Raw genomic sequence first — 144179 nt, 5'->3', positions numbered from 1 at the left:
AAGAAATTACAAAATGCTCTCAAACATTTCCAGCTAACCAAGCTCTTCATCAGAAACAATTTATATATAAACACATGGATCTTTATTTACATTCAGCCGATTGGCCGTCTGAAAGTATATAACATATACCGTACATTACATTTTTAACAGATACTGGTTATGGTACGTTTGATACAATTAAACACAAAATCTATCACACGTGCAACCATTAAGTCATTACTAGACTGTACACACACACACACACACACACACACACACACACACACGTGACTTTTATTTTTCATTAGGAGCACTTCCCCATGAGTTCTCAGTGGCACTATCCAGTATCGTTCGTTTTGTGTTTATTTCAAATGGTGGTATCTCGATGGATTCCATAGTTATATGTATATATCTTAACTATAATTGGAAATAAGTATATTACTTCCTACAAATGTACTAACATGTGTTTTTGTAAACTGTAATAATGACCGTGATCTCTGAAGCATTTCCGCTGTCAAACTCTTCAGTTTCGGAGGTAAGAAGCATAGTCTGGAATCACATATTGTTAAGATGGAGGTAATCAAAAACACCGCAACTGTTAAAGTTGGGACCGCCCCATGTTGGTTTTATCCAGCTAATCTAAGACAACCTGAATTAACCTCTTTTCTACCTTGATGACATCAATACCGGTACGTCTCGCTTGTGATAATGACTAGACTGTAGTAGTGAAGTGGGGCACCCTACGTACAATGGGAATTAGCATTACAGGGACCCCTGGGTCAATCTACGTACAATGGAAATTTAACATGGCGAAAAATCGTGGGTCAATCTACGTACAAGGGGAATTTAACATGGGAATAAATCGTGGGTCACTCTACGTACAAGGGGAATTTAACATGGGATTTTTTTTAAATTTAAAAAAAATTTTTTTTAAAAAAAGGGGTAGGCAATGGAAAGGCTATCTCTTTTCGAGAAATATGGCTGGCCCTGAAAAGGGCCTTTGGGTTTTATGTTAATGTATTCATTAACATAAATGGCACCGCATTGGTCTTCTTCTTGTCCTTAGGCTGCGTCTTACTGTTGGTCCGTACATCAGCACTCTTTTCAGGCATCCTTGTCTTTCGACGTAGATCCTACGTATCCACAGGCTGGTGTTTGTCCTGTGGACAACGGTCCACTTCGATCGGACATACATGAGCAAGTCTGTCCGAAACATCATGGAAGACACAAGGGTGGATGACTCAACTGTAGTCCACATCTTGAAGCGACGAGAACAGGTGAATCAATGCATTGAACGGCGCTTATTTATAGGCGGAGGAAGGATTGAAACGGATTGAGTTCATTTACCAATCCGAACACGCGTTACAGAATTCAGTCAGCTCGCATCCAATCCGAAGAGAGCAGTCTGTGACGTCACGTAGTCAATATAGATTCGCTAGCGCTTGTGTGCAGTCAATCTATGCGACAGTGATTCAACATGACGGAAACTCAGAAAACGATCCAGTGGGGTGCACCAGCAGGGGAGACTGCCCAAGGGAACCCGGACTTACTTTCAGAAGAGGTGAATTGGGATTTTGTGGATTTTCTCTCCTCGCAAGAATTTGTTCCGGAACCTTCGTTACTTTCTTCATTACCGCAAGTGGAGAATTTTAGACAGAGACAGAAAGAAGAATTGGAGAAATTTATACAACGACAAAAGGAAGCGGAACAGACTTTTCTCCTACAGCAACAGCAACAAGAAGAAGAGGTAAGAAAAAAACAACAGCAACAACAGCAAGAAGAAGTAGCAGCAAAGAAACAAGAGGGTGAAAATCAAACGGTCACGGTACTGTTGGACATTTTAGCGGAGTTAAGAAGTCTGAAACAAATGTATCAGACTTCTTTATCACGACCGAAGAGAATACGACCTTCCCGAGCCAAACATGTCAACCCTGTGACTAAGCCTACCGTACCACCCTTAGTGATTTCAACCCAATCATTATCATCAACATTACCCAGTCCAGAAGTAGGCCTTGGCCGTGGCAAAGGCTTAAGGCAGTTAAAATTGATTGCTTAAACTCACCCCTACACCATGAAGAAAAAAGGCCCTTTTCAGGGCCACCCACATTTCTCGAAAAGAAATACAATTTCAATTTGCCAATAACTCAAAAAAAAACTCACCCATGTTACCCTTTTAATACGTGTCTGTGTATGAGTGCGTGAGTGTAGCTTCTTATTTTAAAATCACAACTCAAAGACACTTACCTTATATCATTCATTTATTCTTTTCTCCATTTTTTACAATCCAATTCACAATTTATAACACAACACTTTAATAAAAAGTTCATTAATTTCTTCTTTCCTCCTTGTTTAGTCTCTCTGTTTTTTGAATTTCTTCACCGTCACACTCTTTTCCTCTTCTTCCTCCTCGCTTTCTTCCCTTCTTCTTTTTTTCTCCTGTTTCTTTTTCTTCACCTGTCTTCTTTCTTCCTCAGAAGAATCCCTCTCTTCCTCTGAAGAATCCCTCTCTTCTTCTGAAGAATTCCTCTTTTCTTCTGACTCCTCTTGTTTCTTTTTTGGGCAATCTGGAGACCAATGTCCTTTTTCTTTACAATAATAACAGGTATCTTGACTTTTGTCTTTTTTATCCCCTGTTTTTTTTCTTTTTTGACGGTCTGGACACTCTGAAGACCAATGCCCTTTCTTCTGACAGATATAGCAAGTATCTTGACTTTTATCTCTAAAGGAAGGAGAGTAGTCCGTAGGCTGGTCTGAAGAGAATTTTCTAATGACCCCTCGCAAAGCTCTGACGAAACGTTCCATCTGGTCAGTCTCTTCCATCGTTGTGCTCGGCTCGAGAGTGAAATGAATAGTGAAAGGACAAGACACACACCCTTTTATATACGCTGGTCTGCTATGACTATAAAGTAGTTTATGGTGTTTGAACTTGAGTCATTTGACTTTTTGCTTTCAAGATGAAACGATCCCATTCATTCGAGAAGAAAGAAGAAGAAAGTAAGAGGCAGAAACGTGATCTATCGCCTCGTACCAGGGCTGAGATCTTGGCACAAATTCATGCCAGTGATTTTGAAGAGGACATGAGTGAACCAGAATCCGAACCCTCTAAACCAAGTTCATCACCCTTAGTTAACCCTGAAAATTACTATTCCATTCGAGAGACGGAAAAGCGCTCCTCTAGAAAATTTAGAACCACGGCTTACAAATACACGGTGAAGTTTAAAGATTTCAAGGCTGAAGTGCCGTTAGAGAAAGCAGAAGGGTTCATCACTGAGGTGTGGGATTCTTTGCTCACTGCACTCAAGCGACAATGTCAACCCAAAGAAGACGATCGCTTGAGACTTTCCATACAACACGACGGTTTGAAATCCCCTGTTTGAATCGAGTTTAGCACCCCTGCAGAATTAACTGCTTCCAAAGTCATGGACAAGATTCAACACGTACAACAATCTAATGATCAGTTTGACATCACCGATGGTAAAGCCACACTGGACATGACCCACGTCTCTCCTCCTCAAGGGACTGGACGCAAAAAGATGTTATTGGTGGACGACCTTCGCAACACCAAAACGAGTCTCGTCCGAATTAACAACCCTCATGACCAGATGTGTTTAGCCCGTGCCATCGTGGTGGGACGAACCTATGCCAACAAGAACGACACGGTAGAATGGAAAAGAACCTGGAACACTATTCAACGTTCCGACCGAGCCAAACAACGAAACGAAGCAGAACTCCTGTTACAACAAGCCGGACTGCCCAAAGACACACCTTGTGGCATTCCCGAGATGCAAAAATTGCAAGATGTCCTAGCTCCACGATACACCTTGAAAGTGCACCCTCAAGAAATGCGCGGGCCTCTATTGTTTCGAGGCCAAGATTTTAAGGACGGAAAATACATTCACCTTTATCATCACGATGACCATTTCGATACCATTACCAGTATCACTGGATTCCTGGGATATGTTTATTATTGTGAGAAATGTGACTATGGTTATAATAATCGAGAGCAACACAAACATTGTGGATGGAAATGCTCAGGATGTTTGGCCTCTCCACCCTGTCTGAGCGAAGAACCAGTGCCTTGTTCAACTTGTCTGCGCACGTTTGTCAGCCCTACCTGTTACCAACAACATCTGAAGACGCAAGGTTCACAGAAGAAATGCGCTTGTCAACTGCTGAGATTGTGCCCTACGTGTGGACAAGGCATACTTACCAATAATGCCAAGGCACACGTATGTCGAGGAAAGAAAAAATGTCACATTTGTCACCACATCGTGGACTTGGAACACCAATGCTACGTGCAAAAATACCAACCCTCACCAGAGAAAGAGGACGGTCACAAGAAGAAAGGCAATTTCATCTTTTTCGATTTCGAATGCATGCAAGAGACCGGCATTCACATTCCTAATTTTTGCGTGGCTCATCGAGCGTGCGAGAAGTGCATTCAAGAACCTATCTTCAGTCATTGCCCTCACTGCAGCAAGATTCCTGGAGGACGTGAAAAAATCTTTCGGGGACCGAACACGTTAGCCGATTTTGCACAATGGGTCTTAGACCCCATCGACAAGACGTGGAGCCAAGAGGACATCGAACGTTACGGAGATTGTCATCGTCATGCCACGGTGATGGCTCACAATTTCTCCGGATACGATGGACAGTTTCTTTTGAGGTACTATACGGAACAAGGCACCGAGCGTCCTAAAGTGACTTTGAACGGAGCCAAAATCATTTTCATGCAAGTGGGACAAGTACAGTTTAAAGATTCGATGAGCTATTTGGCCATGCCTTTGAGTCGAATGCCTAAAACGTTTGGAATGACAGAAATGGCTAAAGGGTACTTTCCACACTTTTTCAATACGGAAGCCAATCAACACGCCGTTCTACCCCATTTACCTGAGGCTCACTATTACGACCCCGACAACATGCGTACCGAACAACGAGAAGCTTTCTACGCTTGGTACCAGGCTCACGCTTCGGACCCTTTCGACTTTCAGGAAGAAATGCTAAAGTATTGTCGTTCCGACGTGGACATTTTACGGCGTTGCTGTGGAAAATTTCGAGAACTGTTCATGGAACACGGAGGGGTCGATCCTTTGAAAGAAGCTTGCACCATTGCCAAAGCGTGTTCCTTAGTGTATCGACAACGATTCATGCCTGAAAACACCGTGGCTGTCATCAGTCCTCAAACGACCCACTTTGTCAAACGTCAATACTCGGTCAAAGCCCTACGTTGGTTACATTACCTGTGCGACAAGGAAGACAAGTGGATTCAGCATGCCCGCAACGGAGGGGGCGAAAAGACCATCGGAACATATTCGGTCGATGGCTGGGACTTAGAAAACCCCAAGATCGTGTACGAGTTTAACGGTTGCTTATTTCACGGATGTCCCGTCTGTTACCCTGACCGTGGTACTAAAAATCAGTTTTTGCAACGAACCATGGAAGACTTGTACCAGGACACTTGTCAGCGACGCCTAAAGTTAGAACAGGAAGGATACCAAGTGGTGGAAATGTGGGAACACGAGTACGATCACCGTATGAAAACCGATCCCGAGTTTAAACGTCTCGTGGAAAGTTACCAGTTCATGGACCCGCTGAACCCGAGGGATAGTTTGTACGGAGGAAGGACCAATGCCACCTGTTTGCTGTACCAAGCCGACGAAGAGAAAGGAGAAGAAATCAAATACTTGGACGTGTGTTCGCTGTATCCCTACGTGTGCAAATATTGTCGTTTTCCCGTAGGGCACCCACAATTGCTGACGGAACACATCGACCTGAAAAACATTCGACAATACGAAGGCTTGATCAAGTGCAAAGTTTTGCCTCCCACGAACCTCTACCATCCCGTCTTACCTCACCATTGTCAAGGCAAACTGATGTTTCCCTTGTGCCGTACTTGTGCCGAAACGTGCAACCAAGATCAGCCTTGTCAGCACACCCAGGAAGAACGGGCCTTGACGGGAACCTGGGTCAGCGTAGAATTGTTCAAAGCTCTGGACATGGGATACCAACTGTTAGAAGTGTACGAAATTTGCCACTTTCCCAAGACACAACAATACCACAAGGGTGACCCTACTCAGAAAGGCATTTTCGCAGACTACGTGGATGCCTTTTTGAAACTGAAGCAAGAAGCCAGCGGCTATCCTTCCTGGTGTCACACTCCCGAAGACCAAATACAATTCAAAGAGAAATACCGGGAACAAGAAGGCATCACTTTAGACCACATCGAGAAAAACGAAGGCAGGCGATCGTTTGCCAAAGTGATGTTAAATTGCTTGTGGGGTAAAATGGCACAACGACCGTGTTTACCCAAGACGGAATATTTGACAGAACCTTCCCGCTACTTCCAGATGATTCACGATAAAACCAAATACATGAAACACGTGGACGTCGTTCGAGAGAATTTAATCTTGGTCAATTACGAAGAAGATCTGGACTTTGTACAAGACGACCCTTTTGGAAATGTCATCATTGCGGCTTACGTGACAGCCCATGCTCGCTTAAAATTGTACGAAGCTTTAGAACTGTTAGGGGAACGCGTCCTGTACTTTGACACGGACAGTTGCATTTACATCCATCACCCGATTCAACATCACCCTAACATCGAAGGAGACCGTTTAGGAGCCTGGACAGACGAACATCCCGACGACAAGATTCTAAGTTTCGTCAGTGGCGGTCCCAAAAATTACGGCTACGAATACCGTGACAAACAAGGAGAAGTGCACACGACGTGCAAAGTGAAAGGACTGACTCTGAATTATCGTACCAGTCGAGTGGTCAACTTTGGGGTATTGAAAGAAGCCTTGCAATCGGGAGAGGATGGAAACTTTAAAGTGACCACCTACCAACCGAACAAAATTGTACGTTTACCCACTCACCACATCGTCAGTCGGCCCTTGGAAAAAGTCTATCAAATTGTATACCAGAAGCGAGTTCGACTTCCCAATCATTTCACCTTACCGTACGGTCACGTCGGTATTGGTCTGTATATAAAAAAGGAACCCTAGGCAAGATCGATAGTTCATTGTGACTACCAAGACCGAGCAAACAAGATGAATACTTTGAAAGAGACATCGTTCCAGTTTGGGGATTGTAAAAAAGTTGTATCTTCCTCTAGTGTGACTAATATTGGATGGATAAGACCCATGCATTGCGACGGAAAATGTCCGAAAGGAAACTGCGATTGTCCATGTGGTTACCATTGTAATTGCGTAACGGAGTTTGCAGACGAGTGCGATTGTGAGCCTTGCGATGGGACCGATGCTGTACCTTGTGACCTGAGCGATGCCGTAAAGCATCATGGGAACTTTAGTGCCCCTACCCCTGTCATGGAAAGTGATGCTGTGCGTGTCAAACCTGTGGGATGCGAAAGCGATGCTGCTCGTCCTCTTGGACATTTTACTGGGTTTCGTTTTAAAGGGGAATGTCGACCTTCACGTTTACCTCCCTACGGATGTCATCCAGCCCTGAGCAAACTCCTACCCATTTCACTCAACCCTCATCGAAACGAACCTGTGAAAAACGAATATTCGTTTCCTGTGCGTTCGTCGGAATACTGCGACTTTGAAAATCGTCTTCAATCGTTCAAAGGAAAATGGCCAAAGTATCTGGGAGGACCGACCCCCGAAGAATTAGCCAGAGCCGGATTTTTCTACTTGGGCGAAGGAGATAAAGTCAAGTGCTTCAGTTGCGGTGTGTCACTTCACCACTGGGAACCGCAAGATTCGGCCTACGTAGAACATGCTCGATGGTCACCGAATTGTCATTACTTACCTTTAGTGGGACCGAGACATTGAAGTAACTTCTTACCATAATCATCTGTTCATGGATACTTTACAAGAGAACATTTGTGCTTTGCCTGTGGAGTTGAGAGAACGCATTTACCGAGAGCTGGTCAAAATACAAGTGAAACGTAAAGAACAATTGCATCCGATACGTCACCGGTGTTTGAACCACTGGTACCTGAAGGCTATACAAGGACTGATTCAATTGAAAGTGTTCCATTGGACAGACATTGATCAACGACCTCCTGGTTATAAAAAGGAATGGTTTGGTATTGACGATTCTATCTACTACATTGTAAACGTATTGCATCGAATTCCAGAGGAAGAGTTAACGAATTACCAACATCTTTCACACAATGTCAACTTGGTGAAAGAGGAAACTTCTGAACGAATTGTAATGTGTAGATTAGTGACTCAACGATTTAAATTCGACACTGAAGTGAAACCATGTTTGTGCAAAGAGTACATTTCTTGTGTCAGACCAAAGAGGATTTAGTATGACCTATTCATGGATACTTTACAAGAGAACATTCGTGCTTTGCCTGTGGAGTTGAGAGAACGCATTTACCGAGAGCTGGTGAAAATACAAGTGAAACGTAAAGAACAATTGCATCCGATACGTCACCAGATCTTTAACCACTGGTACTTGAATGGTATAAGAGAACTGATTCATCAGAAATTCTTTCAATGGTCAGACATTGTTCAAAACTTTGAGGTCGCTAATAATCGACATGTTCATGATTATGGTTACTTCGAGATTCACCTACAGCAATACATTGAGGAAGACAAGTTAAAGGATTACCAACATATTTTACGTGGAATCTACTTAGAGGAAGAGGAAACACCTAAACGAACTCTGACGTTTCGGTTACAGTATGCAAGATTTAGATTCCCTACTGGAGAACGAAGATCTCTGGCTAGAAAGTACGTCTATTGCATCCGAAAAAAAGAGAATATAAAAACAGGCTGCCATGCCACGGTTTATGTCACATGTCATCCAACAGATTCCGTGGAAGGAACTCAATGACCATATTCAAACCGTGGATCATTACCATCAATTATTACAAGAACTGTATCCATTCAATTTTGGACGACAAGTGGTGTGTGTCTTAGTGACTTGTTTTCTGGGATTTCGTTTACCAGCCGATTCTTTGTGGACTCTTTACGATCAGTACTTACCACCTCCATGGCCTTAAATGGTCACGAAAAACTCCTTTTGCTCAAAGCCTTGCGTTTTCATCTGGATACTTCTCGACCTCAACAGGAAAAAAAGATTCGTCAACTTTTAGCGACCCAAGACGTGTATGACGATGTGTGTGTAGCTTGTGACTTACACCCTCATTGGACAGATGTTCGTGATTGGAAAAAGGGGGGTTTTGAGGCTTGGACCCAAGAAGTGGCCCAGTATGCACAAGAGTTGTTCAAGGAAAAAAGTTACTTTTCAACCTGTGTTAGTGACGGTGCCAGAAGAACCCGTCACCGAGAACAACCACTCGCTTCAGGACAGGACTGTCATGGACATGCCTGAAAGGTCATTCCGGGAGGACACTTGTGTGACAATACCTCATGTAGAGACTGTAAGAACATTACACACTGTCCCTAGGACATCTTGGTTAACCAAAACATGTTGTACAGACACTTGTTTATATTCCACTTTGATCGCTTTGCTGTGTTTTATATTCCTGTACATCACTATTTGGGTTGTATGTATTTTTGTCTTTCGTGTTCATATTTGAAACATTCAATAAACGTGTTCTGAAAAAGTATATAAACTCTTGTCTTGTTTGTTTTTTCGTGTCACAAGTGACATTTCTCATACCATGGCTACCTCTGCTGTCTCTGCTCCCTCTTCCTCTACTGTCAAAGTCATCGACGAACACTTAGATCGTGCCAGTTGGGAGGCTTTGTATCTTCGCCATCCCTTTAACATGCTCATTGCTGGACCTAGCGGTTCAGGCAAAACCGAATTCGTCAAACGTTTGATCGAACATAAACATCATTTGATCGATCGGCCCCCTCAACGGATCGTGTGGTGTTACAAAGAGTGGCAATCGGCGTACAGTCTCTTGCGAGAAAGTCAAGGCGATTCCATCGTGTTTGTGGAAGGCATTCCTAAAGAAGACGACGGCATCGTCTCTGACTCCCGTCTAACCCATTTGGTCATTTTCGACGACATGTTAGGAGAAGACGAAGAAGAAATTAAATTGTGGTTTACGCGCAAAGGGCATCACCGTAATGCCAGTGTCGTTTACATCACCCAAAATTTGTTTCAACAAAGTAAAGCCCATCGCACCATCAGTCTCAATGCGCATTACGTGGTCTTGTTTAAAAGCCCTCGAGATAAATCGCAAGTGCAAGTCTTAGCCAAATAGTTAGGAACGCCTTGGCTGACTCAGGCGTACGACGATGCCACTCAAACGCCACACGCCTATTTACTCGTCGATTTGAAACCTACGACCCCCGAGGATTTGCGATTTCGTACCCACTTGTTTCACCACTGGTGCCAAGACGGAGGGCCTGTCCTGTACACGTCTCCGTCCTCGACTTCATTTCACTCCCCATGAAAAAAATCTATAAAAACCTCAGACCCTTTTTCGTCTGTCTCACACAGTGTGAACATGACGTCCCTTCAGTCGCATCTTCCCGTCAAATTGATTCGTGCCTTGTATGGCATCAGCCGAGAAAAAGATCCACAAACACGAGCCCGTGTCTTAGAAGCTAGTCTCAAAGAAGTCTTACGATGGTTCACGGTGACGGCACGTCAATTACTCCAAGGAATCATTCAGATTCCTCATCAAACCAAACGCTTTTTCGATCGAAACAAAGTCGCTTTGGTCCAACTGGCCGATCCCCGCATCGACACTCAAACCAAAAAACAAATCATTTTGAAACCTGGAGGGAGCGGTACTCTAGGAGGGGTCATCATTCGCTCACTCTTAAGATGGGATCCTAATGCCCCCAAAGTTATCCCCAAGACAAAAGTCCAACGAAGCCCCAAGAAGAAAAAGAAAAAGACCAGGTCCCCAAGAAGAATAACTTCTCCAGTGGCAGGACCCTCCTCTTACCAGACACCACCACCATCACCCCGGAAAAAGAAAAGAAGCCCCCAGAAAAAGAAACAGAGAAAAAGTCCCCAGAAAAAGAAAAGTCCACAGAAGAAGAAAACTAGTCACAAGAGAGGCACTTCGGCCAGGACGCAACCTTACACTCGCAAGCCACGACCTGCCACAGCGTCTCCGGCAGCCTCACGTTTGTCCACTTCTCCGTTGATGTCACCAGGAACTGAAGAGTACTTGGAGACGTTGATCACACCAAGAACTTCTCCGTTGATGACCCCCAAAAGAACTTCCCCAGTGGCAGGACCCTCCAATTTAGCGGCAGTGGCTGCTGCTCACAAAGTACCTTCTCCCAAAATCAAAGTCCATGAAAGATCGGGCATGTTACAAAGTTTACTGGATTTGTCCAAGCAAGAACTGGCTCGATTTAGTCCGTTACGTACCCCTGCACGACGTGTCATGCCTGTCCTCAAACTGATAAAACGTAAAGACAATCAGTGGCGACGCGTTCCAGTATAAAAAAGGCCTGTGAACGAGTAGGGTGTCAGTGTTTTTTGGTGCTCCTAAAGACTCAAAGATGTCACCCTCCAGAAAACCCCAAGGAAAGAAAAGGAAAGGACTGCCACCACGTTTAGCCAAACATGGGGACCTGTTATCTGTCCTGTCCAAAGCTTCTCCACCCCTACGAAAAAAACTCATTCAAACGGCCTCCAAAGAGGTCATCGATACCGTGTGCGAATGTTGTTTGAACGTTTTGAAAGGCACGATCCCTTTGTCCAAACACCAGAAACAATGCTTAAGCAAGCATCGTCACGTTCTTCGCCAAATGGTTCGAAAAAAAATTCCCATTCGTCAAAAAAAGAAGATGTTGGTCCAACGTGGAGGCATTTTACCTCTCTTGTTAGGTCCCATATTGAAAGGAGTCTTGGGAACTATGTTGGGAGGACTGATGGGAGCAAGATAAAAAGGCCCTCGGAAGTCCCAAGATCTCAGAATCGACCCCTGACAACCCCATGGAAGGACGAAAACTAGCTTTAGTGCCTTACAAACGATGGATGGAATACCATCGGTGGCAAGAACAACGCACCCCGCATTTACCTCCCAATCCCAATTTGAGCGAAATGTCCCAGTTACAACACGAATTGCAGTCCTTGATGGATCGCCAAGATTTGTCCGAAACAGAAAAATCGCAAAAGTACGGTCAACTCTTGCAACGATTGCAACTCTTTCACCAGAAAGCTTTAGACGAAACAGCTCTACCCACTCTGAAAGATTTTAAGACCTTGATGAAAAGTCCAGCACCATCACCAGTACCAGTACCAGTACCAGTACCAGTGGTCAAGACAGAAAAAGGAGAAGAAGAAGAGGAAGGGTTTCTAACTCCACCAGAAAAAGTACGCAAGTTAACAACACCACCTACCTCCAGAATTGGATGGATTAAAAAGATGATGGCGACCCCTTCTTCCTCACAAGAGAAAAAGAAAGTGAAGACAGAAGTGAAGACAGAAGTGAAACAAGAACCGATATCCCCTGCTCAGACATCCTCCTCCTCTTCGACACCTATTGCTGGCCGCACACGCAAAGCCTTGCAATCCAAGAAAATACCCCAAGAGAAAAAGAGTAGCCTCTTCCAAGAGTGGGTGCCTTATTAACACATCAACCAACACAAAAAATGGAAAAAGTCTTAGCCAGCATTTACTACGATCCCTCCCATCCTGCAGGTTACGCAGGAGTTCAAAAATTGTATCGTGCTGCCAAAACTCGACTGAAAAGTCTCCGTTTACCTCAAGTGCAACGATGGTTACAAGAACAAGCTACCTACACTTTACACAAACCCATTCGACGCAAGTTTGCCAGAAGTCGCACCCGAGTGGAAGGCATCGATCATCAATGGCAAGCCGATTTAGCCGATGTCTCTCATTTGGCCAGCTACAATCGCGGCTACAAATATTTGTTTTGTGTCATCGACGTCTTTTCCAAATTTGCCTGGGTCGTGCCCTTGACTTCCAAATCGAGCAGCGAGTTAGTGCGAGCCCTGCAACGGGTGTTGAAACAAAGCGGTCGTCGCCCTCTTCGATGGCAAACGGACAAAGGCACCGAATTTCTGAACCAAGCTTTCCAAAAAGAATTAAAGAAACGTGACATTCATTTTTTTACCACCGAGAATCCCGAAACCAAAGCCAGTATCGTGGAACGTTTTCAACGTACTTTGAAAGAACGCATGTGGAAATATTTTACGCATCACCACACTCTGAAGTACATCGACATCTTACCGCACCTGGTGCAAGCGTACAACCAATCTTACCATCGAAGCATCGGACGTGCCCCGCAAGACGTGACTCCCGACAACGAAGTGCTGGTGTTCGAGCGCCTGTTCGGTACGTCCCCGACGAGGGCTGTCCCCAAGAAAAGTGGAGAGTTGACCGTGGGAGATTGGGTGCGCATTGGCAAAACCAAACGCACTTTCGACAAAGGTTACTTACCTAACTGGACGACCGAACTGTTTCGCGTCACTGGACGAGTACATGGCCGTCATCCTGCCGTCTATAAATTGGAAGACATGAACGGAGAAGTACTCAAAGGAACGTTTTATTTGCCCGAGTTACAACGTGTCACCAAAAAAGAAGACGACGTGTACGACATCGAAAGCATTCTCGAACGCAGAACCCGTAAAGTGGGCAAACGACGTGTCAAAGAAGTCAAAGTACGTTGGAAAGGATATCCACCCAGTTTCGATTCTTGGATCGACGCTTCGCAAGTCATCGACTATAAAAAGAAGAAGTGACCATCATGCCCTTTCACACAGCAGCAGACGCAGCTACGTCGACCAGTCCTTCTTCCCCTAGTTCTTCTGTGCAAGATTTACAAAAACAACCCTTGTGGGTGTGGTGTGGAGAACGTGTGCCTAAAACGCAAATCGTCTTTTTCTGCCAAATCTTCGTGGTGTATTGCGTCATCGGGGCAGCCATCGCCAATTTGAGTTTGCAACAAGGAGACAAACAATTGTGGACCATTTTATTGAGCAGTTGCATGGGTTACCTGCTTCCCAATCCCTCCCTGAAATTCTCCTCGAACGGGAACGTTGTGTCCAGTGCCAGTGCCAGTCACCACTCCAACAACCACAACCAGAACCCCATTTTGGGCGGAGACACGCCTCTGACATCCACTAATATTCCCTCGGACAGCCACAGAACTCTGGAATTATGAGTCACCAAAACCAATTTTACTTGACCTTACCCAGTGACAGTTCCATGGAGGTGTTTCCCCACAACACGTTGTGCTGTTACACGGCCAAATTACCTCAGGCCATCCCCTTAGATCACGAAGCCCATTGGGAAGTGGCTTTAGTGGAAATCATTCACCCAACCCAAGTCCTCAATGTCCTTCCCAATCAAAATTTTTTTCATGTGGAAGTTCATGACGAGCCATTGCAACAGGAGTTGAATAAGAAAGTCATATATGACAATAAAACCTATAATGAGAAAACTCAAAAGTGGACCTACCACTTTTTCATTTCCCCAGGCTATTATTTTAGTGGTCAACATTTGGTCAGCACCATAGCCTCCAGGTTTAATGCCGTGTTTGGGAAAGCTTTGGAGCATGTTAACAAAAGTGTCACCATGGAGTACCACAAAACAGCTCGTCGCTTCTCGATGAGATTTGAGCGGAGTAAAATCATGTCCATTTTATTTTGTCCTGAATTGTTTGACATGTTGGGCGGAGACATGAACCTGAGAATGAGCATACTCAAGAACAACGAATTACCCATCGTTTACGACAACGAGTCTTTTAGCAAGTTATTTCGTACCCCAGTAGAACTGAACCAAGGACTGAATTTGATGTTCGTGTACTCCGATGTGGTGGAGTATAACGTGGTGGGACACACCTCCGTACCGTTACTGCGTGTCATTCCTTTCAAAGTGGATTCTGCCGCGAACGCTGACGAGGAAGGTGGAAACACTTACCACGTCCACCGCGAATTTGTCCATCCTCACTATTTGCCAGTCAGCAAGTCGTATTTGGACACGGTCAACATTACTATAAAAGGAGATCTGGGACAAAATATTCCATTTACCAAAGGAAAAGTCACGGTGAAACTCCATTTTCGAAAACGGTTCTCTCACGATTCGTAAGTAAGTCATGTATCCAGTGTACCAAGGGGTTGCACGACAGCGAGGACACGGTTTAGGAGACATGTTAAAATCGGCCTTTCGTTCGGTGGCCCCGGTGTTGAAACCGATGGTGACACGCGGATTGCACGCCTTGAAAGATGCGGCACTGACGCAAGGCAAAGAATTTCTCCAAAATGTCATCATCGACAAACAAAACCCTAAAGAAGCCTTCATGAGGGCAGGCAAAAATGTCCTGCTGCAAACGGGTAAAGACATTTTAGGCCGACGAGACACACCTATAAATGCCCTGCACGCTACCGAGTCAGGCATTCAGCAAGGACAAGGCAGAAAGAGACGACGAAGAAAACACCCTTTCACCAGACTTCAAGCTAGAAAAGCCAAGAAAAGAAGAACCGTTCGAGACTTAGACGTTTTCGATTATTGAGACACAGAAAAAATGATGCACCGAGAGTCATGTGCTTGTTCCAAGACGGAACTGGATATGTTTGCCATGCCCCCCACCATGATGACGATGCAAGAATCCCAGTGGGTGGAATTTCATCCCGTCTCCTCTTTGACGGATTCCGCTCCCATCGAGTTCGAAATCAAAGGACAACCCGAAGATTACATCGATCTGAATAGCAGTTACCTGTATTTGAAAGTCAAAGTGATCAAAACTGACAACACCAATCCTGGAGCCAATGATAGGGTAGCGCCCGTCAACAATTTCATGCATTCCTTGTTCAGCGAAGTGGACTTGTACTTGAATAACAAACTGGTCAGCAGCAGCATGGATACTTACCCATATCGTGCCTACTTGGAAAATCTCTTGACGTACGGAAAAGAAGCCAAGAATACTCATCTGGATGCTTGCGTGGTATGGAAACCTGACACGGCAGGTGCAGGCACGTTTAGCGACACAGCCCTGACAGAAGATGACAATCCTCACAATGTGGGGTTTAACACACGTAGAACTAAAATTTTGCAAGGACGTAGTTTAGAACTGATGGATCGTTTGCATTTGGACATGTGGTTACAAGAAAAGTATTTACTGAACGGAGTTGATATTCGCCTGAGACTGAATCGTAGCACTGCCGCTTTCCATTTGATGGCCCATGCCAACGAATACAAAACTGTTATCCAAGAAGCCAGACTTTACGTACGCCGTGTGGAAGTGTTACCTAAAGTGGGAAACGACATCAGTCAGACGTTGAGCAGAACGACCGCCAAGTATCCCATACGACGTGTGGAAGTGAAAACGTTCACCATTCCTGTTGGACAGCGATCCATGATCGAAGATCATCTGTTCCAAGGACAGTTACCCAAGCGTTTGATCGTTGGTATCGTCAGGAATTCAGCTTTCAATGGACTTCACAACGAAAATCCTTTTGAGTTTCGACACTCTAGCGTGTCCAAAATCGAAGTCAGTCGTGACGGCAAGACCTTGTGTACACGACCCTTTGAGCCTAACTTTGCCCAGAACAATTACTTGAGATCGTACTTGTCCCTGTACGAAGCCACCGGACAGTTAGGAACCAATACCAGTCACGGTATTACGTACGAAGATTATGCAGGAGGCTACGCTTTGTGGGCTTTCGATTTCACTCCAGACCAAGGCAGCGACGAGGGACATTTCCACCCTATAAAATCTGGCCAGATTCGTGTGGAAATTCAGTTTGCAAATCGAGACCCTGCTGATCCAACGTTGAACGTGATCCTGTATGCAGAATTTGACAATACGATAGAAATCAACAGTTTGAGAGAAGTCATTCTAGATTACTAGAAGCCATGGAAGACTGTTATCCCTCTTTACCTAGTGAAGAAACTTTGGACATGAAATGTGAGGAGACCGTGGAAGGAGAATCCCAAGACAAAGACGAAGAAATTGTCATGATGAAGTCGAGATGGCCAGAACAAGAAGCCCATTTAGTCTCCTGTTTTGCCAAACACTTGGTCGACAAAATGACGGAATTGATCAAGAAAAATTGTTATGGATGTCAAAACGATCATCCCAGTCAAATTCAACACGATAAATGCCTGATGTTGAGTCAAGAAGAAAAATTGGACGAGTATCTGGACGAAGCTTGGAGTCTCATCTCAAACAAAGACGTGTTGCACCAGTGGTATAAAGACTTGCGTGAACATTCTTGTCCACCATTAACCACTCAAGAGATCCATCGTATCGAAGCTCTCCTGAATCAGAGTGAGGAAACAGAACGAATAACCGTTTATTCGTCAGACATTTTCAAGCAAAAAGTCAGGATCGAATTGACGACTTATTATTACCTGTGAAGAAGAAAAAAAACACAAATCAATGGATACCTGGGAACTTTATTACCTTTTGAACCATAGTTCGTATACGGCTTCTTGGAATCCTGTCGTCTGTGCTAAAGATGAACTCCCTCATCGCAAACCTAAAGACCATCAAGCTTACGTGATCAACACGGACGAAAGTCATCTCCCAGGAACCCACTGGGTAGCCGTCTACTTTCCTCAAGAAGGATGTGTGGAATATTTCGATTCGTACGGATTGCCCCCTTTGGAAGACGATATCATCGACTTTATGAGAAGAAATGCTCAAACCACCCGATTCAATAACGTGAAATTACAAGGCACAGATTCCTTGGTGTGTGGACAGTACTGTGTGTATTTTCTGCATCATCGCAGCCTGGGCTATTCCTTAGAACATTTAGTGACTCATTTTGATCCTCGTTCTTCTGCTAGAAACGATGTGAAAGTAGATCGATGGTTTTGTGACCATTATGCTTATCTTTTGTCTCAAGCTAGGAAACGTAGTGTCCATCAATGGCCTAATGATTTCCAACAGTGGAAATCACAATTTCATTCACAACGTTGTCAGCCCTGTTTAAAGTAGATCGTCCATTGAGAAAAAAAGTTTGTGATTTGAAAAAATTATTTGATGTTATAGTGTTGGATTATTGTTAAAAATGTTGGAGTTGTTGTTTAGTGTTAAGTGATTTTTGAATAAAAAATGTTGTGTTTTGAAAAAATGCCTTTGTCTTTTGTTTAGCTATAAGAATGTTGAATTGATGCTCTTTCATTTCTTACTATCCCTCTCATGACAATCACTGAACGTTGCGAATCGAAAATCGTGTGGGGATGTTTTCCTTCACGTCCGCGCTTTCACTATAATAACCGGGGTTGTTTCCAGTCTAGCCATCCATTGTCGACTCATCCTCCTAAGAAGATGTGCTCCAAACTAGCTAAGCTCAACGAAGCCTACGTGAATTTGCATAGGGTCAGACACAGTCTGATACCGAAGCCAGAAGAAATAGAGAATGTGAGAATGTTAAAAATCACTGAAGACCTGATAGAAGAGCTCTTCAGAGAAGAAGTGAACAGGGAAAAAGAAGAATGGACGGAGAAGTACAGACTTCAGAGACAGCAGCAACAGCAGCAACAACAGCAACAGCAGCAACAACAGCAACAGCAGCAACAACCTGAAGCTGACAGAGGCTTTGTCGATTGTCGTATCGACACCAAAGAGTTCTTCTTCTCTTTCCGAAGAAGCAGACCTATCGCCAGAAAGTCTATCCTCAGAGGACATCGCATTCTTAGAAACTAAAAAAGAATGCCATGGCAAAAAAAAAAAAAACAACAAAAAAACAGCCCTTTTCAGGGCTACCCCAATACTCTAGAAAAGAAGTAATGATCAATTTGCCAATGTGTGTAGGTAGAGTAGTGTGAAAATAAACACTAACTCTCTCTTAAAAATATGAGGGTATGTGTTTGTGTGTTTGTGTGTTTGTGTTTGTAAGTGATAAAGTAGGTTGGTGTGGATAGTAGATTAAAATGATGTTTGGTTTTTTTTGGCTGTTTGAGGTGTATATTTGGGGTTAGATTGGATTGCCTTGCATATGTGGATAGTCTATTGAAGTGATTTATAAAAAATTTTACAATAGTGATGGGTAGCATAAAAAAGTGAGTGAGTGTTTCTTTTAGGTCCGCGCGTTGTTGTTGTTTTTTTTTTTTGGTCATGATCTAGGTAAGATGAATTTTATGTTTTTAGGGGGATGTTTTCCTTCACGTCCGCGCTTTCAGTATAAATTGAAACTCGTTCGGCAGTCCAGCTACCCTTGTTGATTGATCAACACAGCCAGAAGAATGACTAGCAGAATAGTGAAACTGTTAGAACTCCAGATGCACCTGGAATATGCCAGGCGGATAGTAAACGAACTATCAGCGGAGGCTATCGTAGAAGAAGCAAGAATAAAGAAGGAAGAAGAGGAGAGAAGACAGAGGGAAGAGGAGGAAAAGAAAAGAGAAGAGATGATGTCGTTTAATATTCCTGAAACAGAGGATTGGGGTGCTGAAGCGAATCATCCTCCCTCTGCGCTCCCCAGAAGAAAGGTGAAAGAAGACTGGGGAAGAAGATGCGTGTGCGGCGCCAGGCCAGGAAGGTGCAACCATTAGATAGGTGCATCTGGAGTTTAAAAAAACAGCCCTTTTCAGGGCTACCCAATAGTCTAGAAAAGAAATAACTATTAATTTGCCAATGTGAGTAGGTAGAGTAGTGTGAAAATAAACACTAACTCTTTTTTAAGATAGTGTGAGGGTATGAGTTTGTGTGTTTGTGTGTTTGTGTTTGTAAGAGCTCAGGTATGTTTGTGTGAATAGTAGATTATGGGTTTCTTAGCGTATGTGAAGAGTAAAGTTAGGGTTTTATTATATGAAATGAGAAAGTAGGGGGGATGTTTTCCTTCACGTCCGCGCGTTGTTGGGTCATGATCTAGGTAAGATCAATTTTATGTTTTTAGGGGATGTTTTCCTTCACGTTCGCGCTTTGAGTATAAAACTAACAGTGTTGGCCATTGGAACCCATTCTACGGAATAAGCAAACAAGAAGATGCCAGCAGCTTCAGCTTTATATAACGATCTTATGGGAAGTTGGTATTGGATGGTAGATGGATTGAGTGTAGTAGAAAGGGTTGAACAGGAATGGAGGTATGCAGTGACAAAAGACTTCGTCTCAAGACAAGTAACCAGCCTCCACTTATCCGTAAATATTGTAAAAGAAATGATACAGGATGAGGAGAAGAGAATCAGAGGTTTAATTAACCCACCGTATGTCAAAGTGGGTAAGTTAAAAGAAGCGATAGATCATGTGACGAGTGCAAGGTGCTTTCTAGAAGACATTGTAAAATGGACAGATTGGTGTTTCGCGAAGTGGGGGTTAGAAAAACTTAAGAAAGCTGAAGAACTAATGAGGAATGTGCTGACCGAAGAGGTCAAGAAGATCAAAGAAAAGTGGTTAAAGGAAAGAAAAGAAGAAGAAAATAGAAAAAAAAGGGATGAATTCGAAAAACTGAACACAAACTGGATGAAAATCCAAGAGAAGTTCCGGGCCATGGGCCACCCGGACTGGTTGCCGGAAACAGAAAAGAAAAAGAAGAAAGGAATGATGGACAAAATAAGAGGATGGTGGAAGAAGTTAAGAAGTTAAAAGAAGAAGAAGAAAAAACCCAAAGGCCCTTTTCAGGGCCCCCATATTTCTCGAAAAGAGATAGCCTTTCCATTGCCTACCCCTTTTTTTAAAAAAAATTTTTTTAAATTTAAAAAAAATCCCATGTTAAATTCCCCTTGTACGTAGAGTGACCCACGATTTATTCCCATGTTAAATTCCCCTTGTACGTAGATTGACCCACGATTTTTCGCCATGTTAAATTTCCATTGTACGTAGATTGACCCAGGGGTCCCTGTAATGCTAATTCCCATTGTACGTAGGGTGCCCCACTTCACTACTGACTGTACTCTTTTTTATGAACAATAGATTCCTACAATTGATAATAATTGTATATACCAGAATGTTTGCACACGTAAATTAATTACGACGTATATTCAGTAAAACAAAATTTCTCTTTAAAGAACTCTGTTTTTTAAAAATGATAAATCGGCTCGTCCATTGGCCGGCCAACTGAAAATAAGTTATAAATAAATGCAGGACGTCATTTTCTTTTAACCAATTAATAATCCATTCAGCGGGATTTCACTTGCATATTAGGCAGGCGCCATCACGGCCATGTCGTAGTGTGGGGAAATAGTCTGGCATTCCTTACAGGTATGATAGTAAGCCAAACTTTGGATATGCATCCAAAGTCAAATGCCTGAGCTAAACATCGGTATCAAAAGTATTACGCTACGCGAAATATAGCTTGAAATAACAGTGTTTGTTCTTAAATGGGTCGCGCTAAAAGGAGAGATGTGTCCTCCCTTTTAGTTATTATATAGTACATGAATGACAGGTCATTTGTAAGCAACGCTACGAGCCCCTTTGCTTTAGTCCGAACTTTCCCTTTCATTTTCCAAGCAATCATTAGATTGCAATTAGAATCAAATTCTCTTGATAAAATAATATCGATAGGCAAAGAACATACAAAGCTCAGATCAAAACATAGCATGTTAGAAAGTCTGTTTCATACACGAACACATTGTTAAACTGTGTACTCGTTTTAGGGAAGAAAGATGAATTAAATCAAATCATGCTTTTACACTGCAGCTATACGAAAACAAATTCACCTCATGTGAAACTGGCACAATCGTGATAACAAGTTTGTGTAAAAATGTCAAAAATTTAAAATGACGTGTAAAAACATTGGATATAATATCTTGAAAATCAAATTAAATTTTCTACCCGAGCATTAAAATATATTGGAAGATTGGATTTGTCTACGTTTGGAATTTTGTTGTTGTTTTAAAGCTGACTGAAATGTGTACTTACGGACAAGACCAAAGCAAGATGCACTCACTGCAAGTTGTGGGGCATAAACAAACTGTAACTAAAATAAAACAGAAGGTGAATGTAACCTATTTTTGTGACTTTTTCCAGATCCCCAGCTACTAACAGTTTTATACATGTGCAAGCAGCAGCATCAAAAGAGCTGAACTAAAAGCAACCGGGTCACTACAGTATAAATAGTATGTAACTGTGACCTAGTTTTCTTGATGGTCCTAAAACTGAGCTGAACAGCACATATGTATGAAGGACCTGGATTCAGCTCAACATAACCACTGAATTTTGTGAAAACGAAACAGATAAACTAAAACTGCAGATCCCAAAGTCATGACAATAACATTAACAGACAACAACTGGTAAGTGATGTATATTTAACATGAATGTGACGGACCTAAAGTTCTTATACGGCGAACAAAACGCAGGCAAATGAATTTTATAACAAAGTTAAAGGATATATGAGATTGCATGCTGTAAGAAAAACGAGCCCATCAACCTAATTACCTATCATCTCACCGTAGGCTGCGTATCACTGCACTTAGTTTAACAATATATACTTTTTGGCTTCTTTCTCCTCACCTTGTACTCTCATTCGTGGTTGATTATTTAGTGATGAAGAGCTTATTGGTCGTCAGAGTGAATGATGTACCTTTAATATCCATACACTATTTCTGAGGGACGAAATTCTCGCTTGGAACTTAAGAATCTGTATGATGAGTCGTAAGAAATAAACATGCTGTCATCTAAACTTAAAGCTGTCATTTAAACTTAATGCTGTCATCTAAACGTAATGCTGTCATCTAAACTTAATGCTGTCATCTAAACTTAAAGCTGTCATCTAAACGTAATGCTGTCATTTAAACTTAAAGCTGTCATCAAAACTTAATGCTGTCATCTAAACGTAATGCTGTCATGTAAACTTAATGCAGATAAAGAACAGATTACAGAGAACTGTATTGCAAAATTTATTAAAATTATGTCTGAGTAAATACAAATTATAACGTCATTTTGCCTCTAAAGGAAATTGTTTATCCATGATACATTGCGAATATCCGGTTTGTCCATGGCGTAGAATGAAGTACCTGCACACTTCTGCATGCCATGTCAACCGATTCGTTTTTCATTCAAAATCATAGAAAAGCTTGCATGCGAAAACCTTTCCCAAAATGACGTTCATTGATCATTAGAAAAGCTTGTTTTTTTGGATAAATCAGTACTAGAACGAAGCAAGAACAGAATACCTGATCATTTACCATCAAACATACATCTAATTGTATCAATAGGAGGCTCATTTCTGAGAATGCGCATTCTTCAAGTATATTACATAATGTGATTGACTGTATTATGTTCGATAAGCCGCCAGTTGACCACGTCTCATCCCTGGCGTTCTTAATCGTCTTGGGAACTGTCTGACAACATCCTCTTAACCGAGTCAAGCAGAGGAATAGATGATCGAGTTGTCCTCATTTTTTTCACTGGTGAAATAGTGCGTGCCTCAAATCTAAATCCAGCACCACTGTTGCGAGCATTGGACACAAGCCTGACAATCAGAATATTGTCATCTGACGCCAATGTCTTGTTTAAAAGATCTTTTCCACAGTATCTATAAACAAACAAAAAATTGATTCAAATCACAAAGAAATGTAACAAAATTGTATTACTTATCAAATGTCTACATAAATGCAGAGTAAGGTGTATAAAGTCCAGTAACTGTACGTATAAAATAAAATGGGTTACAAATTTGTTCATAATAACAGTGTTGGCTGTAGTTTCACATTCAAGTTATGTAGATCATTCTCAAAGACTAGAAATGAAAATATTTCCATAGTATTCGTAATAGGAAGTATATTTGCTCTCATATGATCTTGAGTTAGAGGATTGCCTAGAACTTTAGCAAATCCGATATATATATATATATATATATATATATATATATATATATATATATATATATATATATATATATCCCATTTCAATATTTCAGAACACTTCACATGTAACGCCATTCTAGACACGTTCCCACCCAGAAAATGTTATGGACCTCTCAAAACCGCACTATCATTCTATCCGTAACAAGTACGAATGACTGTAAATAAAGAATCCTACACAGCATTAACATGGAACTCCAAAAGAGTATATTTGCAATATAATTATTAAATATGGATGTCGATTTTAATTTGAGTTACAATTTATAAAGAAAACTCCTTCTACAGGATAAAAGTATATAATGGCCTCAAACATTGATTTTTGTCCTGCTACCAATCCGTTGTATTAGCTTGATATACTGCCACCAATCCGTTGTATTAGTTTGCTGTCCTGCCACTAATCCGTTGTATTAGCTTGCAACAGTTTATTTAACCGCTATTTACTGGTTCAGCAAGCTAGTCAACAGACTCGAGCGGTACGATCAGCATTGGCATATGGAACGAGGACTGATCTACAGTATTTAGTAAATTCCAGTGGAAAAATTTATAATCCATTTAGTTTTGATTGAAATTTACCTTGCTCCAGGTTCATACATATCGGTCAGTTTTACTTCCACATAGTCACTTTTACAGGCTGAATGAGTCTCAATGTCAAATTCTTGAAAGCGTATCTCGATCTTGTTATTTCTTCTTGCCTAAATAGAGAAAGGATTGTATTAGTTATTAAGGAAGATTGTCAACCTTTCAATTAGTGTTAATGCGACGTATCGAATGAAGGCATACTTTGCTTTGTATTTAAGATACAGCAAAGTTTTCAACTCAATATTATCGGGTATAGACCAACGCGTAATTTCCATATTCGATCATGAGATTTGCATTGCAATTTGAGTTTTTTTAGTGTTGTGTTTTATGGCACATCAACACAAGTAGATTACTTATTGCCGCAACCATTGAAGTAAAGCACTCCCTGTGTCATTTCTTGTTCTAATCCTGGCCTATTAGATACAATGTAGAATCCACAGTTGAATATATACATGGCATACACCGAAGCATGTTGCGCAATACTTAGTTGAACATTAATGATTAATCCAATCGTAGCATCCATCAGAAATGAACGAAGCACCTTCTTCTAAATGATGCATGTGCTCATACATCTTATCTGATCCGTTTGTAATTTTCTTAAAATTTATCTTTACCTTACTTTGAACCACACATTTGCTTTGCAGGAAGTACCTTCTTACACACTAACGGAAACACATAGCACAACTAAAATAGTTCTCATACATACTTACAAGAAAGTTCAATATATATCCCATGTATGCATGCATATACGGTTTATTTATGAGACTGACCTTATGGCAAGTACTTTTCATTATATTTAGACGGGTATTAAGAATGAAACACCGATAATACCTGAAGATATAAACTTCGGCGGATTAATATTTGCATAAGCGGGAAAATGAAGAGAAATGTAAATAAGCAAATAAATCATTTTATAGTATGTATTTCATGAATGTTAAGAAATAGTCTTCGTTATTAATAATAGCAACCACAACTAAATTTCTTTTAAGGAAAGTTGTTTTTAGCGCCACCGGGTTATAGGTATGCGTGCAATACGAGTGGGGCTGGTTCGACTGAGAGAAAGAAAAAAAACCCAGACCATTATGGTAGCCCCCATTGCATGGCATCATGACGTTTGCTAAATGCAGTGTACGCAAGAACCAGTGTATATGCAAAATTAAACGCTCGTTGAATTTTCCTTAGTTTCCATGTAACACGATAATTAGTATAGAATGCATTGGCACAATTATATGGTAGTGTCGTGAATAATGCGAGTAAAATGCAATATCAAATCGTCCAGTTTAACTCTTGAAAATATCTTTACCGCAAAACCAAATTGTACCTGCACATTAAAATGACAGTTTTTATAATTTTCCACTTATTGCGTGATATTTGGCAATATCACGCCCACCCACCATGACATTTAGCCCTTAAGCTCTGTGCCATTTAGAATATTACTGTGATCTGTCCGTCCTTTCTTTTATTGTGCCATGAAAATGACAAAGTTTTGTGCCATGAAAATGGCAAAGTTTTGTGCCATGAAAATGGCAAAGTTCCATAGTTCTACAGGCCAGTAAATATCGTTTCCTTTGAACCCCAATTATAGATTGGAGCGCCCAGTGAAGAGACGGAAGAAGGAAGATAATTCTTGCTGTCAATTTATCGGCAATGAGACTGAAAATCTAGTCATTCAGACCATATACTGTTATTGCTTCATCACCAGTCATCGTCTTGGCGTCACCTGTAAACAACCGGACTCTCCAGTTTATTTGGAATCATTCTGGCCAGTACAGACGGACATTCATTGCCTCTGAAAAAATGACGCACCGTAATTGTTTGTGATGAGTGCACACTTGGATATCCGATTCGCGGACATTCTTCATTTTGCAAAATTTCCCATTCTCTGTCTGTCTGTCTATCTCTCTCTCTCTCTCTGTCTCTCTCTGTCTCTCTCTCTCTCTCTCTCTCTCTCTCTCTCTGGCGTTGGACAAGGACACTAATCACAAATTTTCATAATTCTACAAGTAAGTAAAGTCATATGATCATACGAATTATTTTCTGTGTCCTTACCCCCCCCCCCTCCGGTTATATATAATTAATTCTGAAACCGACGTTAACTTCTGTATCATGTATAAAATGTACGATAACTATTATAGCATACCTGCAGGACATATTCACACTCGATATTTTCCGGATACTTGTCGGGATACCCAGGGCTGTGCAAACTTATAGCTGTGCCGGAAATAAGATGGCGCCCTCCACACGTCGGGTCTGAAAATTGATATAATAAAAAATATCACAATCGCTATCTTTTGTGCTAATGGAATTTTCACCTATTTAAATGATAGGACTTACTTAATTGAGGAAAATTTATACCAACTGTTTTAAACAACAAAAATGTTCGCGTAAAACGCGTCTGCTAAACGTCAAAGAAAATATGTTGAATAAAACGTATAAACATTCCGATTATAATATCTTCGAACGCTACGAACACAACTTTTTCTTCCTTTTAATTAGAATTACCAAAGTCTTTGACGCAGATTAATCCGTTGTCCTCGTCCATCTCGCATTTTGTGACCGTCAGATTGAGACCATTCAGTTTTCCACATGCTCGAGTGTACACTGCTTCCGTGTCTTCTATACGGCTATAAGAAAATTACCGTTAGTATGATGCCAGGTGGTACATGCCGACAATCGATAATAAGCATCTGGAAATTTCCCTTGAGTAATGCAATTTGCAATATTTGCTGAGCTAATGTACCGATAATTTTTTTTTTAATTTTATTTTGGGAAGAAGAAAATACTGAAATAAAGATCGAAGAGTTTCATGATGACTTGGTACTTTAATTACCAGCTTAGAGAGGCAAATGTTCATGACAAGTTACGATTCGAGTTGTATCTTATGCTAAAATCGAGGTACATAATTTCACAATTCAAAATGATTAGCTCTCCAACATTCATTAGCTAGTACTTACGTTTATGTCTATGTTTAACTAAGTCTCAGGAAATAGAGATGGTACTAAATTATTACCAATCGAAACTGCCAAAAGCGTCGACATTCATTTTTGCTCATTTCCTGATCTTCTACACTACTAGCCAAATAGACATGAGTTACATAAACAAAAATAGACACGCGCTTTCTGTTACACGAGAGTCTGTTGATGACGCACATGCATCTCTTAATGTGGTAAAGTCACATGATCCTACCTAATGACGGTTAGAAGGCATATTATACCTTTGGTACAGTCAAATGACACTGTCTAAAGACGGTTAGACATCTGATACTTTTGGTACAGTCACATGACACTGCCTAAAGACGGTTAGATAGCATCTGATAATTTTGGTACAGTCACATGACACTGTCCGAAGACGGTTAGATAGCATCTGATACTTTTGGTACAGTCACATCGTCCTAGCTAAAGATAGCTACTTATATTAATCTTTTAGAAGACAAAACAAATCATAAACATCTTTGTTAAACAGAATGTATTCAGGTTCCAAGAATTACATAAAGGTAAAGATTCTGGTTAATTTTAATGTTATTCGACGTTGTTTTAACCATATTATACGTGCAGAATACTAAATCAAAAAATGCTCAGCTATGTTGAGAACTGGTTTTGCATTATGTCACTATCAGCTTACGTGACTACATGCGGTCGAAATTAGCTGTCTTAAGTGGTCCGTTTTGACTACATGCGCTTGAAACTAGTTGTCTTAAGTCGGCCGGTTTTACTATATTTGGTCGAAACTAGCTGTCTTAAGTGGTCCGTTTTGACTACATGTGGCCGAAAAGCTGTCTTAAGTGGTCCGTTTCGACTACAGTCGGCCAAAACTAGCTGTCTTAAGTGGTCCGTTTTAGCTACAGTCGGTCGAAACAAGCTGTATTATCGGGCCAGTTTTACTACATGCGGTCGAAACTAGCTGTCTTAAGTGGTCCGCTTTTACTACAGGCTTTCGCTCGGGCCATGAACGGGGCAGCTCACCATTCCATGACCAATGCGCTGTCTGCCTCTACAAGTCTCAACCTGGTATTACGGATGATCCCAATTTGCTCGCCATTACTCTTTGGGGGTAAATATGAAGACATTCGGAGGTAGGCAGCTTAGGAACTGCCGCTTCAGCTTGCCGCCCAAACGGCACAGGATTTTAGGACCAATCCGCCCCTGTCACAGAGGAGGGGTGATAGGATGGTCAAGGACAAAGGATCTTTACAGCCAAAAGTTCAGTTCAGATCCTAGCCTAATATCTGGACGCAACAACCTAATCAGTTCAGGAGGTAGCTTTACACGGGAGGCAAGAAACCATGTTTTTTTCCGCCAACAGGACGCCTAACTCTAGACGCTAAATTCCAACCGTACTATCCTCAGAGGGCCTACCTGTAGTCGCCTGATGTCTGCAATTTCAATCTCATTGGATCACTCTATTTCCTCGAACGAACGGGTATCATGGTCATGTCTAAGGAGATTCGGATTTCATTTATCCAAACTCCTCCGCTTTCATCCTCTCACATTTTCATGGACGTATATTCAGTTAGGGAAAAGGAAGATACACAGTCGCTCATCGATAAATGGGTGGTCGAGATTGTGCAAAACCCACAATATCCGGGCTTTTATTCCAGGCTTTTCTTTATCCAGAAGGCGAACGGCAAGTGTAGCCGATCATCGACCCGAGTGAGTCGCTACATTATGGAACCGAAATTCAAGATCACATTACTTAGAATCCCCTCCAACCACCCCGCCATGCGAGTATCCTCGTTGGTATATCACTCAGTTTAAAAACTAGCTACATTTGGTAGTCTCAAAGGGAGGAAATGGGCAAGAGTTAATGCCTGTTATCAACATGAGATGGAGAAGAAAAAAAAACAAGCGTGGACAACTGTCTTCCAGAACATGAGTTATCTTACGTGGATTCGGAACTATCTTTAAAACGATGAAAGCACCTGAACCTTGTAGGATATGACAGAGAATTACAGCCGTAAACATTGTCCAAATCGGCCTTGACTCAGAGTATCCTTACAGCACCCGGATTTTAAAGTATGCTCTGTGCTCGGTCGCAAAATTGTTCTCCTTCACTGACATTTTTAGGTCGCCGTCATTTATCTATGTTAAATCACTCGCATATATCTGCAAGAGTCCGGCGTGCTACCGATAGGCATTAAATGTATTGACAGGTACAAAAAAAAAACGAAAAAGAAACAAGAGAACTTTCATAATTTTTCTAATAATTCTAGAATACGTTGTTTCAACGCGTGTATTTTCAAAGCGGACCACTTAAGACAGCTCTAGCGTTCCATATAAACACATTCCTGAGATAAAGACATGAAAAGCAACCTTGGCATCATTGCTTACAGCTGTGATGTGTCATTGTCACCTCCCCATTGGTACAATTCTGACCAAGCACTTCGGGTTAACCCAACCCAAAAGTTCTTTTTGTCCCCTGTAGCAATCTCTTCGAGAACCCTCTTTCTCAACCAATTCTGTCAAAAAATAAACAAAGAAAGAAACAGCTTGGAAACAAAACACAGATTTAATAACAAATGTTCAGACAGTCTTTCAACCAGTACGATATGTGGTTTATTGTTTCGCGTACCTTGGGAAAGCAATGGGACTTACTAGTGTTGGCTAGGAATGGTAAGAATAGGTACACTTTAAGATATGGCGTGAGGAATTTGGCTCAAAACACAATGGTGCCATTAAGACTAGGAACAAAGTTCTCCCTTGATATTACTTAAATATAGAAAAGTTCAGTTACTTTACTGATTTACAGTAAAAGCGTAAGACGTGTTTAAAATACACTCTGCTTCAGTACCGAAAATCATTTTACATTATGCATAATTTATAATGTTTTTATTATTATGTTAATCGTTTAAGGACACAATTCAAAATTAATGATAGTTCCATGGCTCGCCATGAAAAATCCATATGCTCCTTATCACACGTCCACACCACAACTCCCCAAATCGCCTCATCCTTCAGTGCACAATCAAGGGCAGTAATTCAAAGTCCGTTGCGTACACTGTGCACCTCCTACTAACACTATACGCACATTGTTTAGTCATATAATATCAATAATTTCATTGTAATTGCAAGAGTACAGCGAACCTCAAGGATAATGACCCAAACTGTATGTCTATTGATGCGTGTATTTACCTCAGAATAAATATGACCTCTAAAACAAAGATATACGGCAAGCATGATTAGAGTGAACACAACGTCAGTTAACTGTAGTAACAAAGGGGGTGGGTGTTTTCCTTCACGTCTGTGTAACTTAGAGTCTCAATCCTCTTTCAAGACAAACTTGGTAATGCTTTTCTCCCCAACAAACAGGAAACTTACTACATAACCAAAACTCTACATCCAAAATACACCAATCCCATTCGTAAAAGAAACACTTTTTGGGAATGCTACTTAACGAAACATCTAATAGGAAAACGCACATAACAACCCTAATCAAAAAATGCCAACAAGACATCAAACTCCTAAAAATATCAAGGGGACAACGTTGGGAGCTGACCAACAAACTATGCTCATGCTCTACAAATCATTAATCAGGGCTAAACTGGACTACGGTTGCCATGTGTATGCCTCGGCAAACAAGGACCTGCTTAAGAAACTGGACAACATACAATATAAAGCACTTAGACTATGTACGGGGACTCTACCTAACATCTCACTCGAGGAGCTACAAATACTGACGGGAGATCTACCGCTGCACCTCAGACGAGAAGAGCACATACTGAGATATGCTACCAGAAACTCAATACATCAAGACGCCAACCCAACCAAAATGATGATTAAAAAGTGCAACATTCCGTTCAGGCAAACACGACCTCTAAACCACCCAGCAGGTAAGAAAATACACACACTCTGTGATGAAATTCAACTATCCGGAATTCAAGCAGAACAATACAAAATCAAAGATCCGACCCCTTGGAAAAACTGCACGCTACAAAATAAACCTGTCTGCCCAGAACGTAAGATCCAAACTACAAAATCCACCAAAAATGCTAACAGAAATCCAGAAAATCATCGAATAAACTTACTCTGGATTTCCTAAAATCTATACAGATGGATCTAAATAGAAAGAACGAAACAGAACTGCTGCTGCAATAGTAGTGCCGCAACAACAAGGTGAATTTGGTGCAAGACTCCCGGATGGCTGCTCCATCTACACAGCAGAATTATGGGCAATAAATGAAGCCCCAAAACCACAGCCAGCACGTCATTATAACAGACTCTCTAAGCGTACTCAAATCCTTAGAGACTGGCACGTCAAAAGTAGAGCAAATATACTAGAAGACACTATAATATCCATCAGGGAGATCGAAGATAAACAACAAACCATCGAATTCCTAGGGGTACCTTCTCACATCAATCTGACTGGCAACGATAAAGCTGACCGAAGGGCGAAATACAATCTCCTGAACAATGCAACAGAAACACTTAATTACAGTGTGTACGAGATATATAGCCAGATAAGAAGCAAAATGAACAAGAAATGGCAGCAGCTCTGGGACAACACCAACAAGGGCAGACATTTATACCAACTGCAAAAAGAGGCCACAAGGGTAATCAAGACACCTAAAATCCTGGAAATCGTGGACATCAGAATTATCAATATGATAAAAACAGGAAAAACTTGACTCCGAAACAGCTTTGGGAAACATATCAGGAAGGAATTATACCAAACTACTAACTGTCCACATTGCCCTGCTGCAGAAACACTGGACCACGTATTCAACACCTGTCCCAGATACCATAATCAACGAGTCGGTTTCCAAGATTACCAAAAGAAAACTAATGCCCCTACAACATACCCTGATTTTTGGACAAGGTACGCAATAAAAACATCGATACCACATACATGAACATAATAAGGTACCTCAGACAAATTAACAAACATGGCAACATATAAATACACCCACAAGTAATTATAATAACAATTGATAGAAGGGCTAAAGCAGTAAGGTAAGACAGATAGCTGAAGCGCAAGCCCATGGTTGCTGTTGTTGTTGTTGTTGTTGTTGTTGTGTGTGTGTGTGTGTGTTTATACAAAAAAAATTCGCATGTAGGCATGCAGCTAACACGATAATAATCATCATGGTCTGATATTTCCATGAATATGTATACATATTATAAAGGTGGCAAAGACCCGCCATCAGGCCCAGATACACACGACACCAAGAGTGGTAAGATATAAACAAACACAAAAAATTATTAGGCCCCAACCATCATAAGACTATAAGGCGACCTAAGCCCAGTCATCAGGCCCCCCACACAAGGCGGAACTAAATAAGCAGCAACAACACAATCCCCAGTTATTAACACGACATGTAAATCCAACGCTGATACTCAGACCAAACATACTAATTTATACAACAAAAAAGAGCACAATATACCGTCGAAATTCAATATAGCTATTAAACAAAGAATCATGGAGATAGAAGACCAGTCGCAAACATCAAGATCTAAGGCAATGGAAGTCGAGTCGAAGCAGAACAACAAATTCTAGCGAAACAGTCAAACACTACAGCAACACGAAGAAGAAAGAAAGAAGATAACACAGAAGGAAGAAGGAGTTAAGAAGAAAACGGACATCGACTTTCAAATTGCCAATTTATATGAGGTTCTTCCTTTGGCTATTGAAGACCTCTTTCGATAAAAGCTCTATCCCCACAGCCCTAATTCAATCGGTTTTATACCAACATCAAAATTGAAAACCGAAACGCACATAAAAGACGGACTGTAGTGGTTCCATTCCTACAGTCCCGATCAATTTAAAATCTCGACCTTCGAGACTTATCCAGTCGCGAATTCACTAGCTGCGTAGGCGACTTAAATCATTAAATTGATTGACTGATTGACAAACTTGGTATCCTTTTGTAGAGTTTGAAATAATAAAACAAATGAACAAATGTAAGCACTTTGCTATTGATAATTTCAGCAACAGACTAAACAACATAAAATCCGTTACAACAATAGAAAGCCTTAAACCTTCTATCAAAAAGAAATGCATCAAAAGAAATTTTAAAGATTAACGATGACTAACCAATAAAACCGAATTCAACCAATGTAATTACATGCCTCTCACTTTGAGATGGTATGCGGATGTAACCTGTCAGTTAGGATATCGTGTCCTGTCCTCTGATACCGACATTTTCATCTACATTCAGTATCCTGATGATCATCATTACCCTGAAATCGAAGGAAGCCTGGACGGACGAGCACCCCGACGACAAGATTCTAAGTTTTGCTAGCGTTAGTCCCAAACATTACGGCTGCGAATACCGGAACCTACCTAAGTAGAAGCACACACCGAGTGTAACGTGAAAGGATTAACACTGAATCATCGCACGAGTCAAGTGGTGAACTTTAGCGTACTGAAAAAAACGTCGTAGTCTGGAGAGGATCTAGATTTTAGAGTGACCACCTAAGAACCGCACAAACATGAAAGTTTGGCCACTCACCAAATCGACAGTCGACCTTTAGATAAAGTGTATCAAATCGTGTACCACAAGCGAATGCGGCTTCCCAACGACTTCACTTTACTTTACGGACTTGCCGATATAACAAAAAACTGGTTCCATGAAGATAGTCACTAACAAGAAAGATGACTTCGGCACAGCAAGAATCGAGTGAGAGACCCACTGAGGACTCCAAGTTCAAACCACACCATTTTCCTGTCTTCTTGCCTGACTATTGTGATTGCGCCCGTCGATTGGAAACGTTTCAAAAATTGCCCACGGATAGGGAAGGATTACCTACTTCGAATTTTTTAGCTAGAACAGGATTTGTCTACTTGGGACCTGAGATGGATTGGGAGACGAAGTACGGTGTTTAAGTTGTGGTCTGAAGTTGCGAATTGATCGATGTATCTATAAAGATTCAGCTATTCCGGAACATACTCGATGGTCTCCGCACTGTCTTTACCTTTCTATGGCCTTTTTACCCATCACACTACGGTACAAGTATGATGATACCTTAGAGAAGGTAGTACCTTTGTCCAGGAAGAAAAAAGGAATACTTCCAAAACTAGGCATAAACAAGGAACGATGTACAAGCTCGAGACTTCATTACGACTAGTATAAAAAAGGAAAAACGTCCAGGACCGATACTTTAATATAACTACAAAGACCGAGCGAGAAAGATGAGTACTTTTAAACAGACACAATTCAAGCTCGGGGATTGTAATTTGTTTTTAAACCTCCCCTTTGTAGTTGTCCGCAAGGATATTGTAAGTGCGCATGCGGTTACCATTTAACTGCCTGGCGCACTTTGGAGTGGAGTGGGATGCTGTACCTAGCGATGCCGTACGCTGTAACCTCAGTGATTCAGTACCACATCATGGGAACTTCGTTGTGACTAATTCATCAGGACATCATGGGAACTTTACTATGAATACTACTACCACTACTATCATAACTACCATGGAAAGTGATGATGTGCGTGTTAAATCTATCGGATGCGAAATTGATGCCATTCGTTAACGTTGACTCTTTACTGGTTTTATTTTAAACGTCATCCTCCACGTGAAACTATACGTCTACCACATTATGGATGTCATCCAATCCTAAGTAAACTTCTGCGGATTTCACCGTACCCTCATCTAAATGAGCCTATGAAAGACAAATATCCGTTCCCTGTGCGTTTGCCTGAATACTGAAACTTTGAAAGTCGATTCCAAGCCTTCAAAAACAAAAATGGCCTAAACATCTGAAAGGACATACAATCGAAGAATTAGCCAGAGCCGAAATTTTCTATTTGGACGAAGGGAATAAAGTCAGGTGCTTAAGCTGCATTGTGTCACTTCACGAGTGGGAGCAGAAAGATTGAGGAACTTTTGTGTCGAGATATTCACAAGAGGAAATTGACAAAAGTCAGTAAACTCGTCAGATTTTTCTGGATCAAGTCTGTGTTCATCCGATTATTCCGCTTTAGACCGTTTACATTAGAAAATTGTATTACCATTCTTGACCGTTACTGTGAATGGCAGTGGTCAGAAATTATTGTCCATTACTTTCGCTCTAGGAGAAGATTTTAAATAATATATGGGTATAAATACTGACAGACATGATCATGGATACTTTACAGGAGAACATTCGTGGTTTGCCTGTGGATAGAACGCATTTACCGAGAGCTGGTAAAAATACAAGTGAAACTCAAAGAACAATTGCATCCGTTACATTACCGATATTTAAACCACTGGTACCTGAATGCTATAAGAGGACTGATTCAGATCAAAACGTTCCCGTGGTCAGACATTGATCAGCTACTTGAAGGATTGGTTTGTTACTGATTGTATTTAACACAAGGTAGACTTACTGTAACGAATTCCAGAGGAAGAATTAGAGGGTTACCAAATCTTTTACACAACGTAAAGTTAGTTCAAGAGGGAACATTTGAACGGAGTGTGATGTGTAAGTTAGTGACTAAACCATTTAGATTCGACACTGGAGTACGATCATCTCTGTGCAGAAAGTACACTTATTGCATCCGACCTTTATCCGTGATCATACAACAGATTCCGTGGAAGGAAATCAATGAGAGTATTCAAAAAATGGGGGATTACCAACACTTATGACGAGATCTGTGTCCCATGAATTGGGGTCGTTATGTGGTGTGTTTCTTAGTGACTTGCTTTCTGAGACTTCGTTTACCAGCCGATTCGTTGTGGGCTCTTTATGAACGGTACTTACCATAAAAAAAAACAAACATGAAAGTGGTCTTTTTAAATGTCCACGAGAGACTCATTATGTTAAAAGCCTTGCACTTTCAGTGAAAATGTGTACGACGATGTGTGTGTAGCTTGTGACTTACACCCTCATTGGATAGATGTACGTGGCTGGAAAAGTTAGGTTTCGAGACTTGGACCAAAGAAGTGGCAAAATATGCCAAAAAATTGTTTTCCTAAATTCAAACGTTCAGTGAAAAAAGTAACTTTTAAATCTGTGTTAGTGACAGTGCCAGAAGAAGAATAACCCGACACCGAAGAAAATAGCTCCCCTCAGGACAGGACAGGACTGTCATGGACATTCCCGAAAAACCATTCTGGGAGGACACCTGTGTGACTGTACCCAAAGATGAGACTGTAAGAACATTATACTCTGTCCCGATGACACTTTTGTTACCAAAACATGTTTAACGGTGACCTGTTTATATTCCACTTTGATCGTTATGATGTGTATTTTATCGCCGTACTTAACCATCTGGCTTTTATGTCTTTTTTTGTCTTTCGTTTTATTCCATTTTAAATATGTGTTGAAATAAACGTGTCCTGAAAAAAGTATAAAAACTCTTGTCTTCTGTCTCTGCTCCATCTTCCTCCACTTTCAAAGTCATCGACGAACACTTAGATCTTACTAGTTGGGATGCCTTGTATCTTCGCCATCCCTTTAACATGACAATTGCCGGACCCAGCGGTTCAGGCAAAACCGAATTTGTCAAACGTTTTATCGAACATAAACATCATTTAATTGATAATCCACTTCAACGGATCGTGTGGTGTTACAAAGCGTGGCAATCGGCGTACAGTCTCTTGTGAGAAAGTCAAAGCTATTACAAATGTGTTTTGAAAAAGTGTCTGTTGTTTGTTTTCAATTTTTATCATCATATATGCTCGTTGACTTCTCTCTATCCCTCACCCTTAAAATCAACTCTTTAGTATTCCGACCCAACAAAACTCGTAGGATGTTTTCTATCGCGTCCGCTCTTGAACGATCTAAAGCGAGACAGTCTCCAGTCTGACCATCCATTATTGACCCATTCACCTATGAAGATGCCACCTAATTTAGCTAAACTAAACGAAGCCTACGTACATTTGCATCTTGTCAGACAAAGCCTGATACTCAAACCTGAAGAGACAGAGAATGTTAGAATGCTGACAGTGGCCGAAGACCTGCCAGAAGAGGTCTTCAGAGCGGAAATCAAGAAGGAGAAAATCTGGACGGAGAAGTACAGACTTCAGAACCAGAGACAGCAGCATCAACAACAACAGGAACCAGACGGAGGATTTGTTGACGTCCGTGTGGACACGGAAGAGTTCTCCTTCTCTTTCCGTAGAAGCAGACCCTTTCATTTGGGAAAGCCTGCGTCCAGACGAGGACACAATCTGTTTCGACGATAAAAGATTTCCATAACTCCCCGTCCACAAAACAGCTCTTTCAGGGCAACCCCAATAGTTTAGAAAAGATATACTAATTCAATTGCCAATCATATTATTGTGTGTGTCTATAATCAGTTCGTTTATTTGTTTTATGTCCAACAAAATAGAAGTGTGTCTATCAATACTTCCTTTCCCTGTCTTGTCCAATAGTCAATGTGTTTTGATTTTTGTTTGTGAATGTAGGTAAAAAGTGAGTGAGTGTTTCTTTTAGGTCCGCGCTTTCCATATTTGTTTTGGTAAAGATATGTGTCTTGCAAGTTTTGCTATCAGGGGATGTCTTCCTTCACGTCAGTGCTTTACAAATATAAAGGGAAGCGCTCGTCAGTCTGGCTACCCATCATTGAGTCATCACCTTGAAAAATGAGTAGAATCACAAAACTCTTAGAACTTCAGATGCACCTAGAGTACGTCAGGTGCATACTAGATGAACTGGTCACGGAGACCGTAGCAGAAAGTGATAGGATAGAGGAGGAGGAAGAGGAGAGAAAGAAAGAAGAGGAGAAGGAAAACAAAAGAACGAGCCTGCTCACCTCATACTGAGACCTCTGTGTGAGGTCAAGTCTGAGGTGAAGACGCCTCTACCGTCATGACCAGCACGACAACTAACACCACAACCACAACAACGTCAGCTACAGCCACCAGTGCCAGAGCCAGAGATAAGGAGACCTCATCATCCCCGACTTGAACATAGAAGACACAGGGAAGTCTTCACTATCCCACAAAGTGAAAACTAGGATGACGAGGCCACTCAACCCGCCTTTGCACTCCCAAGAACAAACATCAATTGGGAGCAGGACTGGAGTAGACGTTGAAAGTGTGAGACCAGGCCTGGAATGAGTCAGCATTAAGAATGTATATCTGAAGCTATAAAAAACCTGCCCTTCTCCAAATCTCTAGAAAAGAGACTATTCAAGTTGCCAATTGGCATGAATTGTATGTGTTCAGGTACGTTTGTGTGGATAGTAGTTTGTTTTGTATGCATTCGCGTACGTTTGTGTGAATATTATATTTGGGGTTTGCTATTTTCCTCTTCCCTCTGAGTGGATAGAATATTTTGGGTTTGTTATTTTTCTTCTACCGTCTGTGGTGTGTGTGTTTGTGTTTGTGTGTATGTATTTGTCTTTGTTTGTCCCTATAAAACTCCCTTTATCCCTATCAAATTCATTTCACCTACCTACGTACCTACAGTAGCGCGTATTCAGGTCAGCCACTTGCAACACTGCTGCCATTATTCCCCTTGTGTGTAGTACAGTGACGTCACTGAAGCTAGAAATGACGATTTGGGGTTTTCCATAGGAATTTCCACAAGCTGTAGCTATAAATAAATACTAGGGTTTTCAAACAGGATCTTCACAAAAGTTTCGACTATAAATAGGTTTTTTTTCCCAAGGAATTTCCCACAGGTTGGAGTTTTAAAAACATAGTAGGATTTCATAGGAATTTCAACAGGTTATAGCTGTTAATATATACATGAGTGTTTACCCATGATCATCATCTATAGTAAAGTACTTACATTTGTTCAGTTCCTTTATTTCAAGCCCTACAAACGTATACTAAGTAAGTCTTGAAAGGGGATTGAAACTCTAAGTTACACGTACGTGAAAGAAAACACCCCCTTTGTTACTACAGATAGTTGTCGCTGTGTTCATTCTAATTATGCTTGTGTTTTAGAGGTCATATGTCTTCTTAAGTAAATACACGCATCAATAGACAGACAGCTTGGGTCATCAACCTTGAGATTCACTGCACTTTCACTTCTTTACTTCATACAAACCCTGACTTCACTAGTTTGAAGAAAGAAAAAAAACATGCCACTGAATACTGTAACACTTCTGACTCTATCAATGTGAGTGTGAGTCTTTATGTCAAAATGTTTAAGTGAGATTTAAAACATTTGTCAGCTTGAAAACGCGAACCAATACTGTGTCAGCTCAGTATTTGATGTGGGAAGAAGAAATACACAACAGAGAGATTGTATGTTCACATTCCAGTCTGTCTGCACTGCAATGGAAAAAACGCAAGAGCGTAGCCATTATTTTGCCACACTGCTTTAGAACAAAAAAATGCATGGTTAACTCTGAATTTTAAAACCAAAATATGCGTTCAGAAAATGTGCAACAATGTTCGATTTATTTTCTCTCAGTTTAGACTGTTGATAGAACAAGGCGCGTTTTTGGTGCTTTTTTTTCCGCCCTTAAATTTGTGAAAACTTTGCAATATTGTTGGTAGCGTGTGCTGCGAAACACAGGACATCTCTTAAATATGGGATATATAGCAAAATGTTAAGCAGTCAGTCGACAATAAATATCACACTACCTTTATATAAAATTTATGAATGAATGAAAACAATGAACATTTCTCACATATAATGTGTGGCTGTCTTCGCCCTGTAACACCGCAAGAAATAACAAAACTAAAAATGGTGTCCTTCGGTCTTTTTTTTTCCATTCTTTCTTTCTCTCTCCAATGTAATGTTACGTCTGTCTGCCCATATCTCAAAACACTTCAGACTAAAGTACTGCCCATTATAGTGTCACCCAATGCAGTAACACTTGTGTGCGTGTGTGCGTGTGCGTTCGCGTACATTTGTGTGGATAGTAGACATTGTGTTTGTTTTTATCTTCTTCCCCTGTGTGGATAGTATATTTATTTGTGATTGTTTTTTCTTCCTTCCGTGTGTGGATGGTAGATTTTAGGGTTTGTATGATATCTCGTATGTTTTTGTGAATAGTATATTTGGGGTTTGTATGCATTCGCGTACGTTTGTGTGGATAGTAATATTTTGGGTTTTCCCTTCTTCATTATGTGATGTGTGTGTGTGTGTGTGTCTGTATGTGTCTGTGTGTTTCTATGCGTTCGAGTTCGTTGTGTGGATAGTATATTTTGATTTATTTTTCTTTTTTCTTCTTCTCGTGTGTGGATAGTAAATTTGGGGTTTGTATGAGTTCACGAACGTTGTGTGGATACTATATTTGGTGTTTGTATGCGTTCGATTAAGTTTGTGTGGATAGTATATTTGGGGTTTGTATGCTTTAACGTACGTTTGTTTGGATAGTTGAGTGTGTGTTTGTATGCGTTCGCTTACGTTTGGGTGGATAGTAGAGAGTGTGTTTTTATACTTTTTCTCTTCTTCCCTCTGTGTGGATAATACATTTTGGGCTTTTTTCTTCTTCCCTCTGTGGGGTGTTTGTGTGTAGGTGTGTGCATTCGCGTACGTTGTATGGATAGTGTATTTGGTGTTTGTATGCGTTCGCGTACATTTGTGTGGATAGTAGAGTGTGTGTTTGCATGCGTTCGCTTACGTTTGTGTGGATACTAGAGTGTGTGTTTGTATGCTTTTTATCATCTTCCCTCTGTGTGGATAATATATTTTGGGCTTGTTTTTTTCTTCTTCCCTATGTGGTGCGTGTGTGTGTGTGTGTGTGTGTGTGTGTGTGTGTGTGTGTGCGGGCGCGTTCGCGTACGTTGTGTGGATAGTATATTTGGTTTGTTTTTTTCTTCTTCTTCCCGTGTGTGGATAGTATATTTGGGTTTGTATGCGTTCGCGTAGGTTGTGTGGATAGTAGATATTGTGTTTGTTGTTTCCCCTTCCCGTGTGCGGATAGTATATGTGGGGTTTGTGTTTCGCTTTTTCTCGTGTGTGGATAGTAGATATTGTGCTTGGTTTTTATTCTCCTTCTCGTTTTGGATAGTATATTTGGGATTTGTATGAAAATAGAAGAAACCAAAAGGCTCTTTTTAAGGACCACTCATATGCCTCGAAAATACTTGCTTTCTTGCCTAAATTTTTGTATAGTCGGTTGTATAGCTGTTTGTGTGATTGATATTCATCAATCTATGTCTATGTGTTATATATGTCTATCTCTCTTCTGTATTTGCCTCTACCTAGGGTAGCGCGTATTCAGGTTAGCCACTCCAGTGTTCCGCCCAACTGAGGTCAGCCCCTTGCTACACTGTTACCAATCTCCAGTACCGTGACGCCACCTCACCTGTTCCATTCCTATTGTCCCTATAGAACAACGCAATTTTCCCTTGTCGCTATACAGGCCCGATATTCCCCATGTTAAATTTCCCTTGACGTTAAACGTGCCCAGGGGGTTTGTAAAAGTCTTGATGCTAAACGTGCTCACGACCTTTATGACTTGGATTTCCATTGATGCTAACTAGCACCCATACACTACTGTTATACCCCTTTCTCACACGGTAAGCATGTAGGCAACCTATGTACCAAGTTTTGGCGCATTTCCACTGAACGGTTTAGGGGGATACAATTATGGACAATGGGACAGACGGATGCCCAAAATGTATAACAATATTCCCCGGAAAAAAAAGAAAAATGGTTTGTGCAAGTCACAGACTTACCCACTGTACGCTAGATTCAAAACGAACCAGCGATGCGTTTTTCCAGCCGCAGTAGATCTCGGCGCTGTTGTAGCTCACAGTGACGGAACTAGATATGAGGTAACACTTCCCCTCGTGAAACTCCCATTCACTTTGACAACGGAAGGCTACGACTGACACAAAAATCATATTTATGTATATCTATTCATATGTATGTATCTATGTTCATATGTATGTATGTATGTATGTTTGTATGTATGTATGTATGTATGTATGTATGTGTGTGTGTGTGTGTGCGTGCGTGCGTGCGTGTATGTATGTATGTATGTATGTAATGCATGTATGTATGTATGTAATGTATGTATGTATGACTGACTGACTGACTGACTGACTGACTTTATTTCCTCTTTAAAAAGAGATTACATCAGATTAAACAAATTCAGAATAATACAAGATCATAAAATAGAACAGAAAAGTGACAAAGATACAGTAGTAATACAATTGTAATACTGTGTAAGCTACCGTATTGACAAAACGAAATATCTCAATACCTGCAATTATGCAAATCTGCAATCATTTGGCGGAGCATGGCACTGATCTTTTAACATGTATGTATGTATGTATGTATATATGTAACTGTATATGCATGTATGTATGTATGTATGTATGTATGTATGTTTGCATGCATGTATTGTTTGCTGGCTGACTTTATTCCCTAGTAAACAGAAAAGGCATCATGTTTAACAGATTCAAGATAATGCGTGATTCTGAAAGACAACACTGACAATCATCACAAACTATCAAATGTACAAAGTGTATTATAGAATTATATATGACCATAATAATATATATGTTTACATGCATAGGAATCGTTTTCACTTAGCTTAGCACTGCTCATTCTGTCATCATTTATCTCTTGGAAGCAATTTATCAAAAATAATATATTTATACGTGGAATATTTTCATAATCGATGAATCTTTATTTTGTGTACTGGGGGTATAATTGATATTATACTTAATTTTCGCACTGAAACGTTTCCAGCATATTTAGAATAACAACAATTACGAAAATGTATGCAGATAGAGGCAGCAGTATGCATCTTTCCTGATTCGTGATAAATGTCGGTAATTATCGATGAAATTTGGTTTCTAATATGTACGCAACAGTACACTGCTTGAAAAGACCGCACAAAGATGCTCTGCAATAATAACGTCAATAATAACGTCGGGCCCCCAGGCCTTATCTTTATTGAGAGAACTAATTGCAGAGCTGATTTCTTCTCCAGTGTGGATTTTATTAACAACTTTATCAAAGCAGGAACATTGGTGTATTAATGGTAAATGGCACCTGGGGCGACGATGAAGAGCCGAAGGGTATTTTTCACACCAAAACCTCTGGCCCCCGTGCTTTTTGGCGCCCCAAGACCTCTAGCCTCCATGGCAACCAACCCGTCCTATCCTCTCTGCTATTATCATCTGGCGATATCTCCTTATTTGAGATGCATTCTCTACGTATCTGCTGCATTTCAGTGCGAAACGTTTATGTTTAATAGTTTCCAGTACGGATTAGACAATGGGCAAAATCTCTTTATAGGCGGAAACTTAGAATCCGCATAATGTGATATGTTTATCATCTCTTCAATAATAATGCCAATATCGTTCTGCTTTATGCAGTTACGTCAAAGCAAAATCGTTGCGTATTGCTTCCTTTTACCTACTTATCTGTTCTGGCCAGGCGTTTTTTTTTCTCCAAATGACGGATTTGATGTTATGCTAGACGGACATCTTTGTATCATGTACAAATGGTCTGACTAGCTCTTTTTTAACATGATGATGATATGAAATATTCAAAGGATGACTGTATATTACATCGGCATTAACCACTGAATCAGACTTACTTTTTGCAGTAGTATATATATATATATATATATATATATATATATATATATATATATATATATATATATATATATATATATATATATATATATATATATATATATATATATATATATATATATATATATATATATATATATATATATATATATATATATATATATATATATATATATATATATATACGTAGTAGCATGATAATAGGTTTTAGCATTGTTTTAAAAAAAAAAGCCGTGGGGAATGTTAAAGTCGAGTGCGAGGATAAGCTCATTGAGGAATACGTGGGACTGAGACCTGAAATGTACTTGATATAGACTGTTAGCAAAACACCGAGAAACGCAGAAGAGTCTCACGTGTGATTGTGCAAAAGGATCTAAAGCACGAAATGTGCGTGGAGTATTTACGCGTCCAGTGTGAATTATTGCATGCGATAGTCCTTCTCAGTCAAGGCAACATTGCATGAGCATGTACCCAGAGGCGGCGTTAGGAGTACGCGGGGCCTAGGACCGACCATGACCGCGCGGGGCCAGAGTATCGGTATCTCGATTGGTATGCTACTGCAAACACTGATTATGTCTAGACTAGAGCAACTTTCGCGATTTGGCGCACGAATTTAGTTTTTCATTTTTCATATTTTAAAAAATCCTGTTTGTGGACAACGGGTTTTCTAATCGAAATAATAACAGGACGACAATGCCTTTGGCCTAATAAACTTATCATTATTGTCATTTTTCAAATAAATTGAAGACACGAATTAAGAACAATAATTTACTTAATTTCAAGTGTACTCTGAACGTCGACGTCTTGGTCATAACTCGTTACATTAGCCAAACACAGCTCTCAATAAGTCAATATCAGACATGCAATAAACGGCTGCTGACTAGGCTATATATCAATATCTGACAGAGAATATAGCTTAACAAAATCATAAGGACGTGAAGCGCGAGGCCCCCTCAAGAGCGGGGCCTGGGGCTGTCGCCCCACTTGCCACCCCCAAACACCTTTCATGCATGTACCGTTGCACCACATCAACTGGGGGAAATTTTGGGTGACTTGGATAAAGCAATTTAACAACTATGTGATGTTTATAATGACAAAATCCAATGAAGATGCTTTATCGGAGGCGGGTGTCCGCGAACGTGTCCGTGATATGTTGAGATCGCGACAGACCGCACCGGGATGACCTCGCAGAGAGCTTCGAACAGACGTTTGCACTGCCGATTAAACACACGCAGAAAACCGAGCAATAGGTGAACAAAGTCGCCTAAACCACCGCCGGTGATATTGGGAACAAAAGAGGAACCAGATCCGATTGCTGAAGATATCAAGAAAGCCACGAGGGCAATCGTAGAGACTATCGAATGCATGCCAGGCGCTGATGACAAATTCCAAAAAGGTTTAGACGCAACCAGAGACGACATTTAGGAAATGCCTGATGTAGTTAGTGTGGTTGCCGCATTGTGCAGCCCCCTCCTCCGTTTGAATAGTCTACCGGTTGAAATTACCAACGAAGACATATGATGCAAATGGACGTTGAATGGCCCAGGAAGGTATTTACTAAGGAACTAAAGTCTCAGATGATACGTAGAACCATTTAAACGCACGTATAATGATTGGGGACCCTGAACAAGAAAGAGATTTTGGAACATATACACCACAAAAAAAAAAAAAACAGATTGTAGAAAAAGATCTTAGTCAAACCATTGGTTTGGGAAAGTTGACGAGGCAGTGATTAATTGCACAGGTTTTCAATGCGTATCTTTAGACTCGTGGATCGGTTCGCGCTAGGAACTACGCGCCAAATAAACATCAACGAAGCCGCATCCATTTGTCCGTGGTGTCTCACTGAACGCATCATTAACGCATGCATGAGCTCGTCGAAGACAGTAATGAACACCCCTGAGGTGCTTCCTATTCTTAGCAAAATTAATGCTGATATGAAGCGTGTTGTTGCAAATACAACCCGAGCGTCATCTTGATAATTAAGATCTCGTCTACGAAATCAGAATTTTACGTATTCTTTTCTACACCAATAACCAATGGGGCGTCAAAATTGCACTAGCTTCACTGCGTGTGTATTACAGTTGGACTTGACGCGAATAACACACTTTCTTGTTGGGTGGTGGCTCGGCTTGGAACATAATGGAACTTTCCGCCTGCGCTTGCGACATTGAGTTGATCAATGCTGAGGTCCAAAGAAGCGTTTCGATGTTTACACCCACCCACCCCCAAAAAATATTCAAAAATCAGCATACGTGATCTCGAACTCACACTCAGCTCCATTATTTAGATTGAATCACCGCAATACGTCAACACTAGACGGTCATCATTAAGAACATTTCTCGGTTGGCCCAAAGATATTTCGGACCATAAACAGGTTCAGCGTGTAGGATACCATATCGCGCCAGACAGGATAAATTCGACGATTCAGGCTGATCGAACCTGTGATGCCATCAGTGGCAGTTACCGAGCGAACCTTAAATCAGCCACAAGGAGCAGTGCAACTGCCAAGCAGGGTTTTAGTTGCTTTGATTCGCGTTGAATGTACCCCCGGGTGATTCGTTTTCGATTACTCCAACAGCGCCCCAATATCTTCCATGCCACAATCCTCGGTTGACACCTTCATTTCTTGCTTTTGGACTAGGATGAGTATTCGTTGTATCTCCGCGTGGAAACTTTGATGATACTACTGTACATTAGAGACCTGCCTGATATTTAAAAAAAATGACGGTCGGACGTCGACATGTGATAACTGCGTGTTGTGAAATCTAGAAAACCCGTGACATACTATGAAAATGTCCTTTGTCATGTTGTCGAGGGATAATTCAATGAGAATAGGATTTCGGTTGTAGAGAAACTGTAAAACGTATTAGATGATAGTGATTATGTAGACAGTCCTCACGGTATCCGATACAACGTTTGGCGCTTATGATGATCGATCGAAGCAAAATAAATTTTCCGAATTATTCGTGCACGGCTAAGGACACTAATCAAAAAGACCTAATAAAATAACACGTGCATGACACGTCTCAGAGTTTTTTACGCGTGTGAGCCTTTCTTAGAAATCTTGAAAAATGATGCAAGGCAACATTACTAATGCTTGATTTGGTAACAACGGTATGATAACGTGCTTCAGCAGCGTACGCTATTTCATGGACAGAAATCAAATTGAAGCATGTGTGGACAACATTGATATTGTCACGATGATTATTGGACTCTTTATATTCAGAGATAATAACGCTGACCCGCTTATGATGTTTTACAAGTACGCAACCGACAGGCAGATCATATCCAGTATGTCTCGCAACAACTTGCGCAGGCTGCTTTCGAAGACCCGCAACCTGGGTATGCCGGGCAGACCGCGCTTTTGCGGAGCCTCTATTCAAGGTCTAAACACGAATTACAACCTTGGATTTCGGCTTGGTCAACTTCTTGGAGCCTCGTTATCATTTTCGTGTTCTGTTCCTCTCAGTCGCACGTTTGGGTTTTCTAGAAATATCTGTAATACTATTGATGGAGAGAGACAAAGTCATGTTAGACCACAAACTCAAAGCCGACGAAGCAATTTTGCATTACATTTGCGTTTATGTTGGCGAAGTGTTTGTTGTTTTTTCTTCTAGAAACTAACATAGTGGATGTCTCTAATAATCACTTCGATGGCTACAGAAACGCATTTGTTTTCGTTTACTAGTTCCAGAGACACGTTACCGCTATTAGTCTCAAGCTCAAAACAGACTCGACAGAAAGCAACGTTCAGCAGTTTTTATGGCAAATATATACCGAACAAGGTGTTAGCGCACCTAGACACGTGTTTGTGGCGTTTCCTGATACAGCTAAGTTGCTTGGTGGACACCTCACTCACAAGATGATATTTGACCATTTAGGAGAATCGGAAGATTTTTGTTGGTTAAAGGGTCATCAGAAACCCGCAGAAGAAATTTTCTTGATGTCACAAACACTCGTGTCGCACGTGCATATCACAAGTTGTGGTCGTACATGCAGTGGCATGAAAACGTTGACACAGGGTCTGCAGATGTACCAGAAGACCTTGCTACGTTGTACCCGATTTATTACTTTTAGTTAGAACACCTGCACCCACCGATTATACATACAATAACATGATGCACTCTGATAAGATGCTGTTGTTGGAGGGTACAGGTGCTCGTATGAGGATCATCGATGCGCTAATGGAATCTCCGTATTTGTTTTCTCCTTGACATGTAACTGAACCTGTTGCATTTTTAAATAATACTGTATTACCTCGAAATTAAGATAGGTCCTCGTGAAAACCGACGCCAAACAACAATTGAAGTAGAAAAGCAAATGCGACATGAAATCGCTAAGAGAACCGTCGTACTCACAAAGTACAAGCGCCTGTTTAACTGTCACTATTTTGATAGCAATTTTGTTATGGCTGCATCAACGAATACATTTCTATTCTGGAATTCGTGCAGCAGCGTAAGGTAGTCTTCAAACAATTAGTCAACTATACTTAGTAGCCATCGAAGATAAAACCAATAATACAGCGTGACAGTGTTGACCAAAATGGAAACATTCCGATGATTCGTGGGTAGATTCGAAATCGGGGCGCTGTTGCGAGGACAGATCTGAAACAGGGATGTGATTTGGAAGCATTAAGAATCTAGTAAACGGACGGAAACCATATATTTCGGTCAATGGCGCCGGAAGCAACGTCAGCTGTTTCTAACGTATTGAACACACACGTGAGGATCGCGTCAAAAAGTGTCCACATTATTTTTGGGGGAGGAGGGAAGTGTGGTAGTTGAAGAAGAATGAGATTTTAAGCTCTGCATAATTAAGACAAGGACGGAAGTTGTCACTGTTGCTTTTTCTATGGCAGAGTAATATACTTCTCCCTTACAATTTGCTGTTATCACATTTTCTAGGACAAAAGCATCGTCCATATTAATAGCTCGTGCTATGCATTAATTACCAATCATGTATTGCCAAACGTTACGTGAAATCAATGCATTGATTGGGGTAGAAAGCCAAACGTTACGTGAAATCAATGCATTGATTGGGATAGAAAGCCAAACGTTACCTGAAATCAATGCATTGATTGGGACAGAAAGCCAAACGTTACGTGAAATCAATGCATTGATTTGGTAGAAAGCTAAACGTTACGTAAAATCAGTGCATTGATTGGGACAGAAATCCAAACGTTACGTGAAGGCAATGCATTGATTGGGATAGAAAGCCAAACGTTACGTGAAATCAATGCATTGATTGGGTAGAAAGATGAACAGGCAGTTAGGGCAAAAATAACCTATTACGCAGTGAATGAAATTCATGCTCGCATTGATCGAAACTATTGACTATTACCAGCTGCTATTCTGTTATCCATTTTTTGGCCTAAGAAAGGAAGGGAAACCTATGCAGTGTTGTCAAGGTAATTATCATATACTTATTTTTTAGTCCGTCCGTGTCACAGTTTTTATCTCTGTCTATGCATCAATCAATCCATCTATCCATCCATCCATCTCTCTCTCTCTCTCTCTCTCTCTCTCCGTATTTAATCATACTATGACGGTATCCTGGTACAACGGTATCACAAAGCTCTCCACCGAAGCCCTCCATACAGATACAGCGGCAGTCCGGTCCCCCGACAAAACCACCATTCTGGCAGATTTTAAATCGCTGATTCGCACATTGATCTGAAGTAAATAATACAAAGCATCATCTTTGCGTTTATTCTGATCGTTACATCGTTTTTATAATACCCATCACTGTTACAATCGGTCTTTATTCTACTTCCATGCGATCAGAATGTGAACTAGTATATAGGGACTAAATTCACACTCAACAGTTTAAATTAAACCAAACAGTACGTAGGAGAGATATAGGATTTATTTGCCAATTACCACTTTGCAAAGCAAATGATAAAGGGACTATGCAAATTTGTGTTTTAGTTTACAGAATGCAAATTTTCCGTTCGAGTCAATTGTAGAGTGTCTCCCACTTTTCCAATGTCAACGAGGACACAGCCTTGGAAGATAATTTTAATTCATACGGCTCGAAAAAAGGTAACTACATTATGTGTCAATTAAAGGGGAACAAACTCTTGATAAACTCTTAATAAGAAACGTAACCCTTGCAGTTGGCAATGGGTAATGGCGTTTTAAGAACTTTTCAACGTTGTTATGGTTTGATTTCAAATTATTATATCAATAAAGTGGTAACCTGTTCACGGAAATATATGATTAACTACTTCTTGTACTAACCTCGACAATCGTATGCTCTGTTAACGTAGAGTGCATTGAAAAATGAAATTTCATCGACTCGACCAATAACAGTTTGATAGGCCGGGTCCTTTGTAATTACAGCTGGTCCGTTGTTGTTCGACCAAGCCTGGAATAATATGCATTTTTAGCATAGTTTTTATAAACTAGCTGCGGTGCATGTTTCACTCACCGTGGAACTTTGTAAATTTTAATTTAATATCAGAAAGTAAAGACAAAATAGACTTGAAAAGTCAAAATCACTCGAAATAGCGTAAAACAAATTAGTTTTTAAGTTTTTGCGTTCTTTTTTAAATATATTTCTCTTCATATTATTTGTTTTATCTTTTACAGTTTGCACATGTCGATAACTTTTAAATTTTCTCAGAAAAAAAACGGAAGGCAACTTTTATTATTGATTCTGATAGCAGTTACAAATAATGAATATTTTAAAATACTCTTTTCGACTGAATGACATGAAAGTAGTATAATGAAATAGGAAAAAGTGGGTTATTTTATATATATAAAAAAAAACATTGTATGGGAATTGTTGTTGTGGTGGTTGTAATGATGATGATGATGATGTCGGTTATATTGGTGATGGTAAAGTGACAGGTGGTAGGAGTGATTACGAACGGATTTAAAGAAAAATATTTACGAATGCGATCAATACCATTGGTGGATAGTGCATGATGCTTTTGTAATCGTACTGTGTGTTGTACAACTCATAGTTCATTCCTTTAGACAAGGTGGTATCGAAGTTACGTCGAGAATCGGGATTAATATTTTCGTACAGCACGTTGATGTAGAAATCTCTGTCAGGTCGTTCCATCTCATGAATTAGTCCAATGGCGTGACCCAGTTCATGGACGATGGTTCTCATCTGGAAAAGGAAAGAAGAATTTATTGGAGCTTGTATCATAACGTATCGGCCTCAGAGCATGGTCGATACATAGGTATCACTTTTCCGTCGACGTTCTTGGCGTAGGGGTCAAACCTTTTTGTTAGTTTCTCGGACACTGCTAAAACTGTATGGATGTATTTACCACGTAGGGCATTGCTCACTACAAACCAAAGATTAAAGTTTCTAATCTTGCTCAGTGTGTGTGTGTGTGTGTGTGTGTGTGTGTGTGTTATTTGAATTTTTAACGTAGAGTTAAAAAAATTAAAGTTTCTAATCTTGCTCAGTCTATCTCTGTGTGTGTGATATTTGAATTTTTAACGTAGTGTTAAAAAAATCAGTCGTATTAAAGTGTTTCATCTTGCTCAGTATATATATATATGTGTGTGTGTGTGTGTGTGTGTGTGTGTGTGTGTGTGTGTGATATTTAACGTAGCGTTATAAAAAAAAATCAGTCATATCACTTCGACGTCTGCACTGTGGCAGTTTATAGAGATCTGTAGCACTGGGGCATAATACCAGAGACATGTAGCATGATGTCCCAGCCATTATTCTGACAATATCCTGACACCAGTCCTAACACTAACTGTGCATACACGTACATATACATATACATATACATTTAGATATAATTTTAATACCATACCAGGTTTATCATTTTGCTAATGACGATTTAGGTCAAAACCTTCTACTCCGCCCACCCACACACCAACACGATTTTGTCCTCGCATCACCCGCGCACGTATGCGAGTCCGCGCGCTAACCCGCAATACAAAGTTACCATGAGGAGCCCGTGCCAGTCATGTGGGGTAGAAGACATAAACACAGATCAGTAACCAAATAATTTGTCATTGTCATACTACTATACGAATGCTCATTATCGTTTCGAATCCTGAAACCATCTGAGTGAAGTTCTCATTACACTGGCAAATATTTACTCGAATTTTACTGTCTACAAATCAATATTGTTAATGCTCCTTTTTCCGTATATGTGCGCTGAGTTGCCGGTGTTTTGCAATTCCACCAATACAGTCTGGAACTACTGAAAGCTAATTATTATATTCTCAATAGCCATCAAATAATGCTAATTATTATATTCTCAATAGCCATCAAATAATGCTAATTATTATATTCTCAATAGCCATCAAATAATGTATTCTAATTATATTGAGACTGCTTTGTGTCATCACGAGAAGTTCTGAATAAACATGTATTCGCGAATGCAGCCATAAGGAAATTACTGTACCAGCGCCGCTAGCCGCTCTAGTTACTATTGGTATTGGTACCAAACAAATATTCTAATACGTACGCCTTTAATATTTGCTGTGGCTGCGATTCCCACCACACCGAGGACAAATATGGTTGCCACGGTGATTGTGCAAGTATGTTCTTCAACCACACACATGCGCTTGTATTTCACAAGTAGCGCGGTTCTCTTGGTGATTTCATCTAGCAACTGTTGTTCCCTTTCAGTTATTTTTTTTTCACGTCGATAATTTGATGGTCTATCATAGTTCTTCTATGAATAACGTGATCGCGAAGTATGATTGTTTGACGGTTGGCCTTCTTCAGGTGAAATACGCAAATGCACTTCAAACAAATTAGTCATTTTTACTGGTACAACTGTTATACAATCATAGAAAATACCTTCCAGGGAAATATTAAAATTTTCTGCGAATGTGCGTTCTTGGGACTTGGCATTACGTTAATATTAAAGCATAATCATTCTCAATTTCATCCTAAAACTGTTACATGGACAAATGCGTCCTTGCTTAAGAACAGTCGAGGCTTTTCTCTTATTGGTTGAGTCAAAGTCGGTGCCACATCCTCGTCGGTGAATTCAACCTGGTGGATTTGTCGGGAAACACCGCTTCATCGTTGTAGAATGAATCTATCAGTGATTTCATGCCTAGTGGTGCAGTCAGCGAACAAGCGTTTTAGCGTGTGAATGCCATGAGTCCAAGCTGGTTTCGATTTTGCATTGGTACATCATGGTTCCCTCGATTCATTTCGAAATAGGCCCTAAACAAGATCATATTTTAGCGTCTACGATCCGCAGTCAGAATCCACGATATATTTGTAATGATAAATCTGATCTTAAACACACATGCCAGAAACGTTGGAAAGATGTCAAATCTTTCGAACTCGTTTCATCTCCGATGACCAGCGATGTTTACATTGTATATGTAAAATTGCTTGAAACTTGATGTCGATGGGTGGGTGGGGGAGGCACGTGTTATTAATTCACCAAACTGAAGTTCACTTTTCGATACTGATACTGAATCACACGACTGAGGTTATGATAAATAAATCCAATCCTGACTTGCGCGCCTTAAAGATGTGAAATTTATTTTTATGGAAACAATCCACGTAAGAGAGAAAAGATCGACCACTTATCTTGGTGACGTTATTGTTTCCTCCTTCCTTTCGCTGGTAAAAATTCCGTTGTATTCTATAATAAAGCTTTTACATTTGACGGTGGAGGCATCAAAGCGATATTTGCATCCACGTTGTTTCGACTCAGCCTAGGATAAGGCATTGTAATTTTTGAGAAATGCCGCCGACATGCCAAGGTATCTAATTCCTCAATTTCAGTGATTATGCCGATGACCTTTTGCAGCGACGCCTTTAAAATCCACATTAGACGACTTAGGTTTTCCAGTTTGATCTTCGAAAAATCACAAGCTCGCCACGGTCGATGTCAACAACAACCCTGATGGTAAAATTGGTAAGGTCCGCTTCCACATCAGGGCATATAATCTGCTGCTTAAGTATTTTACAAGTGATAACGTAAAATCGATAAACGTTTGCGGAGCGGGGGAACGCTCAAGTGCGTGCGATGCTTTATGAACAAGATATCCACATTGTTTCTGTCACCACCACCACCCCACCCCCCCTCGAAATTATGGCTACCCCGGAGAAGGGCGGACAATTTAATGGTTAAATAACTCCGAGTCCCCGGTCAGCAAAGCAGACGAGCTAGGTGTTAAAATACACAATTAATAAGGTGAAAGATATATCAGTTTAATTAACTATATCACAGTATTTCACAATTACAGGACAAACTTTCAATGCAATTGCTTCCAATCAGTACAAGACCTAATCAAATTGCCAATTATTTTATCGCGCGAAATTGAAGATGAGAGGGTTTCCTTCCCGTATCCCTTCTATGTTACTCATCTGTAACTTCTGCCTGTATTCCCTTCGGTATTTCCGGTGCCCTTGTTTCCGTTTCTTAGCTCTCCTTGTCGGTAATTCCGGTATCCTCGTTTCTGTTCTCTGGCCACTTATTGTCGGTACTTCCAGTACCCTCGTTTCCGTTCTCTGGGTCTCCTTCCTCGCACAAAAGCCTATCTCTACTTGCTCTCCACGTATCCTCCTCTCTAATCTTTGGGTGGAGTCCGATCCCACCCGGAAACTTCCTCAGAAGCCTTTATTCCAATTTCGTCCGAGGTTCCTATAACTCTCTGTGCCGCCTTTTTAATGAGCACACAATTTCAGCATTCTGAGCGCAGTCAGGTGTCTCCAACTTCTTTATAACCTGCTCTCGCCAATGTCTAGACGTGCACTGATCCGTTCACAAGGGATTAAACAGAATAATGTCTGGCAACGTGAGAAACCTGCCCAAAATCCGATTGTCTTAGTTTTGATTGGATACCGGTGGTCTCTTTGAAAACGGTCTGGGGGTAGTATCATTGATGTGTTACAATGTCGTGTTTCCTACCTCTAAGCCTAAGTCGACTGGTGACATCACTGCTAATTGCAACAGAGTTTCTCGCCCTGCGGCAATGTTCTTCAAATGAAGTAACCGCGAATATTTGACCGTAATGCAATGGCTAATTCACGGACAGGTAGTTTCTTTGTTTCAGAATCGGTCTAACGTTGTAATATTATATAACACTGACATTACCCAAAGTACTTTGAATTACGAATTCCATCAGAAAACATTCATAAATTTGAGCAGGAATTGTTAACTAATTTTCTCACTCAACGGGACAGTTTATTTGACACTAATAACAATAATAACAACATCAACAGTAAGCAACATCAAGAAAAGAGAAACAATAACATCAGTACCAATAACAGCAATAAGATGAAGAACAAGACCAACGCTAACAACAGCTGCTAGAAATTATAGGCGAAGTAGATGAACCAATTATGTTTTGACCAGAAAACTATGTGGATTTCTTCACACAACAACCATATTCGTAGAAAACAAACTCTATACAGACATCTACCCGGTACTAACTGATGTACACCTTTATCTTCTCCCATCTATCAGTGCCTTAGGTTACGCTGCATTTCCTCTGATGCTGCAACATTCCAAAAAAGAGCTGAACATTTGATAAACCTAGGCTACTACAAATGCCTGTTAGCGGAGGAAACACAAATGGCTAAACATTTAAACCACAATAACCTCTTAAAATATAAGGAAAACGAAAAGTCAGTCAGATACCATTTATCATGACTTCCCATCTCGACAACCTAAAACTTTACGAAATCCTTCAGAAACACTGACCCGCTGTGGAATCGTGTGACACACAAAAGTTAATCCGTAAGGACAAATCAGCAGTAGTCTACCGCAGACCTAAAAACTCAAAGATGTCCTAGTTTGAACAAAGGTTACGCAAGAAAAAAACAAGCCATGACGATACTGGCACATCCGGTCCCTGCGGTGACAAAAATGTGCGAAACCTGACAACGTATTATAGAAAACAATACATTCTCGAGAACAGTTATGAGCAAAACATGGAACACACATGGTCGAAATAGAAAGTGGGAAACAGATCATGTACTTTATTTAACACATGTTAGATCATACGCCTTCCAGTTATTATTATTATTATTATTATTATTGGTGTTGTTGTTGCTGTTGTTGTTATTGTTGCCATTAAAGAAACTATGAATTCTCCGTGATATATTCTACGGTTACTCCACTCAACATTTAGAAAATAGATAGCGTTATTGCGCATCATTTTGTAGGTGAAAACCAAACAAGTTGCTTTCTTAGTACAAAAGTTCAAACCAATTAGAAGTGACATCTAAAATTTTAATACAATTCTTCGATTAAACATAGTCGCATAAAATTGTGATAATACGATGAATTTTTGTGTTTATTGGTTGTCTTTTTTTTACTCTGTTTTGTAATTGCCTTTATACAAAAACTCAATCGGAGTCGAACTGACCTAGTCCCAGTCATATTTCACATCTTTTCAATACTTTCCTCGATAATAAAATTTCTACTCTTTTGGGGAATTCACTACAACCTTCAAATACTTTATAACAGATTCAAAAATGTGTAAAGAGCTGTACAGGGCATGAAATGATCATAATAACACACTCGAACTCCAACTTGTAAGTGATGATTTTATTTATGAACTGAGAGCTGTACAGGCATGAAATGATCATAATAACACACTCGAACTCCAACTTGTAAGTGATGATTTTATTTATGAACAGCTGAGTAATTATAATCCATGTAAAAGTACAGGGTTTGATAATATCCCAGTAAAAGATAGTTCCCGTATTTTCACGATTCCAATTACCTGTATTGTTAGTTTGTCCGCATAAAGCGGTATCGTGCCCGATGAACTGAAATTAGCTAGAGTTAGACGTCTTTACAAAAGGGATAGTTGGGTTGATGCAACCATTACAGACCTGTTGCTATATTCAGTATTGTGTCGAACATTCTAGAAGGAGCAGTATGCGTTAAATTAGAAATCTTTTTCTTTAACTAAGAATAACTTATGTTTTGAACTATAGTCGGATTTAGGGCAGCGTACTCTACCAATATATACTTGATACATCTCTTAAGGTACAAACCTCAAACAGTCTTTACACTAGAATGATCATGCTTAACTTAAAAGTCTCTTTCGATACAGTGCATCACGGGATATTGTAAAATACATTTTTAGGATTAGGACTTAATCCGTTAAACATAGACAACAAATGGTCAGTGTTAACGATATAGAATCAAAACCTTTAGAAACATCATGTGGTGTACCTAAAGGTAGTATTTTAAGACTTGATCTATTTTATGTTACGTGAATGATATAGCAATTAGCATAGGCTTTGATTGAAAGATATTATTATATACATACAACAGTGCTATCTTGTTTCACATCTTTATCCCAATTACATTAGTAGTGAAGTGGGGCACCCTACGTACAATGGGAATTAGCATTACAGGGACCCCTGGGTCACTCTACGTACAATGGAAATTTAACATGGCGAAAAATCGTGGGTCACTCTACGTACAAGGGGAATTTAACATGGGAATAAATCGTGGGTCACTCTACGTACAAGGGGAATTTAACATGGGAATAAATCGTGGGTCAATCTAGCGTCAAGGGAAATTGAATATAGGATTTTTTTTAAAAAATAAAAAAAAAAATAAAAAATTTTTTTTAAAAAAGGGGTAGGCAATTCAAAAGACTATCTCTTTTCGAGAAATATGGCTGGCCCTGAAAAGGGCCTTTGGGTTTTATGTTAATGTATTCATTAACATAAATGGCACCGCATTGGTCTTCTTCTTGTTCTTAGGCTACGTCTCACTGTTGGTCCGTACATCAGCACTCTTTTTAGGCATCCTTGTCTTTCGACGTAGATCCTACGTATCCACAGGCTGGTGTTTGTCCTGTGGACAACGGTCCACTTCGATCGGACATACATGAGCAAGTCTGTCCGAAACATCATGGAAGACACAAGGGTGGATGACTCAACTGTAGTCCACATCTTGAAGCGACGAGAACAGGTGAATCAATGCAGTCAACGGCGCTTATTTATAGGGACAGAAAGGATTGAAACGGATTGAGTTCATTTACCAATCCGAACACGCGTTACAGAATTCAGTCAGCTCGCATCCAATCCGAAGAGAGCAGTCTGTGACGTCACGTAGTCAATATAGATTCGCTAGCGCTTGTGTGCAGTCAATCTATGCGACAGTTATTCAACATGACGGAAACTCAGAAAACGATCCAGTGGGGTGCACCAGCAGGGGAGACTGCCCAAGGGAACCCGGACTTACTTTCAGAAGAGGTGAATTGGGATTTTGTGGATTTTCTCTCCTCGCAAGAATTTGTTCCGGAACCTTCGTTACTTTCTTCATTACCGCAAGTGGAGAATTTTAGACAGAGACAGAAAGAAGAATTGGAGAAATTTATACAACGACAAAAGGATGCGGAACAGACTTTTCTCCTACAGCAACAGCAACAAGAAGAAGAGGTAAGAAAAAAACAACAGCAACAACAGCAAGAAGAAGTAGCAGCAAAGAAACAAGAGGGTGAAAATCAAACGGTCACGGTACTGTTGGACATTTTAGCGGAGTTAAGAAGTCTGAAACAAATGTATCAGACTTCTTTATCACGACCGAAGAGAATACGACCTTCCCGAGCTAAACACGTCAACCCTGTGACTAAGCCTACCGTACCACCCTTAGTGATTTCAACCCAATCATTATCATCATCAACATTACGCAGTCCAGAAGTAGGCCTTGGCCGTGGCAAAGGCTTAAGGCAGTTAAAATTGATTGCTTAAACTCACCCCTACACCATGAAGAAAAAGGCCCTTTTCAGGGCCACCCACATTTCTCGAAAAGAAATACAATTTCAATTTGCCAATAACTCAAAAAAAACTCACCCATGTTACCCTTTTAATACGTGTCTGTGTATGAGTGCGTGAGTGTAGCTTCTTATTTTAAAATCACAACTCAAAGACACTTACCTTATATCATTCATTTATTCTTTTCTCCATTTTTTTACAATCCAATTCACAATTTATAACACAACACTTTAATAAAAAGTTCATTAATTTCTTCTTTTCTCCTTCTTTAGTCTCTCTGTTTTTTGAATTTCTTCACCGTCACACTCTTTTCCTCTTCTTCCTCCTCGCTTTCTTCCCTTCTTCTTTTCTCCTGTTTCTTTTTCTTCACCTGTCTTCTTTCTTCCTCAGAAGAATCCCTCTCTTCCTCTGAAGAATCCCTCTCTTCTTCTGAAGAATTCCTCTCTTCTTCTGACTCCTCTTGTTTCTTTTTTGGGCAATCTGGAGACCAATGTCCTTTTTCTTTACAATAATAACAGGTATCTTGACTTTTGTCTCTTTTATCCCCTGTTTTTTTTCTTTTTTGACGGTCTGGACACTCTGAAGACCAATGCCCTTTCTTCTGACAGATATAGCAAGTATCTTGACTTTTATCTCTAAAGGAAGGAGAGTAGTCCGTAGGCTGGTCTGAAGAGAATTTTCTAATGACCCCTCGCAAAGCTCTGACGAAACGTTCCATCTGGTCAGTCTCTTCCATCGTTGTGCTCGGCTCGAGAGTGAAATGAATAGTGAAAGGACAAGACACACACCCTTTTATATACGCTGGTCTGCTATGACTATAAAGTAGTTTATGGTGTTTGAACTTGAGTCATTTGACTTTTTGCTTTCAAGATGAAACGATCCCATTCATTCGAGAAGAAAGAAGAAGAAAGTAAGAGGCAGAAACGTGATCTATCGCCTCGTACCAGGGCTGAGATCTTGGCACAAATTCATGCCAGTGATTTTGAAGAGGACATGAGTGAACCAGAATCCGAACCCTCTAAACCAAGTTCATCACCCTTAGTTAACCCTGAAAATTACTATTCCATTCGAGAGACGGAAAAGCGCTCCTCTAGAAAATTTAGAACCACGGCTTACAAATACACGGTGAAGTTTAAAGATTTCAAGGCTGAAGTGCCGTTAGAGAAAGCAGAAGGGTTCATCACTGAGGTGTGGGATTCTTTGCTCACTGCACTCAAGCGACAATGTCAACCCAAAGAAGACGATCGCTTGAGACTTTCCATACAACACGACGGTTTGAAATCCCCTGTTTGGATCGAGTTTAGCACCCCTGCAGAATTAACTGCTTCCAAAGTCATGGACAAGATTCAACACGTACAACAATCTAATGATCAGTTTGACATCACCGATGGTAAAGCCACACTGGACATGACCCACGTCTCTCCTCCTCAAGGGACTGGACGCAAAAAGATGTTATTGGTGGACGACCTTCGCAACACCAAAACGAGTCTCGTCCGAATTAACAACCCTCATGACCAGATGTGTTTAGCCCGTGCCATCGTGGTGGGACGAACCTATGCCAACAAGAACGACACGGTAGAATGGAAAAGAACCTGGAACACTATTCAACGTTCCGACCGAGCCAAACAACGAAACGAAGCAGAACTCCTGTTACAACAAGCCGGACTGCCCAAAGACACACCCTGTGGCATTCCCGAGATGCAAAAATTGCAAGATGTCCTAGCTCCACGATACACCTTGAAAGTGCACCCTCAAGAAATGCGCGGACCTCTATTGTTTCGAGGCCAAGATTTTAAGGACGGAAAATACATTCACCTTTATCATCACGATGACCATTTCGATACCATTACCAGTATCACTGGATTCCTGAGATATGTTTATTATTGTGAGAAATGTGACTATGGTTATAATAATCGAGAGCAACACAAACATTGTGGATGGAAATGCTCAGGATGTTTGGCCTCTCCACCCTGTCTGAGCGAAGAACCAGTGCCTTGTTCAACTTGTCTGCGCACGTTTGTCAGCCCTACCTGTTACCAACAACATCTGAAGACGCAAGGTTCACAGAAGAAATGCGCTTGTCAACTGCTGAGATTGTGCCCTACGTGTGGACAAGGCATACTTACCAATAATGCCAAGGCACACGTATGTCGAGGAAAGAAAAAATGTCACATTTGTCACCACATCGTGGACTTGGAACACCAATGCTACGTGCAAAAATACCAACCCTCACCAGAGAAAGAGGACGGTCACAAGAAGAAAGGCAATTTCATCTTTTTCGATTTCGAATGCATGCAAGAGACCGGCATTCACATTCCTAATTTTTGCGTGGCTCATCGAGCGTGCGAGAAGTGCATTCAAGAACCTATCTTCAGTCATTGCCCTCACTGCAGCAAGATTCCTGGAGGACGTGAAAAAATCTTTCGGGGACCGAACACGTTAGCCGATTTTGCACAATGGGTCTTAGACCCCATCGACAAGACGTGGAGCCAAGAGGACATCGAACGTTACGGAGATTGTCATCGTCATGCCACGGTGATGGCTCACAATTTCTCCGGATACGATGGACAGTTTCTTTTGAGGTACTATACGGAACAAGGCACCGAGCGTCCTAAAGTGACTTTGAACGGAGCCAAAATCATTTTCATGCAAGTGGGACAAGTACAGTTTAAAGATTCGATGAGCTATTTGGCCATGCCTTTGAGTCGAATGCCTAAAACGTTTGGAATGACAGAAATGGCTAAAGGGTACTTTCCACACTTTTTCAATACGGAAGCCAATCAACACGCCGTTCTACCCCATTTACCTGAGGCTCACTATTACGACCCCGACAACATGCGTACCGAACAACGAGAAGCTTTCTACGCTTGGTACCAGGCTCACGCTTCGGACCCTTTCGACTTTCAGGAAGAAATGCTAAAGTATTGTCGTTCCGACGTGGACATTTTACGGCGTTGTTGTGGAAAATTTCGAGAACTGTTCATGGAACACGGAGGGGTCGATCCTTTGAAAGAAGCTTGCACCATTGCCAAAGCGTGTTCCTTAGTGTATCGACAACGATTCATGCCTGAAAATACCGTGGCTGTCATCAGTCCTCAAACGACCCACTTTGTCAAACGTCAATACTCGGTCAAAGCCCTACGTTGGTTACATTACTTGTGCGACAAGGAAGACAAGTGGATTCAGCATGCCCGCAACGGAGGGGGCGAAAAGACCATCGGAACATATTCGGTAGATGGCTGGGACTTAGAAAACCCCAAGATCGTGTACGAGTTTAACGGTTGCTTATTTCACGGATGTCCCGTCTGTTACCCTGACCGTGGTACTAAAAATCAGTTTTTACAACGAACCATGGAAGACTTGTACCAGGACACTTGTCAGCGACGCCTAAAGTTAGAACAGGAAGGATACCAAGTGGTGGAAATGTGGGAACACGAATACGATCACCGTATGAAAACCGATCCCGAGTTTAAACGTCTCGTGGAAAGTTACCAGTTCATGGACCCGCTGAACCCGAGGGATAGTTTGTACGGAGGAAGGACCAATGCCACCTGTTTGCTGTACCAAGCCGACGAAGAGAAAGGAGAAGAAATCAAATACTTGGACGTGTGTTCGCTGTATCCCTACGTGTGCAAATATTGTCGTTTTCCCGTAGGGCACCCACAATTGCTGACGGAACACATCGACCTGAAAAACATTCGACAATACGAAGGCTTGATCAAGTGCAAAGTTTTGCCTCCCACCAACCTCTACCATCCCGTCTTACCTCACCATTGTCAAGGCAAACTGATGTTTCCCTTGTGCCGTACTTGTGCCGAAACGTGCAACCAAGACCAACCTTGTCAGCACACCCAGGAAGAACGGGCCTTGACGGGAACCTGGGTCAGCGTAGAATTGTTCAAAGCTCTGGACATGGGATACCAACTGTTAGAAGTGTACGAAATTTGTCACTTTCCCAAGACACAACAATACCACAAGGGTGACCCTACTCAGAAAGGCATTTTCGCCGACTACGTGGATGCCTTTTTGAAACTGAAGCAAGAAGCCAGCGGCTATCCTTCCTGGTGTCACACTCCCGAAGACCAAATACAATTCAAAGAGAAATACCGGGAACAAGAAGGCATCACTTTAGACCACATCGAGAAAAACGAAGGCAGGCGATCGTTTGCCAAAGTGATGTTAAATTGCTTGTGGGGTAAAATGGCACAACGACCGTGTTTACCCAAGACGGAATATTTGACAGAACCTTCCCGCTACTTCCAGATGATTCATGATAAAACCAAATACATGAAACACGTGGACGTCGTTCGAGAGAATTTAATCTTGGTCAATTACGAAGAAGATCTGGACTTTGTACAAGACGACCCTTTTGGAAATGTCATCATTGCGGCTTACGTGACAGCCCATGCTCGCTTAAAATTGTACGAAGCTTTAGAACTGTTAGAAGAACGCATCCTGTACTTTGACACGGACAGTTGCATTTACATCCATCACCCGATTCAACATCACCCTAACATCGAAGGAGACCGTTTAGGAGCCTGGACAGACGAACATCCCGACGACAAGATTCTAAGTTTCGTCAGTGGCGGTCCCAAAAATTACGGCTACGAATACCGTGACAAACAAGGAGAAGTGCACACGACGTGCAAAGTGAAAGGACTGACTCTGAATTATCGTACCAGTCGAGTGGTCAACTTTGGGGTATTGAAGGAAGCCTTGCAATCGGGAGAGGATGGAAACTTTAAAGTGACCACCTACCAACCGAACAAGATTGTACGTTTACCCACTCACCACATCGTCAGTCGGCCCTTGGAAAAAGTCTATCAAATCGTGTACCAGAAGCGAGTTCGACTTCCCAATCATTTCACCTTACCGTATGGACACGTTGGTATAAAACATTGGTTGTAAGAGGATAGTTACCCCACCAGAAAGATGACTTCGCCACAGCAAGAATCGAGTGAGAAACCCGATGAGAACTCCAAGTTCAAACCCTACCATTTTCCAGTCTTCTTACCTGACTATTGTGATTGTGCCCGTCGATTGGACACGTTTCAGAAATGGCCTACGAATAGGGAAGGATTACCTTCTTCGCATGTTTTAGCTAGAACAGGATTTGTCTACTTGGGACCTGAGTCAGGATTGGGATACGAGGTACAGTGTTTCGCTTGCGGACTGAAGTTACGAATGGATCTATGTATCTATAAAGATTCAGCTATTCTGGAGCATACTCGATGGTCTCCGCACTGCCCTTACCTTTCTATGGCCTTTCCACCCATCACACTACGGTACAATGTTGACGGTACCTTAGAGACGGTACCTTCCAGAACAGGACATAAAAAACGTAAAAAAGGAAAGATGTACAAGTTGGAGACTGCATTGAGACTAGTATAAAAAAGGGGCTATGGTCAAGATCGATAGTTCATTGTGACTACCAAGACCGAGCGAACAAGATGAATACTTTGAAAAAGACATCGTTTCAGTTTGGGGATTGTAAAAAAGTTGTATCTTCCTCTAGTGTGACTAATATTGGATGGATAAGACCCATGCATTGCGACGGAAAATGTCCGGAAGGAAACTGCGATTGTCCATGTGGTTACCATTGTAATTGCGTAACGGAGTTTGCAGACGAGTGCGATTGTGAGCCTTGCGATGGGACCGATGCTGTACCTTGTGACCTGAGCGATGCCGTAAAGCATCATGGGAACTTTAGTGCCCCTACCCCTGTCATGGAAAGTGATGCTGTGCGTGTCAAACCTGTGGGATGCGAAAGCGATGCTGCTCGTCCTCTTGGACATTTTACTGGGTTTCGTTTTAAAGGGGAATGTCGACCTTCACGTTTACCTCCCTACGGATGTCATCCAGCCCTGAGCAAACTCCTACCCATTTCACTCAACCCTCATCGAAACGAACCTGTGAAAAACGAATATTCGTTTCCTGTGCGTTCGTCGGAATACTGCGACTTTGAAAATCGTCTTCAATCGTTCAAAGGAAAATGGCCAAAGTATCTGGGAGGACCGACCCCCGAAGAATTAGCCAGAGCCGGATTTTTCTACTTGGGCGAAGGAGATAAAGTCAAGTGCTTCAGTTGCGGTGTGTCACTTCACCACTGGGAACCGCAAGATTCGGCCTACGTAGAACATGCTCGATGGTCACCGAATTGTCATTACTTACCTTTAGTGGGACCGAGACATTGAAGTAACTTCTTACCATAATCATCTGTTCATGGATACTTTACAAGAGAACATTTGTGCTTTGCCTGTGGAGTTGAGAGAACGCATTTACCGAGAGCTGGTCAAAATACAAGTGAAACGTAAAGAACAATTGCATCCGATACGTCACCGGTGTTTGAACCACTGGTACCTGAAGGCTATACAAGGACTGATTCAATTGAAAGTGTTCCATTGGACAGACATTGATCAACGACCTCCTGGTTATAAAAAAGAATGGTTTGGTATTGACGATTCTATTTACTACATTGTAAACGTATTGCATCGAATTCCAGAGGAAGAGTTAACGAATTACCAACATCTTTCACACAATGTCAACTTGGTGAAAGAGGAAACTTCTGAACGAATTGTAATGTGTAGATTAGTGACTCAACGATTTAAATTCGACACTGAAGTGAAACCATGTTTGTGCAAAGAGTACATTTCTTGTGTCAGACCAAAGAGGATTTAGTATGACCTATTCATGGATACTTTACAAGAGAACATTCGTGCTTTGCCTGTGGAGTTGAGAGAACGCATTTACCGAGAGCTGGTGAAAATACAAGTGAAACGTAAAGAACAATTGCATCCGATACGTCACCAGATCTTTAACCACTGGTACTTGAATGGTATAAAAGAACTGATTCGTCAGAAATTCTTTCAATGGTCAGACATTGTTCAAAACTTTGAGGTCGCTAACGATCGACATGTTCATGATTATGGTTACTTCGAGATTCACCTACAGCAATACATTGAGGAAGACAAGTTAAAGGATTACCAACATATTTTACGTGGAATCTACTTAGAGGAAGAGGAAACACCTAAACGAACTCTGACGTTTCGGTTACAGTATGCAAGATTTAGATTCCCTACTGGAGAACGAAGATCTCTGGCTAGAAAGTACGTCTATTGCATCCGAAAAAAAGAGAATATAAAAAGAGGCTGCCATGCCACGGTTTATGTCACATGTCATCCAACAGATTCCGTGGAAGGAACTCAATGACCATATTCAAACCGTGGATCATTACCATCAATTATTACAAGAACTGTATCCATTCAATTTTGGACGACAAGTGGTGTGTGTCTTAGTGACTTGTTTTCTGGGATTTCGTTTACCAGCCGATTCTTTGTGGACTCTTTACGATCAGTACTTACCACCTCCATGGCCTTAAATGGTCACGAAAAACTCCTTTTGCTCAAAGCCTTGCGTTTTCATCTGGATACTTCTCGACCTCAACAGGAAAAAAAGATTCGTCAACTTTTAGTGACCCAAGACGTGTATGACGATGTGTGTGTAGCTTGTGACTTACACCCTCATTGGACAGATGTTCGTGATTGGAAAAAAGGGGGTTTTGAGGCTTGGACCCAAGAAGTGGCCCAGTATGCACAAGAGTTGTTCAAGGAAAAAAGTTACTTTTCAACCTGTGTTAGTGACGGTGCCAGAAGAACCCGTCACCGAGAACAACCACTCGCTTCAGGACAGGACTGTCATGGACATGCCTGAAAGGTCATTCCGGGAGGACACTTGTGTGACAATACCTCATGTAGAGACTGTAAGAACATTACACACTGTCCCTAGGACATCTTGGTTAACCAAAACATGTTGTACAGACACTTGTTTATATTCCACTTTGATCGCTTTGCTGTGTTTTATATTCCTGTACATCACTATTTGGGTTGTATGTATTTTTGTCTTTCGTGTTCATATTTGAAACATTCAATAAACGTGTTCTGAAAAAGTATATAAACTCTTGTCTTGTTTGTTTTTTCGTGTCACAAGTGACATTTCTCATACCATGGCTACCTCTGCTGTCTCTGCTCCCTCTTCCTCTACTGTCAAAGTCATCGACGAACACTTAGATCGTGCCAGTTGGGAGGCTTTGTATCTTCGCCATCCCTTTAACATGCTCATTGCTGGACCTAGCGGTTCAGGCAAAACCGAATTCGTCAAACGTTTGATCGAACATAAACATCATTTGATCGATCGGCCCCCTCAACGGATCGTGTGGTGTTACAAAGAGTGGCAATCGGCGTACAGCCTCTTGCGAGAAAGTCAAGGCGATTCCATCGTGTTTGTGGAAGGCATTCCTAAAGAAGACGACGGCATCGTCTCTGACTCCCGTCTAACCCATTTGGTCATTTTCGACGACATGTTAGGAGAAGACGAAGAAGAAATTAAATTGTGGTTTACGCGCAAAGGGCATCACCGTAATGCCAGTGTCGTTTACATCACCCAAAATTTGTTTCAACAAAGTAAAGCCCATCGCACCATCAGTCTCAATGCGCATTACGTGGTCTTGTTTAAAAGCCCTCGAGATAAATCGCAAGTGCAAGTCTTAGCCAAACAGTTAGGAACGCCTTGGCTGACTCAGGCGTACGACGATGCCACTCAAACGCCACACGCCTATTTACTCGTCGATTTGAAACCTACGACCCCCGAGGATTTGCGATTTCGTACCCACTTGTTTCACCACTGGTGCCAAGACGGAGGGCCTGTCCTGTACACGTCTCCGTCCTCGACTTCATTTCACTCCCCATGAAAAAAAATCTATAAAAACCTCAGACCCTTTTTCGTCTGTCTCACACAGTGTGAACATGACGTCCCTTCAGTCGCATCTTCCCGTCAAATTGATTCGTGCCTTGTATGGCATCAGCCGAGAAAAAGATCCACAAACACGAGCCCGTGTCTTAGAAGCTAGTCTCAAAGAAGTCTTACGATGGTTCACGGTGACGGCACGTCAATTACTCCAAGGAATCATTCAGATTCCTCATCAAACCCAACGCTTTTTCGATCGAAACAAAGTCGCTTTGGTCCAACTGGCCGATCCCCGCATCGACACTCAAACCAAAAAACAAATCATTTTGAAACCTGGAGGGAGCGGTACTCTAGGAGGGGTCATCATTCGCTCACTCTTAAGATGGGATCCTAATGCCCCCAAAGTTATCCCCAAGACAAAAGTCCAACGAAGCCCCAAGAAGAAAAAGAAAAAGACCAGGTCCCCAAGAAGAATAACTTCTCCAGTGGCAGGACCCTCCTCTTACCAGACACCACCACCATCACCCCGGAAAAAGAAAAGAAGCCCCCAGAAAAAGAAACAGAGAAAAAGTCCCCAGAAAAAGAAAAGTCCACAGAAGAAGAAGAAAACTAGTCGCAAGAGAGGCACTTCGGCCAGGACGCAACCTTACACTCGCAAGCCACGACCTGCCACAGCGTCTCCGGCAGCCTCACGTTTGTCCACTTCTCCGTTGATGTCACCAGGAACTGAAGAGTACTTGGAGACGTTGATCACACCAAGAACTTCTCCGTTGATGACCCCCAAAAGAACTTCCCCAGTGGCAGGACCTTCCAATTTAGCGGCAGTGGCTGCTGCTCACAAAGTACCTTCTCCCAAAATCAAAGTCCATGAAAGATCGGGCATGTTACAAAGTTTACTGGATTTGTCCAAGCAAGAACTGGCTCGATTTAGTCCGTTACGTACCCCTGCACGACGTGTCATGCCTGTCCTCAAACTGATAAAACGTAAAGACAATCAGTGGCGACGAGTTCCAGTATAAAAAGACCTGTGACCAAGTCGGGGGTATCAGTGAACTTGTAAAAGATGTCACCTCCAAGAAGCCACAAAAGAAAGAGACAAAGGCAGACGCGTCATCCGACAAAGCGCTTAGCCAAGCATCGACGTTACCCTAAAAAAAGACACAGTCGTTCCAAGAAAAAGAGGCGTCAACAAAGGGGAGGATTCCTTGGCGATTTTCGGAAAAACATTGTCACCTTTATGACAAAGCGATAGTCCCAGAAAAAAAAAGATAAAAGGGTGTGCGTTAAGTCATCGACGTTAGTGTCTGTTCGGTGAATGTCCCGGAACCCACAAGCAAAAAATGTCACCCTCCAGAAAACCCCAAGGAAAAAAAAGGAAAGGACTGCCACCACGTTTAGCCAAACATGGGGACCTGTTATCTGTCCTGTCCAAAGCTTCTCCACCCCTACGAAAAAAACTCATTCAAACGGCCTCCAAAGAGGTCATCGATACCGTGTGCGAATGTTGTTTGAACGTTTTGAAAGGCACGATCCCTTTGTCCAAACACCAGAAACAATGCTTAGGCAAACATCGTCACGTTCTTCGGAAAATGGTTCAAAAGAAAATTCCCATTCGTCAAAAAAAGAAGATGTTGGTCCAACGTGGAGGCATTTTACCTCTCTTGTTAGGCCCCATACTAAAAGGAGTCTTGGGAACCATGTTGGGAGGACTGATGGGAGCAAGATAAAAAGGCCTTCGGAAGTCCCAAGATCTCAGAATTCATCCCTGACAACCCCATGGAAGGACGAAAACTAGCTTTAGTGCCTTACAAACGATGGATGGAATACCATCGGTGGCAAGAACAACGCACCCCGCATTTACCTCCCAATCCCAATTTGAGCGAAATGTCCCAGTTACAACACGAATTGCAGTCCTTGATGGATCGCCAAGATTTGTCCGAAACAGAAAAATCGCAAAAGTACGGTCAACTCTTGCAACGATTGCAACTCTTTCACCAGAAAGCTTTAGACGAAACAGCTCTACCCACTCTGAAAGATTTTAAGACCTTGATGAAAAGTCCAGCACCATCACCAGTACCAGTACCAGTACCAGTGGTCAAGACAGAAAAAGGAGAAGAAGAAGAGGAAGGGTTTCTAACTCCACCAGAAAAAGTACGCAAGTTAACAACACCACCTACCTCCAGAATTGGATGGATTCAAAAGATGATGGCCACCCCTTCTTCATCACAAGAGATAAAGAAAGTGAAGACAGAAGTGAAACAAGAACAGATATCCCCTGCACAGACATCCTCCTCCTCTTCGACACCTATTGCTGGTCGCACACGCAAAGCCTTGCAATCCAAGAAAATACTCCAAGAGAAAAAGAGTAGCCTCTTCCAAGAGTGGGTGCCTTATTAACACATCAACCAACACAAAAAATGGAAAAAGTCTTAGCCAGCATTTACTACGATCCCTCCCATCCTGCAGGTTACGCAGGAGTTCAAAAATTGTATCGTGCTGCCAAAACTCGACTGAAAAGTCTCCGTTTACCTCAAGTGCAACGATGGTTACAAGAACAAGCTACCTACACTTTACACAAACCCATTCGACGCAAGTTTGCCAGAAGTCGCACCCGAGTGGAAGGCATCGATCATCAATGGCAAGCCGATTTAGCCGATGTCTCTCATTTGGCCAGCTACAATCGCGGCTACAAATATTTGTTTTGTGTCATCGACGTCTTTTCCAAATTTGCCTGGGTCGTGCCCTTGACTTCCAAATCGAGCAGCGAGTTAGTGCGAGCCCTGCAACGGGTGTTGAAACAAAGCGGTCGTCGCCCTCTTCGATGGCAAACGGACAAAGGCACCGAATTTCTGAACCAAGCTTTCCAAAAAGAATTAAAGAAACGTGACATTCATTTTTTTACCACCGAGAATCCCGAAACCAAAGCCAGTATCGTGGAACGTTTTCAACGTACTTTGAAAGAACGCATGTGGAAATATTTTACGCATCACCACACTCTGAAGTACATCGACATCTTACCGCACCTGGTGCAAGCGTACAACCAATCTTACCATCGAAGCATCGGACGTGCCCCGCAAGACGTGACTCCCGACAACGAAGTGCTGGTGTTCGAGCGCCTGTTCGGTACGTCCCCGACGAGGGCTGTCCCCAAGAAAAGTGGAGAGTTGACCGTGGGAGATTGGGTGCGCATTGGCAAAACCAAACGCACTTTCGACAAAGGTTACTTACCTAACTGGACGACCGAACTGTTTCGCGTCACTGGACGAGTACATGGCCGTCATCCTGCCGTCTATAAATTGGAAGACATGAACGGAGAAGTACTCAAAGGAACGTTTTATTTGCCCGAGTTACAACGTGTCACCAAAAAAGAAGACGACGTGTACGACATCGAAAGCATTCTCGAACGCAGAACCCGTAAAGTGGGCAAACGACGTGTCAAAGAAGTCAAAGTACGTTGGAAAGGATATCCACCCAGTTTCGATTCTTGGATCGACGCTTCGCAAGTCATCGACTATAAAAAGAAGAAGTGACCATCATGCCCTTTCACACAGCAGCAGACGCAGCTACGTCGACCAGTCCTTCTTCCCCTAGTTCTTCTGTGCAAGATTTACAAAAACAACCCTTGTGGGTGTGGTGTGGAGAACGTGTGCCTAAAACGCAAATCGTCTTTTTCTGCCAAATCTTCGTGGTGTATTGTGTCATCGGGGCAGCCATCGCCAATTTGAGTTTGCAACAAGGAGACAAACAATTGTGGACCATTTTATTGAGCAGTTGCATCGGTTACTTGCTTCCCAATCCCTCCCTGAAATTCTCCTCGAACGGGAACGTTGTGTCCAGTGCCAGTGCCAGTCACCACTCCAACAACCACAACCAGAACCCCATTTTGGGCGGAGACACACCTCTGACATCCACTAATATTCCCTCGGACAGCCACAGAACTCTGGAATTATGAGTCACCAAAACCAATTTTACTTAACCTTACCCAGTGACAGTTCCATGGAGGTGTTTCCCCACAACACGTTGTGCTGTTACACGGCCAAATTACCTCAGGCCATCCCCTTAGATCACGAAGCCCATTGGGAAGTGGCTTTAGTGGAAATCATTCACCCGACCCAAGTCCTCAATGTCATTCCCAATCAAAATTTTTTTAATGTGGAAGTTCATGACGAGTCATTGCAACAGGAGTTGAATAAGAAAGTCACGTATGACAATAAAATCTATAATGAGAAAACTCAAAAATGGACCTACCACTTTTTAATTCCCCCAGGTTATTATTTCAGTGGTCAACATTTGGTCAACGTCATAGCTGCCAAGTTTAATGGCGTGTTTGGGAAAGCTTTGGAGCATGCCAAAATAAGTTTCACCATGGAGTACCACAAAGTAGCTCGTCGCTTCTCGATGAGATTTGAGCGGAGTAAAATCATGTCCATTTTATTTTGTCCTGAATTGTTTGACATGTTGGGCGGAGACATGAACCTGAGAATGAGCATACTCAAGAACAACGAATTACCCATCGTTTACGACAACGAGTCTTTTAGCAAGTTATTTCGTACCCCAGTAGAACTGAACCAAGGACTGAATTTGATGTTCGTGTACTCCGATGTGGTGGAATACAACGTGGTGGGACACACCTCCGTGCCGTTACTGCGTGTCATTCCTTTCAAAGTGGATTCTGCCGCAAACGCTGACGAGGAAGGTGGAAACACTTACCACGTTCACCGCGAATTTGTCCATCCTCATTATTTGCCGGTCAGCAAGTCGTATTTGGACACGGTCAACATTACTATAAAAGGAGATTTGGGACAAAATATTGCATTCACCAAAGGAAAAGTCACGGTGAAACTCCATTTTCGAAAACGGTTCTCTCACGATTCGTAAGCAAGTCATGTATCCAGTGTACCAAGGGGTTGCACGACAGCGAGGACACGGTTTAGGAGATATGTTAAAATCGGCCTTTCGTTCGGTGGCCCCGGTGTTGAAACCGATGGTGACACGCGGATTGCACGCCTTGAAAGATGCGGCACTGACGCAAGGCAAAGAATTTCTCCAAAATGTCATCATCGACAAACAAAACCCTAAAGAAGCCTTCATGAGGGCAGGCAAAAATGTCCTGCAGCAAACGGGTAAAGACATTTTAGGCCGACGAGACACACCTATAAATGCCCTGCACGCTACCGAGTCAGGCATTCAGCAAGGACAAGGCAGAAAGAGACGACGAAGAAAACACCCTTTCACCAGACTTCAAGCTAGAAAAGCCAAGAAAAGAAGAACCGTTCGAGACTTAGACGTTTTCGATTATTGAGACACAGAAAAAATGATGCACCGAGAGTCATGTGCTTGTTCCAAGACGGAACTGGAATGTTTGCCATGCCCCCCACCATGATGACGATGCAAGAATCCCAGTGGGTGGAATTTCATCCCGTCTCCTCTTTGACGGATTCCGCTCCCATCGAGTTCGAAATCAAAGGACAACCCGAAGATTACATCGATCTGAATAGCAGTTACCTGTATTTGAAAGTCAAAGTGATCAAAACTGACAACACCAATCCTGGAGCCAATGATAGGGTAGCGCCCGTCAACAATTTCATGCATTCCTTGTTCAGCGAAGTGGACTTGTACTTGAATAACAAACTGGTCAGCAGCAGCATGGATACTTACCCATATCGTGCCTACTTGGAAAATCTCTTGACGTACGGAAAAGAAGCCAAGAATACTCATCTGGATGCTTGCGTGGTATGGAAACCTGACACGGCAGGTGCAGGCACGTTTAGCGACACAGCCCTGACAGAAGATGACAATCCTCACAATGTGGGGTTTAACACACGTAGAACTAAAATTTTGCAAGGACGTAGTTTAGAACTGATGGATCGTTTGCATTTGGACATGTGGTTACAAGAAAAGTATTTACTGAACGGAGTTGATATTCGCCTGAGACTGAATCGTAGCACTGCCGCTTTCCATTTGATGGCCCATGCCAACGAATACAAAACTGTTATCCAAGAAGCCAGACTTTACGTACGCCGTGTGGAAGTGTTACCTAAAGTGGGAAACGACATCAGTCAGACGTTGAGCAGAACGACCGCCAAGTATCCCATACGACGTGTGGAAGTGAAAACGTTCACCATTCCTGTTGGACAGCGATCCATGATCGAAGATCATCTGTTCCAAGGACAGTTACCCAAGCGTTTGATCGTTGGTATCGTCAGGAATTCAGCTTTCAATGGACTTCATAACGAAAATCCTTTTGAGTTTCGACACTCTAGCGTGTCCAAAATCGAAGTCAGTCGTGACGGCAAGACCTTGTGTACACGACCCTTTGAGCCTAACTTTGCCCAGAACAATTACTTGAGATCGTACTTGTCCCTGTACGAAGCCACCGGACAGTTAGGAACCAATACCAGTCACGGTATTACGTACGAAGATTATGCAGGAGGCTACGCTTTGTGGGCTTTCGATTTCACTCCAGACCAAGGCAGCGACGAGGGACATTTCCACCCTATAAAATCTGGCCAGATTCGTGTGGAAATTCAGTTTGCAAATCGAGACCCTGCTGATCCAACGTTGAACGTGATCCTGTATGCAGAATTTGACAATACGATAGAAATCAACAGTTTGAGAGAAGTCATTCTAGATTACTAGAAGCCATGGAAGACTGTTATCCCTCTTTACCTAGTGAAGAAACTTTGGACATGAAATGTGAGGAGACCGTGGAAGGAGAATCCCAAGACAAAGACGAAGAAATTGTCATGATGAAGTCGAGATGGCCAGAACAAGAAGCTCATTTAGTCTCCTGTTTTGCCAAACACTTGGTCGACAAAATGACGGAATTGATCAAGAAAAATTGTTATGGATGTCAAAACGATCATCCCAGTCAAATTCAACACGATAAATGCCTGATGTTGAGTCAAGAAGAAAAATTGGACGAGTATCTGGACGAAGCTTGGAGTCTCATCTCAAACAAAGACGTGTTGCACCAGTGGTATAAAGACTTGCGTGAACATTCTTGTCCACCATTAACCACTCAAGAGATCCATCGTATCGAAGCTCTCCTGAATCAGAGTGAGGAAACAGAACGAATAACCGTTTATTCGTCAGACATTTTCAAGCAAAAAGTCAGGATCGAATTGACGACTTATTATTACCTGTGAAGAAGAAAAAAACACAAATCAATGGATACCTGGGAACTTTATTACCTTTTGAACCATAGTTCGTATACGGCTTCTTGGAATCCTGTCGTCTGTGCTAAAGATGAACTCCCTCATCGCAAACCTAAAGACCATCAAGCTTACGTGATCAACACGGACGAAAGTCATCTCCCAGGAACCCACTGGGTAGCCGTCTACTTTCCTCAAGAAGGATGTGTGGAATATTTCGATTCGTACGGATTGCCCCCTTTGGAAGACGATATCATCGACTTTATGAGAAGAAATGCTCAAACCACCCGATTCAATAACGTGAAATTACAAGGCACAGATTCCTTGGTGTGTGGACAGTACTGTGTGTATTTTCTGCATCATCGCAGCCTGGGCTATTCCTTAGAACATTTAGTGACTCATTTTGATCCTCGTTCTTCTGCTAGAAACGATGTGAAAGTAGATCGATGGTTTTGTGACCATTATGCTTATCTTTTGTCTCAAGCTAGGAAACGTAGTGTCCATCAATGGCCTAATGATTTCCAACAGTGGAAATCACAATTTCATTCACAACGTTGTCAGCCCTGTTCAAAGTACTTAGTATTTGAAGAAAAAAATGTTTGTGATTTGAAAAAAATTGTTTGATGTTATAGTGTTGGATTATTGTTAAAAATGTTAGAAATGTTGTTGTTTAGTGTTAAGTGATTTTTGAATAAAAAATGTTGTGTTTTGAAAAAATGCTTTTGTCTTTTGTTTAGCTATAAGAATGTTGAATTGATGCTCTTTCATTTCTTACTATCCCTCTCATGACAATCACTGAACGTTGCGACTCGAAAACCGTGTGGGGGATGTTTTCCTTCACGTCCGCGCTTTCACTTTAAGAACCGGGGTTGTTTCCAGTCTAACCATCCATTGTCGACTCATCCTCCTACGAAGATGTGCTCCAAACTAGCTAAGCTCAACGAAGCCTACGTGAATTTGCATAGGGTCAGACACAGTCTGATACCGAAGCCAGAAGAAATAGAGAATGTGAGAATGTTAAAAATCACTGAAGACCTGATAGAAGAGCTCTTCAGAGAAGAAGTGAACAGGGAGAAAGAAGAATGGACAGAGAAGTACAGACTTCAAAAACAGCAACAACAACAACAACAACAACAACAACAACAGCAGCAGCAACCTGAACCTGACAGAGGCTTTGTCGATTGCCGTATCGACACCAAAGAGTTCTTCTTCTCTTTCCGAAGAAGCAGACCTATCGCCAGAAAGTCTATCCTCAGAGGACATCGCATTCTTAGAAACTAAAAAAGAATGCCATAGCAAACAAAAAAAACAGCCCTTTTCAGGGCTACCCCAATACTCTAGAAAAGAAGTAACGATCGATTTGCCAATGTGTGTAGGTAGAGTAGTGTGAAAATAAACACTAACTCTTTATTAAAGAATGTGAGGGTATGAGTTTGTGTGTTAGTGTAATTGTGTTTGTAAGTGAAAAAATAGATTGATGTATATAGTAGATTAAAATGATGTTAGTTGTTTGGCTGTTTGAGGTGTATATTTGGGGTTAGATTGGATTGCCTTGCGTATGTGGATAGTCTATTGAAGTGATGGGTAGCATAAAAACGTGAGTGAGTGTTTCTTTTAGGTCCGCGCGTTGTTGTTTCTTGGTCATGATCTAGGTAAGATGAATTTTATGTTTTTAGGGGATGTTTTCCTTCACGTACGCGCTTTCAGTATAAATTGAAACTCGTTCGGCAGTCCAGCTACCCTTGTTGATTGATCAACACCAAAAAATGAACACGAGACTTGAGAAACTGTTGGAGCTTCATGTGCATCTGGAATATGCCAGGCGCATATTAAATGAACTGGCCGCGGAAGCCATTGTCGAGGAGGGAAGGATAAGAGAGGAGGAAAGAAGAAACAAAGAAGAGGAGGAGAGAAGATATAAAGAAGAAGAAAGAAGATATAAAGAGGAAAGAAGAAACAAAGAAGAGGAGGAGGAAAAGGAGAGAAGAAATTTCAAAATCCCAGAGAGTGAAAATTGGGATTCTGAAGCGACATATCCTGCCTCTGCTCTCTCCCCCCAAAAGGTAAAAAGTAACTGGGGGATAAGATGTGTATGTGGCGCCAGGCCTGGAAGGTGCCACCATTAACCAGGTGTCCATGAAGTTCCAAACAAAAACAGCCCTTTTCAGGGCTACCCAATACTCTAGAAAAGAAATAACTATTAATTTGCCAATGTGTGTAGGTAGAGTAGTGTGTATATAAACACTAACTCTTATTTTAGATAGTGTGAGGGTATGAGTTTGTGTGTTTGTGTGTTTGTGTTTGTAAGAGCTCAGGTATGTTAGTGTGAATAGTAGATTATGGGTTTCTTAGCGTATGTGAAGAGTATAGTTAGGGTTTTATTATATGAAATGAGAAAGTAGGGGGATGTTTTCCTTCACGTCCGCGCGATGTTGGGTCATCATCTAGGTAAGATCCATTTGATGTTTTAGGGGGATGTTTTCCTTCACGTTCGCGCTTTTCGTATAAGAACCCACAGTGCTCGTTGTTCAAACCATTCTGCAAAGAATACAAAGAAGATGGCTTCTAACCAAATGGACAAAATGGAAAAATTGCAAAACGTCCTCGACAATTTAGGAATGATAGAGCAAATGTTGGTTAACCTAAACGAGGATCACTATTCATATAGTCCCCATCGAGTGAAGATGGAGATAAACAATTTACGAAAAATGAAGGTAATCATCAGTGATCTGTTGAAAGAAATAAAGGAGGAGAAGGAGGATGAAGAGGAAAAGATAAGAATAAGAACATGGAACGAAAAAATTGAAAAAGAAGAGGAAAATGAGAAGAGGAAGAAAGAAGAGGAGGAGGAAGAGAAGAAAGAAGAGAAGGAGAAAAAAAAGAAGAGAAAGAGTGTTGGAGATAAAATAAGAAGTTGGTGGAGGAAAAGAAGAAATTAGAAGAAGAAAACCCAAAGGCCCTTTTCAGGGCCAGCCATATTTCTCGAAAAGAGATAGTCTTTTGAATTGCCTACCCCTTTTTTAAAAAAAATTTTTTATTTTTTTTTTTATTTTTTAAAAAAAATCCTATATTCAATTTCCCTTGACGCTAGATTGACCCACGATTTATTCCCATGTTAAATTCCCCTTGTACGTAGAGTGACCCACGATTTATTCCCATGTTAAATTCCCCTTGTACGTAGAGTGACCCACGATTTTTCGCCATGTTAAATTTCCATTGTACGTAGAGTGACCCAGGGGTCCCTGTAATGCTAATTCCCATTGTACGTAGGGTGCCCCACTTCACTACTTACATTCCAAAACAAGCTTGGGAAACAAGTGGAATCATACAATTTTTGGCTCACCGACAACAAACAATAGCTAAAATTTGGGTAAGATTGAATGCAAACTATTGGCTCATAACGAAAAACATTTTTTAAAAATCGGAAAATTCAAGATAACCTGAATGGTCATACAATAAACTATAAAAAGTGTATAAAATATTTAGATCTCAACACAGAGAGCTCACGTTTGGGTGTATTTATAGTCAGTTGTATCATTTTTTTCTTTAGACAAAGTAAATGTTTATTGCTGAACACTAGAAAAGAAAACATTCTCTGCTCAAATACAGTGTAATTCTTTAACTTATGTTCGTTGTGGTATGCCTAAATTGGTATACATCTCAAAAACGCAAAATAACTAGGAATAACAAAGTATGATTTATACGTAACCTTGATCCCATATCTAGCATCAGACACAGTTTTAAACTGTAAGATTGCTAAAAGTGGAAAGAACAGTAAAACAATTGAAAAAATTATGAGAAAAGTCCATCTGAAGCAGTGTTACGGACCAGCTTCGCACTCCTAAAAGAGACCGCCGTAAAGCTGAGAGGCTTTAGCTTCCCAGCAGACTCACTATTCATTAGCAAATCTATGAAGCCGCTAAGAAGAATATTACAAATATAGTCCATGCAGCGAAAGGAGCCCACGATAGTACTTAGATCACGGAAAGTTCCAGCTGCAAAATGCTCATCGAGATTACTAACAAGCTAATGTCAAGGAACAAAGGTACACCATTTCCAACTACCTTCTCTCCAATCGACCTTCCGGACCTGTTTGCAAATTTCTTCCGTGACAAAGTACAAACCGTTTGTGATAAGCCTGACAACACAATTTCAATTGACTCAACGTCACCATACAGTTGGGAAAAAGAATTTCAGCGGCAACCAGTTGCAGCATTTGAACCTGTCTCTATGGATTTCGTACGTACAATCATGATGAAGAGTGCACCAAAGTCATGTGAACTTGATCCAATTCCAACATCACTGCTGCTTGAGTGCTTAGAGCCAGTATTGCCTTCACTAACTGATGTTATTAATATCTCTCTCTCATCCGGGAAATTCCCCATCATTTTTCAAAACTGCCTATGTAATGCCCCTGCTGAAGAAACCAACACTAGACCATAACGATTTAAAGAACTACCGCCCAGTTTCCAATCTCCCATTCACATAAAATATCTTAGAAAAGGTTGTTCTATCCCAGCTTGTATCTCATCTGAATTCTAACAGTCTTTCTAGCAATGTACAATCTCCATTTCGCCCTTGCCACAGTACTGAAACTACTCTTCTAAAAGTAGTTAATCACATTCTCTCTGCTTTGGACAGCGGAAAGATTACAGTCCTCACCCTCCTTGATTTGTCTGCACCATTTGACACAATATACCGTATTACCTGACCGTCTCCAGCATGTATTTGACATTCACGATACATCCTTACTGTGGTTCAAGTCCTACTTGGTCAACAGGACACAGGGGTCTGTTCTTTGACCTGTTCTCTTCATTCTATACACTCAGCCGCTCTCAAGTGTTATAGATCATCATCCAGTGTCTCACCAATTGTACGCTGACGACACCTAAATATACAAATCTAGCCACCCAACTGAAGTTGATGCTGCCATCCAAGGTGTAGAGAGGTACATTTCTGATGTGAAATCATGGATGACGTGAAACAAGCTGCAGATGAATGATGATAAAAAAACTGAGGCCATTCTGATTACAACACAAAGACTTTCTCATTTACATCCTTTACCTCAAACAATAAATATCAGCAACACCAACATTAAATTCACACAATCAGTACGAAACCTAGGTGTTACTCTGGAAAGTACTCTCACGTTGCACCAACATTATATGAAAATATGCAAGGCTGCATCTCCATTTCCTAATATCTTTCAGCTGATGCCATTAGAAATTGTTTGTGTTCATTAGTACTTTCAAGACTGTATTATTGTAACTCAATTCTGTCTGGTTCATCTCAATATCTACTCCAAAAAGTTCAAAATACAGCTGCTCGGATCATACTTAGAGTACCACGATCAGAGCACACCTCCCTGCTGCTCTGTACCCTATAGTGGCTATCCATTCGATCCAGAATCAAACACAACATTTGTTATCTGTGCTACGTTTCACTGACGGACTCCAGTCCAACATATCTATCCGACCTCACCAATGTGTACACACCAGTGGTATACTTACGCTCCTCTTCTGACAATTGTATACTCATTATTCCCACTATGAAAACGAAGTCATATGGACAACGCTATTTTGCATCCCAGGGCCCAGCAACGTGGAATGAATTGCCCATTGAACTTAGACACAAAGACACAGTGATCCCATTCAATAGTGCTCTTAAACCGCACTTATTTCGACTGCAGTAACAAAGTTTAAGACCTAATAATGTTTCCTACTTTAAATATTTTCATAATGTTTGTTATGTTTTTTTTTTCTAATTTCATGGTGTTTGTTTTTGTAATTATATCGTTATATATCTTCTTCTTCTTCTTCTTCTTCTTCTTCTTCTTCTTATTATTATTATTATTATTATTATTATATGACACAAAATTTTGTAAGAATTAACGTTTACTACATTTTGAAAATTACAAGTAAATTTAATTATGTTACACAACGTGTCAGTAATAGAGCTTCCACGACTTTCTTCTCCAACGTCATTAATGATTGGAACATATTACACAACTGTTTAAATAATGTTTAAAAATATATATTGAAACAAACTAGCTATCAGGTAGTACCTTTTATAAAAACGATAATGTTTCAAAATATATATTGAATCAAACTAGCTATCAAGTAATACCTTTTATAAAAACGAAAATCAAGTGAACCGAAATTCAATAATTATTTTTATTGGAATGAATTATTTTAGTGATACTTTTTAATTCTAAAATTAGCTTTTAAATTTGTGTACGTACGTACGTATGTATGCATGCATGCATGTATGTATGTATGTATGTATGTATGTATGTATGTATGTATGTATGTATGTAATGCTTGTAGAACGTACTGTGCCATTGTTATTTAATTGTTTTATGTGTTAATTGTAAGAAGGATGAAACAAACGGTAAAGAAAATATTTGTAATACGAAACACATCCACCCTCTAAAAGTGAGAGAAATTCAGTTAGTCCTCAATAGTTTCTATCCTATTAGAGATTAATACCAAACGAAATCGTGCAATTCAAAGTAGTTTATTCTTATCATGCGAAACCCCAATACGTAAAGCAAAGTAAATATAAAAGTGGGCAATGAACTGAATCGGATGGTAAATTTTATAGAGAATTTACTGTTTAAATATTTTGTATATATTCTATATAGTGACTGATACTGAACAACAAGTCGGACAACATTCGCACCTAACCAGCCATAGCAGTAATCAGCAAGCCATAGCCTATTCTGTACCTATATTTCCGTTTGACTGACGGGTGGGCGGAATTGGGAATCCATCAGTTGGGAAAGGTTCAAAAACAGCAAGATTGGAGATTTAAATAACGCCTTCTCCTATAGCACCTTAACAACTGTAACGTGGCAAACCTACACAATAGTTCATTGCAGAGGGGAAAAGGCGTTGTATACTATTTTCAATAAATGTAAAAGAAAAAGTTTGTATGGTAGAAATGATCATGAAATTAGATTATAAATTCCATACACCAGTATTTTGTTTTCCCTAAAAGTGTTAGAGGTTGGATTGCACGCCGCTGACGCTGACCCAAAATAGCTGGAATCAATAGCAATGTCACGCACCCGTTAAGCTCGCTGTACTCTCCTTTGAAGAAAAATAAAATGAGCCATTATTTTGTCCGCGTTGAAACCGTGAATAACAGAAGCAATCTGATTTTAACCATCCAATGCGATATTATGAGGGGTAATAAACGAGAGCATTTGTTAACGACGAGATGATTTTTCAAAATTGTATTAATTATACCAGTTCGGCTTCTTTGAAGCGGGCGATTTTTTAATTATAGTGGGTTACAACTATTCCTTCGTGTTAGAAGTACGAGATTTGCTATGCTGAACAACTCCTTTTTGTGTATTACCATCTCTTGAAGTGGTAAGAGGACAAATCAAAACTCTAAATATATGCGGAGTTTGGTTTTACATTCCGTAACAAGATAATAGACTGGCAAGATTTTTGTGTATTTTGAAAATCATTAAAAATGAATAGACTACATATTTTTTTTATCAACATCTCGTAAAGGATACAAGAACATTTAAAACAAGATAAAGCTTACTGGACCATAGTGAAATGTAAAATAGTGCAATTATTTTTTAATTAAACCCATCAAGAGAATAATATTATAGTTCTGCTCAACAATGTATCTGCACAGTCAGAAATCAAGGTAATCATCAAATTGCAACGTTACTGGACCAAATCACCAAACCGAATTAATTTAAGCTAATATCACTACAGTGGTTGTTTTACCTTTAGCAGAGTGTAAACGACATCATATGCATAGGTAAAGGTTGTAAAATATAATTTTACAGTGTGTTACTAAATGTTTCCCATTTGGCTCCATGGCCTACACGTGTCATGCTTAATTACAGTGCGATGGGTATGTGGTTCGGTTCTTGACAGAGTTTTTTTCTTCGTTAGTTCAAATGATATCCATACACCTATGCTTAGTGATTTATGTCGCGGTATCAAAATTTTGTGACATTTTAAGTTAAATCGTCGGCAGTTATTATTATTTTTAATCGTACTGGATTTATAGAGATGCGCCTTTGAATGAATCAATTTTTCTGATCATTTTAAAGTAATTTTGTTTGTGTTTTTTTATTACTTTTATTATAACTTACCGTTTGGCCAGTATACTAGAAATTATTCTAGTACCAAACATACATTTATAAAATGGACCCTGTTAAAAATATTGAAGAACGAAGGAACTGTTAAATGAAATTAACTACTGAAAAAAGTGATACCTGATTACAAGCATGGACAGAAATGATTAGAGCAGTGTCAATCATGAAAGAAATACTCACCGAAAGACATTTAGGGCCGAGTCCAATCAACTGGGGCTGAGTTTTGTGATAGCCATTTCTTGAAAAGCAACTGCAACATGCAAAATATTTTAATGTTAATTTCACAAATTTTGAATGCTAATGCAACTTCAAAATCTTTAATTTACTGAAATTTCCCCTACGTACCATTTTATGCACTCTTTTCGCTTTTCTCAGAAAACATTTTATAAAAGATTCCAACAAATCTTTTATGTTTCTTTTTGTCCACAATTTTGTGTATATTTATATGAGGAATTTTGTTTTTCTTTCAAAAGTAAAATGCATTTTCCAGTGATACGTTCTGTTTAGTGTTTGTAGACTTTCTAGTAGAATTGGCAGTCTGTTGTATGTTCAGGGATATAAGTGACTTAACGTCGTTTACGTTTATGTTAGAGAGAAATATTATTTTATATTAATGTCTAATGTATCCTCATTTTGAATCTCAGTTTTGAACATTTTACTCTCTATTCTTGATGCATTAAATACTGAGTATGGAAGGGTACGCGGCTTGTATCTTGTCCCCATCCCCATAAAAAACCGCTATGCACACCATTTCATTGGATAATATATGGGATAGTTATGATTGGACACCATTTCACTAGAGAAGATACAGGATAGTTATGATTGGACACCATTTCACTAGAGAAGATACAGGATAGTTATGATTGGACACCATTTCACTAGAAAATATACAGGATAGTTATGATTGGACACCATTTCACTAGAGAAGATACAGGATAGTTATGATTGGACACCATTTCACTAGAAAATATACAGGATAGGTATGATTGGACACCATTTCACTAGAAAATATACAGGATAGTTATGATTGGACACCATTTCACTAGATAATATACAGGATAGTTACGATTGGACACCATTTCACTAGAGAAGATACCGGATAGTTATGATTGGACACCATTTTACTAGATAATATACAGGATAGTTATGATTGGACACCATTTCACTAGAAAATATACAGGATAGTTATGATTGGACACCATTTCACAAAATTATATATGGGATAGTTATGATTGGACACCATTTCACTAGAGAAGATACAGGATAGTTACGATTGGACACCATTTCACTAGAGAAGATACAGGATAGTTATGATTGGACACCATTTCACAAAATTATATATGGGATAGTTATGATTGGATACGGCTAATAATGAGATGTGCATTACAAAATTATCTCCTTACTTACATCCGCCTGTTTGTGTTGTCAATATAAAATACAAATAATAACTATCATATAGGTTAGAGAATGTTTAATTCGTACTCTACAGAGATTTGAACCCAGGTCTGTGGGTAAACGACACCCATCGTCTTGCCTGCACACACGAGGCCATATTCCCTTACGACTAAGCACATATCACCAAAATAGGATGCTATTCAATCGGTGTCATAGACACTCGTGTGTAGACCTAGTAATTAATTTTCATGTATCCATACAGTCATTCCGGAATCCTATGAAAGAAATCAAGGTATATAGAATGAATTATAGAGAATTATAAATATACAGGCTATCCCTGGATTCTATAAAAGAATGATTGATAGTAGTAGGCAGAATTGATATTTAATACAAATAATACGATCATACAGTTTAGAGAATTTTTTAATTCTTACTCTACGGAGATTCAAACCCAGGTCCGCTGGTAAACGGCACCCATTTATATATAACGCCAATTTGTGTCGATCACAAATACAAGCTTACTTTCCAGCACTGAAAAAGTTGATGTAACGCTTCTCTCTGAACTTCGATTCCAGCTTGTCCGTCCAAGGTACAAATTTAATACATGTAACATCTTCCCATCGTCTCATGGCAGCCAGGATCTTAGCTCTCTGTTTAGGTTCTGGCAAATTTAGAAATAAAAAACTTTATTAGTTTAAAGATAGCTTTCAGTTAGCGTAAAATTCGCTTTCATTCTAATAAAACTACTTGTCTACATACTTACGTATGCAATTCAAGAACAAACGAGTAAAAAGTCTTGTACTTAGCAATCTAGATGGCTTCTTTGGCGTGGTATATATATATATATATATATATATATATATATATATATATATATATATATATATATATATATAGGAGAGTACTATCCCTAGATTCAAAATATATGTGTATGTGTGTAGTTTTAAACTAAGGCTATCATATCTGGATTTGGTAAATGCAGTTAAATTTCGATAACATATATAATACCAGTAAATAATACTCGACACAACTCGAATTTTTATTTCTTACCTGGCAACCTCAACAGTTTTAAATTGTCGAAAACTCGAACAAAACAATTTTAGGCCATCAACATTTTGAGTTACTGAAAATTATTCGTAATGACATTCACAGTCATTCCTGTTTTGGCATGTGTTGGTTTGAAATTGATTTGATTTTGTATGTTCCTTTTCTTTTCATAATCAGTGTTCTGAAAATGACAGTACATAATTGATCTGATACTTAGCAAACTTTCTAATTTAAAAGGAAATACACGTATTAAATTCGTACCGTACACAGTCTGTGGGAGATTGTAAGGAATTATTCCCCCTGGCCAAAGCCGTATTTCCTCCAGCATGTTAACATCGACAGTTTCATCCTGTCCAATGGAGGGATGAATCTGAAAATAGAGTGCAATTAGGAGATTGTACCAGTGACTTGAAGTATTATTATTTATTCCAAAAATGCATGCCTTCGATAGAAAGAAAATAGGTGAGCGTAAGAAAATAATTCAAAACATTGTAGTTGATCGTGATATAAAAAATGTTATTCAAAACGATCAGTTACAGTAGGCCTTTCCTAAAGTGTCTTCAATATCCAGCAGAAATCGAAGCATTATCAGAACAGCTATCGCATCGAAATACGTGTGTCCTTGACATGAACCAAATAAAACAGTGTTCTTGTTTGTATGTGAGCGCGCACGTGTATGTGTGCGTGCGACAACGAGATGGGGGAGAAGAATTTGATCGTTTATCTCTATCAGATCAATTAACCTGCTTCTAATTCCCGACAAAATTCGCCCCAGATGTTATACATACCATTGCTACTGCTAAAACTTGAAGAAAAATTCCGAATTGTATATAATCCATATAGTCAGTTAATGCAATTGACAAGTGGATGGCAAATTTCGACGCGAGCCAACAGCTAACTACACCGTCTAAACTACTAGACACGATTTTTGTTATTTTTTATTACTGTAATAGAATTTCTGGCCGCTCTTGATTAAATATAATATGAGCTACTGTAATTACTAGACGACCAATTATCCATTTACTTAAAAGCAACACGCGACCTCACTTGACCTTGCAGAGATTTGTGTTATTGATGGAGTTTTAAAAACAGGATGTACCAAATAAACAATTTTTATATGCTATAGGTCATACATGAATATTCTACCATAATACCCCCTCACACACATACACACTTTATCTGAAAGTGTTAATAACCAAAATAACAACAAGCAAACTGAATTTATTTGGAGAAGAATTGAATCCTTTCTTGTCCTTGTCCGGTAATATATATTTCAGGTGAGGCTATTTTATGTAAGTCATTATTTTACGGAACTCGTCTGGTACCCACTTATCGTTATGAAACAAAATCATTAAACTGAGGGGTCAACTAGACTGATTGGGTTAGGACATCAGTTGTACCCACGATGACATATAGAACGCCGTTTAAAAGTGATTTTCTGTAGTGTTCACTGTCTTCTGCTGCAAGTTTTCTAATTAAATATCGAGTTTAGCTATCTGGTCAAAATCCACTGTTATTTTGTTTCAGTAACCAGTTTTTTTTAAAAGTATTATTTATATAGATTGTTTTAAAATATTTCAGTGTAATCAGTGTGAATCAGTACTACATGCATTTTGTTTTGTACTTAAGGTGTTGTATTAAACACACACACACACACACACACACACACACACACACGTAGAAACATCCGAATTTTAGTTTACCATTTGTATCAAGATGTTATACTATAAAATGCACATTACTATAGTAATTTACACAGCTTATTATAAGATAGCGTGGTTCCATGCAGCAGATTGAACTGATTTGACCTCTTTTAAACATGTTCCTTATATTTACTAATGATTTTTAATAGATAAAAATATAAATAACTCAAAGCAATTCCACTTCCATCGACCTTCAGCGTCGGCTCTTTTCTTCGATTTTAGTGCAATTTCTTGATAGTTTGGAAAGCAAATTTGATTCAGTCTATAATTTGCCATGTGCTACTTCTTCATTATTGTTGTTGATTATGTCCATGATAATGATGATGATGATGGTGATAATGATGATGATGATAATTGTTATTATTATTATTATTAAAGTTAGCAGGAATATGGGACTTTTCTCCCTTTTCATGTATCTCCTGTTATAGTAAAGAAAAAGTAGAGAAGTTTCAATGCAAATAAAAGTGGCAATGACCAAAATGGCGTTCGCAAAACTATTCAATCGATCATTTGTTGTTATATTGTCATTTTTCTCCTCTCCTTCATTGTTCAGCAGTTTTTGGTATGGAGTTAAACGCGTGGTTGCGAGGGTACCTTAGTGAAATTTACATTCGCATATTTACGTCTTTGCACCAACATCATCATGGACTCTAGAATCAGTTAAACGGTCAATTTCCGTTCATAATAAGATCTCCCATCATGTGCCAAACTATTTAACTTTCGATACCGTATTTGTATCCACGACGTAAATTTTTATAAACTCAACAGACATACCCGAGTCTCTGATTTCAACGATTTCAATGATTTTAGCTAGGCCTTTCCTGAGAGCCCCTTGAAGCCTCAAAACATCATCTTGAAATTTCCAGGTTGGATGTTTTAAATTTACTTGTTTGATCTTGGAAAATCACAAGTTCGCCCGGGTCAGCGTCAACAACAACCAGGCTAGTAAACTAAGTCAAATCAGTGTTGGTGTTAAACCTATCAGATCCAGATCAAGGTCACGACGAGTTGTTACGACTTGTGTCCGTAAGTGTCCGCAGGAGGTTCATATACTATCAAGAGTAGCTTCTAAATGATAAGGTAAACTCAATACGCGTTAGCGGGGTCGGTGAACTCTCTATCGCATGAAAAGTGCTTAAACAAGAATATGTCCACATATGGGGCCGTCCGTCAAAGTTTGAAACGGCAGCGTGGAATAAAATAATGTTTGGCCTATACCTCCAATATGGAATCAAAATATAAATTATATTTTAGTATCACCGCGTGAGCGACCCAATGAGATCCAGATCCTGTTGTTGAACACAGGATAACGATTCAAATTTCCAACGTGCGGACAGAGCCTTTGGCTTCAAGTTCATCCCGCATAAAGACACCTCGGAAACGTGTGACTGATTTTATCGCGAGTAAATCAAAATTACTTAAAGGACGTTTGCCCTCAGCTCTTGAGGTAGTGTGAGAGTCGGGGATCTTTTTTGCCCTTTTTAATACGTTCACAAGATGTTTCGCCTCTAATCGCAGACGCCAACAACGAGGAATGGAAATATTCCACCGGAGTATGTCATCGCAGTTGCACTAACAGACTAAAAGTTATGACGCGGAGTTGACGTTTGGCTGCTTCAAACTATTGCGCTTGAGTCGGTGTAAACATCAATTAGACGGTCACGGAACACTTGTCCTGGGAAAATGTAAAATCGAGTTTTAATTTCATTGCCGTGGGATTTTTTCGAGTTAAAATCGACTGGGCGTGACAAGTTTATGTAGATGCGCCATTTTATTTAAAGCATGACAGGTTTAATTACGAATTTTCCACTGGCGCTAACAGCAATGCATCTATATTCAGTGTCATCTGGTTCTCTTACACACTTGTGTTGAGCTACAAATCCACCACGGACTGCTTGAGTAGGTGTAGATCCTGGAAGGCAAAGTAATAAATCCGGTACACCGTAATAATTTCTTATTGGAAAATTCTGCAAGCCTGTGTCGATGTTTTTGCCTCGATCCCGGTTTTTCAACAGCCAATGATAAATACACACGACTTGATAGTCTTCACAGTCGAGCAATTGTTTTGGGCAGGTTCTTGGTAATCGTGTAACTACAGGGAGACTTAAGTCACATTTTTGGAAAATATCATTGAACGTACCGCTTGGGTGTGTATATTAACAGGAGCTAAAATGCTGTAAACATGGACTTGGTGCGCTCACATCTTATAGGGTACTTATTTGCCTAAAGAATTCTATTCGAACGGTGATTTGCGTTGAGATTGTGGTTATCGTGAGAAATTAAATCGTTGATGCAACACCAGACGCAATGAATGATACCAAACATTCGTCTATGGTTACTGAGAAACTCATTGAAGGCATCCAAAGCGTAAGTTTGTGTACCTCAACTTTACCGTCGGCAGTGTCATTAGCATCACGCCCAATTACATCGTTGTTGTTGTAGCTTTAACGAGTTAACGTCGACAGTAACGATTTGTTGACATTATCGAAAAGTTCCACTCATTTCCTATTACCGCATGCATTTTAAACCACTACCGACATTTCCACTTAAGCAATCGTCAGATGCAACCTCATCGGCTTGTGTCTTGTAATATAGTTCCGCTACGTAATCTTTCTAGTCGAGTGGAAAAACATCCTCTTTAATCTTTATTGCGGCCTAGTTCGTTAAGAATATTAGGCCGTGGTAACCTTGACTTGCGCCTCGGTGGTGACTTTGTCTCTTCTTGGACCACAGGGCCCACAGCCACCTCTGGTAGTGCATTTAACTGTTCCATGGCCTGGAGTATTTTGCGAATCGGACCCGGTTGTGTTTCTGTTATAATCATTGCGGTCGTCGTTTCCGCGACTTCTTCACTTTTTCTGCGGTTTTCGCAAATGGGCTTTGTTAGCGGTGCAAACGTTTGTTCATAACCCATTATGAGATTTTCACATTCAGCCTGTCAGTTGAATCTGGGTCACATAAGGGTGTCAGTCAGCATACTCATCTATAACAATTCTGGTGGTGGTCATGAAATACATTGCGTGCTTGTTCAGTTGATTTATTCACACCAGCAAGATATTTGCGTGGCGAATCATAAAGTTAATCATAAGGAAACTATATAGGTCCTGAGTAAACTCCACTCACTTGATCCAAAACTCATCCCACTAGTAATCATCGACACACTAAGTCCAATGAATGTTTGTTTGGCCGTGTGCGTCACTCCTACGAAATATCATCAACATGTTACTTTTGTTCCGAATCACTTTTCGCACGTGTGAGTGTCTTTGTGATATGTTGATCACGTCTGTGTTTTGTGTCGGCCTCGGGAGCATCTTCTCGCGGAGTTGCCTTTTCATGAAGCATTACAGAATCAAATACAACAGGGTGATTATTTTCAGGTTCAAGGTAATCAATGGCAGGGGCTTCGTCATTCATGGAAAAGAAATCAATGATTGACGATAACGACTAATTCGACGACCAAAGGGCTTCTTGAGAATATCATAACACAGATGGTTTTCTGCCAAAGCTGAAAACACATACGTGCGAACGAACCCAGTTTGGACACATGTCACCGTACTTGCGCAGAGATGTGAATGACGGTGAAAGCATCCTCGATATTTATTTATCGTAATGTCATGTCAGTTATTGTATAATACAAGCATGGCTTCATATTGCTCATATTGCATATCCAACGCGGTTTGTAATGTGTAATGGTTAATCCGTAATGTGTAATGGTTAATCCGTAATGTGTTCGATGTGGAACAAAGAAGTTCATGTCGGTGTTGTGTTAGCGAGGCTATATGGTAAGCCGTGGAGTATACACCCAAGTGATAAACATATTCCCGGATCCAATTACTTTCGGCCCAGAAGACGGCTAGATATACGACTTGATTTAACAACCAACACAAGTCCGTAGAAGCACCTATAAATCACGTTGATGCTGGATGTTAGCACCACGATATTGTGTACAAAACATCAAGTGGTGTCCGTGCGTGTCAACGTGCTGATGAAGAAATTATCCATGGCTTAAATACAATTAAACCTACATAGAAAGAATTGCCTGATGAATCATCAAAGGACGTACGAGGGCTAAGATGCTCACTGGAGGCAAAGTACATCGATATAACTAAACAAGCCGCAATCTACTACAGTCCGTGTGGTCACTGGAAAGGCCAAAGTGCTGCTGAAAAGTTAGCGATCTCGGCAAAGCTCACACACGGGGTTGCTCAAGTGTGGCGTGCTAAAAATGCTCTGTGACCACTATACCTACCCGCAATATGTAAGATTTGATGTGAAAACGCCCAACGAATTCATCAGACTGATCTTTTGTTCCTCCCACATGATCGGATACAAGGATTTATGTTCAGTTATGCGTTTACCATTGTAGATGTTACCAGTAGACGCAAGAAAGTGGTGCCATTGAAGTCTAAAGATTGGACATCATTACGTGCGAGAATTGTTAATGAGGTCTCGGACCCAGAGTGCTCGATCTCGCGAATGGGTATCACAAATTTTATCAGTCATCGAAGCGCCGAATAAATGAATCCACAAGCGCCATTGGATTAATACATGCTAAGACAGTCACCGTTACCTATAACGATTTCAGACCCATCGCCGTTTGATTACTCGGAAACAATTTTTTTTCGGCATCGTTATACACCGGGGAAGTTGGAATACGGACAACGTCGTAGTACTAACATTCTGAGGTCCATCAATGTATTTACATTACCATACTGGGTTGATATTCCAAGGTAGTCAGCATGTTACCATTTGGCGGAACCAAAGCCTCCTAGTAGAATATGTATGCGAGAGTAACCGCAATATTTTCCCATGGACAGAGAACCACCGCCAAGGTTTATTTTAGGTTAGGCACGTGCCCGTACGCGTAAGAAGTGATTCTATCAGGGAAAATCCGCCATTTTTGTCTAGAGGGGACAAAATTACGTTTGTTTAACGGTACATACCCATTGGATGTTTCTTTTACAGGATCAGATTTGCTGGGACTGCGAAATCACGTTATTACTGCAAACATATCACATACAATGTTACGTTTGAGATCCTTTGCGATAACAACACACCTTTCTCCTTCTTGCCGGATCCAACCACGATTAAATACATTCTGGGCCTCAATCAAAATAACCGAGTCTCTTATTTCGTTCATCCCGGTGTATCGTGCTGTCGTCTAGTAGCTTTAAAATAGCACATTGAATGTCCATGTTAGATGTTTTAAGTTTTCCAGTTTGATCATGGAAACTCACAAGGTTGCCATGGTCGACCTCAACAATAACGTGGCTGGTAAACTCACTCAAAGCCGCTTTGATGGCGTATCTGTTCAAACCAACATGCGCGCCGCGTCGGGTTTAGTAGCGTCAGTTAATATTAATAGGCCGTTAAGCGTACTTTCTAGTGACAAGGTAAAACCCACAAGTGCTCTTAGTGTTCATCAAGTCTCTAGTGCATGTAACACTTGAAAATAAAGATGACCACATATTGACGCGTACAACCGAGTTTGAAACGTCAGCGTTTAATGAAGTATAGATTCTTGTCGCGGATTAAACAATCAACAAATTCAAGTTTAACCTTTGGTCGGAACAGGACTCGTAATTTAATACATGTAATTCATTAAAGCATCTTGATATTGGTACAAGACAATTACTACTTAATGTTAGGTTGCACAAGAGTTTGTCCAGGGAGGACTTCATAACTGTAGCGAATTGATGAACTGAAGCTGACCCGGTTTACAGGTCCAATTGATGCCGTAGCGACTGCTTGCACTATTAAGTGGACATCCACCCAGGTTATGAAGCACTACATGAATTATTTTGTTTGGATAAGTACGTAACGACAGAGTGCATGTGCTCTGTGCGGCTCTTCCAAACATGCATGTGAAAGTGATCGCGAAATTTTTCACCAGTGGAGCTAAAGAGCTACCACAAAACCACCAACGATTAGCCGTAAAAAACTCGTAAAAATAATCGTTGGTCATGATCTTATCTGCGGGTGATGCAAGTTATTGCTGAATTCATTTTAGGGGAAAATTTAATTTTATAAACACCTTTACTATTCTGAGGCCATTGCGCACTGAGTGAGGTTTAATGTTGGTCGCTTAGTCCCTTGCATCTAAGATCAAGGTGAATAAACCAGAATGGGATTTGTTCCGCAATATGGTCTGTTGTTTGTTAAGCCTAGTGGAATCCACTGGAATATTCAAGCATTCGAAGTCAGCGCTGACGATATATGGGACTCTTGTTTCCAGCTTCGCCTCGGTGATTTTTAAATGTTTTTACCAGGATCGAGCATGTTAGTGCGCTGTGTCTTTTGACTGATTTCACCGCTGTAAAAGTCATGGTCCTCGACCAGCTGTTGCATGCTAGATAAATGCATACGTCGACACGGACATTATTTACCATGGTGATCGCTGTGTGGGTAAAGTAACCGAGAAAGATTCTTTATCCACACGTAATGAGATCGAGACTCTGAACCTGTTGTATTACTCTGAAACAGTAGATCAAAATGGGTCAACCCATGCAAATATTTGCTTTGTATATATGTGGATAGTGCAAAAACATGAAAACCTTTGTCCCATGCTTACACGTTAACGGTAATGTTTGGGCTGAGTTCTTAAAACTTTTGGAGTATGGTCTTAATAACGTGTATTTTAAATTTTGTGTTGAAAAGCATAAGTTCGCCAAAGTATTGCTGGTATTTTCGCGGTTGGTCTGTGTTATCGCTTGCATGATGTAACGTTTTGAGAAACTGTTCAAAAGCTGTATCGAGTTAGCATTTCGCAAGGATGATATTTTATCACGCAACAGCCTCCGAAGTTTATTATTAAAAGAAACCACATGTGGGTATTAGGTGAAATCGTAGCACATTTACCGCTAAATTAATGCATAACACCTATTCAAAACTGGCCATTCATTGAGCACTCACGTGCAAAAATGTCAAACATATTGTAGTCTTCAGCCTTCGATCTGAAATTGTTTATAATTAATGAGGCGTTCTCGAGTATTGACTGTGTTGGTTCCGTATCATTACAATGAAATAAATCTTCCGAGAAATTCCACCAGTTGATAGGGTTTTGTATCATTTCCTCATGTTCTTTATTATTACGTATGAATTGATTGTTATGCATGTGTAAATGCCATTGGTTTTTATATATTATGCTGAAGGTATCTCTCTAATTAATTTTTCCTTCGAGATCATTGCTACTGCTACTATATTTGCCAATTGTTTCAATGTCATCTCTGCCGTTCTCGCTAATCGTTTCATTATCTAAACTGGGTATTCTGGTCAACGTCAGCGACTGCAACAATTTTGGCACAATGTTATATAATGGCTTTTCACGGTTTTTCTCATAAGCTCCCTAAGTTTGCAACATTGTTTGTAGAAAATAATATTTTGAGCCTCTCTAACCAATCTTTATGATACATCATTTTAATCTAGTATGTGATGTTACAAACACTCCATTGTTCGGATCATGTGATTCTTTTTAAACTTCTTTCAAACTAATAAAAGAATCAGTCTGTGAAATTTTCGACATTATATACACCGACTGCACCTAGCAAAACTTATTTACACGACCGATTGGTAAAATCGTTTCAGCATTCGCGAGAGCGAAGAGTATACAGTGCATTTGGGAAGAGTTTACAAAAACTAAATTTTCTGCACCTGCGGTTGCAGCCTTGCTGTCGATGTCGCTGTTGTTGTTGTGTGCTTTCAAAAAAAAACATATTTCCAAAAGTTGATAATGGCTACATCGTTTTACGCTAGTGAAATGTTCACGCCACCGTTAATATTATTTTACTGCCTAAATTTTAGACATGCTGATTACACTAGTGTGTGACGAGCGGGATAAAAATATGAAAGTCATGAGGCATTAAGAGCATTGACCTAGCTGAGCTACATAAATAAAATGCCCAATGTGATACTACTGGCATATTCTAGATCGACGCAATAAATAGACATAGGCAAAGATAAAGGTCTCAGTCATATGATATTGAAATGAAACAAGACAAACGCCACTTACAGCTTTGATGTATGTTACGATTTATTCGGTAACAACAGGAATAAACATCATCCAATATTTAAGGACACGCATTTTCCCCTCATAAATTGATTAATTCGTCATCTGGCGCCGTAATTCTAATAACCTGTATCCATTTACTTTGTTCTTTAATCTTTTGATTAAAGGATAATACGAGTTATCAGATTAATGTTCCAGCTAATAACACGTCATGATGAGTAGGCTTCCCCTGCACTACAGGTCGTTAACTCAAACGAGGATGCCAGTTCTTTTCACTGCCTCTATACCAAAAAAAACAACAACAAAAAAAACAGTTTTATTATCAGACCAAATTACAGATTAATATTCAAGAACAATATTGAGATTTATTTATCCTCTCTGAAAACGAAGTTGACGAACAGATTTGCTTAACCATAATAGAAAAACTTCAAATACTAGTGTACTATAAATAATTTCGGTAAGATTAAGAACCAGCACTTATCGAACAGGAAAACTTGCCCACGCTAGTGGTCATGAGATTAAACATGCTTGACTTGGAATCACCAATGAATCATCGTTTTTACGTAAGACTGCCTGGCGATTAAACCCCCTTCAAATTATATTTCAAAGAAAATAAAAAGAGTTTAGTTCATATTAGAGGATTTTTTTTGTTGTTGTTGCAGAATTTATCTGGTTTCAGAATCAGTTTAAGGGCTTATTCCTGATTAGAAGACAAACTTTCCAACAGAGTGGAAACGAATCAGTTAATTATGTGCAGTAAGTCTGTATGTGATCATGGATGTTATGCTTCATTTCAAGAACAAGCGAATCTCTGCTGACTAAATTCACGCGATCTACATGACCTTTGACCTCGCCATCGCCTTTTTTATTATCGTCGAATAGTACATATTAAAGAGCTGTTTGCAATTCGTATTCCTAACTACTTTGCAGCTGTGCACTGGGATATCGGCCTCATAAGAAATTTAATGTACACTGGGATATCGGCCACATAAGAAATTCCATGTATTGGAGACTTCTTCCATGCCTTATTCTGTGTACGGCATATCAGGCATATGGTAAGGCTTATTCTTTTGTTTTTCTAAGCTTTAGCAGGGATATTGTGACACCCTCCATCCGACCGTCTGTCCTTCAGGTACTACATCTCTAAACCTCACAACGGATATTCATCAATCTCCGTACATAAGTTGCACATGCAGTGACAATCTGCTAGAAGGGTATGTTTTTGGTCTGTACCATGGGTGTGTGTGTGTGTGATATGGATTTTTAACGTAGCTTTAACAATTTTTCAGTGATATCGCTACGATGTCTGCAGTGTGACAGTTTATAGTGATGTCTAGCACTGAGACATCATGCCGCAGACATGAAGCATGATGTCCCACCCAGTCACATTATCCTGACACCAGATTATATATATAATCCCCAGGTTACGCACATAAAGGGAGGTCCGGGGTGATCTGATAAAAATGTGTGGACTTCTTTTCTCCATAGCAACCAGTGGTAGATGGTCGTAAAGGGGGGGGGGGAGCGGCGGTTATATAATTCCATTGTCTCTTCCTTTCAATGCATTAAGACAGATATTTAGAATGCTAGTGAAAATATGGCGTTAAACGTTTAAACTCAATGCAGAGTTATTCTAGAGATGCGTAGGCTTGATAGGTAGTCAAAGTTTTCGAAGATTTTTGTGCCACATGTATTTGGATTTAACATTAACAGAATGAAGACCAATACATACAAATATTCTCCGTCTTGGTCATGCCATCTTAATGATTCACGATGATAACGTGAAAACAAACGACGCATATTTTCAGTTTCATTAATAGATAGTCAGGGGAAAAAAGTCTTTCATTCTCTACGCATCGGTTGAATTTCTACATTTTCTCAAAAGCGCTGTAGGAATTGTAATTGACGCAAGGATCATTCACGGGTTGCTACGATGTGCAAACGTTTCTCGTAGCAAGTGGAAAACGCCTGATCAAGACTGTTCTAAGTCTGTTCCGTATATTATGGTAATTATTTGTTCACAATAAACTGTGTAGGATCATTAATCTTCCTTTATATAAATGGTCAAGTACATTAATAATAATAATAATAACGACAACAACAACACAAGAAGGAGGAGTAGAAAGACGAGGAATGAAATGAAAATGACCTTTTAAATGCGATTTAAAAAAAATAATTAATGCACAAATCAGAAATGCACCACAAATTCAGATAGTGGAATAAACAGTGCATTGATTCTTCTATACCACACGTGATAGACGCATGTCTGATACATGTTTCGCTGGCGAATAATGCTAATACATAATTAGGTTTCATCTGATCGTATTTATTTTCATGCCGTTCATTAGACAATTCTGAAAGCTGTGTGGTTGTAACGCTGTTCTCGTTAAAGAATGTTCATACTCTCAGATTTTTAGGTCAAGATTGAAATTCGTGGTCAACAATTGTGATATCCAACTCACAAAATGGACCCTGACCTGCTAACGCAACACAACACAGTAAATTTTGGTCTACGTTATTATTCGCTCTTCGCGGGTTCTAAGCGGGCAAGTACAGTACGTGTTGATATCATATTCAATGTGCCTTAATATTATTTTGATCCGTTGCTATTGAAAGCTTTTATTTTCCTTGCAGCTCAATTGGGAAGAGCGGATGACAAGCTTTTGTATAAGCTGATGAAAAACTACCAGAAAGTGCTACCACCTAGCGGTCATGAAAACGGCACGGTTGTTGTTGAGCATGGATTATCTGTACTGCATCTCACGGATTTGGTTTGTATATCAAAGCATAGCCCTGTATAGCAACATTATCTGTACTGCATCTCACGGATTTGGTTTGTATATCAAAGCATAGCCCTGTATAGCAACATATCTGTACTGAATCTCACGGATTTGGTTTGTATATCAAAGCATAGCCCTGTATAGCAACATTATCTGTACTGAATCTCACGGATTTGGTTTGTATATCAAAGCATAGCCCTGTATAGCAACATTATCTGTACTGCATCTCACGGGTTTGGTTTGTATATCAAAGCATAGCCCTGTATAGCAACATATCTGTACTGAATCTCACGGGTTTGGTTTGTATATCAAAGCATAGCCCTGTATAACAAGCAACATTATCCAGGCTGCTTAGTTCAAGCTGACACGAATTTAGGACTTGCTGTTTTTCGTCAATAACATTTGATATCATGGGTACTCATTTAAAAAATGAAATGCTTATTGCAAGAAGATTCGACCATGAGAGATATCAACTTATTTCGGAACTAGTCTCCTTTACAAGTAGTACAATAACATTAACAAATCAGTACACAGCCTGCATTACATATAAAAAGGAATTTAATTTATGCGTTAACGATGCAGGTGAACTGAAGTCATGGGGTGATTTGTGCTGTAGTCCTGAAGCAATGACAGTATAGACCTGTCAATGAACATCACTAAGAGGAATTTCCAGGTTAATACTCGTGAATCGCTAGATAACGTGAATGGTATACACATGTCAATGAATATCACAAAGAGGAATTTCCAGGTTAATACTCGTGTATCGCTGGATAACATGTTTGGTCTCATCCATCTATTGATTATGTTAATGAGCTAGATGGCAGTCAGATTCAACATTTCCAGGTCGACTACGAAAACTAACTTACCATTCAAAACAGAAGCATTCTCCATTTTGATGAAATCGCACGAGCTGAAAATTCTGGCATATTTTAAAACTGATAATAATAAACAAGAACCAAAATGTGCAAGATTGGACATTTTAACTGATACCTTGGCACGCTCTTCTTTGATTTTATTGGGCAAGTCACGAAAAAAAGTGTCAAACATGTTCTATGTCTGAAACGAAACAATGCGCAATAACAAAATTGTGAAAAAAACGGCGAAATCTTGTTTCTTATTTATTTCTAACTATCAACAATTCAATGATATTTGTTTAAAGTTTTGTGGGGTTGGACAACATTTTTCAGCACATGATATGATATGCATTACGGCCAGTATAATTGGTGGAGGAAGATGCCCGGAACACCCCAAGAAGAACTACCGACTCTCGGGAAGCTACTGGCAAGCTTTCCTAGATATTCACTATGGTTGAGCCAGGACTCGAACCCTTCAGGACAGCGGTGAGATCTGAGTGATCAGTAGAGGTTTGTCGCCTTAGACCACTCGGCCATCCATCCTTGCTTTCCCTCACCATCCCGATATTTGAACTATTTCACTTTCAGATATGCTCTTAGCTTAGACCATTCTCCTATTAGTGTTTGTGTGTGGGGTTTTGGTGGGAAATTTAACGTAGCTTTAACAAGTTTATTCATATCGCTGCGATTTCAGCAGTGTAACAGTTTTGTCGGGCACTCTGTTCTGTTTACATCGTTCCCGAGACACATTTCTTCTTGTTAATGTGAATCATTCTTCTATTCATCTGAAAAAGACAATCCAATAAAGAATTACTTTCTTGCTTTAATAAATAATAACAGCCTAAAGTAGAAATAATAACAGGCCAAAGTAGAAGTAATAACAACACAAAGTATTCACATACAATAATCAAATATAACAAGAGGACGCCGTTCTCAAAAAAGCCTCAAAACATCGTTGCCTATTTTTTCTACAGAGAGAACCTGACTTATCTCTCATGACTCACGTATGGCTGCATATGAGCTGGGTGGATGACAGGCTATCCTGGATCCCTGAAGATTACGATGGAATCGATAAACTGAAGCTGCCTGTCAGTTCCATCTGGATTCCAGACATTGTCTTGTATAATAGGTAGCCTGCATTTCTTTTGTTTACTTATTTATTTACTTTTCAATTATTTACTTATTATCACCTTCGTCATCAGGTACCGAAACATGTGCATAATCACTTTTCCATTGTAGCTGTCTCTGAGCGGTATTACTGTTAAGAAAATTATCTCAGTTTTAAGACGTCTTACACAAATGGTGTATATCGCTGCAAGCATTTTGTTTTCTCACATTCCTATTGGTGTATGCTGGTGGTGGTTTTTTTGTTTTTAGTGTGGAACACCGGTGCAGAATATGCGTTATCCTGACCTTATACATAAAGTAGCAAACACTTCCGAATTTCCATCATCACTTGATAATTCTTCATCTATAATCAAGATTTACATTAATTGCAACACATTTACATACTAAGCGAGTAATTGTTGACCTTTAAGTGTCTTGCAAACAGGCCGTTTCTCACTGATCGACCTACATACATATCCGTGTAAAGCTTCTGGAGTGCAAATTCGAGTACAAAAAAGCCGTTGTTGTAAACGTTAATTTATTTAAAATCTTATTCTCATTATTAATTCTAAGGGATAAATCAGTTGTAGATCAAAGTTGAATCAAGGGCTATTATAATTATATTTTGTCAATCTCAATTTAACTTTATGGATGAAAGTGAACTTGATAGTTTGACCTTTTTGCATATGTATCATTGCGTAAGATATATATATATATATATATATATATATATATATATATATATATATATATATATATATATATATATATACCACTCATTTCTGACGCTCTTTATTACTATCAACACAGTAGTTTCAAATACTGTTCTACGGAAGCTAAAGTGTTTTTAAACATCATTGAATGATTACACTTAGCGTTTCCGTGTAAACCAAACATTTTAGGCTCTAATTTAGAGTATGGAGATTTTCAATGGAAGTTCTGCCGTTTGAAAAGAACATGGGTATTCGCGTTAGGCCATTTTAACTTTGACCTTCATTTTTACTTCAGAAATGTGAGAAAAAGACTCCATCGTTTCATTTCGGTGTGGGATAGTAAACTTCTACCCTTGCGAACAAAATTTTGTGTCAGACAATGGGCACAGCATCATGCCTGACGAAAATTCAGACTCTAGGGTGGAATTTTCCTGTCCTACACCGATGATAATAAGTACTATTAATAATTTATGATCATTTAAATATATTTTAATGAACTTTTGCAGTAATAACCTCTTTCTGATACTGGATTTAAACATGACATAACGATTCCTAGAATGTCAATACCAGATATGTTGATATTACGGACTTTTATAATGTGAAATAATCCTCTCCACTCTTTAGTGGCGGATATTGTGATAACCTTCTTCTGTCCGTCTGGCCATCTGTGCTCTATATTGTCCTTAGCGGCTCAGTGGAAATTCACCAAATTTGGTACTTATGTTGACTATTGACTATATTGTAACTAATTCCCCCCCCCCTTTAATGTGTTTACCGAGATGAAAGGTCAAAAAACTCCCATTACAGTCACATCTTATAAGTAGGGATTTGTCATGGCGATCCAAGTAAGTAGTCCAAGTTCTTCTTGATAGACTGGTATCAGATGCTAAGTTTGAGACAAGGTTTTGAGCAGCAACTCAAACTCAGACTCATAATCACAAAATTTAACATGGTTGTGCTATATAGTCTGACTAGGATTCTTTACAAAATTTGAATTATGATGACGTAAAAGAATTAAAACCCGGCACGTTTTCATTTTCAAAGTTTTATTATAGTCTTTTGCATGCATTTTGTTTGTATCTACTATTGAATAAGATTGAGTCCTTTGAATATATTCTTATTTAACAGCGCTTCAAAAGACGATGGCCACCCTGAGAAAGGTTTAGCAACTATCAACTCCAGTGGCAAGGTCAGTCTGATTCAGCCCGACATGTTGAACACGTATTGTGACCGAAACACTGGGGTATTTGGTCAACCTCTACTCTGTCGCTTGAAATTTGGATCCTGGGTACGTGATGGAGCTGAACTGGATATTGCTTTACGAGACAATGGAAACGTTGACCTAAACAGCTACGAAGACGTCAATCTCAGCTGGACGCTAGAGGGCGCCTTCGGCAATCGTAATATCATAACCTATCAGTGCTGCCCCGAACCGTATGTTGATGTCACGTACACGTTAAAATTACGCCCTCGTTTCATTCATGTTGACAGTGATCTTTTCGGGTAGGAAAGATGTATTATCGTAACGATGCAGAATTTTTGACAGGATATAAACCGAAAGATGATTGTTGTAATTCCTGCACAATCTTTTAATTATTGAGACCCAAATATGAATAAATATTAATATCCTAATATATGTTCTTTTGGTTTATAGTATTGTGAATATCAACTTCCTCCCTCCCTCCTCCCCCCCCCCCCCAAATGCATTAGTTTGTCTCGTATCAACACGGGGTCATTGTGTATATTTATGGGAATACATCTAATTTTCACTCGTACACGGCAATCACCATACTCTGCGTAAGTGCCAAAAGAAAATTCACCATCACACTTGTCTACCATGAAATTTACGTTGTTCTTTCTCTTAGAGCTTTTTGATTCACTGTGTTCGTTCATGTCCATCTTCATTTTGAACAATTTAGTAAATTGGGCGACGTTATAGTGCTTTTTACATTGTGTTCCCTCTAGCTGCATGTTTTCTGTCTTTGCCATAACATATCTACTTGTATATATTTGTTCTTTACCTTCCATCTTCCTTCACTATATGTACTTCACCTTTGGTGTACGTTCAATTGATGCAATCTGTCTTTGTATAGATACAAAAGATTTAGTTTATTTCTAGTATGTAGTTCAGAGTCCATTTCTACCCATTTTCTAGAAATTTGCCTCATAAATTACTCGACATAAACTAGGTGACTTGCACACGTGGATAAATTGGTCTCCTCATCCTTCTTGTCTGCAAAGTTGTACTTTTGGGCTTTTCCTTTCAAGCATTAACGAACTCAGAACAGTTTTGGTTTGTAATTTTCTCGTTTCATCTGCCTCTACTGTTGTCCTTCCCATAAGACGTTTTCTTCTCAAGGGTGGGGTAGGGGACACAAAATATTTGTCTAATTTTAGTATTTCAATTTTATAATTGTTGTTTTCTCCCATTCGTCAAAGTAGCTAACACTTCCTTACATCCATGCGTGAGCAGTGGAAAAGAAGGGCGCGCTTCTGTTTGTTATCAGTAGCAGCCTTTCCAGCTAGAAATAGTTCGAAAGGCTTTGCCCAACGCTTCCATTATTTGCGATAAAAGTCGGGTCACCATTGCAATAAAATACAGGAATGCAACTAATTTCCAATATGCTGCCCATTTTCCTCACAGAAAACACATTTTCCGGGTTTCAGAGGAATATCATTAGTGCCAATATGTGGCGTTTTTGTTTTTCGAGTCAGTGACCTATTCTAAACAGGGATTAAACAACAAAGTTTGAAGACAGAATTAAATCGCATGTTTAATTAGAAAGTCACCATTTTCCAAACCTTCTCAAGGGTTGCTACTCTTTGTGTAATGCATACCAAGGGAAATAATCTCCATGGAGTACTTTTGTTTCTTTTTTCAAGCTTTAAATAGTAATACTTAAATGGAAGAAACTGATATGCGCAAACTTTTAACGGAGAAGAAATTGATATAACCAGCTTGTATTCGACGAGTAGCGGTACGTAATCCAGTCTTTGAAATTAACTGTGTACATAATCTAATCAATGTAAACACTGAGTGTTTAATTAGTTAATGATATTTCAAAAGTCTGTATGCAAAATACAAAACACCTGAATTAATCAAATTAATTGCAAAAGTTTACACTTTAGATGCGCAAGATGGGGGCAAAGTTCATTGACGATTAAAGGAACACAAATCTAATGAACATTAAATCCTTATCTTCGAGTTGTCTCCCATTATATTATGGGTGATGAGTTTCTATACTATATAAGCTTATCTTGACCAGCCTTTAAATCGATTTTTAAGTTAATTTTGCGCCAGTGATTCTTAACACTATTTTCTTATTCTTCAAATTTTTGGGGCTGAGCACATACATCATAAATTCTGACCAGTACGAAACAGTGAGGAGATTTGTGTGTCCGTTTCTGCTAGTATGAATGAGGGGAGAAAATATAAAATAACCTCCCAACCCCTCAACCCCCCAAAAAACCCCAACAGATTAGATATCAACCAGAATTAGCCGTCGATTTAAACTCTGAGTGGAATATTTAGAAGGGGTATATCCAACTTCCTAATGAGATATTGTAGTCCACGTACTTTATTCACAACACTTTTTGGGAGCAAAAGAGTCGAGTCCAAGTTAACAGGACCAAAGATCAGATTAATACATGCTATTGTCCTATAGCATCTATATTTAGCAGTCTAATGAAGGAACTCAAGTTAAGAAAATTCTAAAAGTCCTGAGATTCTAGTTTTAATCCAACTAAATGTATAGGGTATCAAAGTTATGGGACATAGATACTGATGTTCAGTTTTGTACTCCAAAAGTCCCAAAATACTTTACTATGTCTCACGCGCATGCGTGTATAGTAGTGCGAAATTATCTATTAACATACACCACAGACAGAATGCAGTTCCATGATGTCACACTACTGCGTCAGAAAAGAATTGTTTCAATCTATAGTCCCGGTTGTCTATTGTCTATTGTCCCGGTTTTTGTCTTTGTTAGCTCGATCATTTCTATATGCACCGCTGGACTTGCTATTTCTATTGACACGGATACCTATGCACGGTCAAGTAATCAACAGCAAAATGAAGTTTATGAAGTCTTTTTACTTTTCCTCACGTCCCAGCTAAAAGTAAAATTTAAAAAAAAATAAAAGAAAACAATAACGTATATAGCTTGTAGAGTTTAAAAGGGTCGATAACTGTGTGTAAAAGAGCGAATGACTGCAATCTTTGTTGTTGTTGTTCTAAGGTTTAACGCCATTTTACAGCACATGGCGGCCAGTATAACTGGTGGAGAAAGACCCTAGAAAACCCAGGGAAGAACCACCTACCCACGAGAAGCTACTGACAGGCTTTCCCACGTACCCACGCTAGCCGAGCCTTTGACTCGAACCCACGCAGACAGAGGTGAAATGGCAGTGATCCGGAAAGGTGAGCGTTTTAGACCACTCGGCCACTCGGGGCCCCGACTGCAATCTTTAAAGACAGAGAGACCTCCATTGAGCATTCTTAGGACCCAATGGATTATGCCTTGATTTTTATATCACACCACAATTTGCGACGGGCTAATAAAATATTACAAAACAAAGAATGCTCCCTGAAACATTTTACCGTTACTTCTTGAAAAATACGTCAGATGTATCTATACTCCAAAATTGGTAATTCTAACAAACGTCCAGACATGGTGAAGCCTATTTCAATAAATACACTGCAGTACATGCTACATTGCATGTTTAGAAATTTCTATATACATCTGTATCAGTACATGAATTTGTCACGTGAAATATGACTTCTTCGAATCATAATGAAATAAATACTGTCAAAATTAAAGTAACGGTCATTTCTTGTAATGATGGAACAATGAACTGAGGTAAGAGACTTACTTATTTTACTCCAAATAAATAAAACGCTTTTTATCTTATATTATTTTATTTAGCATTTCCACGATTTAGGCTGAACGCAGCATTAAAAGTAGTGAACAGGGATACCCTAGCGACAATGGCAATTAGCATTACAGACCCCACCCCCACCCCCCGGGACAATCTGGCGACAATGGAAAATTAACATGGAGAAAAATCGTGGGACAATCTGGCGACAAGGGAAATTAACATGGAGAAAAATCGTGGGACTGTTGAGCGACAAGGGAAATTGAACATGGGATTTTTTTTAAAAAAAATAAAAATAAAAAATAAAAAAATAAAAAAAAGGGTAGGCAATCGAAAGTCATTCTCTTTTCAAGAAATGTGAGTGGCCCTGAAAAGGGCCTTTGGGTTTATGTTAATATTAATATTAACATAGATGGCATCTGTCACATCTTCTTCTTCTTCTTAAACTCCTTCCAACTGCAGGTCCATACACAAGTACCCTCTTGAGACATCCTTGTCTTTCTATGTAAACTCTTCTCATCCATAGACTAGTATCTGTCCTATCAACAACAGTCCACTTGGACCGGACATACATGAGCATGTCCGTCCTAAACATCATGGAAGACACAAGGGTGGATGATTCAACTGTGGTCCACATCTTGAAGCGACGAGAACAGGTGAATCAATGCAGTGAACTGCGCTTATTTATAGGTAGAGGAAGGATTGAAACGGATTTAGTTCATTCACCAATCCTAACACGCGTTACAAAATTCAGTCAGCCCGCATCCAATCCGAAGAGAGCAGTTTGTGACGTCACGTGGTCTATATAGATTCGCTAGCGCCTGTGTGCAGTCAATCTATGCGACAGTGATTCAACATGACGGAAACTCAGAAAACGATCCATTGGGGTGCACCAGCAGGGGAGACCGCCCAAGGGAACCCGGACTTACTTTCAGAAGAGGCAAATTGGGATTTTGTGGATTTTCTTACCTCGCAAGAATTTGTTCCGGAACCTTCGTTACCTTCTTCATTACCGCAAGTGGAGAATTTTAGACAGAGACAGAAAGAAGAATTGGAGAAATTTATACAACGACAAAAGGAAGCGGAACAAGCTTTTCTCCTACAGCAACAGCAGCAAGAAGAAGAGGTAAGAAAAAAACAACAACAAGAAGAAGTAGCAGCAAAGAAACAAGAGGGTGAAAATCAAACGGTCACGGTACTGTTGGACATTTTAGCGGAGTTAAGAAGTCTGAAACAAATGTATCAGACTTCTTTATTACGACCGAAGAGAATACGACTTCCCGAGCTAAACACGTCAACCCTGTGACTAAGCCTACCGTACCACCCTTAGTGATTTCAACTCAATCATCATCATCATCATCAACATTACGCAGTCCAGAAGTAGGCCTTGGCCGTGGCAAAGGCTTAAGTCAGTTAAAGTTGATTGCTTAAACTCACCCCTACACCAAAAAAGGCCCTTTTCAGGGCCACCCACATTTCTCGAAAAGAAATACAATTTCAATTGCCAATAACTCACACAAAAAACAACCCATTTTACCCCTATAGTACGTGTATATGAGTGCGTGAGTGTAGCTTCTTATTTTAAAATCAAAACTCAAAGACACTTACCTTATGTAATTAATTTATTCTTTTATCCAAAGTTACAATCCAATTCACAATTCACAACAGATCACTTTAAAAAGTTCATACACTTCTTCCGTCTCCCTGTTTAGTCTCTCTGTTTTTTAAATTTCTTCACCGTCACACTCTTTTCCTCTTCTTCCTCCTCGCTTTCTTCCCTTCTTCTTTTCTTCTCCTGTTTCTTTTTCTTCACCTGTCTGCTTTCTTCCTCTGAAAAATCCCTCTCTTCTTCTGAAGAATCCCTCTTTTCTTCTGACTCCTCTTGTTTCTTTTTTGGGCAATCTGGAGACCAATGTCCTTTTTCTTGACAATAATAACAGGTATCTTGACTTTTGTCTTTTTTAGCCCCTTTTTTTCTTTTTTGACGGTCTGGACACTCTGAAGACCAATGCCCTTTCTTCTGACAGATATAGCAAGTATCTTCACTTTTATCTCGAAAGGAAGGAGAGTAGTCCGTGGGCTGGTCTGAAGAGAATTTTCTAATGACCCCTCGCAAAGCTCTGATGAAACGTTCGATTTGGCTAGTCTCTTCCATCGTTGTGCTCGGTTAGAGAGTGAAATGAATAGTGAAAGGACAAGACACACACCCTTTTATATACGCTGGTCTGCCATGACTATAAATTAGTCCATGGTGTTTAAACTTGAGTCATTTGACGTTTTTTACTCAAGATGAAACGATCCTATTCATTCGAGAAGAAAGAAGAAGAAAGTAAGAGGCAGAAACGTGATCTATCGCCTCGTACCAGGGCTGAAGTCTTGGCACAAATTCATGCCAGTGATTTTGAAGAGGACATGAGTGAACCAGAATCCGAACCCTCTAAACCAAGTTCACCACCCTTAGTCAACCCTGAAAAGTACTATTCCATTCGAGAGACGGAAAAGCGCTCCTCTAGAAAATTTAGAACCACGGCTTACAAATACACGGTGAAGTTTAAAGATTTCAAGGCTGAAGTACCGTTAGAGAAAGCAGAAGGGTTCATGACTGGGGTGTGGGATTCTTTGCTCACTGCACTCAAGTGACAATGTCAACCCAAAGAAGACGATCGCTTGAGACTTTCCATACAACACGACGGTTTGAAATCCCCTGTTTGGATCAAGTTTAGCACCCCTGCAGAATTGACCGCTTCCAAAGTCATGGACAAGATTCAACACGTGCAACAATCTAATGACCAGTTTGACATCACCGATGGAAAAGCCTCACTGGACATGACCCACCTCTCTCCTCCTCAAGGGACTGGACGCAAAAAGATGTTATTGGTGGACGACCTTCGCAACACCAAAACAAGTCTCGTCCGAATTAACAACCCTCAAGACCAGATGTGTTTAGCCCGTGCCATCGTGGTGGGACGAACCTATGCCAACAAGAACGACACGGTAGAATGGAAAAGAACCTGGAAAACTATTCAACGATCCGACCGAGCCAAACAACGAAATGAAGCAGAACTCCTGTTACAACAAGCCGGACTGTCCAAAGACACACCCTGTGGCATTCCTGAAATGCAAAAATTGCAAGATACCCTAGCTCCACGATACACCTTGAAAGTGTACCCTCAAGAAGTGCGCGGGTCTCTGTTGTTTCGAGGGAAAGACTTTAAGGACGGAAAATACATTCATGTCTATTATCACGATGACCATTTCGATACCATTACCAGTATCACTGCATTCCTGGGATGCGGTTATTACTGTGAGAAATGTGACCATGGTTATAATAATCGAGAGTAAGACAAGCATTGTGGATTGAAATGCTCAGGATGTTTGGCCTCTCCACCCTGTCTGAGCGAAGAACCAGTGCCTTGTTCAACTTGTCTGCGCACGTTTGTCAGCCTTACCTGTTACCAACAAGATCTGAAGACGCAAGGTCCACAGCAGAAATGTGCTTGTCAACTCCTGAGATTGTGCCCTACGTGTGGACAAGGCATATGTACCAATACTGCCAAGGCACACGTATGTCGAGGAAAGAAAAAATGTCACATTTGTCACCACATCGTGGACTTGGAACACCAATGCTACGTGCAAAAATACCAACCTCCTCCAGAGAAAGAGGACGGTCACAAGAAGAAAGGCAATTTCATCTTTTTTGATTTCGAATGCATGCAAGAGACTGGCATTCACATTCCTAATTTCTGCGTGGCTCATCGAGCGTGCGAGAAGTGCATTCAAGAACCTATCTTCAGTCATTGCCCTCACTGCAGTAAGATTCCCGGAGGGCGTGAAAAAATCTTTCGGGGACCGAACACGTTAGCCGATTTTGCCCAATGGGTCTTAGACCCCATCGACAAGACGTGGAGCCAAGAGGACATCGGACGTTACGGAGATTGTCATCGTCATGCCACGGTGATGGCTCACAATTTCTCCGGATACGATGGACAGTTTCTTTTGAGGTACTATACGGAACATGGCACCGAACGTCCTAAAGTGATTTTGAACGGAGCCAAAATCATTTTCATGCAAGTGGGACAAGTACAGTTTAAAGATTCGATGAGTTACTTGGCCATGCCTTTGAGCCGAATGCCTAAAACGTTTGGAATGACAGAAATGGCTAAAGGGTACTTTCCACACTTTTTCAATACGGAAGCCAATCAACATGCTGTTCTACCCCATTTGCCTGAGGCTCACTATTACGACCCCGACAACATGCGTACCGAACAACGAGAAGCTTTCTACGCTTGGTACCAGGCTCACGCCTCGGACCCTTTCGACTTTCAGGAAGAAATGTTAAAGTATTGTCGTTCCGACGTGGACATTTTACGGCGTTGCTGTGGAAAATTTCGAGAACTGTTCATGGAACACGGAGGGGTCGATCCTTTGAAAGAAGCTTGCACCATTGCCAAAGCGTGTTCCTTAGTGTATCGACAACGATTCATGCCTGAAAACACCGTGGCTGTCATCAGTCCTCAAACGACCCACTATGTCAAACGTCAATACTCGGTCAAAGCCCTACGTTCGTTACATTACTTGTGCGACAAGGAAGACAAGTGGATTCAGCATGCTCGCAACGGAGGGGGTGAAAAGACCATCGGAACGTATTCGGTAGATGGCTGGGACTTAGAAAACCCCAAGATCGTGTACGAGTTTAACGGTTGCTTATTTCACGGATGTCCCTTCTGTTACCCTGACCGTGGCACTAAAAATCAGTTTTTACAACGAACCATGGAAGACTTGTACCAGGCCACTTGTCAGCGACGCCTAAAGTTAGAACAGGAAGGATACCAAGTGGTGGAAATGTGGGAACACGAGTACGATCACCATATAAAAACCGATCCCGAGTTTAAACGCCTCGTGGAAAGTTACCAGTTCATGGACCCGCTGAACCCGAGGGATAGTTTGTACGGAGGAAGGACCAATGCCACCTGTTTGCTGTACCAAGCCGACGAAGAGAAAGGAGAAGAAATGAAATACTTCGACGTGTGTTCGCTGTATCCCTACGTGTGCAAATATTGTCGCTTTCCTGCAGGGCACCCACAATTGTTCACGGAACACATCGACCTGAAAAACATTCGACAATACGAAGGCTTGATCAAGTGTAAAGTTTTGCCGCCCACGGACTTGTACCATCCCGTGTTACCTCACCATTGCCAAGGCAAACTGATGTTTCCATTGTGCCGTACTTGTGCCGAAACGTGCAACCAACACCAACTTTGTCAGCACACCCAGGAAGAACGGGCTTTGACGGGAACCTGGGTCAGCGTAGAATTGTTCAAAGCTCTGGACATGGGATACCAACTGTTAGAAGTGTACGAAATTTGCCACTTTCCCAAGACACAACAATACCACAAGGGTGACCCCACGCAGAAAGGCATTTTCGCCGACTACGTGGATGCCTTTTTGAAACTGAAGCAAGAAGTCAGCGGCTATCCGTCCTGGTGTCACACTCCCGAAGACGAAAATACATTCAAAGAGAAATACTATGAACAAGAAGGCATCACTTTAGATCACATCGAGAAAAACGAAGGCAGGCGATCGTTTGCCAAAGTGATGTTAAATTGCTTGTGGGGTAAAATGGCACAAAGACCGTGTTTACCCAAGACGGAATATTTGACAGAACCTTCCCGCTACTTCCAGTTGATTCACGACAAAACCAAATACATGAAACACGTGGACGTCGTTCGTGAGGATTTGATCTTGGTCAATTACGAAGAAGATCTGGACTTTGTAGAAGCCGACGAATTTGGAAATGTCATCATTGCGGCTTACGTGACAGCTCATGCTCGCTTAAAATTGTACGAAGCTTTAGAACTGTTAGGGGAACGCGTCCTGTACTTTGACACGGACAGTTGCATTTACATCCATCACCCGAGTCGACAGCACCCTGACATCGAAGGAGACCGTTTAGGAGCCTGGACAGACGAGCATCCCGACGACAAGATTCTAAGTTTCGTCAGTGGCGGTCCCAAAAATTACGGCTACGAACACCGGGACAAACAAGGAGAAGTGCACACGACGTGCAAAGTGAAAGGACTGACTCTGAATTATCGTACCAGTCGTGTGGTCAACTTTGGGGTATTGAAAGAAGCCCTGATGTCATCCAGCCCTGAGCAACCTCCTGTTCATGTCACCCAACCCTCATCGAAACGAACCTGTGAAAGACGAATATTCGTTTCCTGTGCGTTTGTCGGAATACTGTGACTTTGAAAATCGTCTTCAATCGTTCAAAGGAAAATGGCCTAAGTATCTGGGAGGCCCGACCCTCGAAGAATTAGCCAGAGCTGGATTTTTCTACTTGGGCGAAGGAGATAAAGTCAAGTGCTTCAGTTGCGGTGTGTCACTTTACCACTGGGAACCGCAAGATTCGGCCTACTGTCATTACTTACCCTTAGTGGGACCGAGACAGTGAAGTAACTTACCATAATCTGTTCATGGATACTTTACACGAGAACATTCGTGCTTTGCCTGTGGAGTTGAGAGAACTCATTTGCCGAGAGCTGGTCAAAATACAAGTCAAACGTAAAGAACAATTGCATCCGTTACGTCACCGGTGTTTGAACCACTGGTACTTGAATGCTATAAAAGGACTGATTCAGTTGAAAGTGTTCCATTGGACAGACATTGATCAACAACCCCCTGGTTTTAAAAAGGATTGGTTTGCTCTGGATGATTCTATCTACTACAATGTAAACGTACTGCATCGAATTCCAGAGGAAGAGTTAACGAATTACCGACATCTTGTTCACAATGTCAACTTAGTGAAAGAGGAAACTTCTGAACGAATTGTAATGTGTAAATTAGAAACTAAACGATTCAAATTCGACACTGAAGTAAAACCATGTCTGTGCAAACGGTACATTTCTTGTGTCAGACAAAAGAGGATTTAGTATGACCTATTCATGGATACTTTGCTAGAGAACATTCGTGCTTTGCCTGTGGAGTTGAGAGAACCCATTTACCGAGAACTGATCAAAATACAAGTGAAACGCAAACGCAAAGTTATTCAACCGTTTTTAAATTATGCTCTGTTCCAAAGTATAAGAAGACTGATTATGAGTGGATATTACATCAGGCACAAAGGTAAACGAGGCTATTGGCCACCACCCAAGGATTCCAAAAACAGTGTATATACTTATGGATACTTTACAAGAGAACATTTTGGGCTTGCCTGTGGAGTTGAGAGAAAGGATTTACCGAGAGTTGGTGAAAATACAAGTCAAACGTAAAGAACAATTGCATCCGTTACGTCACCAGATCTTTAACCACTGGTACCTGAATGGTATAAGAGGACTGATTCGTCAGAAATTCTTTCAGTGGTCAGACCTTGTTGAACACTTTCAGTTTGTGAATGATGAACTAGACGTTCGTAATTTTGATTACTTCTAGATTCACCTACTGCAACGTATTGAGGAAGACGAGTTAAAGGATTACCAACATTTGTTACGTGGAATCTGCTTAGCGGAAGACGAAACATCTAGACAAACTCTGACGTTTCGGTTACAGTATGTAACATTTAAATTCCCTACTGGAGAACGAACATGTCTAGTTAGAAATTACCTTTATTGCTTGCGAAACAAAGAAACTATAAAATCAGGCTGCCATGCCACGGATTATGTCACATATTATTGAACAGATTCCGTGGAAGGAGCTCAATGACCATATTCAAACCGTGGAAGAAGTAAAGTGGGTCACTGTAGCCTCAATGGGAATTAGCATTACAGAGACCCCTGGGTCGTTTTAGCCTCAATGGAAATTTAACATGGAGAAAAATCGTGGGTCGTTTTAGCCTCAAGGGAAATTTAGCATGGAGAAAATCGTGGGTCGTTTTAGCCTCAAGGGAAATTTAACATGGAGAAAAATCGTGGGTCGTTTTAGCCTCAAGGGGAATTTAACATGGGAAATAGTCTTGGGTCACTTTAGCCTCAAGGGGAATTGAACATGGGGGAATAAAGTGTGGGTCTATTTAGGGACAAGGGGGAATTGAACATGGGATTTTTTTGGATTTTTTTTTAAAAAAAAATTTTTTTAAAAAGGGGTAGGCAATTGAAAAGTCATTCTCTTTTCGAGAAATATGGGTGGCCCTGAAAAGGGCCTTTGGGTTTATGTTAATGTATCCATTAACATAAAGGGCATCTGCGGCATCTTCTTGTCCTCAAGCTGCGTCTTACTCGAGGGCCATAAATCAGTGTTCTCTTGAGGCAACCTTGTCTTTCTACGTACACTCCTCGTATACACAGACTGGTGTCTGACTTGTTGACAACGGTCCACTTGGGCCGGACATATATGAGCATGTCCGTCCTAAACATCATGGAAGACACAAGGGTGGATGATTCGACTGTGGTCCACATCTTGAAGCGACGAGAACAGGTGAATCAATGCAGTGAACTGCGCTTATTTATAGGTAGAGGAAGGATTGAAACGGATTTAGTTCATTCACCAATCCTAACACGCGTTACAAAATTCAGTCAGCCCGCATCCAATCCGAAGAGAGCAGTTTGTGACGTCACGTGGTCTATATAGATTCGCTAGCGTTTGTGTGCAGTCAATCTATGCGACAGTGATTCAACATGACGGAAACTCAGAAAACGATCCATTGGGGTGCACCAGCAGGGGAGACCGCCCAAGGGAACCCGGACTTACTTTCAGAAGAGGTAAATTGGGATTTTGTGGATTTTCTTACCTCGCAAGAATTTGTTCCGGAACCTTCGTTACCTTCTTCATTACCGCAAGTGGAGAATTTTAGACAGAGACAGAAAGAAGAATTGGAGAAATTTATACAACGACAAAAGGAAGCGGAACAAGCTTTTCTCCTACAGCAACAGCAGCAAGAAGAAGAGGTAAGAAAAAAACAACAGCAACAACAGCAAGAAGAAGTAGCAGCAAAGAAACAAGAGGGTGAAAATCAAACGGTCACGGTACTGCTGGACATTTTAGCGGAGTTAAGGAGTCTGAAACAAATGTATCAGACTTCTTTATTACGACCGAAGAGAATACGACCTTCCCGAGCCAAACACGTCAACCCTGTGACTAAGCCTACCGTACCACCCTTAGTGATTTCAACCCAATCATCATCATCAACATTACGCAGTCCAGAAGTAGGCCTTGGCTGTGGCAAAGGCTTAAGGCAGTTAAAGTTGATTGCTTGAACTCACCCCTACACCAAAATAAAAAGGCCCTTTTCAGGGCCACCCACATTTCTCGAAAAGAAATACAATTTCAATATGCCAATAACTCAAAAAAAATAATTAACAGCCCATTTTACCCCTATAGTACGTGTCTGTGTATGAGTGCGTGAGTGTACGTTATTATTTTAAAATCATAACTCAAAGACACTTACCTTATATCATTAATTTATTCTTTTATCCATTCTTACAATCCAATTCACAATTCACAACAGAACACTTTAAAAAAAGTTCATTGACTTATTCTGTCTCCTTGCTTAGTCTCTCTGTTTTTTAAATTTCTTCACCGTCACACTCTTTTCCTCTTCTTCCTCCTCACTTTCTTCCCTTCTTTTCTTCTCCTGTTTCTTTTTCTTCACCTGTCTGCTTTCTTCCTCTGAAAAATCCCTCTCTTCTTCCGAAGAATCCCTCTCTTCTTCTGAAGAATTCCTCTTTTCTTCTGACTCCTCTTGTTTCTTTTTTGGACAATCTGGAGACCAATGTCCTTTTTCTTTACAATAATAACAGGTATCTCGACTTTTGTCTTTTTTAGCCCCTGTTTTTGTTCTTTTATGACGGTCTGGACACTCTGAAGACCAATGCCCTTTCTTCTGACAGATATAGCAAGTATCCTGACTCTTATCTCGAAAGGAAGGAGAGTAGTCTGTCGGCTGGTCTGAAGAGAATTTTCTAATGACCCCTCGCAAAGCTCTGACGAAACGTTCGATTTGGCTAGTCTCTTCCATCGTTGTGCTCGGCTTGAGAGTGAAATGAATAGTGAAAGGACAAGACACACACCCTTTTATATACGCTGGTCTGCCATGACTATAAATTAGTCTATGGTGTTTAAACTTGAGTCATTTGACGTTTTGCACTCAAGATGAAACGATCCTATTCATTTGAGAAGAAAGAAGACGAAGAAGAAAGTAAGAGGCAGAAACGTGATCTATCGCCTCGTACCAGAGCTGAAATCTTGGCACAAATTCATGCCAGTGATTTTGAAGAGGACATAAGTGAACCAGAATCCGAACCCTCTAAACCAAGTTCACCACTCGTAGTCAACCCTGAAAAATACTATTCCATTCGAGAGACGGAAAAGCGCTCCTCTAGAAAATTTAGAACCACGGCTTACAAATACACGGTGAAGTTTAAAGATTTCAAGGCTGAAGTGCCGTTAGAGAAAGCAGAAGTGTTTATCACTGGGGTGTGGGATTCTTTGCTCACTGCACTCAAGCGACAATGTCAACCCAAAGAAGACGATCGCTAGAGACTTTCCATACAACACGACGGTTTGAAATCCCCTGTTTGGATCGAGTTTAGCACCCCTGCAGAATTGACCGCTTCCAAAGTCATGGACAAGATTCAACACGTACAACAATCTAATGACCAGTTTGACATCACCGATGGAAAAGCCATACTGGACATGACCCACGTCTCTCCTCCTCAAGGGACTGGACGCAAAAAGATGTTATTGGTGGACGACCTTCGCAGCACCAAAAAGAGTCTCGTCCAAATTAACAACCCTCAGGACCAGATGTGTTTAGCTCGAGCCATCGTGGTGGGACGAACCTATGCCAACAAGAACGACACGGTAGAATGGAAAAGAGCCTGGAAAACTATTCGACAATCGGACCAAGCCAAACAAGGAAACGAAGCAGAACTCCTGTTGCAACAAGCTGGCCTGTCCAAAGACACACCCTGTGGCATTCCTGAAATGCAAAAATTGCAAGATGTCCTAGCTCCACGCTACACCTTGAAAGTGCACCCTCAAGAAGTGCGCGGGCCTCTGTTGTTTCGAGGCCAAGATTTTAAGGACGGAAAATACATTCATGTTTATTATCACGATGACCATTTCGATACCATTACCAGTATCACCGGATTCCTGGGATATATTTATTATTGTGAGAAATGTGACCGTGGTTTTAATAATCGAGAGCAACACAAGCATTGTGGATTGAAATGCTCAGGATGTTTGGCCTCTCCACCCTGTCTGAGCGAAGAACCAGTGCCTTGTTCAACTTGTCTGCGCACGTTTGTCAGCCTTACCTGTTACCAACAGCATTTGAAGACGCAAGGTTCACAGAAGAAATGTGCTTGTCAACTGCAGAGATTGTGCCCTACCTGTGGACAAGGCATACTGACTAATAATGCCAAGGCACACGTATGTCGAGGAAAGAAAAAATGTCACATTTGTCACCACATCGTGGACATGGAACACCAATGCTACGTGCAAAAATACCAACCCCCACCAGAGAAAGAGGGCGGTCACAAGAAGAAAAGCAATTTCATCTTTTTAGATTTCGAATGCATGCAAAAGACTGGATTCACATTCCTAATTTCTGCATGGTTCATCGAGCGTGCGAGAAGTGTATTCAAGAACCTATCTTCAGTCATTGCCCTCACTGCAGCAAGATTCCCGGAGGACGTGAAAAAATCTTTCGGGGACCGAACACGTTAGCCGATTTTGCCCAATGGGTCTTAGACCCCATCGACAAGACGTGGAGCGAAGAGGACATCGAACGTTACGGAGATTGTCATCGTCATGCCACGGTGATGGCTCACAATTTCTCCGGATACGATGGACAGTTTCTTTAGAGATACTATACGGAACATGGCACCGAACGTCCTAAAGTGATTTTGAACGGAGCCAAAATCATTTTCATGCAAGTGGGACAAGTACAGTTTAAAGATTCGATGAGCTATTTGGCCATGCCTTTGAGTCGAATGCCTAAAACGTTTGGAATGACAGAAATGGCTAAAGGGTACTTTCCACACTTTTTCAATACGGAAGCCAATCAATACGCCGTTCTACCCCATTTACCTGAGGCTCACTATTACGACCCCGACAACATGCGTACCGAACAACGAGAAGCTTTCTACGCTTGGTACCAGGCTCACGCCTCGGACCCTTTCGACTTTCAAGAAGAAATGCTAAAGTATTGTCGTTCCGACGTGGACATTTTACGGCGTTGCTGTGGAAAATTTCGAGAACTGTTCATGGAACACGGAGGGGTCGATCCTTTGAAAGAAGCTTGCACCATTGCCAAAGCGTGTTCCTTAGTGTATCGACAACGATTCATGCCTGAAAACACCGTGGCTGTCATCAGCCCTCAAACGACCCACTATGTCAAACGTCAATACTCGGTCAAAGCCCTACGTTGGTTACATTACTTGTGCGACAAGGAAGACAAATGGATTCAGCATGCCCGCAACGGAGGGGGTGAAAAGACCATCGGAACGTTGTCGGTAGATGCCTGGGACTTAGAAAACCCCAAGATCGTGTACGAGTTTAACGGTTGCTTATTTCACGGATGTCCCTTCTGTTACCCTGACCGTAGCACTAAAAATCAGTTTTTACAACGAACCATGGAAGACTTGTACCAGGCACTTTTCAGCGGCGCCTAAAGTTGGAACAGGAAGGATACCAAGTGGTGGAAATGTGGGAACACGAGTATGATCACCGTATGAAAACCGATCCCGAGTTTAAACGGCTCGTGGAAAGTTACCAGTTCATGGACCCGCTGAACCCAAGGGATAGTTTGTACGGAGGAAGGACCAATGCCACCTGTTTGCTGTACCAAGCCGACGAAGAGAAAGGAGAAGAAATCAAATACTTGGACGTGTGTTCGCTGTATCCCTACGTGTGCAAATATTGTCGCTTTCCTGCAGGGCACCCGCAATTGTTCACGGAACACATCGACCTGAAAAACATTCGACAATACGAAGGCTTGATCAAGTGTAAAGTTTTGCCGCCCACGAACCTATACCATCCCGTCTTACCTCACCATTGTCAAGGTAAACTGATGTTTCCATTGTGCCGTACTTGTGCCGAAACGTGCAACCAAGATCAGCCTTACAAGCACACCCAGGAAGAACGTGCCTTGACGGGAACCTGGGTCAGAGTAGAATTGTTAAAAGCTATGGACATGGGATACCAACTGTTAGAAGTGTACGAAATTTGCCACTTTCCCAAGACACAACAATACCACAAGGGTGACCCCACGCAGAAAGGCATTTTCGCCGACTACGTGGATGCCTTTTTTGAAACTGAAACAAGAAGCCAGCGGCTATCCTTCCTGGTGTCACACTCCCGAAGACCAAATACAATTCAAAGAGAAATACTATGAACAAGAAGGCATCTCTTTAGACCACATCGAGAAAAACGAAGGCAGGCGATCGTTTGCCAAAGTGATGTTAAATTGCTTGTGGGGTAAAATGGCACAACGACCGTGTTTACCCAAGACGGAATATTTGACACAACCTTCCCGCTACTTCCAGATGATTCACGACAAAACCAAATTCATGAAACACGTGGACGTCGTTCGAGAGGATTTGATCTTGGTCAATTACGAAGAAGATCTGGACATTGTACAAGACGACCCTTTTGGAAATGTCATCATTGCGGCTTACGTGACAGCTCATGCTCGCTTAAAATTGTACGAAGCTTTAGAACTGTTAGGGGAACGTGTCCTGTACTTTGACACGGACAGTTGCATTTACATCCATCACCCGAGTCAACAGTACCCTGACATCAAAGGAGACCGTTTAGGAGCCTGGACAGACGAGCATCCCGACGACAAGATTCTAAGTTTCGTCAGTGGCGGTCCCAAAAATTACGGCTGCGAATACCGTGACAAACAAGGAGAAGTGCACACGACGTGCAAAGTGAAAGGACTGACTCTGAATTATCGTACCAGTCGCGTGGTCAACTTTGGGGTATTGAAAGAAGCCTTGCAATCGGGAGAGGATGAACACTTTAAAGTGACCACCTATCAACCGAACAAGATTGTACGTTTACCCACTCACCACATCGTCAGTCGACCCTTGGAAAAAGTCTATCAAATCGTGTACCAGAAGCGAGTGCGACTACCCAACCACTTTACTTTGCCGTATGGACACGTTGGTATAAAACATTGGTTGTAAGAGGATAGTCACCAGAAAGATGACTTCGCCACAGCAAGAATCGAATGAGAAACCCGATGAGAACTCCAAGTTCAAACCCTACCATTTTCCAGTCTTCTTACCTGACTATTGTGATTGTGCCCGTCGATTGGACACGTTTCAGAAATGGCCTACGGATAGGGAAGGATTATCTTCTTCGCATGTTTTAGCTAGAACAGGATTTGTCTACTTGGGACCTGAGTCAGGATTGGGATACGAGGTACAGTGTTTCACTTACGGACTGAAGTTACGAATGGATCTATGTATCTATAAAGATTCAGCTATTCTGGAACATACTCGATGGTGTCCGCACTGCCCTTACCTTTCTATGGCCTTTCCACCCATCACACTACGGTACAATTATGACGGTACCTTAGAGACGGTACCTTCCAAAACAAGACATAAAAATGGTAAAAAAAGAAAGATGTACAAGCTGCAGACTGCATTGCGACTAGTATAAAAAGGGGCTATGGTCAAGATCGATAGTTCATTGTGACTACCAAGACCGAGCGAACAAGATGAATACTTTCAGAGAAACACAAAACAAGTTGTTTAGAAAGGCACAATTCAAGTGTGAGGCTTCGGAGTGGAATGCGATTGTGAGCCTTGCAATGGGTGCGATGCTGTACGTTGTGACCTTAGCGATGCCGTAAAGCATCGTGCGAACTTTAGTGTCACTACCCCTATCATGGAAAGGGATGCTGTGCGTGTCCAACCTGAGGGATGCGAAAGTGATTCCGCTCGTCCTCTTGGACATTTTACTGGGTTTCGTTTTAAAGGGGAATGTTCACCTTCACGTCTACCCCCCTACGGATGTCATCCAGCCCTGAGCAAACTCCTGTTCATGTCACCCAACCCTCATCGAAACGAACCTGTGAAAGACGAATATTCGTTTCCTGTGCGTTTGTCGGAATACTGCGACTTTGAAAATCGTCTTCAATCGTTCAAAGGAAAATGGCCTAAGTATCTGGGAGGACCGACCCCCGAAGAATTAGCCAGAGCCGGATTTTTCTACTTGGGCGAAGGAGATAAAGTCAAGTGCTTCAGTTGTGGTGTGTCACTTCACCACTGGGAACCGCAAGATTCGGCCTACGTAGAACATGCTCGATGGTCACCGAATTGTCATTACTTACCCTTAGAGGGACCGAGACATTGAAGTAACTTACCATAATCTGTTCATGGATACTTTGCTAGAGAACATTCGTGCTTTGCCTGTGGAGTTGACAGAACGCATTTACCGAGAACTGATCAAAATACAAGTGAAACGCAAACGCAAAGTTATTCAACCGTTTTTAAATTATGCTTTGTTCCAAAGTATAAGAAGACTGATTATGAGTGGATATTACATTAGGCACAAAGGTAAACGAGGCTATTGGCCACCACCCAAGGATTCCAAAAACAGTGTATATACTTATGGATACTTTACAAGAGAACATTTTGGGCTTGCCTGAGGAGTTGAGAGAAAGGATTTACCGAGAGCTGTATTGCTTCCGAAACAAAGAGACTATAAAAACAGGCTGCCATGCCACGACTTTTATCGTATGTAATCCAACAGATTCCGTGGAAGGAACTCAATGACCATATTCAAACCGTGGATCATTACCATCGTTATTACAAGAACTGTATCCATTCAATTTGGGACGACAAGTGGTGTGTGTCTTAGTGACTTGTTTTCTGGGATTTCGTTTACCAGCCGATTCTTTGTGGACTCTTTACGATCAGTACTTACCACCTCAATGGCCTTAAATGGTCACGAAAAACTCCTTTTGCTCAAAGCCTTGCGGTTTCATCTGGATACTTCTCGACCTCTACAGGAAAAAAAGATTCGTCAACTTTTAGCTACCCAAGACGTGTATGACGATGTGTGTGTAGCTTGTGACTTACATCCCCATTGGACAGATGTCCGTGCCTGGAAAGAATGGGATTTTGAAGCTTGAACCCAAGAAGTGGCCCAGTATGCACGAGAGTTGTTCAAGGAAAAAGTTACTTTTCAACCCGTGTTAGTGACGGTGCCAGACGAACCCGTCACCCAGGACGGGACTGTCGTGGACAGGCCTGAAAGACCCTTTCAGGAGGACACTTGTGTGACCTTACCCCTTACTACAGAACTGGTTAGAACATTACCCAAAACATGTTGTTGTACAGACACTTGTGTTTATTCCACGTTAATAGTTATCATGTGCCTTTTATTCTTGTACTTAAGCCTTTGGCTTTTATGTATTTTTGTGTTTCGTATTCATGTTTGAAAAAAAAACATTCAATAAACGTGTTCTGAAAATAAGTATATAAACTCTTGTCTTGTTTGTTTTCGTGTCACAAGTGACATTTCTCACACTATGGCTACCTCTTCTGCCTCTGCTCCCTCTTCCTCTACTGTCAAAGTCATCGACGAACACTTAGATCGTGCCAGTTGGGAGGCTTTGTATCTTCGCCATCCCTTTAACATGCTCTTTGCTGGACCTAGCGGTTCAGGCAAAACCGAATTTGTCAAACGTTTGATTGAACATAAACATCATTTGATCGATCGGCCACCTCAGCGGATCGTGTGGTGTTACAAAGAGTGGCAATCGGCGTACAGCCTCTTGCGAGAAAGTCAAGGCGATTCCATCGTGTTTGTGGAAGGCATTCCTAAAGAAGACGACAGCATCGTCTCTGACTCCCGTCAAACCCATTTGGTCATTTTCGACGACATGTTAGGAGAAGACGAAGAAGAAATTAAACTGTGGTTCACGCGCAAAGGGCATCACCGTAATGCCAGTGTCGTTGACATCACCCAAAATTTGTTTCAACAAAGTAAAGCCCATCGCACCATCAGTCTCAATGCGCATTACGTGGTCTTGTTTAAAAGCCCTCGAGATAAATCGCAAGTGCAAGTCTTAGCCAAACAGTTAGGAACGCCTTGGTTGACTCAGGCGTACGACGATGCCACTCAAACTCCACACGCCTATTTACTCGTCGATTTGAAACCGACAACCCCCGAGGATTTGCGATTTCGTACCCACTTGTTTCACCACTGGTGCCAAGACGGAGGGCCTGTCCTGTACACGTCTCCGTCCTCCACTTAATTTCACTCCACATAAAAAATCTATAAAAACCTCAGACCCTTTTCGTCTGTCTCACACAGTGTGAACATGACGTCCCTTCAGTCGCATCTTCCCGTCAATTTGATTCGTGCCTTGTATGGCATCAGTCGAGAAAAAATCCACAAATACGAGCTCGTGTCTTAGAAGCTAGTCTCAAAGAAGTCTTACGATGGTTCACGGTGACGGCACGTCAATTACTCCAAGGAATCATTCAGATTCCTCATCAAACCAAACGCTTTTTTGATCGAAACAAAGTCGCTTTGACCCAACTGGCCGATCCCCGCATCGACACCCAAACCAAAAAACAAATCATTTTGAAACCTGGAGGGAGCGGTACTCTAGGAGGGGTCATCATTCGCTCTCTCTTAAGATGGGTCTCCTAATGCCCCCAAACTACTCCCCAAGAAAAAAGTCAAACGAAGCTCCAAGAAGAAGAAAATGACCAGGTCCCCAAGGAGAACTTCTCCAGTGGCCGGACCCTCCTCTTACCAGACACCACCCCGGAGAAAGAAAAGAAGCCCCCAGAAAAAGAAACAGAGAAAAAGTCCCCAGAAAAAGAAAAGTCCACAGAAGAAAACTAGTCGCAAGAGAGGCACTTCGGCCAGGACGCAACTTTACACTCGCAAACCACGACCTGCCACGGCGGTGACACGGTCACCGGCAGCCTCACGTTCATCCACTTCTCCGTTAATGACACCAAGAACTGAACAGTACTTGGAGACGTTAATCACACCAAGAACTTCTCCGTTAATGACCCCAAAAAGAACTTCCCCAGTGGCAGGACCCTCCAATTTAGTGGCAGTGGCTGCTGCTCACAAAGTACCTTCTCCCAAAATCAAAGTCCATGAAAGATCGGGCATGTTACAAAGTTTACTGGATTTGTCCAAGCAAGAACTGGCTCGATTTAGTCCGTTGCGAACCCCTGCACGACGTGTCATGCCTGTTTGGTACGTCCCCGACGAGGGCTGTCCCCAAGAAAAGTGGAGTGTTGACCGTAGGAGATTGGGTACGCATTGGCAAAACCAAACGCACTTTCGACAAAGGTTACTTACCTAACTGGACGACCGAATTGTTTCGTGTCACTGGACGAGTGCATGGTCGTCATCCTGCCGTCTATAAATTGGAAGACATGAACGGAGAAGTACTCAAAGGAACGTTTTATTTGCCCGAGTTACAACGTGTCACCAAAAAAGAAGACGACGTGTACGACATCGAAAGCATTTTCGAACGCAGAACCCGTAAAGTGGGCAAACGACGTGTCAAAGAAGTCAAAGTACGTTGGAAAGGATATCCACCCAGTTTTGATTCTTGGATCGACGCTTCGCAAGTCATCGACTATAAAAAGAAGTGACCATCATGCCCTTTCACACAGACGCAGCTACGTCGACCACTCCTTCACCCAGTTCTTCTGTGCAAGATTTACAAAAACAACCCTTGTGGGTGTGGTGTGGAGAACGTGTGCCTAAAACGCAAATCGTCTTTTTCTGCCAAATCTTCGTGGTGTATTGTATCATCGGGGCAGCCATTGCCAATTTGAGTTTGCAACAAGGAGACAAACAATTGTGGACCATTTTATTGAGCAGTTGCATCGGTTACCTGCTTCCTAATCCCTCCCTGAAATTCTCCTCGAACGGGAACCACGGGAACCTTGTGTCCAGTGCCAGTGTCAGTCACCACTCCAACAACAACAACAACAACCCCATTTTGGGCGGAGACACGCCTCTGACGTCCAGTAACCCCTCGGGCAGCCACAGAACTCTGGAATTATGAGTCACACTAACCAATTTTACTTAACCTTACCCAGTGACAGTTCCATGGAGGTGTTTCCCAAGAACACGTTGTGCTGTTACACGGCCAAATTACCTCAGGCCATCCCATTAGATCACGAAGCCCATTGGGAAGTGGCTTTGGTAGAAATCATTCACCCGACTCAAGTCCTCAATGTCCTTCCCAATCAAAATTTTTTTTCCGTGGAATCTCATGACGAGCAAAAGCAACAGTACTTGAATAGCCACGTCAAATATGATAACAAAATATATAACCCAAAAACTCAATAGACGACCTATCGTTTGATCATTCCCCCAGGCTATTATTTTAGTGGTCAACATTTGGTCAGCACCATAAGCTCCAGGTTTAATGTCGTGTTTCTGAAAGCTTTGGAGAGTGTCAGAAAAAGTGTCACCCTGGAGTACCACAAATCAGCTTGTCGCTTCTTGATTAAATTTCCTGAGGGGCACAAAATGTTGTCTTTCTTATTTTGTCCTGAATTGTTTGACATGTTGGGCGGGGACATGGACATGAGAATGGCCATGATGAAGAAAAACGAATTGCCAGTCATTTCCGACAACGATTCTTCTAGCAAGTTATTTCGTACCCCGGTAGAACTGAACCAAGGACTGAATTTGATGTTTGTGTACTCCGATGTGGTGGAGTATAACGTGGTGGGACACACCTCTGTGCCATTACTGCGTGTCATTCCTTTTAAAGTGGATTCTGCTACGTTCGCTGACGAGGAAGGTGGAAACACTTACCACGTCCACCGCGAATTTGTGCATCCTCACTATTTACCTGTCAGCAAGTCTTATTTGGACACGGTCAACATTGCTATAAAAAGAGATTTGGGACAAAATATTCCATTCACCAAAGGAAAAGTCACAGTGAAACTCCATTTTCGAAAACGATTCTCTCACGATTCGTAAGTCATGTATCCAGTGTACCGAGGGGTTGCTCGACAGCGAGGACACGGTTTAGGAGATATCTTAAAATCAGCCTTTCGTTCGGTGGCCCCAGTCTTGAAACCGATGGTGACACGCGGATTGCACGCCTTGAAAGATGCAGCATTGACACACGGCAAAGAATTTCTCCAAAATGTCATCATCGACAAACAAAACCCCAAAGAAGCCTTCCTGAGGGCAGGCAAAAATGTCTTGTTGCAAACCGGCAAAGACCTTTTGAGCCGACGAGAAAAACCTATAAATACCCTGCACGCTACCGAGTCAGGCATTCAGCAAGGACAAGGCAGAAAGAGACGACGAAGAAAACACCCTTTCACCAGACTAGAAAGGCAAAGAAAAGTAAAACCGTTCGAGACTTAGACTTTTTCGATTATTGAGACACAAAAAAATGATGCACCGAGAGTCTTGCGCCTGTTCCAAGTCGGAACTGGATCTGTTTGCCATGCCACCCACTATGATGACCATGCAAGAATCCCAATGGGTGGAATTTCACCCTGTCTCCTCTTTGACGGATTCCGCTCCCATCGAGTTTGAAATCAAAGGTCAGCCCGAAGATTACATCGATTTGAACAGCAGTTACTTGTACCTGAAAGTCAAAGTTCTTGATAAAACAGGCGGTGTAATAGATGACGAGCCAGTAGCTCCCGTCAACAATTTCATGCATTCCTTGTTTAGCGGAGTGGACTTGTACTTGAATAACAAACTAGTCAGTAGCAGCATGGATACTTACCCCTACCGTGCTTACCTGGAAAATCTCTTGACGTACGGAATAGACGCCAAAAACACTCATCTCAATGCTTGTGTGTTATGGGAAGCTGACGATGCAGGCGAGTTTGAGAAATTGGAAATTGATACAAAAAAAGACTACAATGAGGGATTTGTAGAACGAAGAGACAAAATAAAAAATGGCCAGAGTTTAGAACTGATGGATCGTTTGCATTTGGACATGTGGTTGCAAGAAAAGTATTTGCTGAACGGGGTGAATGTTCGCCTGAGACTGAATCGTAGCAGCGTCACTTTCCATTTAGTGGCTGATAGTGACAATTACAAAACCATCATCCAAGAAGCCAGACTCTACATACGTCGTGTGGAAGTGTTACCTAAAGTGGGAAACGACATTAGTCAGACGTTGAGCAGAACGACTGCCAAGTATCCCATACGACGCGTGGAAGTGAAAACCTTCACCATTCCTGCTGGACAGCGATCCATGATCGAAGATCATCTGTTCCAAGGGCAGTTACCCAAACGTTTAATCCTTGGTATGGTCGAGAATAGAGCCTTCAACGGAGTCCACGATCAAAATCCTTTTGAGTTTAAACATTACAAAGTGTCCAAGATTGAAGTCAGTCGCGATGGCAAAACCTTGTGTACCCGACCTTTCGAACCTGACTTTGAGAAGAAGAATTACTTGAGGTCGTACTTGTCCCTGTACGAAGCCACGGGGCAGTTAGGAACCAACACCACTCACGGTATTACGTACGAGGATTATGCAGGAGGCTATGCTTTGTGGGCTTTTGATTTCACTCCAGACCAAGGCAGCGACGAGGGACATTTCCACCCTATAAAATCTGGTCAGATTCGTGTGGAACTTCAGTTTGCAGAAGCTCTAACTGAGACGGTGAACGTCCTCCTGTATGCAGAATTTGACAATACGATAGAAATCAACAGTTTGAGAGAAGTCATTCTAGACTATTAGAAGCCATCGAAGACTGTTATCCCTCTTTACCTAGTGGAGAAACTTTAGAGATGAAATGTGAGGAGACTTTGGAAGAAGTGATCATGATGAAGTCAAGATGGCCAGAACAAGAAGCCCATTTAGTCTCCTGTTTTGCCAAACACTTGGTCGAAAAAATGACGGAATTGATCAAAAAAGAGTGTTATGGATGTCAAAACGATCATCCCAGTCAAATTCAACACGATAAATGCCTGATGTTGAGTCAAGAAGAAAAATTGGACGAGTATCTGGACGATGCTTGGAGTCTCATCTCGGACGAAGACGTGTTGCACCAGTGGTATAAAGACTTGCGTGAACATTCTTGTCCACCATTAACCACTCAAGAGATCCATCGTATCGAAGCTCTCCTGAATCAGAGTGAGGAGACGAAACGAAGAAACGGTTATTTGTCAGACATTTTCAAGCAAAAAGTCAGGATCGAATTGATGACATATTATTACCTGTGAAGAAGAAGAAAAAACCACACAAATCAATGGATACCTGGGAACTTTATTACCTTTTGAACCACAGTTCGTATACGGCTTCTTGGAATCCTGTCGTCTGTGCTAAAGATGAACTCCCTCATCGCAAACCTCAAAACCATCTAGCTTATGTGATCAACACGGACGACAGTCATCTCCCAGGAACCCACTGGGTAGCCGTTTACTTTCCTCAAGAAGGATGTGTGGAATATTTCGATTCGTACGGATTGCCCCCTTTGGAAGACGATATCATCGACTTTATGAGAAGAAATGCTCAGACCACCCGATTCAATAATGTGAAATTACAAGGCACAGATTCCTTGGTGTGTGGACAATATTGTGTGTATTTTCTGCATCATCGCAGCCTGGGCTATTCCTTAGAACATTTAGTGACTCATTTTGATCCTCGTTCTTCTTCAAGAAATGATGTGAAAGTAGATCGATGGTTTTGTGACCATTATGCTTATCTTTTGTCTCAAGCTAGGAAACGTAGTGTCCATCAATGGCCTAATGACTTCCAACAGTGGAAATCACAATTTCATTCACAACGTTGTCAGCCCTGTTTAAAGTAGACTGTAAATTGAAAAACATGTTTGTGATTAGAAAAAAATGTTTGATGTTATAATGTTGGTTAGTGTTAAGTGATTTTTGATTTTTGAGGCTTTGTCGATTGTCGTATCGACACCAAAGAGTTCTTCTTCTCTTTCCGAAGAAGCAGACCTATCGTCAGAAAGTCTATCCTCAGAGGACGACGCATTCTTAGAAACTAAAAGATTGCCATAGCAAACAAAAAAAAAAAAAAAAAAAAAAAAAAAAAAACAGCCCTTTTCAGGGCTACCCCAATACTCTAGAAAAGAAATAACCATCGATTTGCCAATGTGTGTAGGTAGAGTAGTGTGAATATAAACACTCACTCTTTTTTATAGTGTGAGGGTATGTATTTGTGTATAGGATTGTGTGTTTGTAAGTGCTCACGTACGTTGGTGTGGATAGTAGATTAAGATCATGGGTTTTTTTTGCTGTTTGAGGTGTGGGGAGAGTAGATTTGGGGTTTGATTGGATTGCTTTGCGTATGTGAATAGTATATTGAAGTGATTAATGAAAAATCTTTTAGAATAGGAATGGGCAGTATAAAAAAGTGAGTGTTTCTTTTAGGTCCGCGCGTTGTGTTGGTCATGATCTAGGTAAGATCAATTTTATGTTTTGGGGATGTTTTCTTTCACGTCCGCGCTTTTAGTATAAATTAAAAGTCACTCGTCAGTCCAGCTACCCTTGTTTATTGATCAACACCAGAATGAACACCAGACTAGCGAAACTGTTGGAACTTCATGTGCATCTGGAATATGCCAGGCGCCTGTTGAACGAACTGGCCGCGGAAGCCATTGTGGAAGAGGGAAGGATGACAGAGGAGGAGGAGAGAAGAAACAAAGAAGAGGAGGAGAGAAGATACAAAGAAGAGGCGGAGAGAAGATACAAAGAAGAGGAAGAGGAGAGAAGAAACAAAGAAGAGGAGGAAAAGGAGAGAAGAAATTTCAGAATCCCAGAGACAGAAAATTGGGATTCTGAAGCTATTTATCCCGCCTCTGCTCTCTCCCAAAAAAAAGTAAAAAGCAACTGGAGAACAAGATGTGTATGTGGCGCCAGGCCTGGAAGGTGCCATCATTAACCAGGTGTCCATGAAGTTCCAAAAAAACAGCCCTTTTCAGGGCTACCCAATACTCTAGAAAAGAAATAACCATCAATTTGCCAATGTGTGTAGGTAGAGTAGTGTGAATATAAACACTGACTCTTTTTTTCATAATGTGAGTGTATGTGTTTGTGTGTTTGTGTTTGTGTTTGTAAAAGCTCACGTAAGTTTGTGTGAATAGTAGATTATGGGTTCGTTTATTGTTTCTTAGCGTATGTGGAGAGTATAGTTTGGGTTTTATTATATGAAATGAGAAAGTAGGAGGGATGTTTTCCTTCACGTCCGCGAGTTGTTTGGTCATGATCTAGGTAATATCAATTTTATGTCTTAGGGGGATGTTTTCCTTCACGTCCGCGCTTTAACTATAAGAACCTACAAAGTTCGTCGTTCGCACCATTCTACAGAATAATCTAGACAAGATGACGCAAGTGACTGATTTATTTAATCAATTGAGGCATATCTATTTCTGGATGATAGATGCAGAATATGCTATAGAAAGGATACAAAAGGAATGGAAGTATGAAGATAAAGAACACTTGGTAACCAGTCAAGTCGAACGTCTAAAGGCCGCCAGACATATAATAGAAGGAATGATAGAAGATGAAGTCAACAAATCAAGAGGATGTATTGACCCACCTTATGTCAGAGTGGGGAGTTTGAAGGAAGCACTGGATTATGTCATCCAAGTCCGGTGCTTCCTAGAACCTATAGTGTATTGGACGGAGTTGTCATATGTGAAGAGGGGGCTGGACAGGTTGAAAAAAGGAGAAGAAATAATGAAACAAGTGATGACTGAAGAGGTGAAAAAGATAAAAGAAAAATGGAGTCAAGAAAGACAGGATAAGGAAACAATAAAGAAGAAGAGGCCTTTGACAAAGTCAATCAAAATTGGATCAAGATACAAGAGAAGTTCAGGGCTATGGGTCACCCAGACTGGTTACCAGAAAAAGAAAAGAGGAAGAACAAAGGAATTTGGAGAAAGATTAGGGGCTGGATGAGGAAATGGAGGAAATAGAAGAAGAAGCAGAAGAAATCCAAAGGCCCTTTTCAGAGCCACCCACATTTCTCGAAAAGAGAATGACTTTCGATTGCCTACCCTTTTTTATTTTTTTATTTTTTATTTTTTCTTTTAAAAAAAAAATCCCATGTTCAATTTCCTTTGTCGCTCAACAGTCCCACGATTTTTCTCCATGTTAATTTCCCTTGTCGCTCAACAGTCCCACGATTTTTCTCCATGTTAATTTCCCTTGTCGCCAGATTGTCCCACGATTTTTCTCCATGTTAATTTTCCATTGTCGCCAGATTGTCCCGGGGGGGGGGGGGGTCTGTAATGCTAATTCCCATTGTCGCTAGGGTATCCCTATTCACTACTATTAAATTATCGCGATAAAGTTGCATCAATACAATTCTTTATAGGAATTTGAATGTTAAGAAAACATTCGAGACGTGTTTCTATACATACATACATACATACATACATACATACATACATACACACACATATACACACGACTTAGGTATACGTGAAGATAAGCGAGACATTGATTGGATATGTAAATAACTAATGCTAGAGAGCGCAGTAAGTTTGTTGGAATACTAAATAAATAAAAAAATGCTGTATGTACTCTGTCAACACTATTTTTTTAAATAATAAAAGCTATTCCTCATACGAACCTTTAGAAGTGAACCTTGATCTTAACAGTACCAAAACATATCATTCACATAGAAACCAAATATGTCCCTCAAATTCATCAATTATTAGGCAGACAATAAGAAATTAAACTTAAAGATGCATCTTTAACGATGACCGAGTTCGAAAAGCGTCTACTTTTCTTTTTAATTTGACTAAAAGTATGGTCCATCAAGTTTGTTTGGAGGGTTCGTGCAAGGGGGATAACTCTTACTGTCTTTAGGATGAAGATATACACTCCAGTTTGTAACCTGCTTCCCTGCTCCCTGCGTTGCCGCTTAATATTGTTGTAAAGCATTCTGTTCATTTCTTAAGTAACTGCAACTGAATGTTTTAGTGTTATTTACATGTGCATTTTATGTAATAAAGAGGAAAATACGTGGGAAAAGGAATATTGATTTACTGATGTTATTATTCAGTTTTATTGAATCATGCGTTACAACTTTTCTGTATTTCGGAACAAACATACAAACGAATGGACTGACTAGGATGTGTTATTAATACAATCTATTTCAATTGACCCTCCTCAAACCATTTCCACACATGCTGTAGAACAACTCTATTGGATCTATCAAAATATCCACGGATGTAAAGAGTTATGTCCCTTTGCAATAGGGAAGAGGTCACTTGTTAAAACAAGAAATTACTCTCAATGAATCTGTTAGTTAAGACATACTTATTTCATTCCAAATATGTTCAAATATTCATCATTAATTCATACTGCATCAGAAACACCCAAAATACACAAATTGTATGCACTGCTCTGGTCCATAGATAATAATTAGTGGTGTGGGGCCATCCATTTACAACGCACACCTAAAATCAGCCATTTTCTATAACACCAGCCACCACTCACTATGTGGATGTATACTTTTGCTTTGTACCAGCACCTTTATCAATTTTTTTGTTGCTGTTTTAAATCAAAAGTAATGTTTTTTTACATACATACATACATACATACATACATACATACATACAAACATACATACATACATACATCTGTAAGTACATACACACGGGAGAAATAAAATTGTTCTAGCAGCTACATAGGAAAACAAAACAGAGCATATCATTTTATGATATTTGTTATTGGCCATGAGGAAACTACATAACTACCTATTTTATATTTTGCATGTGACAAACTTTTGTTCCCACCCTGAAATCGAATAGTAAAAGACTAGAGTTGCAGCCAATCTTATTTGATGAAAATACAATATGGCAGTTTTCTTAAAACGTAATCCACGTGCTATCTTAGTGACTAATACTTTATGTAACCAAAATGTAATAATCAGTGAAATGTCTCATCAAGATGATAAAAATATGTGAACACGAAGTCAGTCACCTGAAACGATATTCTCGATATTATGTTTTATATGCGAGCATTCTCGTGGCACCAATTGACATTTCTCGTTGTTCTTCAGTTTGTTCCTTTTTTAATAACAAGTATACCTTTTTCAACAGATAAGAAAATGTCTTGCAAAATCAAATTGATTGTCCTTGACACTGACATTCCAATATCCAAAAATATATAACCGGAAGTTTGTTTTTTTCAGTCTGTAATACCAGCATTTCCGGTCGTCATATCGCTGTGATATTGGCACATAGAATTTCACGGATAGGAACTGACATTTCCCACAAAAATTATATATAATATATTCAAAAAATTAAATTCTCTTCAAAAACGTCAAATCGTTGTAGCATAATAAAATCTGCTTACGGTGAAATTAATGAAGATATTCTAATCAGTACAGCTTATAAATATTATTTACTAATTTTTTCGGTGCTTGAAACGAACCCATTTACCCATGTGTAGAACTGCATTCTCTTTGAATGATAACTGCTGAGCTTTTTCAATTTACGTAGCACAAATATTTTTCTTTTTGTCATTTCCTCCTCCCATTGCTCGAATTTTTCTTTCTGTTTTACGAGTTCATCTTGCTTTTCTTTAATCATTTTCTCCCATTCTATTCTTTCCTCCTCTGAAATTATAAAATTTGTGTCGTTAAAGTCTGCATCATCTACGTCATTAAACAGTAATATGTTTGCATCGACCACAAATAAAGAGTCAGCTGTATTGGAGTTTTCAGCTACACTAGGCAACAATTTTAGATCCTGTTGTTCATTCACTTTTCCCTGTTCATGCTGAAGTTCAATTTTTGGTTTCTGTTCATCATCCAACTGCTGCTTTTCTATTGTTTCCATTTCATGTAATCTGCTTGAAACCGTGTTGGCTGTCTGGGTCAATGTTCTCAGAAGTGCCGAGGTAAGCCGATCATGCACTTTGGTTCATATTTCTCAAGAAGCTGGAAAAAGAGGATTCATACATAAATGATAAATGCAATACAGATTCTTGGAATGATGAATCTGCTTTTCTCGAGTATGGCAAAACTATTTAATAAAACATCAATAGAGAATACAGTTCAGACATTTTTTTAAATTTAAAAAACGACAAAAGATTATTTGATAAATTTACTCTATCTTTAAATGATTCTGTTGTTTCTAGAAGCTTAAGGAATTTTATACCTATAAATGTCTTCCTATCTATTGTATACTTTAACAGCAACTGGGTCTCTTATGTTACACTGATTTAACCAAGGACAACATGCCGTCCTTCCGAGTTTTGCCTTTAATGGCAGGATAAAGATCGGGGTTTGTTTCCATTTAATATAATGGAAGGTATGCATTTTTATGTATGCATAAAATCAGTTGTTGGACATGGAGATCTTTAATTATGTTTAAACATAAGCAAGTGGTGGGAATTACACTGTATTTGAAAAGAGTCCTAAAATTACACAGACCAGCTATTATGCGAAGAAACAGATCCACAGAAAGGCCTATCTGCGAACAAGCTTATTTCTGCTGTTTACAAAAGTACTGGGACTCTTGAATAAGACGATGTGTCAATGCTGCAGTAGTTTAATTTTCGAGAAAATTTCTAAGGACTACTTTCCTTTTGCGTTGGCTAAACAGAGACTATTTCCTTAAAAGATTTTATACATCTGAATCAGAAAATTCCTTGGATCTGAATTTCAAGGTGTGCGTTGGCATCCTGCCCGGACCACTCCCCTCCCTTAAACTTTACTTAAGATTTCAAATACTAAATGTTATTCAAAACTCAACACTTTTATTCGAAATAGACAAGTACAGCATTTTTATTGGACAGATTATTTTTGAGTAAGATTTTGGAGTCGAGTAAAGTTTGAAGACGAAGGGGATAGGCCGGATCGGTCCAGGTGCTGAGCAATGTGGATGACACTTTACTCCGATTGCCTTGACACAGTATGACCTTTCATCTGAGGGGTCCTGAATAGCCGAGTGGTCTAAAGCGCTCACCGTTACGCATCACCTCTACCTGCTTGGGTTCGAGTCTCGGATTCGTCCAATGTGGTTATGTGAGAAAGGTTACCAGAAGCTTCTCGTGGGTCGTTGGTTATTTCCGGGGTTTTCCCGGGTTCAGCCTCCACCATTTATACTGGCCGCCATGTATAGCATATCTTGTGCTGAAATATGGCGTTAAACCCTGCAACAACAACAACAATAACAGCAATCTTTCATCTGCTGATGTGCCGTTGACTGCCAATGACTCATTGGTGCACATGAGTGTTAATCACACATGTACATTATCGATATTGATATTTTAGGTCCCCACTGGTGGTTTTATTTTTCCTCCTGAAAAATTATATATTCAGTATCGTATCATAAAATAACATGACTGACTACAAACTGTCGCACTTTTTTTATCAGTGCTAGAAATTATTCGCAAAATTTACGATTTTGACGTCGTACACGGAGTAAATGCTTAACCTCTCCATTGAATATTTGCCCAAATGTTGTTGAGAGACGTAAATGAATCATGAAATACGGGATTCACTTATACATCTTATAAAACCGTTTCTCGACATTGGTATAACGATTTATTCCACTCAAGTTTACATTGACACAACGATTTATTCCACACAAGTTTGCATTAGTACAACGATTTATTCCACAAAAGTTTGCATTGGTACAACGATTTATTTTCACGTAAGTTTGCATTGAGATCATCTATTATATCGCAATAGTTCACTTATCCCACAGAGAAGCGTCCAAATGTGTAGTTTTTTCTGCAGTGTAGACAGATGTATACAATAAATATATACACTTCACCGATCAAAAATTACGCACATATGTTGTTCGACAGTGTAGACAGATGTACACAATAAATATATACACTTCACTGATTAAACATTACACAAATTAATGTACAGACAAGGTACTATACACGGCACTGTATCCAAACATGTATATTTACATGCAGGAATGCCTGTATGATCTATCGAAATGAAAACATATAAACTTAAAGGAAACATATTGTTCATATCCAGAAAGGAAATTACATTTAAATGACATGCAGATATATAACACATACAAAGATGAGTGAAGTTCATTGTTCGTTAAAGATCATTATGCGATACCCACCCACCCTTAACATCTCAAAACATTTTTGTCAGTCGGAAGTCTGGTTATTGTCTTAAATTCCACTTCAGATTTATTAAATGAATTTTGTTAATTTTGGCCCAGTTATTTAATGAGATCAAGGATAAAATCAAGGCATTTAAAAATTACTATTCAGGAAGTAGGTTTTCATATTTATTTAATGTAAATTTTCATCGTCGATTTATCACTTTATATTAATGCACCCTAGAGAACTTTGTTTTTCTACTATAAATTAAAATATGCAAAGTAATGTTTAAGACCTTTCTTAACTTTAACTTTGTCGATTGGTAATCTAACAAGACAATAATGTTTGGGCAATGTTTGTTCGAAACTTTTCCGCCGATTTCATAAAAAATGACAGAATGTAGACTATAGTATCCGATTTAATTTTAAACATAAATTTTCAGTTTGGAAAATATCTATCAAAATAGCTATCGAAAAATAACAAGTATAAACTGTTGGAGATGAAACAGTGTATACTCACTAATTAGTTCCGCTCATTTGCTACACCAGCGTAACATGATTCCGTCTTTCCCAGTGCCGAGTTAATATATCATTTGGTCTTTATAGAGCATCCTATCAGCATTGGGATAATGCACTAAGTTGACTCAAGATAGCTGTTTTTCAGATGTTTTCATCACTGAATGACAAAATATTGATCGGTTAATCCGAGATGATACCTTTGGCGAATAGTAGTGACGGTTATCGGATATTCAATATCCGTATCATGGCGACTTGCCTACCTCGTGTGGAATTGAACATCTTGTTAGGGCAAGTAAAGCACAGTGTCATGCCCAAGGACACTACGCTAGCCGATCCGGGCTGATCCGATGGTGAGGATCGATCTCACTTAATTCTGGTTCCAATTCCAACGCCTGAACCACTAAGGCAATTTGATGTGTGTGACATTACTGCAATTGAAATGCGTTTTATCAAGGGATAAGGGCGGGGTGGGGTTCAGGCGTCTGGCCATAAACGTCTCATAAGTAAGACAAATGGCTATATGAGTGTCTAAACCTTTTGTTTTATCACAAATTATTGTTAATGGATCAATCCCTAAACTAGTGATCATTATGTGACACAAGATGTCACGACATGCACGCCTAAACTTCATTAGGATATGACAGTACTTGGAGATAAGCCGCTTTTGAACTGATCGTTCAATTATAATAAATGTACATGCGCCATAGAGACGAGCAAGTTAGTCCATATATAAATGGTATAGACTCTGGAGTAAGGACACAATTAAAAGAAAGGATAGAATGAAAATATCTAATTGACTACAGTTTTTTAATATAAAATATTTGAGGATTGGATACTGATAAGTAGTTCACACACAACGCAATCAAAAGCAAGCAGGATTTCAACTGCTGATTTATCAAGCTAAAGATTGGATGTTTATCAATCTGTGCTAAAATCACCACTATTTTTATTTGATTGCAAAACCCAACTGTCATACTCCACCGTAACATATATCCATCATTCAGGTAGACGCCCAAAGTTTTCACTCCAGTTGAATAATATGTTTTATGAACCGGCTTTTTGTTCGTGTGTTTATTGCTTTGTTTTTACGTGTGTTTGTGTGTGTTTCTTATGTTTTGTTGCTTGCAAATTATTAAAATTTTATTAAAAGACAGAGCAACATCAATCTTCCTGTTATATAAAGTAAAGGATTTTAGTGACATACTTCATTACCCCGGAAAGGTAAAGAATTCTAATAAAACAACTTCATTACAACGGTAGTTGTTGTACAGTTTAACGCCATATTTCAGCACAAGATAGGCTATACATGGCGGCCAGTATAAACGACGGAAGAACCCGTAAAAGAACCACCGACCCACTAGAAGCTACTGGCAAGCTTTCTCACATACCCACAGGCCGAATCCGCGACTCTAACCCACGCAGACAGAGGTGAGATGGCAGCGATCCGTAACGGTGAGCGCTTTAGACCACTCGGCCAATCGGGGCCCCTCGGAAAGGTAAAGAACCTAACGAATTATTTCATTATCAAGGAAAGGTAAAGAACTGTAATTAAAAAACCTTATTACCAAGGAAAGGTATAAGATTCTAGTGGCATACTACATTATCACGGAAAGGTAAATAATTCTAATGAAATGGCGCATTACCACGGAATGGTATAGTATTCTTACGAAATAATTCATTACCAAGATAAAGTAAGGAATTCTGATGAAATACTTTATTACCACATAAAGGTAAAGTATTCTAGTGACATACTTAGGTGCCACGGAAAGGTAAAGATTTTTTTGGAACTGATTTATGACTATGGAAAAGTAAAAGGTGTATTACCACGGAAAGGTGAAGGAAAGTCGTAAAAGTTTTCATTGCTATTAAAAAGGACATTCGTTTAACAAGCAAATTAGCACAAACTAAAATTGTTAATTAGTCTCAGACTATTGTTATAGCTATAAAAGTAATACAAAACTACAAAGACATGACTTAGAAGCAATGCATGTGATGCATATTCTGATGGAATATGACAAAATTAAACAAATTTTAAATTGTCTCTTATCTCACTGTCAATCAGCTTGATACTAGTATAGGGTGGTCAAAGGGGGTATTGTTTTAAAATAGGGTTAATACCTTTGTGGGGACAAATGGAATACTTACAATCCTACCATCATAACTTTATGTCTTTTTAGCGGCTGCTTGACACGCTAGCTGAGAACCATGATATAACTATACCTCTTTGATAAACTATCACACCCCGTTGTGGGCTCTAAATTACTGGCTGAGCTAAGCCTGTGGGCACATGTCCCTCGTGTTAACACCATCGATTCTCGGTTCAAAAGTCGTAACTTAAATTACACAAACTAATTAATGGACTTCACTACTTGTCCTTACATCGTTGCTTCGCTAGTTAGAGAGGCATTGACATACATTTCCAGACAATGAAACATCAATTCTCAGCATACATAATAAAAATCATTTAAGACAGATAATTTTACTTTTCACAATTCATATCAGAAGAAGTGCATGAAATTCTTACCCTACATGATTTATTTTAGATACAGATATTAAATCCGATCTCGTTCATGACAACTAGATGTTGTATGACATTCTAACGATGCATGAGTTATATAACATCCCAGACCACAAATGCACGATTATTTTTTGAACTAAAAAAATGAAGTACGAATTTAAAATAACTAAATTCGAAAAATTATTACAATTTACATCGATGAACATATTGTATGCAATTGAGACTAACTTGTACTTTACTGAGACTAACTTGTACTTTATTGAGACTAACTTGTATTTTATTGAGAATAACTTGTACTTTATTGAGACTAACTTGTATTTTATTGAGACTAACTTGTACTTTATTGAGACCCAGTCTTGCTATGCAGCTGAATCTCTCTCCATGTCCTCAACTTTCAAACCCACATACCATGGACTCTCAATTGAAAAATACTTCTTATTTCCCAAAGCCAATTCTGGTTTTCCTCAGAAACTTAGAGTTATTAATGTTGCGAGTGAAATTACTTTAACACACACACACACACACACACACACACACACACACACACACACACACAGAGATATGTAGCTTAGCCAATCAGGATTACAGTTTTTAACCGCCAAAATATTTTAACATTCTCATCTCATTGAAACCAGAAGAATTCTCTTTCGACCGCGTTTCGTTATAACTCTTCTGGAAAATGGTATTTTATGACACCGTTGTAAATGAATTTTCAAATATCTTTAATAGATGGCACAACAAACAAAACTATCTATTGTTTTAGATGGCAAAACAAATATAAAATATATATTTTTATACAGTGTAGAAAACAAATATATTTGGTAAATACTTCCATAATCGCATTTCTTAGCGACAAGAGTACATTTGTATACGACGTATATTGCATTTCTAAGAGACATTATAGCAACTGCTTGATTGACCTGACACTTAAGTCAACCAACACGTCATATCATGTGAGATGTTAATCAAAGTTATTGAAATGTGTCCTCGAAATAATGTATACTCTATACGTCCTGCCGTACAACGTTTCAGCATCCTGATGAGCAAATAATATTAAGTGTCATCTATTAAAACTTCTGGTTAATAACTATTTGTTTAGTGATGTATGAAATTTATAATCTATAGCAGATTATCGAGTTAACACCCAGAACTTTAAAAGGATGTTAACATTCATTTGTCTTAATTCGTTATGGAGGAACAAAAATGTGATCAAAGATATAAATAAAAATAGAATTTATTTCCCATAAGCCATATAAATACCATGATCCTGATCAAATAGGAACCCTTTTAAATTGTACACTTTGTTAATATGGGGCATATACAAATATTGATCGTAGAAATGTTATGGCACCCGTGCAGGTAATGGACCAGTACTAGATACGAAACAGTAATGGACCAGTACTAGATACGAAACAGTAATGGACCAGTACTAGATACGAGACAGTAATGGACCAGTACTAGATACGAGACAGTAATGGACCAGTACTAGATACGAAACAGTATAGTATAAAGTTGGAACTGAGTAGACGCAAACAACCATTAATATGTATTACTCGTATTACATCGTAAACTTTCTCATATTGTGACATAAAACAATCGTATAGTTGAATTAAATTAGTATTTCAATTAACTGTGTTAATAACGAAATGTTGATAAATCAGAAAATTCAAGCATATACACTTTAGAAAACAAAATCAAGTTTGGAGAGACAGAGACAGAAACAGAGGCAGACAGATAAATAGATAGATATGCCCCCAATTTCATTCAAATAAATCAGTAATTAGACAAATTTAAATTGCAAATTTGGGGCATGAATAAACAATTCGCTGGGATAACTAAATTTTGTCATGAGCACAAATATTTGTGGGAATAAGTTTCAATAGGTTTTGTGAAATGACGTTTACTGAGATTTCTTTCGAGCATAACAGCTCTGTCTGGAGAATTGAATATTTATAAGTAGTGTAGTGGGATACTATACGGACAATGGGAAAATACATTACAGACCCCGATGGGACACTATACGGACACGATTTTTAAGACCCCTCTGGGACACTATACGGACTATGTACGGACAAAAGGTTGGGGCTGTATACGGACAATAGGAATGGAACAGGTAGGGTGACGTCACGGTACTGGAGATTGGCAACAATGTGGCAAGGGTCTGACCTGAAAACGCGCCACTCTAGGTAGAGACGAATGCAGTACAGACATAGACATACGCACAAAATACACTTAAAATATAAAATCAATTAAAAAAAACTTTTTGGCAAGAGAGCAAATCTTTTCGAGACAGTGGAGTGGCCCTGAAAAGGACGTTGGCTTTTTGTTAACACCATTCCGTCAACATGGAGGGCATAGCATAGGTCTTCTCTTCCTCAAACTTCTGACTTCTAGACCGTAGATAAGGACTCTCTTCGGACAGCATTGTCTCTTCACATAGATCCTTCTTTTCCAAACGCCCGTATTGGTGATCCAGATGATTGTCCATGATGATTAGACACACATGGGTAAGTCTGTACGGAACAAAAGAGTAGATGATTCAACGTTAGTCCACATTTTATGACGAGAACGTGTAAGGGAATGAAGTGAACCGCTGTTGTTTTTTTTTTTAGTGGAAGAGCGGTACGAAACGGATTGAGAATTTGTTCTGGTACCAGCACCTTCACCATCTTCTCCTTCCTTACCACACGTCTGGGATTTTAAACAGAGACAGAAAGAAGAATTTGAGAAATTGTCGCAACAGCTGAAAGACGCAGAACAAGCTTTTCTCCTTCAACAGCAAAAGCAAGAAGAAGAAGAGGCAAGAGGAAGGAAACGACAGGAAGAAGAAGAACAAGCAGCAGAGAAGAAACAAGGTCTTGGAAAGAAGGAGGAGAATGAAAGTCAAACAGTGACGGTATTCTTAGACATTTTGGCAGAGTTAAGGAGTCAGACTTCTTTAATACGACCCAAGCGAAAAAGACCTTCTCGAGCCAAACAGCCCAACCCTGTTACTACACCTGAGATACCAGCCCTAGTGATTTCTATCAAATCATCAACAGAAACAAGTCCAGAAGTAGTCTTTGGCCGTGACGAAGGCTTAAGGCAGTTAAAGCTGATTGCTTTCCGTTCCTGACTTTGTTTGCTTACAAAACAAACACCCAACTGTCCTTTTCAGGGCCACCCACTTCTCTCGAAAAGAGATAGTATTCAGTTTGCCAAAATCAATTAAAACTCAAAATCCCTTTTTGCCCCATGCTCTACGTGTGTGAGTGCGTAAGTGTAGGTCCTTATTCTAAAAAAAAAATCAAACCCTAGAGACACTTACGTTTTCAATCTGATCTATGGTGGTACAAATGTTACAATCCAATTCACAACACAACACTTTAGAAAGTTCATAGACTTCTTCTGTGTCTTTGTTCACTCTGTCTGTTTTTTAATTATTTTAATTTCTTCACTTTCACAGGTTTTTCCGCTTCTTCCTTACCTTCTGCTCGTCTTATTTTCTTTTCTTTTTTCTTCTTCTGGACATGTCTGAGTTATTCCTTTTGGGAGAGTACCTCTTATTCCTCCTGTTCGGAACCACTCTTTTCCTCTGGCTCCTGTTGTTTCTTAGGGCAATCTGAAGACCAATGTCCTTTCTCTTGACAATGATAACAGGTATCTTGAGTTTTGTCTCTTCTGACACCTGTCTTGCTTTCTTGACGGTCCGGACATTATGTAGCCCAATGCCTTTTATTCTGGCTGATATAGCAAGTATCTTGACTTTTATTTCGAAAGGAGGGGGATTAGTAGGTCGGTTTCTTTGAAGACAACTTTCGTATGAAACCTAGCAAAGCTCTGATCAGAAGTTCGATCTGTGTTGGCTCTTCCATCGTTCTCATAGGTTTGAGAGTGAAACGAATACTGGAATGGAAGACACTAACCCTTTATATAGGGAAGGCACTGGACTGACATTAATATAGGGACCCATAGCGTTTAAAATATAGTCATTTCACTTTCTGCAGTCAAGATGAAACGTTCGCATTATCTCGTGGAGAAAGGAGAAGAAAATAAGAGGCAGAAACGTGATTTATCTCCTCGCACGGTAGCTGAAGTCTTGGCTCAGATTCATGACAGCGATTGTGAAGATGACATGAGTAAACCAGAATCCAGACCAAGAGAGTCTACACCCAACCAAAGTCTACCACAAGTAGACCCTGAAAAGTACTACCACATTCGAGAGACAGAAAAGAAAATTTAGGACCACAGCCTACACGTATGCGGTGAAGTTAAGGAGTTCAAGTCTAACGTACATTTGGAGAATGCAAAAGAGTTCATCACCGATGTGTGGGATTCTTTGTTTAACCACAGAAACAGCAAGGCGAAGCCAAAGAAGACGATCGTTTGAGACTTTCCATTCATCACGACAGTTTAAAGTCCCCCGTTTGGATCGAGTTTAGCAGCCCGGCAGAATTGACGAATTCAAAAGTCATCGATAAGATTCAACACGTGCAACAATCCAACCACAAGTTTCACATCACCGATGAAAAAGCGACACTGTTGATAACCCATGTCAGTCGACCTTTGAAAAAAGTGTATCAAATCGTGTACCACATGTGAGTACAGCTTCCCAATTACTTCACTTTACCATAGGGACATGCCGGTATAAAAACAATGGTTCCAAGAGGATAGCCACCAACAAGAAGGATGACTTCGATACAGGAAGAACCGAGTTAGAGACGCACTGAGAACTCCAAGTTCAAACCATACCATTTTCCTGTCTTCTTGCCTGACTATTGTGTAGGTAATCCTTCACTATCTACAGATAGTGAAGGATTACCTACTTCAAATGCTTTAGCTAGAACAGATTTGTCTACTTGGGCCATGAGACCTGGGACTGGACTGGGGTCCGAAGTACAATGTTTCATTTGTGGTCTGAAGTTGCAAATGGATCAATGTATCTATAACGAATCAGCTATTCTGGAACATACTTATGGTATCCGCACTGTCATAACCTTTTTATGGCTTTTCCACCCATCACACTACGGTACAGGTGTGACGGTACATTAGAGAATGTAGTACCGTTGTCCAGGAAGAAAAAATGAAGTCTTCCGAAGCTAGGCATAGAAAAAGAACGATGCACAAGCTCGAGACTTCGCCCCCTCCAAAGTAGATTCAGCGAAGAGTGGGTGACATTATTAAAAAATGGAGAAGGTGTTATTCAGCATTTATTGCCATCCATCCAATCCTGCAGGTCACTGAGTAGTTTAGAAATTGTATCTTGCAGCCAAAACAAGACCGAAAATGTCCGTTTACATCAAGTGCAACGATGGTAACAAGAACAAGCTACGTACGCCTTACACAACCCATTCGACGTCGCACGCAAGTGGAGTGCGTCGATCATCAATGGCAAGCCGATTTCGCCTATTTCTCTTATTTTGCCACCTACAATCGTGGCTACAAATATTTGTTTTGTGTCCTCGACGTCTTTTCTAAATTTGCCTCAATCGTGCCATTGACTTCCCAATCGAGCAGTGAATTAGTGCTAGCCTTAAAACTGGTGTTGAAACAAAGCGATCGTCACCCTCTTTGATAGATAAAACCAACAAAGGGACCGAGTTTCTGAACCAAGCTTTCCAAAAAGAATTAAAGAAATGTGACATTCATTTCTTAACCACCGAGAATACCGAAACGAAACCCAGCATCATGGAATGTTTTGAGCGCACCTTGAAAGAACTCATGTGGAAATATTTTACGCATCAATACACTCTCAAGTACATCGAAATCTTACCGCACCTGGTCCAAGCGTATAACCTATCTTACCATCGGAGCATCGGATGTGCCTCCCAAGAGTTGACTCCCGACAACGAAGTGACTATTTTTAAGCGCCTGTTTGGTACGTCCCCGACCATGGCTTTCTCCAAGAGAGGTGGAGTGTTGGCAGCAGGGGATTGGGTGCGCATTGGCAAAACCAAGCGCACTTTCGACAAAGGTTACTTACCAAAATGGACCACCAAATTGTTTCGTGTCACTGGATGCGTGTGTGGCCGTCATCCTGCCGTCTATAAATTAGAAGACATTAACGGGGAAGTGTTAAAAGGAACGTTTTACTTGCCCGAGTTACAACGCGTGACTAAACAAGCAGACGAAGTGTACGACATTGAAAGCATTCTCGAGCGAAGAACCCGTAAAATGGGAAAACGCCGTCTTAAAGAAGACAAAAAACTTTGGAGAGGATATTCTCCTAGTATTGATTCTTGGATCAACGCTTCGCAAGTCATTATTAAAACAAGTGACCATCATGCCCTTTAACACAGCCTTAGCTGCCACTACAACGGTGAACACTCCTTCACCCAGTTCTTCTCTGCAAGATTTACAAAAGCAACCCTTGTGGGTGTGGTGTGGAGAACGTTTGCCTAAAAGGCAAATCGTCTTTT

General features: G+C 40.5%; 3 protein-coding genes across 3 annotated transcripts; 1 reads left to right on the top strand and 2 right to left on the bottom strand.

Moving 5' to 3' along the window:
- Positions 1-22631: 22631 nt before the first annotated feature.
- LOC149784897 (blastula protease 10-like) lies at positions 22632-85674 on the bottom strand. Its single transcript, XM_089978483.1, has 13 exons — positions 85518-85674; positions 84991-85099; positions 84205-84343; positions 82468-82537; positions 50479-50688; positions 49809-49935; positions 49110-49241; positions 41689-41840; positions 29514-29641; positions 26689-26810; positions 26327-26436; positions 24181-24299; positions 22632-23282 (listed from the first exon to the last, which is right to left on the bottom strand). Exons 1-13 carry the CDS (start codon positions 85566-85568, stop codon positions 23069-23071), a joined length of 1683 nt encoding a protein of 560 aa, XP_089834609.1. The 5' UTR covers positions 85569-85674; the 3' UTR covers positions 22632-23068.
- Positions 85675-95226: 9552 nt separating this feature from the next.
- On the top strand, positions 95227-101523 carry LOC149784896 (neuronal acetylcholine receptor subunit alpha-10-like). Its single transcript, XM_089978482.1, has 4 exons — positions 95227-95492; positions 97072-97208; positions 99046-99200; positions 101020-101523. Exons 1-4 carry the CDS (start codon positions 95438-95440, stop codon positions 101396-101398), a joined length of 726 nt encoding a protein of 241 aa, XP_089834608.1. The 5' UTR covers positions 95227-95437; the 3' UTR covers positions 101399-101523.
- A 28919-nt stretch (positions 101524-130442) lies between these two features.
- LOC149784895 (uncharacterized) lies at positions 130443-135736 on the bottom strand. Its single transcript, XM_089931156.1, has 2 exons — positions 135265-135736; positions 130443-132607 (listed from the first exon to the last, which is right to left on the bottom strand). The coding sequence occupies exon 2, from the start codon at positions 132504-132506 to the stop codon at positions 132066-132068; it is 441 nt and encodes a 146-aa protein (XP_089787282.1). The 5' UTR covers positions 132507-132607; positions 135265-135736; the 3' UTR covers positions 130443-132065.
- Positions 135737-144179: the final 8443 nt, after the last annotated feature.

Source organism: Sinohyriopsis cumingii, chromosome 13 (genome assembly GCF_028554795.1).
Source record: "Sinohyriopsis cumingii isolate HCF-2022 chromosome 13, ASM2855479v2, whole genome shotgun sequence".
Taxonomy (NCBI): domain Eukaryota; kingdom Metazoa; phylum Mollusca; class Bivalvia; order Unionida; family Unionidae; genus Sinohyriopsis; species Sinohyriopsis cumingii.
The sequence above is the reverse complement of the archived record's forward strand: the minus strand, read 5'-3'. Positions and strand labels throughout refer to the sequence as shown.

Bases quoted from the DNA above. Each gene is read 5' to 3' on its own strand.
- LOC149784897 (XM_089978483.1), bottom strand. From the start codon at position 85,568: ATGGATTATATACAATTCGGAATTTTTCTTCAAGTTTTAGCAGTAGCA. The intron at 84,344-84,990 runs GTACGAATTTAA...TAAATTTGCCAG, and splicing joins TCTCCCACAGACTGTGTACG to AACCTAAACAGAGAGCTAAG. The intron at 82,538-84,204 runs GTAAGCTTGTAT...TGCATGTTGCAG, and splicing joins AACTTTTTCAGTGCTGGAAA to TTGCTTTTCAAGAAATGGCT.
- LOC149784896 (XM_089978482.1), top strand. From the start codon at position 95,438: ATGTATTGGAGACTTCTTCCATGCCTTATTCTGTGTACGGCATATCAG. The intron at 97,209-99,045 runs GTTTGTATATCA...TTTTTTCTACAG, and splicing joins TACTGCATCTCACGGATTTG to AGAGAACCTGACTTATCTCT. The intron at 99,201-101,019 runs GTAGCCTGCATT...CTTATTTAACAG, and splicing joins GACATTGTCTTGTATAATAG to CGCTTCAAAAGACGATGGCC.
- LOC149784895 (XM_089931156.1), bottom strand. From the start codon at position 132,506: ATGGAAACAATAGAAAAGCAGCAGTTGGATGATGAACAGAAACCAAAA.